Source organism: Hyla sarda, chromosome 1 (assembly GCF_029499605.1).
Source record: "Hyla sarda isolate aHylSar1 chromosome 1, aHylSar1.hap1, whole genome shotgun sequence".
Taxonomy (NCBI): Eukaryota; Metazoa; Chordata; class Amphibia; order Anura; family Hylidae; genus Hyla; species Hyla sarda.
This window is the reverse complement of record NC_079189.1, coordinates 441,536,755-441,668,247: the sequence shown is the minus strand read 5'-3', so window position 1 is coordinate 441,668,247 and position 131,493 is coordinate 441,536,755. Positions and strand designations below refer to the sequence as shown.

The following is a 131,493-nucleotide window of genomic DNA, read 5'->3' as shown; positions in this document are numbered from 1 at the left end:
ATACACACTCACAAAGCCTCTGCGTGGAGATGATATATAGCATGCATACCTAAGGCACTTGCTAGACTATATAATTGATCATTACTATGAGAGACTACTTGATGAATGACCATCACTAGCCTCGGTATGAAAATTACTACTGTAAGTTCCAACCAGGATTACAAACTGTTCAGCAACTCATTCAAAGAAATGAAACCATTTATTACAATATGTTAAACAACATGCCAATGATTCAGTATTAATAACATTGACGTCAGTAATCCCTTCTCTTCACAAAACCTACACTCATCTTGAAAGATTTTAGACCAGAACTAGTGATCTTACTGGTTTCAGTTCACACCCTACGACTGACAGACTAGCAAACAATGGACATGTGACAGTACAGCTTTTCTTTAACATATCTGTGCTTGGCTGCATTCACACCTCGTTTTCAGCCTACAGTTGCCGGATCCGGCAGGGGGAGGGGAAAAATGGGCGCTCCCGTACCCCAGCCGGACCAGCACGGAAATCCATTTACTCTAATGAGCTGACCGGAGTAAAACGGTGACTCCGGTCAGCTCATTTTTTACCCGTATCCGGTTTTGTGACCAGTCTAAAACCGTAGTATACGGCATCCCGAGCAAATGCCCAGGGGGGTCCTGAGATCCCCCACCACATGTCGGCGGTCGCCACAAATCGCCGGTGAATTTACACGGGCGATTTGCGCGATTCCAAGTCATAAGGGTCTCTGGTGACCCTGAAAATAAGGGGGATCAGGGGTGTCTTGGACCCCTGAAGGGATAGGAGTTAGGTGGCAGGGGTGCCACCCCTCCTATCCCTGCTATTGGTCGGTCAGAAGCGACCGACCAATAGCAGATTGGGGGCGGGGGGGTTAAAGTTCAGTTCCCACCCACTGTAGTCCGGGCAGAGCAGGGGAACCTTCGGTGACCAGCACCGGAGGTCACTTACCATCGGCGATTGGCTGCAGCGGGCGGTGATCAGCGGTGGCAGCAGGCGGGAAAGACGTGCGGCTGGCTCCCTGGTGCAGACTACGGAAGCCTCAACAATAAGACATTGAAAGAAGGCGGCACTCACCATGCAGGGAAGCTTTTTTATTCACTCAGCGGTGACATCAAACGGGAAACAGGTGGGGGAGTGGGGTGGAGGAGGGGTTAGCCGGGACATGTTGTTTCGTGCACCCTGCGCACTTCCTCTAGCCGGATGAGTTGCTTAGCAACATCTGGAGGGCTACAGTTTGAGACCATGATACAGTGGTTTCTAAACTGTAGGACTCCAGATGTTGCAAAACTACAACTCCCAGCATGTCCAGACAGCTGTTTGCTGGTTGGGCATGCTGGGAGTTGTAGCTTTGAAAGGTCTGAAGGGCCACAGTTTAGAGACCACTGCACAGTGATCTCCAAACTGTGGCCCTCCAGATGTTGCAAAACTACAACTCCCAGCATGGGTTGGAAAGTACGGAAATACCCCATATGTGGACATAAAATGCTCTGCGGGCGCACAACAAGGCTCAGGAGTAAGAGCGCCATGTACATTTGAGGCCTAAACCTGTGATTTGCACACGGGTGGCTGCTGGTTACAGCGGTTCTGACATAAACTCAAAATAATAAATACCCACATGTTACCCCATTTCGAAAACTACACCCCTCACGGAACGTAACAAGGGGTATAGTGAGCCTTAACACCCCACAGGTGTCTGACAGATTTTTGGAACAGTGGTCCGTGAAAATGAAGAATGTAATTTTTCATTTGCACAGCCCACTGTTACAAAGATCTGTCAAACACCAGTGGGGTGTAAATGCTCACTATACCCCTTGTTACGTTCCATGAGGGGTGTAGTTTCCAAAATGGGGTCACATGTGGGGGGGGGGGTGTTCACTGTTCTGGCACAATGGGGGCTTTGTAAACGCACATGGCCCCAGACTTCTATTCCAACCAAATACTCTCTCCAAAATTCCATTGTCGCTCCTTCCCTTCTGAGCCTTCTAGTGCACCCACAGAACACTTTACATCCACATATGAGATATTTCCTTTCTCGAGAGAAATGGGATTACACATTTTGTGGGACATTTTCACCTATTACTTCTTATAAAAATGAAAAATTTGGGGTAGCATCAGTATTTTAGTGAAAAAAATACATTTTTATTTTCACGTCCAACTTTTTTGCTTCTCAAATACTAGGAGACATAACTTTTTTTCCCACTGACAAAGTTGTATTGAGGTTTCTTTTTTGTGGGACAAGTTGTACTTTTCATTGGCGCACTTTATTTTATCATATAATGTATTACGGAGCCAGAAAAAAATATATGTAAGGCAAAATATGCTATGTTAGAGTTAGTTTTTTTGTGCCATGAGCTGTTTTTAATGTTACCACTTTTGTGTATTTAGGACTTATTGATTACTTGTTATTAAGTTTTTTTCTGGGACTTGATGATGTGATCAAAAATCAGCAATTTTTTGCATTTATGCCTCATCATTTAATAGTTCGGACAATTATGTTTATCATTATTATTATTTTTTTTTTTTTTACAGTATATTATTTGAACTATGGAAAAAGGGAGGTAATTTGAACTTTTATTAGGGGGAGGATTATTTAAAAAAAATATTTTTACACATTTTTTGGCGCTTCTAGGGGCCTATCATAAGCCATCAATAGATGGCTTACATAGATCAATGTAATGCTATTGCATTACATTGATCTATGTTTTCTGTGCTCGATTGCTAAGGGCTGCCAAAGGCAGCCTTAAACAATCCTCGATCCATCGTGGACCAGGAAGGATGGGTAAGTCACTGTTCCTCCCCGGCAACCCATCAACAGAACATTGCAGAGCTGCAGATGGGTCCCCTAGATCCCAGGGATTACAGAATTTAATGATTAAATGCCATGATCGCTATTGATCACGGCATTTAACCATTTCAGCCAGCTCTGATGTCCATCATTACCGGCAGATGACAGCTGCTGATAGCAGCGGGGATCTGCCGGTTATAACGTAGACCTGACCCACGGGAAAAAAATGCTGTCCCTGCAGCTGTTGCTTGCGTGTCTCTGTGCGGAGGGAAGCAGGGCTCTGTGCAGGCTTCTGGCTTCTCAATTATAATGCTGTGTGAGCCGGGAGCGTGTCACAGAGTCTCATTGCACAGAGCCCCGCTTGTCCTCAGTGCACAGAGCCCTGCTTGTCCTCAGTGCACAGAGCCCTGCTTGTCCTCAGTGAACAGAGCCCTGCTTGTCCCAAGTGCACACAGCCCTGCCTGCTTGTCCTTAGTGCACAGAGCCCTGCTTGTCCTCAGTGTACAGAGCCCTGCTTGTCCTCAGTGTACAGAAGCCTGCTTGTCCTCAGCGTACAGAGCCCTGCTTGTCCTCAGCGTACAGAGCCCTGCTTGTCCTCAGCGTACACAGCCCTGCTTGTCCTCAGTGTACAGAGACCTGCTTGTCCTCAGTGTACAAAGCCCTGCTTGTCCTCAGTGTACAGAGCCCTGCTTGTCCTCAGTGTACAGAACCCTGCTTGTCCTCAGTATACAGATCCCTGCTTGTCCTCAGTGTACAGAGCCCGGCTTGTCCTCAGTGTACAGAGCCCTGCATGTCCTTAGTGCATAGAGCTCTGACTGTCATCTGTATTTTGTCTACACACACAGGCAATAGCTGCAAGGACAACATTTTTTCACCCACAAATATACACATTTTTAACCAATGTATATTACAAATATACATACCGTATTTATCGGCGTATAACACGCACTTTTTAGGCTAACATTTTTAGCCTAAAGTTTATGTGAGTGTTATACGCCGATACACCCCCAGGAAAGGCAGGGGGAGAGAGGCCGTCGCTGCCCGCTTCTCTCCCCCTGCCATTCCTGGGGTCTAGAGCGCTGCTGCCGGCCCTTCTCTCCCCCTGGCTATCGGCGCCGCTGCCCGTTCTGTCCCCCTGACTATCGGTGCCGGCGCCCCATTGCCGGTGCCGATAGCCAAGGGGAGAGAAGCGGCACCGACAGCCAGGGGGAGAGAAAGGGCAGCGGCACCCATTGCCGGCGCCGCTGCCCCGTTGCCTCCCCCAATCCCCGGTGGCATAATTACCTGGGTCAGGTCCGCGCTGCTGCAGGCCTCCGGCGTGCGTCCCCGGCGTCGTTGCTATGCGCTGCACGGCGCGGCGCATGACGTCAGTGCCGGCACCGATAGTCAGGGGGACAGAACGGGCAGCGGCGCCGATAGCCAGAGGGAGAGAAGGGCCGGCAGCAGCGCTCTAGACCCCAGGAAAGGCAGGGGGAGAGAAGCGGGAAGCGACTGCCTCTCTCCCCCTGCCTTTCCTGGGGGTATATCGGGGTATACACGCGCACACACGCACCCTCATTTTACCATGGATATTTGGGTAAAAAACTTTTTTTACCCAAATATCCTTGGTAAAATGAGGGTGCGTGTTATAGGCCGGTGCGTGGTATACCCCGATAAATACGGTATATTGTTATTATCTACATTATATAAAAAGTTTTAGCAAATGACAGGTACACTTTGAGCAATACTTTTATCACTGGATAACCTCTTTAATCCCTTGAATATTTATTTATATAACTTTTCCTTTTATATATCTTTTATGATACAGCTGGTAAAAAGTGTTCTCTAATAATGCAATTTATTAGAAACACTATTTATGTTCTGGAATCTACGTCATTTTTTTCAGTGGATTAGTATATTTGTAAACCTATACACAAGAAGCGTGCATCAGCTTCTGCAAAGGATTTCCCATTCTGATGAGCCCAGATAAAAGTCCTGTATATGCTCACAAGAGGTGAGGTGCTCAGAACCTCTCCCAAGCGGTGTGTGACTGAATCAAAATCAGAAAATCCAGAGATAATCAGTTGCTGCTCTGCTGTGATTTGTTGTCTGCTTTTAACACAGGAAATCCCTCCCCTCAGAAAGATGAAGGCCATTTGTATTTAAGGCAGCACCATCTATTCTTGAAAAGTTGTTCTCGCTGTTTGTTCTACTGATGAGGGGAAAACCTTAAAGTCAGTGTGACAATATGAACCTTAATTTGTAAAGTATGATAAAAAATAAACATTATTTTATAGAAGCCTATGAATAAACTACAAAAAACTATTTTACACTGTACTTTACATTTAGTACCTCATTGATTTTCAATATAAAGTAAGATCACCATCTCCCATAAGATCTTATACAAAAGGCCACTTCTCTTACATAGACAACTATTAAAGGGGTACTCCACCCCTAGACATCTTATCCCCCTATCCAAAGGATAGGGGATAAGATGTCTGATTGCGGGGGTCCCGCTGCTGGGGACCCCCGCATTCTACCATGCGGCACCCACCTGTAACGGCTTCCGGAACTGCTGGAGGCCCTCAGGCTAATACCATCCTGACCACGGGGACGTAAGATCGTGACGTCACGACTCTGCCCCCTTGTGACGTCACACATGCCCCCTCAATGCAAGTCTATGGGAGGGGGCGTGAAAGCTGTCACGCTCCCTCCCATAGACTTAAATTGAGGGGGTGGGTGTGACATCACACAGGGGCATGACGTCACGATCTTACATCCTCGTTGTCGCGATGGTATTAGCCTGAGGGCCTCCAGTGGTTCTGGAAGCCTTTACAGGTGGGTGCCACATGGTAGAATGCGGGGTCCCCAGCGGCGGATCAGACCCCGCGATCAGACATCTTATCCCTTATCCTTTGGAGGATAAAGGGGTATTCCACCCCTAGACATCTTATCCCCTATCCAAAGGATAGGGGATAAGATGTCAGATCGCCGCGGTCCCGCTGCTGGGGACCCCCGGGATCCCCGCTGCGGCACCGCGCTATCATTACAGCACAGAGCGAGTTCGCTCTGTGTGTAATGACGGGCGATACGGGGGACGGAGCAGCGTGACGTCATGGCGCCGCCCCTCGTGATATGACGGCCCGTCCCCTTAATGCAAGTCTATAGGAGGGGGCGTGACAACCGCCACGCCCCCTCATATAGACTTGTAGTGAAAGGGGCGGGTCATGACATCACGAGGGGCGGAGCCGTGACTTAACGATGCTCCGGCCCCTGTACCGCCCATCATTACGTGCAGAGCGAACTCGCTCTGTGCTGTAATGATGGCGGGGTGCCGCAGCAGGGTTCCCAGGGGTCCCCAGCAGCGGGACCGCGGCTATCTGACATCTTATCCCCTATCCTTTGGATAGGGGATAAGATGTCTAGGGGCGGAATACCCCTTTAAAGTCTTTAGGAACAGATTTTCATTGGGTGAGAGGCATTCAATTAAAAGCATTAAAAGGATATTAGAAGGATGTAAATGAATATGGCATAAGTACCACATGAAGGAGAAAATGAACGGACGCACTCACCACTCCGGAAAGCTTTGTAGACGTTTTTTTCAGTGCAGAGGTATGGTGCTATACTTCGGACAGGTACGCAGCCAAAATGCTGGAAACAGGTGACAGCTGTTGCACGTGCGCACTGCACGCTTCTTCAGACCTCCCTTCTACCTACACGTCACCACCTAAATACACCTGTGTCATGACGTGAGTAGAAGGGATTACAGATCACTGCAATACAAGTGACATTAAAAATAACATACAAAAATAACCAGCATACAATTACATATATATCACATGAAAATGCTAAAATCTAATCTCTCATTGAGACCCTGATTGCCCTAAGCATTAGTTCTTAGAATCCATTTGGCTTCAGCTTCCAATAAGATTTTTTGTTTATCTACACCTTCTTTTGTATATACTCTTTCAATCCCCAAAAACTTTAATTCACTACAGTCCCCATTATGTACCGTATTCATATGATCAATAAATCTTGGGGAACCTTTTAGTGACTTCACAGAATAGATATGTTCATGCAGACTTGTGTTCATTGCTCGCTTCGTACTGCCAATGTAAAATCGTCCACACCGGCAGATGAGGGCATACACAACCCAATTTATTCCACAAGTAATAAGATTATTAACAGAAATATTGATACCACCTAACCAAAAACTTTACCTGAGGTAAGATATGGAGAGGAGACCCGATGAAACGGAAGAAAGTAACATGGCACGACTGAATGCAAGCCCGAATGTCGGCTCAGTCGTCAACCTGATACATATGACTTAATTTTTGTATTGCAGAGGATTTTGATGCAATAGAGTTTGAAATTGATTTATTTAAAAATATCCGTAAACTGAACCTCAGAAAAAATGTATTCTAATAAAGACCATATCAATAATCGTTTAGAGGGAGAAATCCCAGCATCTATTGGTCCTCTGGGTTTCAGTATTATGGATAATGCCTCCGACACTGAATATGAATGTTTGGAAGATCTGATGATTTTATTGGGTTATGATGATATACAGCCTAGTTCAGACACTATAGAACTGCAAGAATTCACAGGAGGTGTTAAGTCCTCTTTTTGTCCACCTATCTCTCCAGGTAGTAACTTGGAATTGTTCCAGATGAAAGTGTTGGAAGACGTGAAGGCCCTCCTATACTCCCCTGCTCCTCCTAATTTAACTTTAGCTGAACAGAAAGCACTCAGTGCACTTCAAAAACACACTGATTTGATAAATTAAAACATCAGATAAAGGAGGCAATACAGTTATTATAGGGAGGAGGCTTCAAATCAACTAACAGACATTAAAACTTATTGTAAATTAAAACAGAACTCAGTAAGTAAAATTAAGAACACATTACAATCCCTCCTTAGGAAATATGTAGAAAGTGGAATCCTTTCAAAAACTAAGGCAGAGAGAAACTTCTCCCTTCTCAGTAATAATTCATTTCAATTCAATGAAGAATGGTTTACACAAATCGGGGGGGGTCCATGGGCATCCCCTGTAGCCGCCTGCACGTTAGCAAATCTGTATGTGGCTATTTTTGAGAAAAAATGTATGTTCTCTGATAACAACCCATTCCTCAGGTCCGTTCGGTGCTATTTCAGATTTGTAAACGATGTCGGGATGGCACTCAAACGGACTTTGAGGAATTCATCAGCTTCCTAAATTCTACAAATAATATGAACCTTAAACTTACCTCTAAAATAGATAGTAGAAAATTAGAATTTCTGGACATATTGGTATATAGAGAAAATGGTCAAATAACTACTTCTAGCTATCAAAAACCCACTGCTTGCAACTCTCTCCTTCGTTTCGCCAGCTCCTTCATTTCGCCACACTAAGTTGGCAGTTCCTTATAACCAATTTCTTCGTTTAAGACGAATCAATAGTAGAGATGATGAATTTTTTTTAAACAAGCTGGCGAGCTGAGGGAGAGATTTGCAAACAGGGGATACCATAAAAAAGTATTAGAGAAATTAGTATTAGAGAAATCTGGTCTGTTTTATTTCTTTCTTATCTTTTTTTTTTGCTTTTTGAAGAGAAGGTTTCTTCTGTCTAGGGAGAAGGCACTTCTCCCTAGACAGAAGAAACCTTCTCTTCAAAAAGCAAAAAAAAAAAGATAAGAAAGAAATAAAACAGACCAGATTTTGTTTTACATTCAAATACAGTCCACTTGCAAATGTTATAAAAAAAAAGTATCAATAAAAATTGTTTTTTGATAACTAAAGATCCAATTTTAGGCCCCATTATTCAAGATAGACCATTGGTAGCCTTTAAAAGCTTATACTCCAAAGAAATAGGGAAACACTCCAAAATTATAATGAAAATATAAACCAACTTTATTAAAGTACACAAAGTATAAAATGTATTAAAATGACGCTCACAGGAAATAGATCACGGAATACATGCAAGAAGGTAGGCCAGTAAAAAATTATAAACAAAAAAAGGTATCACTGCTTATGGCGGAATAAGGTAGGATTGTGTTTATTGGAGGATAGATAGAGCGAAGTATACATGGACTATTGTTATTGGCTGCATATGCATAAAAATAGTGTCCCTATACCCGTTGGTAGCCACGCCCCGTGAGGAAGCTCAACGGAGCTAAACATATGTAGGGGTATTGCATGTATATTTGGTAAGGCTCATCATGTATTTGTGCATTATTTACGGTGTGTCTATTTCCCTTTCTGCCTATGTACTCCCATTGTTAGGATTGTTACAGTTTACTATGGTAGAATATAGGGTGTGATACCTTTTTTTGTTTATAATTTTTTACTACCTTCTTGCATGTATTCCGTGATCTATTTCCTGTGAGTGTCATTTTATTACATTTTATACTGTGTGTACTTTAATAAAGTTGGTTTATATTTTCATTATAATTTTGGAGTGTTTCCCTATTTCTTTGGAGTATATGGTGTTAGTTGGGACACTGTCTTCTACTACCCTGGTGGACGGTTCTAGTCCTCAGGAGGATTTATTTGGAGCCTTTAAAAGCTGTAAAAATATCAGAGATTTAGTTACAACAGTACCTTCTCTGATAAAAGCAATAAAGATTGGCTTTTACAGTTTAGCCCTAAAGGTAACCATAAATGTGGTTCTTGCTCATGGTGTCCATATCTTACCTCAGGTAAAGTTTTTTGTTAGGTGCTATCGATATTTCTGTTAATAATCTTATTACGTGTAGAACAAATTGGGTTGTGTATGCCCTCATCTGCCGGTGTGGACGATTTAACATTGGCAGTACAGAGCGAGCAATGAACACAAGACTGTGTGAACATATCTATTCTGTGAAGTCACTAAAAGGTTCCCCAAGATTTATTGATCATATGAATACAGTACATAATGGGGACTGTAGTGAATTAAAGTTTTTGGGGATTGAAAGAGTATATACAAAAGAAGGTGTAGATAAACGAAAAATCTTATTGCAAGCCGAAGCCAAATGGATTCTAAGAACTAATGATTAGGGCAATCTAGGTCTCAATGAGAGATTAGATTTTAGCATTTTCGTGTGATATATATGTAATTGTATGCTGGTTATTTTTGTATGTTGTTTTTAATGTCACTTGTATTGCAGTGATCTGTAATCCCTTCTACTCACGTCATGACACAGATGTATTTAGATGGTGACGTGTATGGAGAAGGGAGGTCTGAAGAAGCGTGCAGTGCGCAAGCGCTTCAGCTGTCACCTGTTTCCAGCATTTTGGTCGCGTACCTGTCCGAAGTATAGCACCATACCTCTGCATTGAATAAACCGTCTAGAAAGCTTTCCTGAGTGGTGAGTGCGTCCGTTCATTTTCTCCTTCATGTGATATTTATGAACTGCCTGTTCTGTGGATACATGCACCTCCGCTACCGCACACAGCTTAGTATCAAATGTTTCTTATTGCTGCTCTAGGCGCATCAGCGCTCACATAGGGATGCTCATAGGTAGCAGTGCCGACTCCTCTTTCTACTTTGTGATGTTTGAGCATGGCATAAGGCCTCATTCACAAACAGAAAATTAGATTTGTATTTTAGATCCAATTTATCATACCAAAACTAGATGCAGCTATCAGCAAGATGTCAGGGCCCACTGCTGCCCTCCCTGTTACATACTGCATTCTCTCCACATGTACTGGCTAATATATGTCCTAAATTTTGCAGGTTCCCCCATTACCACTGTTTTACCACGCTCACAGCTGACACCCATGTTTCCTAGAGTGTTCATCGAAAAGGCCCCTGTTCTTCGATACTACGGCGTGTGGCACCTACAGATAAATGGTGGTATTGGTGTCCTGCAAAGAAGCTGCCGCCATGGCCACTTGATATCTCTTCAGTGGCGCTGACAACAGCCAGATACCCTAAACAAAGAAAAGACCAAGAGAATGGTAACAGCACAGCACAAACAAGTAGAAAGCACCAGACCACAGGCACTGGAGGAAAACACAAAACAAGGAGGGAAGAAACACAGACAACAAGGGAGTGCAATGTAAAGGGCCAGGACCAACCCCTTGTTTTGACTTTACTCCAGGTAGGACATTTAAGACTCATAGGGGGAGATTTATCAAAACCTGTCCGGAGGAAAAGTTCCCCATAGCAGCCACTCAGCTTGCGCTTTTCATTTTTTAACAAGCCCTCTGCAAAATGAAAGAAGCGATCTGATTGGTTGATATGGGCAACTTTTCCTTTGCACAGGTCTTGATAAATCTCCCAATGAAGTCTGCAAATCAGTGTTCACAGCTCTTCCTACCACATTACAAAGGCAATTTCAGCCAATAAAAATACTACAGAGATAAGAGATCACTTGGAATATCATTTTGGTAGAGAGTTTACAAACTTAACAGCATATAAATCCCATATTCATCCATATAAATTGCAGGATAGGGGATGAGTGTCTGGTCACAGGGGGTCTGACCTGTGATTTTGAGAAGCCTCCTGAATAAATCTATCCTGTAGATAAGTGTCTAAGGTAGTAGAACCCTTTTAGCACGAGAAGCTTAAAGCGGTACTCCACTGCATCAGTGTTCAGAACATTTTGAGGCTGAGGCAGTGGAGTACCCCTTTAATATTAATATTAGGAGTTTAGCTGGCAAGACATGTTGGCCAATCCTACCAACTTTGTCAGGACTGGCCGACATTCTTACGTGCATAAGGCCTCCTGACTCCAGACAGATTACAGGGGAGATAATGTCAGGCATGTTGAATTTCTGCTGCTCACAGAAATTAGGACTTCACAAGTAAACTGGTAATTGAATTTATTACCCAAGGGGACCTAAATAGAAACAAATAAATTAAACGAAATTGACGCTCATAGTCATGAAAATTAGGACTTTACAGGTAAAATGGTAATTATATTTATTAAAAAATTTCCAGTATAGATATAAGTAACAATATAAATGGCCAATATAGATAAAAGTTATAATGTTATAGACCGACAGCATAAAAGGGCCCTTTGTGCCGTCAGTCAATTGCATTATAACTTTTATCTATATTGGTCATTTATATTGTTACCTATATCTATACTGAATATTTTTCAAATATTACCAATTACCATTTTACCTGTGAAGTCCTAATTTTCATTACTTTGAGAGCAAATTTCATTTTATTTATTTGTTTCTATTTAGGTCACCTTGGGTATGGGTGACAGTTTGGCCAGCTCAGTCTTTATTGGTCTTTGGCCAGATAGGAGGCTCTCCTATATCTTCTCTCTTTATTGAAAGGTGCTATAGCTGTACTTGGCACATAGCCAAACACCATACTGGAAAACCAAAGCATTTAATGGTAAAACCATGTGTTTGTTTGCTGTGTGGTTATCGGCAATGCGGCACACAATGACTACATGTTTTGCCACCCAAAGGCCTCCTTTTGCTTTTTTTCTATAGTTTTTTTTTTTTTTTTTTTGGGGGGGGGGGGGGGGAGCAACAAAAAAAACCTGCAACACACATTTACACATGGCTTTTTTATAATGAAACTGCCTATAGAGGTCTACAGGAGAGAAACACCACCAACTAGGCGAAAAAAACACTGCATGTTGTGTTCTTATAAATCTGCCTCTGACGATAGCATTTTTTACATGTGAAAAAACACACTGCATTTTTCTTGTCTTTTTTCTAAGATTTTGTGGTTTTTGGTTTTATTTAAATCTTAATCACTATGTAAATTTAAAAAAAAAAAAAAACATATCCTGGAAACTCAGCTGTTTGGGCAATGCTCTCCTCCAGAAGAAAAAAAATTCAATCTACTGCCACCTATAGGCAGTTAATACCTGACCCTTTAGCTTGGCTTTATACACACAGTTTTTTTTGGGCAGTTTTTGAGTCAAAGCCAGAATTGGATTTAAAAGGAATGAGAAGGAAGAACTAATACTTCTCCTTAGGCTATGTTCACACATTGGAATGTCCGCACAAAAAATCTCCATGCGACCATTCAGGAGCCAGCATATCTATCATTATATGATATATTATATGAGGCAGTGGAGTACCTTTTTAATATTAATATTAGGAGTTTAGCTGGAAAGACATGCTGGCCAATCCTACCAACTTTGTCAGGACTGGCCGACATTCTTACGTGCATGGGGCCTCCTGACTCCAGACAGATTACAGGGGAGATAATGGTTGAATTTCTGCTGCTCACAGAAATTAGGACTTCACAAGTAAAATGGTAATTGAAAAATGCCAGCACTAGGACTGCACGGGAATGTGCCATCTCATAGATGGCTATGCATTTCGTGCAGAGTCTGCAGAAAGAATGACCATGTTCAATCTTTCTGCGGACACGGAAATCGGAATTTCCGTGCCGGAAACATTTGGCATGGAAATTCCACCGCATGCACAGAGCAGCAGAATCCTGTTGAAATCAATGGGACTCTGCTGTATCTCTCGCATAGGAATCGGGCACGGAGATTCTGATGTGTGAACATGGCCTTACTTCTGACATTTTCAGACATTGGTAAAGAGCTGAATAAAAATCATTGACACATGATGACTTCGGTTATCAGCCACAGCAGAGACACCAATCTGTGGTAGAGAAAATTCCTCATAACATACATTTGTAACTGATCAGTTTATTTATTTAATAGACCGAACAAATTCTGCAGCACTCCGAGATTGTCACCAGTCACGTCAATCCCTGTCTCAGAGGGTAGACTCTCACATCACCTTTTTCCCAAAAAATGCCCCTTTCTTTTTTTCATAGGTGCCAAAAAGGCTGTGACCAGGTGTTAGCTGGAAGTCAGTAAGGAAAGATGAAACTTCATCCCCATACTACAGATTTGGCGCCTTCTTTCTCTTTTAGTAGCATCTTTTTGGATCATGTAGCATGTTTTTTTTTTACCTAGTTTGTAGCATTTTTCTAACATATAGGTTCTATGGGGGAGATTTATCAAAACCTGTTGCCCATAGCAACCAATCAGATTTCTTCTTTCATTTTTAAAAGGACCTCTAGTGAACTGATTGGTTCCCATGAGCAACAAATCACTTTTCCTCTGCACAGGTTTTGATAAATCTTCCCCTATAAGTTAAAAAAAAAAAAAAGGTCAGAAAAAAAACACATGTGCATGTGTTTGGTCATCTTACCATTCTTCTATAAAAAATCCTTGAAGTATATGGTGAAAGAATCACACAAAAAAGCTAAACAAAATCTGTGTCTGGAGGAAGCCTAAGGGTATGTTCACACTGCGGAATTCCCGCGGAATTCCGCGAGTGTAATTCCACGCAGTGAACAGTACCATCAGTGTGAATTGGTCTTCCGCGAGAACTGTTCACACTGTGGAATTTCAGCGGCGGACAATTCCACCGCTGAAATTGTTCCGCCCAAAGAAAGAACATGTTCATTCTTTGCGTGGAATACGAGTACTGCATAGCCGTTAATGGTGAAGGAGCAGTGCACCGCGGTCCTACCGCCGAAGTATTTTTGGCAGCGGCCACCTGACGGAATCTACGCTCGTGGAGATTCCGCAGTGTGAACATACCCAAATTGGGGCGGGGCATTTGTGGGCCCCTATGTCAGACACACATCTAATAGGGGCAAATAAGATAGGAAGCCAGTTAACCTATCAGTATGCTTTAGATGCCAGAGAAAAGAGAAAATATACAAACTCTATGCAGGTGTTGTCGTTTCCTTAACCTCTTTACTCAATAGCCTGTTTTGACCTTAACCCCTTGGGGACGGAGCCCATTATGACCCTAAGGACGGGAGCATTTTTTGCAAATCTGACCACTGTCACTTTAAGCATTAATAACTCTGGAATACTTTTACTTATAAATTTGATTCCGAGATTGTTTTTTCGTGACATATTCTACTTTATGTTAGTGGTAAATTTTCATCGATACTTGCATCATTTCTTGGTGAAAAATGCAAAAATTTCATGAAAAATTTGAAAATTTATCATTTTTCAAACTTTGAAGCTCTTTGCTTATAAGGAATATGGCTATTCCAAAAAAATTATATATTGATTCACATATACAATTTGTCTACTTTATGTTTGCATCATAAAATTGATGAGTTTTTACTTTTGGAAGACATCAGAGGGCTTCAAAGTTCAGCAGCAATTTTCCAATTTTTAGCAAAATTTTCAAAATCTGAATTTTTCAGGGACCAGTTCAGGTTTGAAGTGGATTTGAAGGGTCTTCTGGTTAGAAATACCCCACAAATGACCCCATTATAAAAACTACACCCCTCAAAGTGTGTTAACCCTTTAGGTGTTTCACAGGAATAGCAGCAAAGTGAAGGAGAAAATTCAAAATCTTCATTTTTTTACACTCGCATGTTCTTGTAGACCCAGTTTTTGAATTTTTACAAGGGTTAAAAGGAAAAAAATCCTCTCAAAATTTGTAACCCAATTTCTCTCGAGTAAGAAAATACCTCATATGTGTATGTCAAGTGTTCGGTGGGTGCACTAGAGGGCTCAGAAGCGAAGGAGCAACAATGGGATTTAGGAGAGTGAGTTTTTCTGAAATGGTTTTTGGGGGGCATGTCCCATTTAGGAAGCCCCTATGGTGCCAGGACAGCAAAACCCCGCACATCGCACACTATTATGGAAACGACACACCTCAAGGAACATAACAAGGGGTACGGTGAGCCTTAACACCCCACAGGTATTTGACAACTTTTTGTTAAAGTCGGATGTGTAAATGAAAAAAAAAATGTTTCCTCTAAAATGCTGTTTTTTCCCCAAATTTTACTTTTTTACAAAGGGTAATAGGAGAAAATGCCCCCCAAAATGTGTAACCCCATTTCTTTTGAGTATGGAAATACCCCATGTTTGGACGTCAAGTGCACTGCGAGTGAACTACAATGCTCAGAAGAGAAGGAGCGCCATTGAGCTTTTAGAGAGATCATTTGTTTGGAATGGAAGTCGGTGGCCATGTGCATTTACAAAGCCCCCCGTGGTGCCAGAACACTGGACTCCCCCACATGTGACCCCATTTTGGAAACTACACCCCTCACGGAATGTAATAAGGGATACAGTGAGCATTTACACCCTACTGGCGTTTGACAGATCTTTGGAACAGTGGGCTGTGCAAACAAAAAAATAACATTTTTCATTTTCACGTACCACTGTTCCAAAAATCTGTCAGACACCTGTAGGGCGTAAAGGCTCACTATACCCCTTATTACATTCCGTGAGGGGTGTAGTTTCCAAAATGGGATCACATGTGGGTATTTATTTTTTTGGGTTTATGTCAGAACCGCTGTAAAATCAGCCACCCCTCTGCAAATCACCAATTTAGGCCTCAAATGTACATAGTGTGCTCTCACTCCTGAGCCATGTTGTGCGCCCGCAGAGCATTTTACACCCACATATGGGGTATTTCCGTACTCAGGAGAAATTGCTTTACAAATTTTGGGGGTCTTTTTTTCCTTTTACCTCTTGTGAAAATAAAAAGTAAAGGTCAACACCAGCATGTTAGTGCAAAAATTTTTTTTTACACTAACAGGCTGGTGTAGACCCCAACTTTTCCTTTTCATAAGGGGTAAAGGAGAACAAACCCCCCAAAATTTGTAGTGCAATTTCTCCCGAGTACGGAGATACCCCATATGTGTCCCTAAACTGTTTCCTTGAAATGCGACAGGGCTCCGAAGTGAGAGAGCGCCATGCGCATTTGAGAACTAAATTAGGGATTGCATAGGGGTGGACATAGGGGTATTCTACACCAGTGATTCCCAAACAGGGTGCCTCCAGCTGTTGCTAAACTCTCAGCATGCCTGGACAGTCAGTGGCTGTCCGGAAATGCTGGGAGTTGTTGTTTTGCAACAGCTGGAGGCTCCGTTTTGGAAACACTGCCGTACAATACGTTTTTCCTTTTTATTGGGGGGGGGGGAGAAAATGTAAGGGGGTGTTTATGTAGTGCTTTACTCTTTATTAGGTGTTAGTGTAGTGTTTTTAGGGTACATTCACACTGGCGGGTTACAGTGAGTTTCCCGCTAGGAATTTGCGCTGCGGTGAAAAATTTGCCACAGCTCATACTTGAAGCAGGAAACTTGCTGTAAACCCGCCCGTGTGAATGTACCCTGTACGTTCACATTGGGGGGGGGGGGGGGGCAAACCTCCAGCTGTTTCAAAACTACAACTCCCAGCAGCATGTACTGACAGACCGTGCATGCTGGGAGTTGAAGTTTTGCAACAGCTGGAGGCACAGGGGTTGGAAAACCTTCAGTTAGGTTCTGTTACCTAACTCAGTATTTTCCAACCAGTGTGCCTACAGCTGTTGCAAAACTACAACACCCAGCATGCACGGTCTGTCAGTACATGCTTGGTGTTGCAGTTTTGTAACAGCTGGAGGCACACTGGTTGGAAAACCTTCAGTTAGGTTCTGTTACCTAACTCAATATTTTCCAACCAGTGTGCCTCCAGCTGTTGCAAAACTACAATTCCGAGCATGTACTGATCACAGAAGGGCATGCTGGGAGATGTAGTTATGCAACTGCTGGAGGTACGCAACTACAACTCCCAGCATGCCGAGACAGCTGTTTTCTGTGTGGGCATGCTGGAATTTGTAGTTTTGCAACATCTGGAGTGCTACAACTTAGAGACCACTGAACAGTGATCTCCAAACTGTGGACCTCCAGATGTTGCAAAACTACAACTCCCAGCATGCCCAGACAGCAAACAGCTGTGTGGGCATGCTAGGAGTTGTAGTTTTGCAAGATCTAGAGGGCAGTATAGAGATCACTGTGCAGTGGTCTCTAAACTGTAGACATCCAGCTGTTGCAAAACTACAAATTCCAGCATGCCCACACAGCAAACAGCTGTCTGGGCATGCTGGGAATTGTAGTTTTGCAACATCTGGAGGGCTACAGTCTAGAGACCACTATAGTGGTCTCAGACTGTAGCCCTCTAGATGTTGCTAGGCAACTACTCACCGGCTTCCGTCGCATCCGGGTGCCGTCTTCTTCTGCTGCACGCCGCCGCAGATCTCCGTCGCCGCCTGCCGATCGCCGTCGCTCCACTGCCTCTGGAGGGGTAAGTGGACGCCGGCGCCGCTCCTCTTCGTTTTCCCCGTTCTGCCCCGCCTATTGTGGGAGGGCAGGACGGGGAAAACGAAAGTAAACCCCCCCCCCCGCCCCAGATCTGCTATTGGTGGTCGCGTCTAGACCACCAATAGCAGGGATAGGAGGGGTGGCAACTCTGCCACCTCACTCCTATCGCTTTAGGGGGATCGTGGGTGTCTTAGACACCCGCGATCCCCCTTCTATTCCGGGTCACCGGGTCACCATAGACCCGTAATGACCCGGAATCGGCGCAAATCGCAAGTGTGAATTCACTTGCGATTTGCGCCGATCGCCGACATGGGGGGGGGGGGGTCTAATGACCCCCCTGGGCATTTGCACGGGGTGCCTGCTGATAGATATCAGCAGTCACCCTGGCCCGGTCCCACCCCGGCCCGGATACGCCCTTCGTCCTTAAGTACCAGGACGCAAGGGCGTATGCATATGCCCTTCGTCCCCAACAGGTTAATGACCAAGGCAAATTTTCAAAATCTGACATGCGTCCACTTATTTGGTAATAACTTTGGAACACTTTTACTTATGAAAGTGATTCTGAGATAGTTTTTTTGTGACATATTGTACTTTACATAAGTGGTAAATTTTGATTGATATATTTAGCGTTTTTTTGTAAAAAAAAGAAAAATTAAATCATTCTGTAAAAAAAAAAAAAGAAAAATTAGCATTTTTCTAGACATTATGTTTTCTGCTCTTATGATAGTCATACCGTACCAAATGAATGATTAATTCACACCAACAATATGTCTACTTTATGTTCCCATAATTTAATAGACATTATTTAACTTTTTAAGAATGCTATAAGGTTTATAAGTTTAGCAGCAATTTTCCAGATTTTCAAGAAAATGTCAAAATCGGATTTTTCAGTTCTGAAGTGGAATTGAGGGGCCTGTAAGATACCCACAAAAATCACCCCATTTTATAAACTGCACCCCTTGAAGTAGTCAGAATGACATTAAAGAAGTTTATTAACTCTTTAGATGTTTCACAGAAATGAAAGCAAAGTGGAGGCTGAATTTAAAAAATTTTTTTTTTTTTTTGCAGATTTTCCATTTTAATCCATTTTTTTCCTGTAACACAGTAGGTGTTTACAAAGAAATACAAAAAGATTTATTCCCTGAATTCTACATATTTATAAATATCCCATATGTGGCCTTTATGCGTTACGTGTCTCCTCTCACACAGGCCTCAGACATGAAGGTGTACTGTGTGGATTTTGGGGCCTCCTTTTAGTTAACAATATTTTGTTGGCATCATATAAAGTTGCAGAGGCCTTGGGGTGCAAAAATATTTTTGGGAGACAAGTTGACACTTTCATTGGTACCAGTCTGGGGTACATGTGAGACTCTGATGGTTTTTTATTTAACTTTTTATGAGGTGGTATACATAAAAAAAAATCTATTCAGCGGTTGTTTTTTATAAAAAAAATTTAGGTCGTTCGTCATATGGTATAAATGACAGGTTGATACGGTTTTGGCGATACCAAATTTCAATACTTTTTAAAAAATATTTTAGTTCATTTATAGCATAAAAACAATTTTTGTAAAAAAAAAATCACGTTTGTAAGTCGCCGTATTCTGTGAGCCATAACTTTTACATTTTTTCACTGACTCAATTGTGTAAGGACTCTGTTTTTGCGGGACATGTTGACGTTTCTGGGTGGACTATTTTGGGGTGTATTATATATTAATATAAAATTTATTCTTTTACTCTTCACATTTTTATTTTATTTTTCAAATTTTTTTCACTTATTTTTTTTACATTTTGCTTTTTTTTTTTTTTTTACTATTACAGTATACACATAACTCAATGGAGTACACATCTGTACTCCATTGAATTATGCCTATTAGAGATGAGCGAACTTACAGTAAATTCGATTCGTCACAAACTTCTCGGCTCTGCAGTTGATGACTTTTCCTGCATAAATTAGTTCAGCTTTCAGGTGCTCCGGTGGGCTGGAAAAGGTGGATACAGTCCTAGGAGACTCTTTCCTAGGCATGTATCCACCTTTTCCAGCCCACCGGAGCACCTGAAGGCTGAACTAATTTACGCAGGATAAGTCATCAACTGCCGAGCCGAGAAGTTCGTGACGAATCGAATTTACTGTAAGTTCGCTCATCTCTAATGCCTATGTCTGTCATAGACATAGGATAAATCAGTCACTACCCTAGGTAAAGACTGATCTGTTGCTATGCTTTCACTTAGCAGAGCGCAGATCGGTGACAGAGGGAGCTCCCTCCCTCTGTTACCCTAATAGACGCTGCATCTACAGGGTTAACTCAGGATTGGAGGACAGGATTGCAGACATAGGAAGCGAAGGAGGAGACCCCCGCCAGATGCCTGCTATTGGTCCGTCTGTACTGACGGACCAATAGCAGCGATCGCCAGCCGGGACCGCTGCAATTGGTCCCTGGCCGGCTTCAAGGAGGCTCAACTGTGCAGCACAGCCAAGCTCAAGATAACTGTCACGGTGCCCGGCTGCGCTGTGACAGTTTATTTCCATCAGGTACATGTACCTGATTTTGCGTAAACGGGTTAAATTCCAGCCCAGGGCCCAAGTGCTGTATGAATGTGGCTGGTTTATCAATGTGGCTGCTTGAAGATTTTATCCTCCATGGTGGACCTGAGCAGGAAAGTGCAGCATAGCTTTATTCACTAAATCAGACTGCCACCAATGAGAAAGTTATAGCATATACAAGTAAAATGCTGTCACTATGTAATGATAAACTCTTTTGAAGTGCATTTTTTTTAACAGGATCTGGCCTATATTATTGGATGGACACAGACACATATTATATTTATTTTCTGATTTAAACATTACTATAATCTATGTATACAAGCCAGACCAACAAAGACATTACCCAGGAGCTGGTGTCTGCACAACTGACTTAATAGGAGACGCACTGCCATTGTCATCATAGTTTTATGTTGTAACAGAAACTGTAATGTCAGTGCTGTTCCCTTCAGTGAACATTTTTTACTTATAATGGCATCCATCAGGTTCCTTCCCGTCAGATCTGACAAGACTACCAACAATGGTGTGAACTGACATCTCTTCGCAGTAGCCTGTGACAATTAGGTTTGGTCTTTACTGTTTAATTACACTTTTTAATTTAAAGATGTAATTATTCCTATTTAAATTGGCGGATGACCTTTACCTACAGACTCAACCGGTTAGGCAGCCCTAGGGGATACCATTCACTTAAAAAAACAGGTCATTACTAAACTCATAACTGCAGATTAAAGTGTTTAGAAATCTAATGTTTTATATTACATTTCTGAACTAATAGAGGAGGAGGAGCATCTTTCATTGTAATGGACCCATTATGCTCATGCAATACACAAACAGTGTAACCATTTCACTAGGTAACACACAATGCCTCTATTCACTTGTGGTGATGCCAAAATGGAACTGGACAATTTTTACCAGGTTCTCTTGCAGGTTACAGGTAATTATAATTGGATCCCTATAAAATGAAAACCTGTATTGTTTATTTTATTGGGAGACCCTTGCAATAAAAAGGAGTTTTAAACATGCAGATAGCACCTTAAATGGGCACTGTCATGAACTTTTTTTTTTATATGTTGTAGTATTAATGTACTACAACATATTTCTAATATACTTAAATTTTTTTGTCATTAAAATACTTTATTTTAATTTTGAAATCCGGCCACTAGGGGTCTCCCTCCTAGTGGCCGGCTGCAGCCTGCTGTGACATCACAGATGAATTCGGACCGATCCCGGCCGGGCATTGGTCCGAATTCAGTTAGTCAGGCTGAGCTCGCTCGCTCCCTGCCCGTCATTCAGACAGGCGGCAGCGAGCACTTTGAACTATAAGGATGCGCGCCGGCCCCGGCTCTTGGTGTGAGTTTAAACCCTGCATTTTAGTCTTTTTCAGGGGATAGAGGGTGGCACGGCGGGATTCCAGAGGGGATAGCCGGTTGCATGGCGGGGTTCGGAGGTACTGTTTTCACCACAGGGTCCCTCCAGTTGTTTCTCCACTACAACTCCCAGCATGCCCTGATAGCCAATAGATGGCGGCACCCTGTATAGATGAACTAAGGGCGGCCCCAGCAGGCATCAGTGACGTCGTGCCTGCTGTGGAAGTCTGCCTGGTAGTGAGCACACTACCCGGCAGTCAAAAAGGCTTTTTTAATATTGTAGTAAAAGGCAGGGAGGGGGTTAGGGATAGATGGGAAATGCAGGGACAGGAAAAAATTAAATAAAAAAGGATGGTGGGAGCTACTCTTTAAGGGTATTGGTCACACACACACCGGATCTGCCGGTGATCAGACCCATAGTGTGCCTCCAGCCTTTGCTGCCGACCCACCTGTCCTCCTCCCTCCCGCAGCGTCAATGCGCTGCTCCAAGTAGCCACACAGAGGCCTGCGAGTTGCCTGTAAGGTTGCTCGGAGCAGCAGATCGCCACTGCGAGCAGGTCAGGAGGCGGAGCAACAGCTGGAGGCACACTATGGGTTGGGTCACCAGCGTATTTTATGTTGCGGATCCATTACGTGTGACCCTATCCTTAGTCTAGGTTTCCACTAGGTAGTAATTTTTTTTTTTTTTTTAACTGCCCATACAGTTTTTGATTCATAGCCAGAAGTGGATCCCACATGAAGTATATGTCCTTCCTTTATATTTCCCATTGTCAAATGCAGTAAGAGAAGGCAAGAAGCTATAGGGCAGTGATCTCCAAACTTCCTCCATGTCAGGAAAATGCTAGGAGTTTAGTTTTGCAACATCAAAGAGGTCCACAGTTTGGGTATCACTTCTATAGAAGACAGGAAATGCTGTGCACCTAAAGTGATCAGGCCTGCCCTGTGAGGACTTGCCACTCATCTGCATACATGAAAAAGCAAATAAATAAATAAAAAGCTAGATTTACACTGCATAACTACCTATGGTTAGACGTATCTGTGGGCAACCAACTGAAAACATGATGCCAACACACTGTATGCAGAGCAGAGGATGCCATTTACTTCAATGACTAGAGTCACAGTTCAAGTTGTATACACTGTTTTCAGCAGCCTCAAAAGGTCAGTCTGCTCCATTTTACCATTGAAATGAATGCATCCGCTGCCATCTGTTTTCAGCTATGGATATGTTTACAAGAGGTAGTAACGTGGTGCGAACCTAGTCTAAGCTGGCAAATCTACAGGTATAACAAAAATAGAGAAACATAGCCGCACATCCACCATTTTGATCTACTTGCTTCTCAGCATAATTTCAAAAACAGGTTGTTAGTATATATTTTGATCTCAAAGTACAAGTCCACTCGCCACATCTAGACCACCTAGTCAGAGTGGGTCCCTGACACTGGCGTAGCGCCAGGCGGCGACCACTGCCTCCGAGACACCAAGCCCAAGGGGGGAATGACCCAGTGGCCAGGCAGCCCCACCAAGCCCCTGGCTCTGGGCCACACCACCCCGCAGACAAAGCATCACAGAAACAATGGCACCACAGAGAACCACACCAGTGTGAAACCTACCATGTGCACCCTGCCAGAGGATGAAGGGATGGAGGAAACCCTTATGCAGCCTCCTGCTAAATTAAAAACACCTGGGCCAAATGGGTGGAATGCTGGCCATGGAACAGGGGAAAGACTACAAATTTACAACACAATGCCAGGTGGCCTTGACGTGGCAAGTGGGCTTGTACTTTTTGATCAAAATGTATACTAACAACCTGTTAGTTTTTAAAATTATGCTGAGAAGCAAGTAGATCAAAATACAAACTGTGGCTGTGCAGCTATGCTTCTCTATTTGTGTTGTACAAATCTACAGGTATGTCTGTTAAGAGGTTTTTCAAGTATAACTCCACACGATAGGTGATAAGTGGGGGGGTCCAACTGCTGGGACCCCCTCCCAAAATCTCCTGCTAGGCACCCCAGTGTTCTAAAGATAGAACACCGACTATCCTTGTGCACCGAGAATAAAAGTACCAGAGTTCCCTTTTAATCACTACCTTGTGTTGAAATTAGACTGTAAAACCATCTGACAGATTCAGAGGGTGCATTTACACATACCGTATCTGCTACAGATTTCATGCTGTTAAATCAATACAAAAATATTTGAGCAGAGCATCAAATCCAAAGCAGATATGGAATGTGTGAATGTAATGTGAAACAAGGAGGTATAGCTATTCATCTTTCCTAGTATCCTGAACAGCAAATCTGTATCTACGCTACAGTATGCAGGATTTATCATTGTGTGACTAGGCAGATGTTATTGCTGCTTCACAGGGATTCTATTCCAACTTGTTCCGGCTTCTGAATAGCAATTCAGGCTATGACAGAAAGGAGTGCATTACTAGGCAGATCTACAAAAAAGAAGGTTGCAGCAGAACTCTGTCAAAAAAAATGAAGGCTCTTAGTGCACTTTTGGATCAAAACGTGTCCCCCATCCACCACGCGGAGGTGGTCTCATTTCGGATGGGACCCTAACACTCATTTCACTCACCTCTGTTAGTATAATTTAGTGAAAGTGTGCAAGGACAACCAAGTGGTCGCCTTACAGACATGCAAGGCTGAAGCCCTACTGCGAAGAGCCCAAGAAGCCCCAACGGAACATGTAGAATGCGCAGTCAACCAAAAAGGTGGTACCTTTCCTTTACGACGATACGATTCCGAGATAGCAGAACGGATCCACTGCGAAATGGTCGACTTGGAAGCCGGAAGACCCTTGCGACCACCCTCCAGAATCACAAAAGGAGTCACCCTGCTGAAAGTAAGAGGTGACTGAAAGATAGTCTGGAAGTTGTTCGAGCTGTCCAGATCTATGTAGGGAACACTCCCAGATCATGTGGAAGGGAGAAACCACCTTGGGTAAGAAGGAGGGAGGCAGCAGAAAAACCACCTTGTCTTGAAGGACCAAGAAGGGAGAGCGACGAGAGCCGCCAGCTCAGAAACCCTCCTAATGGAGCTAATCGCGATGAGGAAAGAGACCTTCCACAAAAGAATTCAGAGAGGCGTCCTGGAGAGGTTCAAATGGAGCCTCCCTCAAAAGCGTCAAGCACCAGTTTGAGATCGAGGAGTGGGAGACCGGAAAGGCGGCGCCGTATGGGCCACGCCCTGCAGGGAGGTACGGACCTGAGAAGTGGAAGCCAACGGCCGCTGAAACAGAATAGAAAGAGCCAACACTTGACCTTTAAGAGAGCGGAGTGCCAAACACTGATCCAGACCGGATTGCAAATAAACAAGAAGGCGTTATGGTCTTCCCTCCTTCGAGCGGCTCCATTATCTTTAACTCAGGCACTTCATGTTGTCCGATCTAGGCGCCTATGAGGTTTCCTTGCCTTCGGTCTTTGAACGGTTATGCCGTTCTGTACCGCAGATGAAAGGGCTTCTCTCGGTCATCTACTCTATTCTTAATGCCCCCCCCCCCCCCCCCCCCTGATGGGTCTCCCCCGTCGCACTGGTACATAAGCCGTTGGGAGGAGGACTTGAATGCCACTATTACCCTACCCCAATGGCAGATCATTTGGCAAAGGGCCTCTATTTGCACGACGTACAAGGAAACGTAATATATGTTGCTGATGGGCTGGTATCACACTCCTGTGCTGCTTAACAAACTGAGCCCTGCCATCCCCCCTCAGTGCTGGCATTGAGGTGGCTCTGGGTACAGTCTTCCATATATTCTGGTCCTGCCCTATCATTGTTCCGTTTTGGGATATGGTGAAACGACTGATACTGGAGGTCCTGGGAGCCCAGGTCCCTTTGGACCCCCGGGTCTACTTAATTATCCCTCTCCACCAAACTCTTACCCAAGAGACCATTTAAACTGTTTATGCATATGGTCCTGGCAGCCAAAACCCTGATTGCAAAATGCTGGAAACTTTCCCTTCCCCCATCAGACTGATCTGGTAGCAAGGATCAGGAAAATCCGCTCTCGAACACCTTACTGCCTCTCAACTCTTTTCCTCTATTTCTTTCTGTTTGGGAACCTTGGGACAGGTTTCTGGATAGGCAGCCTCCTTAGTCTCCCCTCCCACTATTTCCACCTTTTCTTCTGGACTCTCTCCCCCCCACATTTTTTTTGTCCCTTCTCTCTTGTCCTTGTATCATCCTGTTTTTGTTAGTTTTGTCTAGTTGTAATTTGTTTTTCATTGCTCTACTGGTGCCCAGTGATGGGCTTTTTGGATTTTTTCTTGAGAATTCCTAGTTTGCCTATTGCCTTTTTTGTTTTTGATTGATCCACACTTTATGCTACAATGTATTGCATGTTGTTCTGACTTTATAGTGTAAAACCTTAAAAATTACAGAAAAAAAAACAAAGGATGCGAGGAAAGTAAAAACAAAATGACCAGGGAGACTGACAGCTTCTCACCACTGGAAATAAGCCCACCAAGTACGGTGGTAAATCCTAGCGAAGGAAGGCTTCCGAGCCCAAAGCATGGTGCGAATCACCCCAGAAAAAAAACAAAAAAAAACAAACACGGTGTCAACCACCATGCCGTCAAATGCAGCGACAGTAAACTGGGGTGGCAGAGAGGACCCTGGGAGAGCAGATCGGAGAAAACTGGAGGACACAGTAGTACTTCAGCAACCAGCCAAATTACATCAGCGTACCACGTGCGCCTGGGCCAGGCTGGAGTTTCCTAAGAACCCTGGGCAGGAGAGGTGGAAAGAGGTAAGGGAGATGGAAGGACGACCACGGGACGACAAGTGCGTCCACCACCAGAGTGTCCCGCGACTTCGCAGCAAAGCAAGGAACTTGTCTGGTGTGGCGAGAAATGAAGAGATCCACGTCCGGTGTCTCCCAGAGATCGCAGATCTGCGCAAACACCTCCAGATGGAGAGACCACACCCCCGGAATGTGGATTGAGGAGAGGCCCAGAGCAGAATCTTAGAAGACCTCCTCCATCGCCGAGCGACTGCACGTGCCGCCCTGGCGATTGGACACAAACCAGATGACCCTGGAGGAGGCAAAGAAATATGGCACAGAGCTCCAGAAGATTGATGGGAAGATGAGCTTACTGAGGGGGCCAGCGACCCTGGACCGTCAGGTCCTGAAACACACCTCCCCAACCCTGGAGACTTGCATCGGTCATGACGACCTGCCAGTGGAGGGGAAGAAACTACCTCCCCTGGAGAAGGGGAGAGTGGAGCCACCACAGAAGGGACGACAGAGGAGGGGGCAGAAGAATATGGCTACGGTAGACGGCGACGTGTCCCACCAAGCCAAGATGGAGATAGTGAAACTGTGTGAGAGGGACCGTCTCCATGGCCACCACCATCCTGCCCAGTACCTTCATGCAGAAACAAATCGGAACCAGAGGGGCACCGTAGGCGATGGACACCCTTCTGGAGGGAGACCCAGAAAGACCAGAGACTGGAAGGGAGACAGGTTGGAAATAAAAAGGGACTCCCCTGGTCCATGGAAGCCACCATGGAGCGGAGGAACTCCATGTAAAAAAGACAGCCGCAAATGGCAGTTGAGTAACTTGAGGTCCAGAATGGGACAGAGAGCCCTCTTTCTTGGAGACTACAAAGATTCGAGTAGAACCCAGCCCCCCCCCCCCCCAAAAAAAAAAAAAAAAAACAGGTACAATCACTTCCTGAGCCAGGAAGGGTACTTAAAGCGACCTGAAAGGCCGCCGCCAAAGAAGGGGAATGAGGAAGGGATCGGAAGAAAACAATCCCAGGGAAGGGAACTCTATCCGGTAACCATCTGATATGACGTCCCGAACAAGAGTCCTGAACCTGTGCTAGCCAAACGTCCCGAAAAAGAGACAAATGCTCTCCCACCCGAGAAGAGGACACGGGTGGGGGCGTCCCTTCAGGAGGAGGAGGAAGGCTTACGGTTAGTGGAATTGGCCACGAAACCGTCAGAATGGTTGTCTGACTTTCCAGGAAGGATGTGCTTTGAAAGAAGGGACTTTCCGAGATAGGGAATGCGTCTGCTTGGGAGGACGACCCGATGCAAAGAATCGAAGGGAAGCCACCTTCTGACGGGGATCGGAGCGACGAGGTTTGTTCTGCTGCAGCAGAGAACTTTTACCCCCAGTAGCTTCGGAAATAAATTTCATCTAGGTGTTTTCCAAAGAGCCGAGAACCGGAGAAAGGCAATTCTGTTAGAGATTTCTTTGAAGCAGCATCTGCATCCCAAACCTTCTGCCACAAGGAGCGACTAAGTGCAACCAAATTACCCATGGCAAAAGCCGTGCATCGAGCTGACTAAGGCCACTGAACAAAGGAAGTCTCCGGACAGAGTTGGCGAGGGATATCAGCCAAGTCCTCCTGAGGTGAGCCTAACAGGATGCCCTGTCGTAGCTGAAAAACCCAAACTGAAGCTGCCTTGGCAACCCAAGCGGATGCGAAGGTGGGTAGCAAGGCCAAACCTGCCTCTTCAAAGGCAAATTTCACCAAGTTCTCGATCTTTTCTGCAGGATCCTTAAGGGATGCTGCATCCGCCAGAGGCAGGGTAGTAGATTTGGACAGACGAGAAACTGGAGGATCAACTGCAGGTGGTTCTGTACACTTGGAAACCAGATCCGGAGGAAAGGGAAACTGAGCTTGAATCTTTGTTCCCTGGAATTGTCTGGATGCTTCCAAGCCGCATCTAACAAGGCATCAAATTACGCATGAGAACTGAAAGCCTTGGGAGAATGCCGAGAGCAGCAAAAAGAAACTTCCAGATCAGGATGCTAAGTTCTTAGGTCCACCAGATCAAAAGTGTCCCTGATGGCTGACACCAAGCTGTCCACCATATCAGACAAGGCAGATTGGTCCTCATAATCAGAGGTGGATTCTGACCAGTCGTTTGCTACTTCCCCAGGAGAGTGGGACCGTGCGGTGGTAGCCTTAGATGGAGGTGTGTTAGACCTAAAACAAGGAGTCAGGGACCTGGGATGGTCACCAGGGGAGCAGCTCCTAGTTCAGGTCTGGGGTCGGACATAGATGCTAGTAAGAATAGTCAGCAAAATAACATTGATCAATCTCACACGGGTCCTGTGTACCACATCTGGAGCGGAGATGCAGGCGGTAGGTGTCCCCCTTGGAGGGGGAGAGCGGAGGAGTAGAGAAAATGGCCGGTAGCAGAACAACTATTGACCGGTAGCAGAAGGGGGGCGGTAGCTCCGCCAGCGTTCTCCCGAATGCGGGGCGGAGTAAAGTCCCGGCCGCAGCCTAAAGTATTTCTCTGCCTGCCACGCGCCTGCCTGAGCAAGCAGGTGAAAGTAAAAGAGCGCTGGCCGCAGCCCAGCTTACAGGAGCTGCGGTTGGCGCACCGGAGAAAAAGACAAGCTACTGAAGCCAGAAATAGTAAGCAATGCCGGGGAGGGAAGGTGCCCCACAACCCTAGCAATGCTGAAAGCACTACAGTCCTACACAGCTGTGTGTGTGGGGGGAGATATATACTCACCCAATATACAGCCACACACACCCAAGAAGTCTTCAGCCAGCTATGGTCACCTGCATCACATCCGGCTAAGACAGCGGGACGAGCAGGGAAGATAGGGCGACCTGGACCCAAGGTGAAACCCCAGGTGCTGGTTGTTGGCGGGGAGTTGTTAATGGTGCATAATCTATGCCCTGCACCCCTTAGCCGCATATGGGGGAACAGGTAGCCCCATGCTCCTGAACCCCCACCCAAAAACAAGAAAACATACATTAGAAAAAGAACCTAACACAGGCCCTAGCTATATAAAAGACCAGGTCTGGAGAACTAAAACTGATTAGCGCTCAGGGTCAGTAGGCAGGGTATATTCTGCCAGGAGGAGCTGGCTTTCATTTGAATGCCTAGTGTCCGCAAGATGGTCTCTGTGTCCCCCAATTGAGCCGACCATGAAATGTCAAAACTATTCAAAGAAAATGTTAATGATATACCAAACTCCAAAATGAGATTTTCTAGTCATATCACATCCCAAAATAATGTCAAAAAGTGTGACCAAAACGTCACATACATGCAAAAGTGCTAACCCTAAAAACCTACAGATCATGGCGCAAAAAAAAAAAGCCCTCATACAGCACAATGTATGGAATAAAAAGTTATAGGGGTCAGCAGAAGGTCAACAATACAGCAACACACAGTACTTATCACAGCCACATTATAAAGGGGCGGGTATTTTTCCCTAGCTGTGTATTGCTCAGACAAATGTATCATATGCCCTGCACCATGTCATAAATTTGACTTGCGTCACTTTCACAGCTAAAATTTTTTGACTGTGAAACACGTCTACCAGACCACAATGAAATTCCCCACTATAGAGATTTTAAATACAAATGGCATTTTTAGCTATTTATGGAGACCCCATAATTTTAAACAATTATGTACAACCTTCAAGAAAGCACTACTTAGCCAAGGTTGTCAATAGTACCGGAAGAGGGGCAGGGTCAACCCAAAAGTTGATGGGGTTTCAAGCAGCCCCAAGGGCAGAGCCTAAAGTGATTATGAGTCAAGTTTACCCTAGCAGTAGATACAATGATGACATAGTACTCAAGCAGAGAGCTGAAGTAGCCTTTCCATATTATAGATGGGCAGCAATGCCCTGCCACTATATTTTATTATATATATTTTTTTTTTATATAATACAAGGTAGTCATCATTCCCTGGTCTCTTCCAAATCATGATGCCTCTTATTGCTGCAGCTTCCACTAGACTCCAATGTTAGATCCACTTTAACCCCTTAACGACGCAGGACGTATATTTACGTCCTGCGCCGGCTCCCGCGATATGAAGCGGGAACACGCCACGATCCCGCATCATATCGCGTCGGTCCCGGCGCTCATCAACGGCCGGGACCAGCGGCTAATACCACACATCGCCGATCGCGGCAATGTGCGGTATTAACCCTTTAGAAGTGAAAGTGACCCGGCTGCTCAGTCGGGCTTTTTGGGACCGCCGCGGTGAAATCGCGGCGTCCCGAACAGCTTGCAGGACACCGGGAGGGCCCTTACCTGCCTCCTCGGTGTCCGATCGGTGAATGACTGCTCCGTGCCTGAGATCCAGGCAGGAGCAGTCAAGCGCCGATAACACTGATCACAGGCGTGTTAATACACGCCTGTGATCTGTGTAAAAGATCAGTGTATGCAGTGTTATAGGTCCCTATGGGACCTATAACACTGCAAAAAAAAAAAAAAGTGTTAATAAAGGTCATTTCACCCCTTCCCTAATAAAAGTTTGAATCACCCCCCTTTTCCCATAAAAAAAAAAGTGTAAAAATAAATAAACATATGTGGTATCGCCGCGTGCGTAAATGTCCGAACTATAAAAATATATCATTAATTAAGCCGTACGGTCAATGGCGTACGCGCAAAAAAATTCCAAAGTCAAAAAAAGCGCATTTTTGTCACTTTTTATACCATTAAAAAATTAATAAAAAGTGATCAAAAAGTCCAATCAAAACAAAAATCTTACCAATAAAAACTTCAGATCACGGCGCAAAAAATGAGTCCTCATACCGCCCTGTACGTGGAAAAATAAAAAAGTTATAGGGGTCAGAAGATGACATTTTTAAACGTATAAATTTTCCTGCATGTAGTTATGATTTTTTTCCAGAATTGCGACAAAATAAAACCTATATAAGTAGGGTATCATTTTAACCGTATGGACCTACAGAATAATGATAAGGTGTAATTTTTACCAAAATATGCACTGCGTAGAAACGGAAGCCCCCAAAAGTTACAAAATGGCGTTTTTTTTTCAATTTTGTCGCACAATGATTTTTTTTTCCGTTTCGCCGTGCATTTTTGGGTAAAATGACTAATGTCACTGCAAAGTAGAATTGGCGACTCAAAAAATAAGCCATAATATGGATTTTTAGGTGGAAAATTGAAAGGGTTATGATTTTTAAAAGGTAAGGAGGAAAAAACGAAAGTGCAAAAACGGAAAAACCCTGAGTCCTTAAGGGGTTAAAGGAATTTAAGCCAGTCCATGAGAGGAATGCCTATTCCCATGCACCTGTTGACAGGAAGTCTAATTCTTCAGACCGTGAGTTTAATATCACAGGAAATAAATAAATCACAGCCAGATCGATCATGTGACTGTGCCTAGGTACACAAGGAGCGCTGGAAATACAAATAAGTGTACACAGAACATACAAACACAAAAGTTAGTGCAATGCTAGTTTATTGAAAAGTCCTAGAAAACTCCCTTTAACCCCTCTCCAAATGCATGTAAGCCAGAATTTTAGAATGAAGGGTGGATAAAACATAGCTGCCTCCTAAAAAGTACTTAGCTGTGTTTTTCGTTTCCTCTTAATGAGAACCTAAACTAGGAGCAAGTAAAATGGTCTTCTTGGTAGTTCCTGGTTTTGATTTTATGTCAATAGTCAATAAGGATATTTATATTTTAGTACAAATAGTAAACTTGCACCAAACTGATTATTTAACATTAGCTTTTCTGTGAGGTTGTGAAATGTGTCAGACTACGTTTGCAGCAGATATACCTCTTTGAACAAGAAAGGCTTTTGCAATTTTAACTGTTTTAGTGGCAGGTTCAAAAGAAAGGCAAAAATTAAGATACTATACATCAATGTAAGATAGTGATAGTTCAGTTTTTAACGGTATGTTGTTGCAATGATCTTCTGACATGCACAGTCAAGAAATACATCTATTAACCATTGGTTATATGTTTTTTTTTTTTTTTTTTTCCAATAGACTATATTAGACTGAGGAAATAGGTTCTCTAGATCAGTTATATTTTGGTTACATATTAAGTGCATTTAATTCATTTTAAAATGCATTGGACTACTGTGACTAGTGCCTTCATACAGGCCAACAAAATATGGAATGGATTATAATAGTTAAAGAAAAATCTTGATAAAGAGCTCAGTATGAGCTAGAAACACGTTGAAAGTGCCATCACCATCCTTTATACCTTTGATGTTTAAATAAAGAAAAATCTTTTATGGGAGAAGCGCCACGTTTGGAGAATTTTTTCTTTAACTAGTATAATCCATTTCTGCTTGCTGATCCTTTTGGAGGATCGGGCACTCCAAGGCTGCTGACCCGCTCAGTGATATGCTGCTCTAGATGTTATGATCTGAGCATAACCAACTCCGGTGAGCATAACTTATTTGCAACCCTTGCTCATTTATACTATGGTAATACACTAGGATCGCGCTCCTCTCTCTGTCTCTTCAGTTAAAATTTGGAAGACACCATGCATTCTACGCGTTCGGAATTTCATTGATATAAAGCTGCTCATTACGAATAGTCATGTCAGGATCTTTAAAGGCAAAGTACAGACCTCACTAACCAATCTCCCTCTTTACAATGTGTGCTTCTGCCCATACAATGCGTCAGTTGGAGACTAATGTTAGAGACTAATCCTCAAAAAAGGAATGGTTTCAGATTCTTGCCCTGGCACTAACTAGCAGTCAAAACTAAGGATGGGCACACCTTTGGCACAAATGAATGGGCAAAATAACCCCTCAAATAAAGTGCTTTATAAGCAATTGGGAAGTGTTGGGAGGGAGATTTAACAAAACAAGGCAGTGTAAAAGTTGCAAACTGGTTGCTTTCATCTGACAACCTTTCCTCTGCACAGGTTTAAAAAGTTTCTCCCTAGATGTTTAGATCCTTCTCACATCAGCTAAAGCAGCTATATCAAATATTTAAGGCAAAAACAAATCATATGCCCTGGAACATAAAGCTATAATACTGCCATATAATAGCAGCGACTGTGGGACCAAAGACCCATGAAACAAAATGCAAATCCTGGCATTCCAACACAATGTTACCTATTAGAACAAACTTTGAAAAGGCCATCTTTTCTGTTACAATTCACACGTCAGATTGTGACAGAGAAGAACATTGATTGCTGCTAAAATGACAGAGCATGACAGACTAATAGATGTAGGACCAATATATAAAATCCCCAAAAGGGGAAGGGTGCAGAGAATAGGTGTTTTATCTGGACTAATACAATTACATTTATGAACACTCACCAGATGGATTCATTCTCAGTTTAAATTTATTCAATTAAAGAGTCATCCTAGCAGGGTCAACACAAAAAATAACCCAACTCAATCCATTCCATTGAAAACCCCCCTAAGGAAATGTGATATTGGACTGGATTTATATGTCCGTTTGTAAAGGACCACACCCTAGAACATTCCTAGCCAAGATATAACCATTATAGGATTCCAGCACAGTTTCAAACTGGTTTTATTTGTTACTTTGGATGACTATAAATAAGTGTTTCCACTATGGAAAAAGAAAGTGAACACAGTACATTTTCATGACTGGGGAATGGATTTGTTTCTGAAGAACTCATCTGAAGGACAAAAGCTTAGAAAAAAAACAACCTGAATGTTTAAATTCAGTTCTTTTTCCTTAGATATAAGTCCCTTGTAAAAAATAAAAGAACAAGGCTCTAGTTGACTTATTGCTTCTCTTCTCTTTCTTGCTTGCCTTCCTCTTTGTCTTGAACCTTGCTTTCCTCCTTTACAGTGAGTTCTTCTAGTTTCTCGGCCACTTTATCAGCACTATCATTTTTGGTCACATCTGCTGGGGGTAAGAAGTAATAAGGTTATTTAGCAAAAGCACTTGAAACTAGAAGACAAAGAAATTTAAAGAGGACCTGTGGCCTATCCCCAAAGAGATTACCATAAAATAGTGTAGGGTGCCCAAACCACACACTTTACAGTTCATTAATACACCCTCCCATTTCTGAGATTTATACTACTACTCTGTGCTTTCTCCTGTCCTATCAGACAGCACAGAGAAGTGCAAACCCACCCTCACTTACTGGACTTTGTTCATGCCTGTGCTTCAGCTTGGACAAAGCTGGTGTGCAGTGTACCCGGTTATTGCGGCTCCCTGCCATTGCAGGTTTGCACACCCCCATTCAAGTAAATAGCCGGACACCATGATCGTACACTATTACAGCATTGACTGTGTTTACCTGGAGTCTTGCGGCTTTCAAAACTCCCACAGCAAGAGGTCTACTGTATTGGCATACTTGACATTATAAGTATCGGACCCTTATCTAGCTGTTTGGGATTTATTTATAACCTTACACTATATGGGAGATTTATCAAAACCTGTGTAAAGGAAAAGTTGCCCATAGCAACCAATCACACCGCTTCTTTCATTTTTAACAAGGCCTTTGCAAAATGAAAGAAGCGATCTGATTGGTTGCTATGGACAACTGGGCAAATTTTTACTTTACACAGGTCTTGATAAATCTCCCCCTATATATTTGTACCATAGTATAACAATCTGTACTTTATGCAATTTCTCTATTGTTTCCCCTGAGGACACCGTTACATCTCGGCAGAAACGCGTCGAGAAACCAATGAGAGGTCACGATCTTATGTGTGACAGTATAATTTAGTACATGAGTAGTCAATTCTATCAGTCACTTGTATAGTGTTTCACCAATTGGGACCCTTGATTGTGAAGACAGTCCATGCACACATCTGGGTCACTGAACGATTTTGTCTGGCAGCACATTGCTTTTAATTCCCAGGACTGGGACATATAACCTACAATATTTTAATTGGTTATTAGTAAAAGTTATGTTTTAAATTAGTCCCTGCCCATTCAATTTGTTTGTACCAAGAGTCTTGCATTTTCCGGAAGCTGCAGTGATGTCACTGTGCTCCTGGAACACCGACTGCACACCATGCCTGCTGCTGGATTAAAGATTATAACTGCTGAACGGGACCATGGATCAGGGGAAGGCATGTATCAGTGTCGTCTGCACGACCTGCTTATACCAAAAGGTTAGTACGGATGAGTTTCCCTTTAGTTTTAGAATGGTAGTGAATGAGGTGACAGGCAGGATTCCAGGGTCAGGCGAAGTGAATATTTTACATTTAGGGGTGTGTATGACTAATACACAATGCATAACTGTATAATCCTGCCCATCACCTCCCACAATTAAAAGTTTACTCATCTGATAATTAGCTTGATTGTCGGGCAAACTTTAAACCCTCATATAGGGAATGTGAGGGCCTATCACTATAGTAATAGTAACATCACCTGCCATCTCTTAAGCAAGCCCACTATATAGTCTGTTAGAACACAACTTTTATACATGTACAAGAGTACACATTTACACAAGTGCAACAGTCACCTCTGTAAAAGGAGGTGCAGGCACCATCAGCTAGGGCATGGGAAAGTAACAGACCATACCTTCATATCCTTTGCCTGCAGCTTGAGAACTTATACCTGTGCTGTTTTTGTATTTTGGCTAACTAGTCAGAGGAACCAGCCGAGTAGCAGCAACATGCAATCCCCCGACCTGCAAATTGGCATACATGGCAAGGATGTAGAATGGCGCTGCTATTTGGCCGACCCCTCCAACAAAACAGCAGTTTACAAGCTGCGACAAGATACAAAAATATGGTCTGTTACATCCCCTATGCCCTAATTGATGGCGCCTGCAGCCTCTTAATTGTAACTGTTTGGAGTTAAATAATGTCTGTATGATAGCTCAGTATGTTTTTTTGCCTAAAAATAGATACGATTAAAGATTACATTCCTAAAATTGTCCTAAACTACTGAATACAGATCAGATTTAAAAATGGATGTATTTTCTTCACCATAACAAGTGTATGTGGACTTCTATGGGCAGTTTTGGGCTGAAGATCAGCATTTCATGAAGGCTGCATTTTTATTTTACAGCGTCCAAATCCAAGTGTCCTTGTAGAAAAACATGCAAGTAAATTAAACCATGTACTATGCTAGGTTATTGTAAACTAGGAGACCACAAGGACAAAAATGCCAGTGTAAGCTGGACCCATATGGGGAAATTTACCTTTGGTAGTACACCTTTTTTCTTGTTTTGCGCAGTTGCTGTTTTTGTTCTTTTTAAGAGCATTTTTGAAAGCAGCGTATTGTTTGAGGCACTATGGAGAATTTTTTGCAGTGAGCATGAGTATCATGTGCGCCAAATATTTGTTGGCGCACAACCTACATTTTTGAGCAACCCTACACCACCTTATAGGAAACGTACAAATGTGTCAGATGCCAGAGCACGAAGCATAAACCAAGCTCTGCAGAATCTGTGCACCATTTTGGTAAATTTTCAGAAAAAAAATATAATATTATAATATATTATATAATATAATATTATATTATATTATATTATATTATATATATATATATATATATTATATATATATATATACACACCAAAGTAAACAAGGGTAAAATCTCGACTACCTCACAACAACATTGATAAGAGTATAAAAATGTGGGGTATTCATAACTTATACGCTTACCACCCTAATTGCCACTATACAAAACAACAGCCACTAAAATATAGAAAATTAACATTCTACCAATATCCCATAATCAAAAACCACATTTCCACAGCAAAGAAAGTGTTTAGATGATCATGGTGTTTATATAGCAGACTGAAAAAGCGCTGTAACTGGAGTTTGCAGTTCAGCACAGAGTGAGTCTGCAGCAAGAGAAGGCTAAACTTTTTACCTTTAGTTGCTTTCTCCTTTACTTCATTTTTACATTCTTCAAATTTTGCTTTGAACTTTTGGGCATCTGTATTTAAAGAGACAAAAAAATTAAACATGTGTTATAAGCAAACAAAACCACAGTGAAGGAATCTATGCCATTAGTACGATAAACTTCACAATATTACCAAACCTCTAGCAGTCAAGCCCTGCTGTTTCTCAATGGCAATGTTATATTTCTAACTGGAATAATATGTATGCAAAAGTCCTGGCCTAACCATGTGTCTGATGACCAGAATAATAAGACCACTATGACACCTACTAACAGAATGAATGGGCTATGGCACTGAATTATACTGTGTGCAACACAACTATAGTCAGAGCCCTAACAGCTTTTGATATCATATGGCTAGTTAAAAAGAGTACTAATGTATATCCGATACCTACATCAGCATACTGCTGGGCGGTATGACCAAATTATTCATTCGAAGGGGGGGATCCGACCAGTATTGTGGTATAGGAAAAATTCATATTGTACAGAATAAAAAACGTATTCGGTATGAACTGATATATCACCCAGCACTACATCAGCATAACCCATTTTATTGTTCATCATGGTATTTTTTCTGGGAGCTGCTCCTTAACCCCTTCAGGTTACCATAAGGACATGTTCTCAGTACAGCAGCTGCACAAATTAGAGCAGAAAACCACTAAACTACCAAGCCAGTAAACTTCCCTGTAATGTGATGCATAGTGCACAATTACAACGTTTACTTTTTATATCTTTATACAACATAAAATACTCACTCTCTGCATTTAAAAAGCGAATGGCCAGTAGTTCAGGTTTTGGTGCTTCATCAGCATAATCTGCATATGTATTCCACACCCATGCTCTGTCACTACCTGCGTTGGGTTTTAGCTCCATTGATGGCACCACTAAAAGGAAGAGGATATTTAAGTCAGACTTATTTCAGCAGTAGTCATTACCACAGGTGTAGATCTAGGAACAAGCAATACTTTTTGGCTAAAGCAATAAGAATTGAGAAATGTTTAATGGCATTTGCTACGTGCCTCTATGTATATGTAAGAAAGTTTGTTAGAAACTGAAGTTTGCAGCTAGAGATGAGAGAACTTACAGTAAATTTGATTCGTCACAAACTTCCTGCATAAATTAGTTCAACTTTCAGGTGCTCCGTGGGCTGGAAAAGGGGGATACAGTCCTAGGAGACTCTTTCCTAGGACTGTATCCACCTTTTCCAGCCCACCAGAGCACCTGAAGGCTGAACTAATTTACGCAGGATAAGTCATCAACTGCCGAGCCGAGAAGTTTGTGACGAATCGAATTTACTGTAAGTTTGCGCATCTCTATTTGCAGCACTTGCTGTTTAAATTTACTCCAATCTGCAGCACATTTCACCCAATGGAGTTGTCAACTGAATGCTTGTTCATCTGACAACTATTCCTCCTGACTGCCCCCTACCCCATGCACTCTTGGTTCAAGCCAAGGATGTTCTGGCCGCTGCTTATATGACACATATGCATCAGAGGCTCCATCCAGGGTCCTGTGTTACAGATTCGGGGCAAGGCGTATTTTTGTTTGTCAAACCATGTTAAATGAACAGAGATCCGAGACCCAAAATGAGCCCATTAAAGTCAATGGGGGAGATTTATCAAAACATATCCCGGGGAGAACTTTGACCAATTGTCCATAGCAACCAGATTGTATATTTTGTTTTTCAGAGGCCTTTCAAAAATGAAAGAAGCTATCTGATTGGTTGCTATGGGCAACTGGTCAACTTTTCCTTAGCACAGATTTTGATAAATCTTCCCCAATAAGCTTATTGGAAAACATTGGTGTCCATTATCCCAGCTCCATTTTTTGGTATTGAACAAAATCTGTGATGGAGGCCCAAACAAAGCCTTCCACACAGAAGTGGGCATAGCCATACATCAGAAAAATGTTAATTTTAAATGGGATCAGTCTGATCATCTAAGGCTAACTGCAGGACTAGTAGAGAACACAAGTCAGAAACATTTTAACGGCAAGTCTTTATATCCTACCATAATGATTAGCACAGATTTTCAGTGTCTTATCTCTCCTCATCAAAAGGCGGATTGTTCCCCTTTCCTTGTGTTTAAGAAGTTTCACGTCACCAGTGCCTCGTTCTTTCCACTCTGGGGGGTCATTTTCAGAAGCAAATCGAAACAGTTTTGCCCTCCTGCAGAAAGGTGCATTTGTTATATTGTAATAGTGACAAAAGTATTTAACCCCTTAAGGACCAAGCCCATTTTCACCATAAGGACGGGAGAATTTTTTGAACATCTGACCACTGTCACTAAGGATTATTAACTCTGGAATGCTTTTACTTATGAAACTGATTCAGAGATTGTTATTTCGTGACATATTCTACTTTAACAGAGTGGTACATTTTTCTCGATACTTGCATCATTTCTTGGTGAAAAATCCAATTTTTCTAACTTTGAAGCTCTCTGCTTGTGAGGAAAATAGACATTCCAAATAAATTATATATTGATTCACATATACAATATGTCTACTTTATGTTTGCATCATGAAGTTGACATGTTTTTAACTTTTGGAAGACACCAGAGGGCTTCAAAATTCAATTTTCCAATTTTTCACCAAATTTTCTAAATTGGAATTTTTCAGGGACAAGTTCAAACATGAAAAAACCAAATTAGACCAAAAAGGGGACTATAGAGGCCAAGGAACACAACTAATTACCTAACCCCAAGGCCATAGCCTGGGGTGCAAAACACCTCTAAATAGTACCCCCTAAAACATAACTTTTATTATATATATCCAATTAAAAAAATTAATGTAAACCCAGTGAGATAAATATTAAAATTGGGATGTCAGGTAGGTTAGTGCTTGTGAGATCTGAGCATCATTGCTCCACTGTCAAGGGTTCTGCAGTAGCCCTGTACGCCTACTCTGACACCAACTAAAAACACTAGATTGCCGCCCCTACATGTTTTGCAGTCTCCACGGCGTTTTCAAGAGGCAAACTGTGGCAACAACATGCTGGAGTAGACTCCAACTTTACCTTTTCATAAGGGGTTAAAGGAGATAAAGCCCAACAAAATGTGTTAGGCAATTTCTCTTGAGTATGGAAATACCCCATATGTGGCCCTAAACCTCCAGCTGTTGCAAAAATACAACTTCCAGCATGCCGGGGGTTGCAGTTATGCACACTGGTAGCAAAACACAGAGTTTGTTACTTAACTCAGTGTGCCTCCAGCTGTTGCCAAACTACAACTCCCAGCATGCCCGCTATTTGCAGCCATCATAAAATCGCCCTTGTAGTCTACATTGGGGGGGTATACTGTAAACTTGATATAGGCTGCTGCCTTTACCCATGGTTCCTGTGCCCCCCAATACATCAACAGGAAAATTACTAACTGCCTTGGATTGTGTTTTACATCTGGGATACACATGAAAACGTACATTTTAAATAACTCTTCTTCATCTTCTTCAAGAGTCTTAATCTCTTGCTCCGGCAATGAAACAATGGGATCAAAATGAGGATCGTGATTGGCTTCTTCTGTGTTTTCAACAGAGGTTTCATGCTCCTCTTGGGGCTCCTGAAATAAGAGAAAATTTAGTTTAGCCACTAAGTCAGGGGGAAAAAAAAAAAGCAAGAGGGAAACAAAAAACACACACACACACACACACACACTTCCATTTACTAGCAAGTGTCACTGGGTACTGCTTATGTCAAGTTTGAAATATTTTGTCTGTTCCTTAACCCCATAAGGGCACAACCCATTTTGGCCTTGAGGACAAAAAGGAATTTTCCATTATTTTGAGTTTTTTTCCTCCTCACCTTCGAAGAGCCATAACTTATATGAGGGCCATATGTTTTTGTAATGACATCTTTCATTTTACCATAAAATTTACAGTGCAGCCAAAAATATTTATGGTGGGAAATAAAAAAAAAATGCTACTTTTTTTTTTAAAACTAAAGTAGGGATTCTGCCATATCCCTACTTTTACAAAGAGGAGGGCGAGGGGGGAAAAAAAAAAAAAAGTTTTGATAGAATTGTGCTGAACAAGTGCTCTGTCAACATATTCTCAACAATAGCAGGCCAGCACGGCTTTAAGGGTTTAAACACTGACCCAATGGACTGATTTCTGAACATCACTGCCACAGAAGTTAAGCTACAGAGTCCTTACACAGAGGCAGTAAAGCACTAATCCTAAAGGTCACATTGTAGCTCCTTGTCACAGTAGAAACAGTAGGTGGAATTTCTGCAGCATCCCATTTGGACATTATTCCAGTCTGTCCACTTTCCCATTGCAACTAAAGAGAGTCTCCGCCCTGTGCAGGAACTGGACCACAGCTGTCAGTGGATTGTGTATTAATCACCGGTAGATGGCATGGGCTCCATTCATTTCTATGGGAGCACCGGAGATGCCCGAGTGCTTTACTCAGGTCTCTTCGGTGGTCCCATTAAAATGAACAGAGCACATGCTGTCTGCAACACATGTTCCACACACAGAGTCGGGTCCCGTTCTCATGAGATCATGGTCCTAGCAGTCGGACTCCCCCCCCTCCCCACTTTCAGCTACTTATACCCTATCCACAGGACAGGGAATAGGTTTGTATTGGCTGGAGTTTAATTAATTACTCTATATTACTCATTTAAATGAAAAATTTGTTTTTGTAAATAGGAATACCCCTTTAGGGTGTATTCACATGTACAGTGAGCTACAGATTTGTAGCCGAGTTCAGTTAACTATTTACATTGAAATCTGCAGCTTCAAATCCTGCACATCAAATATGCGAGTGAGTAGACCCTTAACTGTACTTTTTAAAAATATTTAATCATATTCAAGGATGGGGGAAAAAAAGTGTCCACTCAACAATCACCTCAGCCAGAGATAGGAGAGTGTACACCAGTAGTCTAAAAATGTTTGCTAAATTACAACTCAGCCTTCCCTGACAGTTGCAGTTTTCCAACAGCTGGAGGTCCAGTTTGGGGACAGTAGTACACACTTTGGGGGAGATTTATCAAAACCTGTCCAGAGGAAAAGTTGCTGTTGCCCATAGCAACCAGATCGCTTCTTTAATTTTTGAAAAGGCCTCTGATAAATGACAGCAGCAATCTGATTGGTTGCTATGAGCAACTCAGCAACTTTTCCTCTCCCCCTTCCTATGTTTGGGCAGAACAATAAGCACATAGCAGTGGAGATTGGAAGTAGTTGAAGACTTTCCTTTAAAAGGCGTACGCCAGTAAAACGTTTTATCTTTCCTCTGTGCCTGGGCTGCAAAACGTAGAATAAACTAACTTACCTTTCGCAAATCCCCTGGTGCGCCGATATCGCTCTTCTATCTTCTGTGCCCATTGATAACTGCAGGGTGATGTAACGGGCCTGGGCAGCAGGGAGAAGGCAGGCCCAAGCCTGTTACATGACACTGCACTCAGCGTATCACCGGCTGAGGCGGGACATCACTGCGGCCGCCAAAAAGCTGAGCGCAATGTGGTAGGATGCGAAAAAAGACCAGGCACAGAACAATATCGGCATACCTGGGTAGCAGAAGAAGGCAAGTTAAAGTTTGCTATTTTACTTTTTGCACCCCAGGCACAGAAGATAGATAAAGGTTTAACTGGAGTACTTTTCCAATCTATTGTGGCTTCTTAAAGAGAATCTCATCAAACCATATTTTCTAAACTAACTCAGATTATATACCCTAACTACTTCTAACACCTCTCCTGCCCTTGAGAAAAAAATTCTGAGCTTTAAAAAGATGTGTATCATACCTTTCCCCTGGCTCACCTTGTCTTAGCTCCCAGCAGGAGAAAGTAGGTGTCCCCCAGCAGGCGCAATGTCACTGAGGCCGGCGAGAGCTGTGTCTCACCATGCATTTCCTGAGTTTGGACTTCTGCAAGTCTAAACTAACAGTTTGACTTGCGCAGGGACCAGAACAGAGCCACCTAGTGGCCATTTTTTTCAATCACATTAAAAACATATAAAGGTTGAGAATTTTAACAGCAAGTAAATAGCAAAGTGTCTTATAATAACATAAAGAACAATATATTAAGTGTTTAGTTTGGTGAGCTTTATTCTTTAAGGCCCAATACTAACTGTTCATGGTAAAGGGAACTTTTACACAAGTTACAGAATTTCCCATGCCACATCTGCATAAGTAATGATCCTAAGAAAAAGATGTCAACTATCCACATTTAGCAATCACAAAACTGATAGCCATGATTTTACACTTCATTGCCTGATTCTCTCCCTGAAAAATCAAGTATGAAGCCAGGTATCCAATGCTTAGTAACTTGTTGCTAAAGTCCTTCACTTAAGTTTGTTTTATTAACTTGTGTACAAAATGTTTAAGTCTGGATAAAAATTTCATGAGCCAAGTTTAAGCCGAAAGGCAAAAACTTCCATAAGTCAATGGAAAAGCCACCTATACATTACTTTGTCTACAGTATTTTTTATAGTGTTCCTTCCCAGTTCCCACCTTATTCAGCATATACTGTACTTCGTTTTAACATGAAAAGAATTATTATACATCCCAACATAATGGGGGAGATTATAAAACTGTCTAATAGAAAGAATTAGTTACACTTAGTGACCAATAACAGCGCAGCTTTCATTTAATCTTCAACACATGAAAGTTAAAAGCTGATCCCCAATTGGTTGTTATGAGGGGGGCGGTCGTGGTGCAGCGGGATAAATAGCCGATAACTTATACCGGAATATCGGTATAAGTTATCGGCCCTAACCGCCACCGATTATCGGTATCTGTCCTAAAAAAACGATATTGGTCGATCCTTACTTCTGACTTGTCACTAACACATAAGTCCCACTTAGAATGGGAACCATGAGAGCAATATATCAAACCATTTAGACAGCTTTTTTTCATCTAAACTTGTTGCATGTAAAGTCGCAGGCTGGCCCCCGTGACATTTTCTGAAACATTTCATTGTGAAGTGATCTTATTTAGAGCACTTTGTGCAGTGGTCCCTGATTTATCATGTGTGACTGAAATGTTGCACAGGACAGATTTAGAAGTTTTTACAGGGCAGGTCAACCATGCCCTTTAGGGACTATCCGAATGACTATGTGACAATTAGAGATAAGCGAAGTTACAATAATTTGATTCGTCACAAACTTCTCGGCTCAGCAGTTGCTGACTTTATCCTGCATAAATTAGTTCAGCTTTCAGGTGCTTCGGTGGGCTGGAAAAGGTGGATACAGTCCTAGGAGAGAGTCTCCAGCCCACCGGAGCGCCTGAAAGTTGAACTAATTTATGCCGGCTAAAGTCAGCAACTGCCGAGCTGCGAGGTTCGTGCCGAATTGAATCACTAAGTTCGCTCATCTCTAGTGACAATTGTATGAAATATGATACAGTCTGCGACATTTAACCAGACTTTTTTTTATTAAGATTATCTAATAAAGCGATCTAGATTTATTAAAGGAGAACTGCGGAGCAACACTTAACTTCCCTTGGGCCCGGGCTGCAAAAACTAAAGAAAAAAAAAAAAAAAAAATTTTATTCACCTTCCTACGTTCCCCCCCCCCCCCATCAAACTGCAGTCAGCGTAACGTCGGCTGCGGCTATGTCCTGCCTCGGTCAGTGATAGGCTGAGTGCACTGTCATGTAAAGAAGGCCCTGCCTTCTCCCTGCTGCCTGGGCTCCTTACATGACAGTGCGCTCAGCCTACCACCACCCGAGGTGGGACAACCCTGCGGCCGAGGATACACTGACTGCAGTGTGACGATCCAAACCCAAGAAGCAGAACAGCACCGGAGGAACGAGATGCAGATATTGGCGCAACATAGGAAGGAGAATTACAGTTAGTTTTTTTAGTTTTTGCAGCCAGGGCACAGGGGGAGGTGAGTGTTGCACAGCAGTTCTCCTTTAAAGGGGTGGTTATGAATTCAGTTCTTTATGTGGACATTTAACCAGACTAAAGTAGAACAATTCTGTGATTATTCATCAAAGTATGTGCACCATTTGTTAAATTTAGCGCACATCTGCCACATTTGCAGACTGATAATGGCGATAACTCACCTCAAATTATTTTTCAGTCTTCATACAATCTGCTGCTCCACTGCTTTTCATCCAAAATGACATGTAACCTGATGCTTTTGTGATGGGGTTAATGTCATGAAAGGCTAACAGCGAACGGCTACCATGGTTACATGACCTGTATAACGCCACAATTAAAGTGAAAGACTTCAGCAGAATTAAAGGTGTATTCCAGCCCCAGGAAAAAATTAGCTACTTAGCTAGCATACAGTGAAAAGCACACTCACTTGCCCCGATCCCCAGCCGCTATTCATATGGCTCCAGGGCACCTGCACAGGCACTGCCCGCTCAGCATGTGACTGGGCACCAGGGGACAGCAGAGACACCAGGGGACAGCAGAGACACCAGGGGACAGCAGAGAGAAGAATAGCAGCACATCAGGGCAGATGAGCATGTCTTTTTTCAAGCACTGTGGCTCACTTGTATTTTTTCTTACAAGACTGGAGGAATTCAAGGATGATCGGCTGAAGTCTGAAAAAGCCAGTAGAGAGATCCTGCCACGAGATCATAAGTGTAAACTCCACAGGGAACGTTGTGGCCAAAAGACTTAGACATATTTCCAGAAGTCCCATAGATTTACACGTAAGGATGTCCCCATGCCATATATTTTTTATTTTTTTTTAAACATCGAGAATAATGTCTGATACTTTAAGTACTGGTACTCACTGATACCGATATTTTCTTTTAAAGGGGTAGTCCAGTGGTGAAAAACTTATCCCCTATCCTAAGGATAGGGGATAAGTTTGAGATCGCGGGGGTCCGACCGCTGGGGCCCCCTGCGATCTCTCTGTACGGGGCCCCGGCTCTCCGCCGAGATAGCAGGTGTCGACCCCCGCACGAGGCGGCGGCCGACACGCCCCCTCATTACATCTCAATGGCAGAGCCGGAGATTGCCGAAGGCAGCGCTTCGGCTCTGCCATAGAGTTGTATTGAGGGGGCGTGTCGGCCGCCGCCTCGTGCGGAGGTCGACACGCCCCCTTCCCGCGGGCTGTCGGGGCTCCGTACAGGAGATCGCAGGGGGCCCCAGCGGTCGGACCCCCTGCGATCTGCAACTTATCCCCTATCCTTAGGATAGGGGATAAGTTGCTCACCACTGAATCACCACTGGACTACTCCTTTAATGAGAAAAAGAGGGGGGGGGGGGTCATTTTTAATTCGGGGGAAGGGCTTTTTTTATATTAAAAATAAAACTCAAATTTTTTTGCTTCTCCTGTGTCACCCAGCTTTCCTGACATAGGGGGAAATTTATCAAAAACTGTAGAGGAAAATTTGTCCAGTTGCCCACAGCAACCAATGAGATTGCTTCTTTCATTTTTCAGATGTCTCTTTAAAAATGAAAAAAGCGATCTGATTGCTATTGGCAACTTTTCTCTGCACAGGTTTTGATAAATCTCCCCCATAGTCTCTACAGGAGACCGGGAAATCTGGGCGACAGGTATGTGTAATTTTAGTATGTGAGGGGAGGGGACAGGGAGATTACCTGCTTATCCACAGGATAGGGGATAACATGCTGATCCGTGAGAGTTGGACCGCTGGGACCCGCCCTGAAGCTGGGTTCTCACCACGTTTTTTGCAACACAGTTCCCATATACACTTTCAATTTGAAAACCGCACGGAACCGTATTGAAAACCGTATGCTAAAAGATCGGGTTTAGAGATTAGCAAACTTACAGTAAATTTGATTCGTCACGAACTTCTCGGCTTGGCAGTTGATGACTTATCCTGCATAAATTAGTTCAGCTTTCAGGTGCTCCAGTGGGCTGGAAAAGGTGGATACAGTCCTAGGAAAGAGTCTCTAGCCCACCGGAGCACCCGAAAGCTGAACTCATTTATGCAGGATAAGTCATCAACTGCCGAGCCGAGAAGTTCGTGACGAATCAAATTTACTGTAAGTTCGCTCATCTCTAATCAGGTTGTGTCCATTTTGCATCCTGTACGGTTTTGTTGTTTTTTTTCCCATCCCCAAAACCATAGTCTACCATGGTTTTTGGTCCAGGCGAAAAACCGTAGAGAACTGTATGTGCGGTTCCATCCAGTTTTCACCAAACGGTTTTTGACTGCATTTTTTTTTTCTTGGAATTTCAATCAAACAAGTGAAACTTTATTCATAATGGAGTGAAAAGTTAAAAACTTCTCTTCTTAAAAAAGGGATGCAACCGGACATCATTTTTCAAACCATATACGGATTAAAATTTGTACACACGTTTTAATACAGTTTGGTCAGGTTTTGAGGAATCCGTTTTGTCAAAAACCTGATATGGGAACTGTATGGCAAAAACGTGGTGTAAACCTAGCCTGATACACAGAATGGGGATGTAAGTCTCCCTGGAATGAAGGGCACTGCTCCATTTATTCTTTATGCAGCAGCTGAACATTTAGCGGCACCAAAGAAAATAAATGGAGCATTGCCTGTGAAGACTGCGTATGTGCATTGCTATTTTTTTCATTGTACATCAATGGAGGTTCCAGCGGGCGGACCCTCGTCGATCAGAGTTATCCCCCTATCCTATGGATAGGGGATCACATGCTGAGATGGTAATAGCCCTTTAACCCACTTAAAGGAGAACTCCAGAACATAAAAATTGTTGCCCATAGTGCCGACAGTAAAAAAAAAAAAAAGATGTACATGCCTTCCTCCACTCTCCCGGGGCCTCCGGTAACCGGCTCCGGTCTCCGCCGCGATCCACTTCCTGGTTGCCGGATGAGTCCTACTGCGCTCAGCCAATCACCGGCCGCAGTGAAGTCCCGACTCAGTCAACGATAGGCTGAGCGGCAGTGTGACGTTTTCATCCCCAGGTGCCGGTGTAGTGAAGAATTTTGTGTCCTGAAGCGTTTTCACACTGCCGCTCAGCCTATCACCGGCCGAGTCTGACTTTGCTGCGGCTGGTGATTGGTTGAGCGCAGTATGACTCATCCGACCACCAGGAATTGGATCGCGGTGGAGACCAGAGCCGGCTACCGGAGGCACGGAGGAAGGTATGTACATCTTTATTTTTTTACTGCTGGCAATATGGGCCACAATTTTATATTCTGGAGTTCTCCTTTAAGGACATGGGCCATAAACGTACGTCCTGATGCACTGGAACTTAGTGCACCAGGACGTACAATTGCGTACTATACATAACGCAAGCACCGGAGCCGGCAATGGCAGACATCAGCGATCGCGCTGTCCGCCATTACCCCTCATATACCGTGATCAATACAGAGCACTGCATCTTTGGTAATGCGGAGCCTTAAATCGCTCATCTGATCCCCCACAGCATGACTGCAGCAATAAGATCAGCCAAGATGGTGGACGGACATGCCCTCACCTACCTTTGTACCCAGCATCATCTGATGAACTAGAGATGAAGATCGCCAATAATACTGATCAGTGCTATGCCTATGCATATAGCACTGAACAGTATTAACCATACTATTGCTATAAATAGTCCCTTATCTGGACACAAGTTTCTCCATAATTGCATTATAACATTTTCCCCAAATAATCCAAGTTTGGCAGATAAGCTTTAAGCTTTTTCCAGCATCAGGGAACCATCAAAAAAACATAATGCTTATCCATTCAATGGATTCTTTCCCACAGGATGCCATACACAAGATAGCCTATCACACTACTCCATACTTTTTTTTGCTGTTTACTTAGGTACTGTATACTGCACCTCTATCCCACTATACTAGGCCTAGACACACAGCATGTATATGAGGAGCCTTCCCACACAATGTGAACAGGACCTTAGAATAAAGTTCTGAGACCTCTCCCCTATCTCTGCCTTGTGTGTGAAGGAGGAGTGGAGGCGGCAGACATGTCTCTGCAGATCCATTCAGGGACCCCACTCACATAAGACAATAGCCCTCTTGTTCCATAAGATGGAGACCGATTATAGCAAGGGTTAACTACTCAGTTGTTGCAAAACTACAATTCCCAGCATGCCCGGACAGCGTGAGGTACACTGGTTGGGAAACACTGCTCTGGAGAAAAGTTCCTGCCTGGAATGATGCTCCGCGCTCCATCCATACACTATGAGCGGTATAGAGGGGACCTCACCCCGCTATGTGCCCACACCTACCACGCTGGACGCCCCTGCCGCCGCTCCTTCAGTTTCCGCCCGGTCCCGTTATGCCCAGTTCACACATCACCCGGCGTCTCCCTCGCCCATGACGATAAGTTGCACTGCCGCCTCAGTGGGCCCCCGCCCTGACACTCACCGGCCCGCCCCGCTCACACACACATTGGACCCAGTGTTAATATAGAACTTTCCCGGCGCCCACATGGTAGAGCCTGGCTGGCGATGCTATATCTACCTTGGTGTCGGCCATCAGGTGGAGGATGGAGGCGGATTACGCGGCACGGTTCTAGATTGCAGGATGTCGCTGTCGGTCCGCGATTTCGCGCTGTTTTTCCTCCCTCCCACTAGCAGCACGTAAAAAAAAACGTGCGTCACGCCGCCTGCCCTAGTACTAATAGATTGCGGAACGTAACGCCGTGCCTATACCAATATGGCGGCCGCGGAGCCTTCACGGTGACGTCATATCCGCTTCGAAGTCAATTTATTTAAAAACAAAAAAATAAATGAATAAATCTCTGTTGGGTGTGTTAAAATGCTAAATAAACACTCTTTCGTGTTCTTTATAACTGATTCTCAGCATTGTCGTTAAGTTTATGTGATGGGAGGAAGTTGACAGCTTCCGGTAACGTGATGCGGTGGCAGAGCTCTTTTCCTGTGACGTCATCAACATGGCTACCCCCATGTGAGAGTCTCATGCAGTGCAAGGTGTAAACTAGAAGAGGTAAATAACGCGGCTGAGTAATGGACACACATGATATGTACTGTCTGCGACGGTAAAGGGCTCGTGGGGTAGGAACTGCTCTGTCTTCAGACAGTGCCGTGTGGGTTGTCACTAGTGATAAATTGTGGCTCTAATCCACTGTTTCCCAAGTAGGGTGCCTCCAGCTGTTGCAAAACTACAACTCCCAGCATGCCCGGACAGCCTTAGGCTGTCCGGGCATGCTGGGAGTTGTAGTTTTGCAACAGCTGGAGGCACCCTACTTGGGAAACACTGATCTAATCTATCTCAGAGAAATTTGTCAGTAAGTGGTAATTGCAAAACTACAACTTCCAGCAAGCCCTAACAGCCATTGGTGGTCTAGGCATGCTGGGAGTTATAGTTCTGCAACAGCTGGATGCACACTGTATGCAAAACGCTGCTATTGGCATACTGTACACATGGCTATAATGGAGGGATAGGTGTCTAGACAGCAAACATCTGATAGGCACAATCCATTCTGTTTAGATTATTCCTTTTAAAGGGGTACTCCGGTGGAAAACTTTTTTTTTTTTTTAAATCAACTGGTGCCAGAAAGTTAATGAGATTAGTGAACGACTTCTATTAAATCTTAATCTTTCCAGTATTTATTAGCTGCTGAATACTAGAGGAAATTATTTTCTTTTTGGAACACAGAGCTCTCTGCTGACATCTGTCCATTTTAGGAACTGTCCAGAGCAGCATATGCAGGGCTGTGGAGTCGGTAGATAAATACTCCGACTCCGCAGTTTTTTGTACTTCCGACTCCTCTGTATTAATATCCGAATGTATTTATAAACACAGTTGAATCCAAGAAGCTGTTCCACCGAGTTCTTCTAAGCTCTTCTAGCAGAGAGAGGTAGTTGGGCAGAAGCCGCTGCTTTATCTTTTGTGTGCTGATCTGCTGCTGAAGATGGGGCAGTGGGAGGATCCAGGAAGGGGCATTTATTATAAAACATGATTTCCCTAGTAGAATCCCATAGACATGTTTAAAGTTTAAGCTAACAATCAGAGTTTACAAGTTTTTATAGCCTTAACTGAATGGCAGCAGTTTTTCCAATGGTTTACAGCTTCAGTCTTGAACTATTGACCCTCCATTCCCTTCACTTATACAAGTGTCTCTAGTCCTGCAAAAAACATATTTACTTAATCCCTTATCAGTGAGAGGCTAGGTTACCCATGGGTTCCCTGTAACAGCAGAACATAACACTATGGAAAGTATAAGTATTGCCGCTCCTAATTGTGCGTTGCGTGCCATATAGTGAAGCACATGAAAACCATGCTTCTTTACGATCGCTTAACGTGTTCATTTTGCAGTTACGTGAGGCACTGCATGCATTGGGCTTTATTCTTAGAGTAAAGAAGTCATTAATTATAACTTTTTGTGAATTGGGACATTTAAACTTGCTTTTTTTTAAATTCCAATCAAAATTTAGTCGGAGTCGGTGCATTGTTTGCCGACTCCGGGTACCCAAAATTTTGACGGACTCCACAGCACTGAGCATATGTTTGCTATGTGGATTTTCTTCTACTCTGGACAGTTCTTAAAATGGACACATATGTCAGCAGAGAGCACTGTGGTCATGATGTCAGCAGAGAGCTCTGTGTTCCAAAAGAAAAGAATTTCCTCTGTAGTATTCAACAGCTAATAAGTACTGGAAGGATTAATATTTTTTAATAGAAGTAATTTACAAATCTGTTTAACTTTCTGGCACCAGTTGATAAAAAAAAAAAAAAAATTTCCACTGGAGTACCCCTTTAAGATACAGTCCATTAGAGTATTTGGCTGATATCACTCTTTAATGCTCTGAATCTGTCATCAGTATCACTAAAAGTTTTATGCCACATTTCTCCTTTAAGCCTATTTCTATTGTACAAGCATTTCTGAAAATGCACTGTTTGAGAGAGGATAGGGGCTAAGTTTATTTTTGCCGGATTTCTCCTTTAATGTCTGTGTTAGTTATTTTCAGGGGACAGCAACAATAAACACTATTATACAAGCTATGCACTCACGACATTGTAGCGGTGTTGTCACATGAAAAGATATAATAAAATATTTGCAAAATATATAATGTGAGATACTGTATACATAGGTCTCATGATTATTGTGATTTATTATGTTTACATAATAGCTGAAAAGTAAGGCTGGCATCTTTGATGAGATGTGCACAATGTACTTTCAGGGAATCGCTAACTGTTTACACCGCATTTCTAATCAAATTCATCAGCAACATTGACTTTTTTTCTAAATTATAATTTTTTTCCTCAGGACCAAACATAACATGGAAGATTTGGGGGATCAGAAAGGCTGCTCTGATCAGGCTAAGATAAATGACACCAAACTTGGGAATGCGGAAGACCACAAAACATCAGATCCCAGTAAACCAGATACAGATGAAACAAAAGCACACGGTGAGGCTGTTCAGCTACAGGAAGATGCTGCAAAAATTGGAGATGACATAGTCCACATGGAGGAGGATGATGATAATGATGCAGCAGAAGCAAGTGAACCTACAGCCAAGATGTGTGATGATCCAGAGGAAACCAGTGGTGATGGAATGTATAGATATATTAAAGATGATCTTTTCACATCAGAGATTTATAAAGTAGAGATCCAAAACCTGCCAAAGTACATTGGTTTCAATGACGTTAAGAAATTCCTTGCTAAATATGGATTAAATCCTCATAAAATTAAACTCATGCAGAGACAAACATTTGCTTTTGTAACTTTTAAAAGTGAGGAGGAAAGAGACAAGGCTATGAAAGTCATACATGGAGTGATGTGGAAGAACCGATTATTGACTGTCCGGCTTGCAAAACCCAAAGCTGACCCTATAATGAAGAAGCGAAAACAAGATGATGATGAAAAGGAGCAGTCGGGTAATAAGAGGAAGGCTGTACAGGAGAACACACAGGAGGAGCCCCTCAGCAAGCAGATTGCAGATGTAGTCACTCCTCTGTGGCAGGTTCCATATGAAGAACAACTGAAAATGAAAGAACAAGAATGCGAACATGTCATGCAGAGGCTCACAAAGTAAATCTAATCCACCTTTTACGCTCTTTTTACAACATATTTTTGTATCCAGTAGGATTATGGGAAAGGACAGTTGGAGGGTTTTTGCATTTAACAATCTGTCCTCCTATAGTTTAAATAGATTCAGACAATAAGCAGAGGCCTGTGTTATCCTATCCAGCACAAAAACAGACAAAAAAAAAGTCTTGAAAACTAATGAAATTGAGACATCTTGAACTCACGTTTTATAATAGAACTTTACGTATCCATTGAATGGAAATGTCACAAGGGTCTTTATTCTCTTAACACGTGCGTTCAATTGAAACAGAAAAACATGATGTGAAAGAGAGCCTTACTTACACAGGGATGTGGAATTCCTATCGCCCGACGCCCGGGACATGTAGTTCCGGGCGCCGGGCAGGAGAATTTTTCCGGACCTTAGCCCGGCTTCGGACAAGCAGGGCCGGACCTGACAAGTGCTGCGGCGCTCAGCGGTCTGTATGAAGCGGGCTCTGGATTCCTGGCCGTTCCGTACTCTGCAGCCCCCGGGTGTGGAAACTTGTGTCCTCTGAAGGCAGTGCAGGGGGAGGGGAGATGAGAAGCTGTGTACGTCCTCACTCCCCCTGCTCTGCCTTCTTTCTGCAATGCAGACCTGCGGGGGAGATGAGGGGGGCTTGGCTTCTTGCTCCCCGTGCAGACCTGTGTCCTCTGCCTTCGCTCCCCCCCAGCTCTAGCTTCGGAAACCTTCGGAGAGCTGAGGGGAGGAGCTGACGCACATCTCCACGGGGAGCAACACCGCCGCTAATAGGCATCATGCGGCGCTCAGAGGTGTGTATGAAGCGGGCTCCGGACTTGTGCCCGCTCCATACTCTGCAGCCCCGGCTGTTTTCAGTAGCAGGGGGCCACCGCTAATAGCCAGCATGCGTTGATTGCCGCGGCTGGCTATTAACCCTTTAGATCGCCGCTGTCAAAGCTGACAGCGGCGTCTAAAGGGACCTGTGAATGCTCCCAGGTGGGTTAGTGGGGTGGATCATCCCCCGCAGCGTGATCGCAGGGGGGCGATCCCCTATAGCGGTAGCCAGAGGACTTACCTCTGCTTCCTGCTGTCCGGCTCTGTCATTGATAGAGCCTGGCTGGACCAGGCTCTATCAATGGATCGCAGAGCACACAGATCAATGAGTTCAATAGAACTCTATTCATCTGTATGAGGAATCTAATGATTCCTCCTAAAAGTCTAATAAAGTGTAAAAAAAAAAAAAAAATTTTAATAAAAGTTTAAAAGACACACATTAACCCCTTTCATGTTTAAAGTTCAAATCACCCCCTTTTCCTATATAAAAACATATAAACATATTTGGTATTGCTGCGTGCGTAATTGTACGATCTATTCAAATATATCATTATGTATCCCGTACGGTAAATGTAAAAAAAAATGCCAAATCACAGAATTGCAGTCTTTATAATATCCCCAGAAAAAAAGTTAAAAAGCGATTAAAAAGTCAGATCAATACCAAACTGGTACCGATACAAAAAACAGATTATGGCACAAAAAATTTGCCCTCATGCAGCCTGGTATGTGGAAGAAAAAAAAAGTTACAGGGGTCAAAAAATGGCAATTAAAAAAATTTGAAAAAGTTTTTTTAATTGGTTAAACATTATGTAAATTGTACAAATCTGGTATTGCTGTAATCAGGCAGCCTAAAGTATGAAACTAACGTGTTATCTCAACCACAAGGTAAATGGCGTAGAAAAAAACCCACCAAATCTTCAAAATTATCTTTTACTATTTCAATTTCACTTCACCTAATATATATAATTTATTTTATTTTTTTGGGGGGGGGGTCCAGAGAATGTTATGGAACAATTAAAAGTTATCATTATAGTAGGTAGTTATGGCTATTATAGGGGGAGGAGGAAAAAACGAGTGTAAAAGCGAAAATTGGCCTGGACAAGTGGATCGTCTTGAGGGACAAGTAGATTTTGCTCCATTTAAGTCCTGTGGACAGGTAGTTTTTTTTATAAAATTTCCACACCCCTGCTTACATCAGCTGTATTGTGACTGGTTACAAATAGGGGTCAGTTTCCATGATGTTGGCCCACATTTACTAGGATAGGCATATCTTACACCAGTAAAGGAGATAGTTGGAGTGGTTCGTTATTACACAGCTCATACCTCCTTGTAAATCTTGCGCTTTTCGAGCTAACAGTAAATCAAATCTTCACCTACTATAAGCACTTTTCATGTGCACCATTTTCATGCTTGCTTCATAAATTTGACTAAAAATATGCCTATTTTTCTTGCCACTTTTAAAAATTTAGACCAAATTCATCAGTTGCAACTGCTTGTTGAATAGTTTATAACAAAATCTGGCATAAACTGCTCTTTGTAAATATCGGCCATTGTTTTATTACTAAATGGACAGATCCTCTTCTGCCTTATACCCAGAATATATATGTATAAGAAAATCTGCAGCACTACTTATCCAATATAGCAGCGGGTGCCAGCTCCTCTGACCCGATCAAAGTCCATGTAATATAGATGTAGAAAAAGCGCAGCACTCCTCAGGTACGTGAAAAAAATAGTGGTTTATTGGCTCACATAGCAGCAACGTTTCTGTCCTACCATAGGACCATTTTCAAGCTCCTCCTTGAGCTCCTCCTCCTCTGAGATTGAAAATGGTCCTATGGTAGGGCAGAAACGTTGCTGCTATGTGAGCCAATAAACCACAATTTTTTTCATGTACCTGAGGAGTGCTGAGCTTTTTCTACATCTATATATATATATATATATATATATATATATATATATATATATATAATATAGAGAGAGAGAGAGATAGATACCGTATTTATCGGCGTATAACACTCACTTTTAAAACTTAAATTTAAGGCAAAAAGCCTGCCTGCGTGTTATACGCCGATAAATCTGCTGGTCACTGATATAAAGCGGCCGCAGCACCGGCTGCTTGTTAAGTATTAGCAGCACGGCCGCAGCCACTTTAAATCAGTGACCAGCGGTGTCTCCTCCCCACTCTGGAAAACTGTCACTTGTTTTTTCCCGCACTATCCACAGGTACTGGTGGATAGTGCGGGAGACGCTGATTAAAATGAGCCCTACCTTGTCCAGATCTGCCCCACCTTTTAATCAGCGTCTCCCTCACTATCCACCAGTACCTGTGGATAGTGCGGGAGAAAATAAGTGACAGTTTTACTTTTCATTTTCCCTACCTCCCCCCTCCCTCATCATTCCCCCTTTCCCTGCTTTTCATAGTTTTGTTTATTTTCCTTACCTGGCTGCGCTTCTTGCGGGCTGTGGTCAGTGAAGCAGATGAGTGACATCCTCTGCCGGCTTCTCTGCGCGGCATCAGTGACGTCACTTTTCATTTCCTGTAGTCCCCGCCGAAAAGTGACATCCCTGATGCCGCACAGAGAAGCCGGGAGAGAACGTCACTCATCTGCTTCACTGACCGCAGCCCACAAGACAGCCGAAGCGCAGCCAGGTAAGGAAAGGGGAAGAGTGGTCTTCAACCTGCTGACCTCCAGATGTTGCAAAACTACAACTTCCATCATGCCCGGACAGCAGTTGGCTGTCCGGGCATGCTGGGAGTTGTAGTTTTGCAACGTCTTGAGGTCCGCAGGTTAAAGACCACTGGCCCATAAGAGGAACATGATGGGAGGATGATGAGACGGGGAAATGAGGGGGGGGGGGAATTATGGGGGGATGATGAGACAGGGTGGGGGGATGATGAGGGGGACATGATGAGACAGGGTGGGGGAATGATGAGGGGGAATGATGAGACAGGTTGGGGGGGTGATGAGGGGGAAATGATGAGACGGTGGGGGGAGGATGAGACAGGTGAAATGATGATTGGGGGGATGATGAGACGGGGGGAATGATGAGGGGGAAATGATGGGGGGGACATGATGAGACGGGGAAATGATGGTGGGGGGAGACACTAAATGCTTAATGTCTGTATGGCTAGTGGTGGTATATGACAGGGGGATATATTGAGACATGGGGGGTGGCGATGAGAGGGGTAAATATGGCACAGGGACTGATAAAAGGGAAGGAATGATGTGGCACTGGAGGGGACGGGACCAAACTGAGGTGCAGAAGAAAACGAAGTTGTGGGGATGATGTGGCATTTAGTCCAAGTCATTTATTTTACATTTTATTTTTTTTACTTAAATTTCCCTGTTTAAATGGGGGTGCGTGTTATACGATAAATACGGTATAGATATAGAGGATATATATATATATATATATATATATATATATATATATATATATATATAATCTCATCTCAACTAATTGTTGTGCACTCTCTTTTATTAAGGCAAAGGGGGAGAAGATCTGTGATGTTGGAAAATGCAGTGATATCTCATAACCGATATAATAGAAATCATCCTTCTAAAGGCAATCTGTCAGCTCTGTTTGCTGCTAAGAGCTGCAGGCACTGTTGGATAGCTAAGCTGTTGGGATATAAAAGTAAACTGTGCCTTTCCTGGAGATGATGGTTGTTGAAAAACTTATAAAATCACCTTTTTTTTCTCAGACAAGTGTCAAGGAGTTGGAATCGAAATGCTCACGTGCCATATCCTGGCATGCTTCCTCACTTACAACTCTTAGCCCCTCCTTGATTGACATACAAAGCTCTGTACATCAATCCCTTTGAATTAAAAAGCTTTTCGATTCCCATTAGAGCATATAGAAATCATATAGGGGGTCCACAAGTCAGGACCCCATCTATGTACCTAAGCAGAGATGCTCCTTTTTCAAATTGACATGCATTTCAAAATTGGTGCCTAAATCCCCTGCATTGGGCACCATACTACCTGTTTCCACTGTATATAATGGTTCGTTACGATATGGATCTTGTCAATCTGTTTCCACAGCAGCTCCAGTGCCCATAGATTCACATTACATAGGTTCTAATGCTGGAGATGGCTGCTATGGGCATGAAGCCAGAAGCTCTGTCTCATAATGCAGAGCAATATCCTGTGCGAGCGGGCAGAACGGCACACCAATCAGACATTTAGGCACCAAATTTAAAATGCATGCCATTTACATAAATGACAATGCTGCATGATAGTCATTTGTCTAAAAGATATCACGTGGCACTCACCGGTGTGTAATCAAAAACTGGTTTATTGTACACACAGTTAGGTCATAGATGCAACAATGGCCATTATTGCATTTAAGACCGGACTGCGTGTACAGTACAATAAACCAGTTTTTGTTTTCACGCCAGTAAGTGCCACCTGATCATTCTTACATTGTAACATTTCTGTGCATAGTAAATGTGTAAACAATACAGTTTTGGTTACAGTCTCATTTTTTTCACTAGGGAAATTGGAAACCATAACAAGGCTCTATTACCATGGTTATTTGTACAGAAACAGAAATATAATAAAGTGTGCTGCCCCTTGGAAGGAGTAAGGCCTTCGCCGGTTCAGGTACTTATTTTCTTTCATTTTTATAATTCTTCAATAAAAAAAATTATACTTGGCCATCAGCTTGCTCTTGGTCCATCACTGTGACTACTTTGGAGTGCCTAAGTGCCTTGATGACCACCTTGTACGCGGAGCATGTGACCGCTGAGGTCAGAGATTGGCTGCAGTGTCCTGTGCTAAGTGTATGAGGATGTCATGACAGATTCCGGCAGTGCTGCATCTGAAGTCAGTGGAGAGATGAGTTTAGTTTTTTTTGCTTCCTCTCAATGACTGCTTCTGTGTTATTTTCTGAAAAGCCCTTTAAACTCCCCATCTAACAACATTCTTTAGTTAGCAATGTAAACATGTCAGAAAGGATATAGTTCTGAAACCAGCTACAACATTTGTAGAATATAAGCTTTTAAACTTGTGGTGCTGTATGTAAATTAGTTGCACCTAGTCATGTGGGCGGGCAGTCCCCAGGAACTTGTCACCTAGTCATCCCAGTAATAACGCTTATTGAGGCATGAATGACGAGACAGACATTATCCTGTGTCATCTTCCACTGTCCTGAAATTCCATGTATTCCCAAAAGCTACTACTCTCACAATGTGCGTGCCCAGGAATGAGGACGCTTTCAGCTTGCGTGTGGTTTCAGGAGAGTAGCAGATGATGTAGGTGATTATAGATGATCTATGATTACAGCCATGACTAGCTGCCTATTTCCTGGTGGGCGCCAACCCACATGACTAGTTGCAGCTAATTTACATACAGCACCACAAGTTTATAAGTTTTCTTTCTACAAATACCAGGGTCAGTCACAGGTACATGGTAAAAAAATGTTGCCAAACCACAGTTTATTTGTTGTTGCTGGTTTTAGGACAAGGGAGGTAATTTATTATTGTTGGTTTAAGTGTAACGATTTTTGTCCATCTTTTCTTTTGTTTGCTGGTAATGTGTACGTGACTCAAATTTATAAAATAACCGCAGGCCATTTGATAAAATTTTGTGCAGTTAAACATTTCATGACATTGCACTTTAAGAAGATACCATTTTCTATGGTTTACTTGTTGCACAAGATTTTTATCCAATTGCACTAAATTTTCGAACTTTTCTGCACAAAACCAAAAAGCTAAGCCATGTCTGAGCTGGTGTATATTTACAACTTTTTGGAGGTGTTTGTGCAAAAATTTGTTGCAGTTTATTTATCCCTTACTGTGAAAAGGTATCTATGCCACACAACATTCAAGTTGTTTTCTTGAATAAGTCTAAGTCTAAATGTATTGCACAAAAAACTTTTTAAAGGGGTACTCCACTGGCCAGCCTTCCGTCTACGTTCAAAACATTTAGTTCCGAACGCTGTGCGCACGCTGCAGGGGTTGGCCACGCCCCCTCAATACAAGTCTATGGGAGGGGTGTGACGCCCTTCCATAGACTTGCATTGGGGGGCATGACCTGGTGTCACGAGGGGGAATGGCCGACCCCGCAGTACGCACACAGCATTTGGAACTAAATGTTCCGAACGCAGCCGGAAAAGCTGACCAGGGGAGTACCCCTTTAACACTATAAAAAAAAAATATATAAAAACTGTGTAAAACCAATAAGTTCTCCACAATATTCTTGCTAACAGGTTCAGTTTAATAGCTAATAGCTGACTGAACAGTCAGATTTTTTTCTATGAATGAAAGAACAGTTGTCTGTCACCACATATTAGAGGGTAAAGATAAGTCAAATTCCCTATTTGCATCCTAAAAAAAGCTTATAAGAGTAACTCAATAGAGAGGAGGTTAAAAAAATGTACTTGTCTGTGGTGTCCCTGTGTTTTCTAGTTATTTGGTGTGAACACAATAGTCATCTGTGTTTTTTTTATTTTTTTATTCCATGACACCAAAAGAAAATTGTCAGGAATTACAGTGTTTCCTTAATATCACAGGGACAGCTTTCTTACCAAACGGTTTCCCCTATCTCCGCTTCCGGGAACTGTTTATTTGGTGGAATATTGGTCTTATCTGAAAAAGCAAAATCTTCCTTAGGGGAGGTTCAAACCCACAGTTTTTTGGGGGAAATGGCCACGTCAGTATTTGATGCCGTTCAATGCTAGAGGAGTACAGCAGGGAGGAGTGTGTGTGTGTGTGTGTGTGTGTTTGTATGTATGTATGTATGTGTATGTATGTATATATATATATATATATATATATATATATATATATATATATATATATAGTATGGCCCCGACATACGATCATTTCAACATACGATGCTTTCATATGTCGGTGGCCATCGCATAAACGGCTATCGGCAGCGCAGACTGCTTCAGCTGCAGCCAGATAGCCGTTTAATGTGCCCTGTGCGTATCGGTGAGTGTCAGTCACCTGTCCCCGATGTTCCGGACCGTCCTTTTCATGCTTCGCTGCATGACGGCGATGGAGAGCGACGATCCAGGGCAGCGGTGATGGCCCGGAGCGGCGGGGACACCCCAGGGACGTGATGACGTGATGGAGAGTGACGATCCAGGGCATCGGGGACACACGAGTATAACTTTCTATATTGTACGGATCCCTCAACATACGATGGATTCAAGTAATGATGATTCTTTTGGAACGAATTACCATCGTATGTTGAGGGATCACTGTGTGTGTGTGTGTGTGTGTGTATGTACATATAGCATAAATATATATATATATATTGTGACGATCCGTCTTGGGGATTAGCTCTGGGATCGTCCTGGACCACACCACAGGATGCGTTTCTTCTCAATAAACCAGCAAACAAATGCTTATAATGCAAATCTGGCACCTTGCCAGTTTTATTAGACAGGTTGCAGGAAAAGAACAAAACAAAATCCTAGACCGTCTGGTCACTGACTAAACAGATCAGCTTGTCCTGACTAACAACCGCTGAGCTTCCCTCAGCCGGTTAAACATATGTCCCCTGCAACCTTCTATTCACACTTCATGTCACTCTCTTTGAGCCCCTCATAGCTCGGGCTGTGTACTCCTCAGCAGGCTCTGTCTCTTCCCTACAGCCCACATGCTGTCTCCTAGGAAGAGCCCCCATTACACTGAGTCTCCATCTCATATACACTTCCCTTCCTTCCTGCCTCATTACTTAAGAAGCAGGTGAGAGCTTCTGCAGGGTGAGCCAAGGAAATACACCCTTTCCTTGCCACACTGCCACAATATATATATACCATTAGCTTCTAATTGACTTGTGGTTTTATCTAAAGAAAACAAAAATAAAACTGACAAACTTTTTGCATAAACAGCGATTTTTTTTTTTTTTTTTTAACAAACATTAAGCAACTTTTTCGCTTCCACTTCACTTGAGTGATTTTATCAAAACTCCTTAGGGTGAATTAAAACTTGCTTTGACTTTTGCAGTGGTAGCTTTTGAAATGCAAAAATGTAAAATTGTCCGAAAGGTTTGCGCAATCTCATTCCAGCCAGTACCACACTTTAAAACTTAGCAATTTATGAAGAATGAGCGCCACTTTATTCAATTTGGCCCAGTTATGCATGACATGTCATGTAAATCAGTAAAAATCACTTCAAATGTATAAACTGTTAAATATTCACCTCTACTTTTAGCGCAAGCTTCATTTTGCTTACTTGTGCATCTTGTCTGCCATTATGTGTGTGGCTTTAGCATAAATGGGTGTGGTTAAAGTGAGATGAGTGTTTTAAACTCTTTACTTTATGCACTTTTTAAGGTGGTTCTGTATAGGACAATATGGTGCATTCTTTCTCAGAGATTTAAGATTTAGCTCCACGCATTATTATTGTTTATTTTTTATAGTGCCCTTAGTTCCAAGGGGCTATACATATATACTATATGGAGGAGATTTATCAAAACCTGTCCTGAGGAAACCAACCAATCAGATTGCTTCTTTAATTTTTTTTTTTTTAAATATCCTTTTTATTAGTTTTCGAACAGAAAAGTTTTTCATGATAACATGCAATGATCAGGGATTAAACACCCGTGATACATATGTATATATCATTACAACAGATCAGAACATCAAAAATACATCGGGAGACATATTACAAAAACAGAAGCCAGTGGGCAAAGATAACTGGAAATAACCCACATAATGCCCCCCACCTTTACAATCTCTTGGTGTACATCAAGTTATAGCATCAACGATTGAACATCAGACATTAGGCTCCCTCAAATCAGCAGGTTATAGAACAACGGTCCCATAATATGACTTGCCAGCCCTTATATCAGCCCATACATGAGAACCAGACTAACTACGCTGTAGCTAGTCTACCCAAGGTACCCGCTACTGACTTACACAGAAACCATGTCGTGTTGTGAAAGGGAGCTACCACCACAGCTATCTCCGAATCAGATAGAAATGCTGAAACAAAAAGTTTCCACTTTTTAAAGAACGTTTTGGCATTTCTCTCTGCATCCTACCACTATTAATATGATCCAAATGGAGACAATGTCACATCTGCCGCAATACCTCAGCAACAGTGGGCCTTTCTTCTTTCAACCAGTGTGCCAAGAGAGAAAAACCAAAGGGACGAACAGGCGTCCTGCACTCACCGCATAGAACCTGGTTAATCAGCTCCCATCTCGGGCTGCTCCTCCGGCAGGGACTTCAAAACAATGTGGAACCTGTTTGTGTCCATCTCGAGTAGCTGCGGGCTGAAGGTATTGGTGCCACTTAGTTTCTTTTTGATTATTTAGTATGCCAAGAGACACTTCTTCCCCACTAAAATGAATAAATGTCCCAGCAAAGTAAGTGTCATACCTGGCCATGGGGCATGGTGGAGGATCATGGAACGGGCTATCGGTAAGGCAAGTCCTTATTTAGTCCTCAATAATGTAAATAAGGAGAACCAAAAGGCATTAGTTTTCGGACATATTACTAGGCCATGTAATAAATCAGACCATCTCGATCCACAGTTTGGGAACTTCTCAATGCGATCAGGACAAGAGGTCCAATTGAGGGAGAGTGAAACCGTAATGGGCAAGATGAATCACATTAAACTGAGTCTCCCTCCACACCTCACATATGGCCACCTTCCTCACCTTCATCCAACCTTCTAGTATAGGTTTTGTAAGATCATCCTTCCCCAGTTTTTGTTCCCAATAATGAAATAAGGTAGCTCCTTTCCTTTTAATCTTTCAGTACAGGTAAGAAAGAGAATGCATCACAGAGGATGAGGACAAGAACACGACGTGGGCCCGCACTCTAGAAACATCCCTCAATCTAGGTCGTAAGAAAGACAATAACTGTGTGTATTTTAGGAAATGTTGAGGGCCTAAACTATACTTCGACAATGAGTAGTATCTATGCTCAGTTGGATGAAATAGGAAATAGATGACTGACTTAAAACACTCCTGCCTCCCTCCACACCTTAAACAGAGCATTCTGATGACCTGCCGAAAATTCTGGATGCGACCATAATAGCATGTGTTTTCTAATTTGAAAAGGTAGGCCCATGGCTAGTCTACAAGCCTTCCATGCAGAAATAGTATTGCGCAACAGTATGCTGTGTTTGACCATAGGTGGCAACGCAGAGTATCGGGTGTGGAGCAAGGCTGCCAACGACCACTGTCCTACCATTTGAGCTTCCAGATCCACATTAGAATATGTACATGATCCTCTTATCCAATCAACACCATGGTGTAATAGACAAGTCAATTTATAATGGCATATATCAGGAAAGTGTAGCCCTCCCTGCAGTTTAGGAAGCCTTAGTTTTCTCAATGCAATCCTGGGCCTTTTATTTGCCCAAATGAATTCCGTGAACTCTGTCTGTAGCAAATCTACATCGTTATGCTTAAGCAAAAATGGTAGGTTTGCATTGGGTAAAGTCATTTAGAAAAGCTCATCAACTTGGGCAAATGGCATCTAGCTAGAAATAAAAGTGGGAGAGTAATCCATCTCCTAAATTCCGTCACAATTTTCTGAAAAAGTGGCTGTTGAGAAAATACAAGGAACTAGGGAGGCAGCCTATATGTATCCCTAAGTATTTTATGGAGGAAGAGGATACCTTAATAGGAATCCATAACCGGTCCCGTTCAATGATCCGGAAGGAAACCCATATATCTAGCAATACACTTTTATTGGCATTTACCCTAAATCCCGAGGCCTGACCGAAGTCTGTCAAAATCTCAAATACCCTCCCAATATCATCCACCAGGTCGGACAAAAAGAGCAGAGTATCGTCTGCAAAAAATGCAGACTTCACTGTCATGAACCCTACCTTTATTCCCTTAATCGTCTGGTCATCTTGCAGGACCCTGGAAAGGGGTTCAATAGCTAAATTAAATAGAAGGGGTGACGGGGCAACCCCTGCCGTTTGCCCCGCTGGAGTTACAAGGGGGTGGACAAAAAAACCAGGAGATGGATCCTCCCTAGGGGAGAGATGTACAGCGAGTGCACATAGGTGAAGGCCCCATGAAAACCCATAGCATCTACAACCCTCCACAGCCACTCTCGTCGTACACTATCAAATGCCTTTTCGGCATCTAATGATAAGATAGGGGGCGATGGGTGCTGCGCCGGATGGATCTGAACATCATCCAAGACTGCCAGCACTTTTCTAATGTTTGCCACTGCTGCCCTCCCCTGTACAAAACCCACCTGAGCAGGCGAAATCAAGCACGGCAACATCGCGGCCAGACAGCCATAATCTTCGACATCAACTTTAAGTCTACATTGGTTAGGGAAATGGGCCTATATCTGTCAGGGGAGGAAAGATCCTTTCCTGGTTTTGGAAGTACTTTTATGTATGCAGTATTCATGTTAGTAGAGGGGACTATGCAATGTAGGTAAGAGTAAAAGAGTACTAAAAGAGATTGGGATATTCTGTGTTGAGAGATTTATAAAAGTCACTTGTGAAACTGTCTGGCCCCTGCGCTTTTCCAGATGGGAGAGACTTAATAGCTGCCTGCAATTCCTCTAAAGTAACATCAGACTTCAAAGCGGACAATTCGGCACAATCTGGGTAAGCCTGCCTCAGCTAACCAGTCCCTCAAAGGTTAGCCAGGGGGGCAAGAATAAAGCATCTGGAAGTAATCCTGCAACATGGTCATAACAACAGAAGGGTCACTGACAGAACGCCCAGCAGAATCTTTTAATGCAAGAACTGAAGAAGGGGAATAAGGGCCCTTAGCAAATTTAGCCAACAATTTTCCCGGCTTATTGCCATATTTAAACCGGGTTGCTTCGAAGGAAGATCTATGTATATTATCCCTCCTTTCCACCCAGATCCATAGTCGAGCTGAGCCTGCTGCCAGGCCTGTCTATTAACCTCCCTCGGATCACCCAGGAACGTTGTTTAAGCCGTCCGTAATTTGTCCCCTTTCTCCCGCAACTGACGTGCAAGGCACTTTTTCCGTTTGGACATAGGTGCCATAATGCGGCCCCGTAACACAGCATTTACCACCTCCCAATACACCTGAGGGTCAATATCGGGGGAAGCATTATGTGACTCATACTACAGCCACCAATGTTTTAACAATTTTCAGAACTAGTCCTCTCTCTTTAATCCTTGGGGGAAGCACCAAATATAATCGTCGCCCTTTAGCACAGTGTCCGCACAGTCGCAGATGTCAGGGGCATGATCAGATATGACTAAATGTGCTAAATGGCTAGGCAACACCCTAAACACCAGCAACTGTGTTAAGAACACCTAATCAATGCGGGACCATGAATCCTGCGAGTAAGAGAAATGAGTATACTCACGGGAGTCAGGGTGCAGCAGTCTCCATGTGTCAACAAGCCCCAACTGAGAAGCCCATGTACATAGAGTAGTGTCCCTATATCCCCCCTGAGACCAAACACCAAGTCTATTCCTTCTTCTGTCTTCCTCCCTCGACGACATATCATTTAAAATCACCTGCTACTATTTTATCAATCGTACCACTCTGAGGTATTTGGGCAGCTAAGAGATCAAAGAAAGGCAAATTGTCTCCATTTGGACCATATACATTCAGTATTTCACATTCCCCAGATTGAGTTCGCAACAACAAGTTACACCACATACATCATGCATCATGAGAGACAGAGAGGACCTCGTGTTTAAAACGCCCTATGTATCAGGATGAGGACACCTGCTCTACAGCCCACTGAGGGGGAGCCAAACACTCTCTCTGCCCACCATATCCTCATTCATATGAAATCGCTTCTTCTAACTCCATCTCCTGTAATAGAGTAATGTCAGGAGAATGTGATTTAAGATGCCTTTGCACCATACTACGTTTCTGGGGTGACCTGAGTCCCTTAACGTACCAGGAAATAACTAATTATTTAATTGAAGATAATGCAGCCTTTGGCAGTGCCAAGAGAACCTAAAGGTGGAAATTACAATGCCTGCCCTTTAAGAACTAGCACCAACCCCCCCCCCCCTCACCCATGCCATCCCCAAACAAAACATAACTCCAACCCAAAGATCTTCTTACAAGCCCGAGAAGTCCCCCATGAATTTGCTCAATCCAGAGGGACCTATTTCTCTCCAGACTTTGATTCTTCCGATACTAAAGAACTTCCCATACTGAAGAACTCTCCGTACCACAAACCAGCTCATAGTCCCACCTCCGCCCCAGAAAATAGCAGTCAATATAAGCAAGGAACCCCATGTAAGCTTTTAACTCTTATGAATACCGCAACCTTTTAGTCCTAACTCCAAGAAAGTGATCCACCACATCCCCTCCTCCTCCTCCCCTATACAATAAAGCATCCTCTATTCCACTACACAGCCAGTGGAGAGAGCCAAATACAAACCTCCTTCCTCAGACACCTAACACCCCCGATTTAGATGACTGTGAGAGAGATAGGCATACCAAACCAGGAAGGACACTAAAAACCGAGGTGTTTTTTTTCTTCCTTCTTTCCCCTCCCCCTTATAATCAAAACTTCCGTCCAGCATCCTCGACATAAGAAACCTCCCCCCCCCCCCCAACACTACCCCATCAATAACAGTGGCAATGTACATTGCGTTAAGTACAAGCAATATTCTAAAAGGTACATAAGATGAGCAGGATATATTAGTCCCGGACAAGGAAGTCAAGATGTAGTATTTGCAGGCTGGCCTGTCAAGAAGGAGTTTGCAGGAGACTCAGATGGAGTTGGAGACATGCTCATAGCAAAATAGAACTGCACACACAACAGATTTACTTCAGAAATTTGCAGAATAAGTACCCTAGAAAAGAATCTCAGGTGATGAAGGGCGCGGAGCCCTCTGATCCTTAGGTGGCGACATCAAAGACATCAAGAGATAAGGAGAGTGCCGTAGAATGCAGTGTTATCGCAGAGTATCCCAGGGATGACCTGTGTCCGCCTCTGCCTTGTGATGAATGCTGCCGGACCGGAGAAGGTAAATATGAAGCAAGACCCGTCTTGGCCTCTTTCAGCGCTCCATAAGTAGAGATGGAACCATCCAGGTGAAATACTCTGAGGACAGCCTGGTGCATGAGTGCAAAGCAAATCTGGTGTTTGTGTAGCTCAGAACAAAAGTGTGATAGCTATTCACGCCTCCTGGCCGGCTCTGCTGAAAAGTCACCAAAAATGAGCAACTTGCTTCCCTCCAGGAATAGTCCCTCTTTGCGCTGGCATGTTCCAGCCCCTGCATTCTATCATCCACCTCATCTAGCCTGTGAGCGTGGTCAGCCACCTCCGTCTGCAGTTGGGCCAGGGAGGCTTGAACAGCAGCACTAACCGTGTCCTGATGTCTTTTAGCAACCTATTTTGCCAGCCGGGCGTAGTCAGTCAGGCCTATCTTCCCCCACTTCTGACTAAGCTTTGTCAGATCTAGCCGGAGAGGCATTGTGGCTCTAGGCCTGTGAGCCCACCATATTGTCCGAGCCATCCGCACCTCCCGTCACCTTGTCTTGACGTTTTGAGCGGTTCCTGTGGCTCATCCTCAGCAGACATCTTTCCACGTAGTGTAACAAAGAAAAGTCCAAAACAAGGTTGCAGTCACCATCCACTGGTTTATACAACACGGTACAGGCATGGATGAGGGGAGGCAAAAGAACACCGGGTGTGCCCCTGCCTCCGCTCATTCATGCCTGTACCATTTTGGATAAACCAGTGGATGGTGAGTGCAACCTCATTTTGGACTTTTCTTTGTTACATTACGTTTACTTCTGCTGAGGTGCACCGCCGAGGTCCACATTTTGCCTTAACCGCCTTCACACCTGTCCTTGCTTATACATACTGCCCTAGTCCTGCAAGTGCCGGATCACCACTATTCCTTCCCTTATCTTTCCACGTAGTCCCACCACCATTAGGAAGTGGGGAGAGCACCCTGGTAGGGATGACCGATGCAGAATACCGGAGATATGCCAATACTGGGAGCGGAGCTGGTGGGGAGCGTGTCTTTACAGCATGGCGCCGGAATCAGAAGTCTTTGCTTTATTTTTTCTGAGGCCTTTTCAAAAATGAAAGAAGCGATCTGATTGGTTGCTATGGGCATCTTAGCAACTTTTCCTCTGGACAGGTTTTGATAAATCTCCCTCTATAGGTCTGTACTCCATAGAGATTTTTGTTGTCCCATTGATGTCTATTTGTTTCTCTCAGACAGAGTATAGGAACAAATGTGAATTTCTGATTGGTGCTGGTGCCAACAGTGAAGACAAGACTGTGGGATTTCGCCTGGGAAAGTACAAAGGAGGAACGTGTGCAGTTGTGGAGCCATTTGATACAATTCACATTCCCTCTATCACCAAAAACGTTGTCAAGGCTTTTCAAGAATATATTAGGTAACCTAAACAATATTGTACTCATCTGCAAAGTAGTCACTAAATTTTTTTTCTTTTTCATTAGAACATTGTAGTTTAAAGACCTTTTCCCCCATCCTCTCCACGACAGCACCCCTGAGATCAACTCTTCCTGATTGGGAGAGGAAAAACACTGAGAGGTTAAATTTCCCACCCCTTCCTGTCCACACCAGTGTTTTTCCTGTCCCTTAGTGCGGGGGACTATGTCTCCTGCAAGTAAAAAAAAAAAAAGGGCCTTACTGGGGCCCAGTAGACTCGGGTTGCTGGGTGTAGGACCCCCTGTCATGCTTTCTATCCAGCCAGTTGTTTTCCATACAAGCTGGACACAACTGTTGACAAAGTTGTGTACTATGTGCACTGGCTTGGCTTCTGTAGCCAGACAGAGAGAAACTGCATGCAATGTTTATTATGTCTGGAAGGGATCACAGATGATAGCACCAGATTTTATAATGTTCCCATAGTAAACTATAAGTGTTTTCCTTTTTGTACTATATGGGGGCATATGTGAAAGAACATATAAATATCTTACTTCATATAGCAGCTTATGTATGTTCATTGCAGGGCTTCTCCATATGAAGTCTACAGCCCAGAGTCATATGAAGGCCACTGGAAGCAGCTTACTGTCAGGAGCAGCAGAAAAGATCATGTTATGGCCATAGTGTATTTTCATCCGCAGGTATACAATCTTTCCTTGCTGTGCTCTTACACTGTATAGTCTGTGCTTTTTATATAATATAAACAATGATTTCTTCACAGAAACTGAGCAAGGAAGCTCTGGCAGAGTTAAAGTCTTCTCTGGCAACATTTTTCACTGATGGCCCAAGAAAAGATAGTGGAATCACCTCACTTTATTTTGTGGAGGAAGGTCAAAGGTGTGTTATTTTTTACATTCACCTTGTTGTTATGGTTTCTTTGCAGGTTGGTCTTGCTAAATTTGCCTCAGTAAGTTTTCACGGTCTCCTTGACAAGAGACTACAAGCCGTCAGCCAGTATTCATTGTATTTACAGTCAGAAATTTCAGCAAGCCTAAAGCTACTGCTTTAACAATGTATCATAAATTTAAAAGCTGACTAGTTTTGAAAATGTTGAAATGGAATATTTTATTAAAAAAAAGACCTATCGTTTAAAGCGTAACTCCAAAGAAATTGTGCAGGACTGTGGGTCATTTTTCTTAATTCTGTTAATTTTGAATTAAGGAGGCACCGTTCTCCTTGCTGCTCACCACAGCTCATAGCTGTAGAAAAGCAGTCTCAAGCACAAGACCCAGTGTAATATGATTCTGTAGTACCGGGTCTCTCACTGGAGACTGAGAACAGCACCTCCATTTAGATGTGAAATTTAAAATGAATATAATTTTGTGCTTGGTGCTGCACATCAGTCATAACATGATTGAAGTTTTGCTTTAAATAGTGTTATGTTTTACATATATACATATGTGTGTGTGTATGTGTATATGTATATATGTATATGTATATATATATATATGTGTATATATATATATATGTGTATATATATATATATATATATATATATATATATATATATAATCTTTAATATATATTATATTTTAATATTGTTTTCAACCATTTTTGATTTATATTTTCTAATTTTCCATTGTACTTTATTAAGTAATCCTGAAATCTAAACACTTTTATTTTGGCATCTAAGCCTAGTATTAGCAGTCAAACCAAGAAGCTTTTATTAACGCATATTATAGCAATACACAAATCAGCTTCAAAATTGTGAACATAACAGTCCTAGGACCCAATAATAACAATAAACAGTACATGATGGTAACACATACAAAATAAAGTGACAAGAAAATGCTCCCGAAAGACCATACAATAATCATAGAATAAAGCATAAAAAATAAAGAGTTCTCAATTAGAATACATTGCACACTGGCTGACCCCCACATAAAAAGTTAAAAAAAAAAAACTCAGTATAAAGACATGCAATGGCTCATATCTGGGCAATGGGGTGTCACGATCACACCCTATCGGTCCAGCCAAGACGCTAGAGAGAGTGTGATGGTGCAAGGGTTAAAGCCACCAGACCTCTGGGTTTCCACTACTAGTCCCAGCAAGTCACCAAATTAACCCTTAGATAAACGTGTTTCACCCGAGCTGCCTTCAGAAAGGTGAGCTCATATATTTAGAGATCAAAGACCAGAGCTGATTAATTAAACATTTAATCTGATAAAAGGTATCACAGTGCTATGCATAAAAATTAACAAATGACATACAGGTATAAGAATATATATAAGAGTTTAGCAATCAAGTTCAGAAAAGTAAAAATGAAGTTCTTACAGCATGATGATATTATAGCAGTCCATGAGAGAGTGTCTCCAGCTGTTCTTAGGATGGTCTTGTCAGCTTGGGGCACAGATCTTAACAACCGACTCTAGCATTGTTACATATTATATATCTCCTTTTTGGAGGGACTCCATTCCCCCCTCCCCTCTGGTCCCACCAGGGGGCATCTCTCTTCCTGGCCCTCTTATCTGGTTGATTATATGCAGGACTTCAAAAGACGATGTAAACACACAGCCAGACCCCCCCCCAATAAACTTCAATATACAAAAGACACAGGATACACCGTCTGAATGACCCCTCATCCCCCAGGTCTTAGTTTATACACAGATGCAATAATAAAACACATGTATGTTTCCATAATCAGGCCTTGGGCCTGACACCTCCCCCTTTAGATGGGGACAGGGAGATCTTGCCTTTCCAGGCTGATAGACCTGTCTCCTTTACTACTCTTTCTCTTCTTGATGCATTCCCAGGCAAAGATGGCACTGAAGGGGCCTAGTACCTGATTACAGCTGCAGTACAGCTGCCTTTCTCTCTCCTGGGCCCCTAGCATGCCTTTGGAAAAGGACTCCCAGTACAAGATATCATTTTCCCAATATACCTGATGCCCATCTGTGTCAACACCTGTATGTTCAGCACGTTGTCTCAGCCCTTCAAGGGAAGGGTCACTGCGCAGAGCTTCCCGGAAATGCTCATTTCCCTCCTCCTCCTTAGGCTCACAGGATTGGGACATATCGCTCACTGCTGATCCCTCATGCCTCTTAGGTTCACAGGATTGGGACATATCGCTCACTGCTGATCCCTCATCCCTCTTAGGTTCACAGGATTGGGACATATCGCTCACTGCTGATCCCTCATCCCTCTTAGGTTAACAGGATTGGGACATATCGCTCACTGCTGATCCCTCATCCCTCTTAGGTTCACAGGATTGGGACATAAAGCTCACTTCTGATCCCTCATCCTTCTTAGGCTCACAGGATTGGGACATAAAGCTCACTGCTGATCCCTCATCCTTCTTAGACTTACAGGATTGGGACATAAAGCTCACTGCTGATCCCTCATCCTTCTTAGGCTCACAGCATTGGGACATAAAGCTCACTGCTGATCCCTCATCCTTCCTAGGCTCGCAGGATTGGGACATAAAGCTCACTGCTGATCCCTCATCCTTCCTAGGCTCGCAGGATTGGGACATAAAGCTCACTGCTGATCCCTCATCCTTCTTAGGCTCACAGGATTGGGACATAAAGCTCACTGCTGATCCCTCATCCTTAAATGTCACCAGGGGCACACCAACCCCTCCCCCTAGCCCATCTCCACTAGCTTTTGGCATTGGCAATGCATTGTCACCACATGTCACAATACACCCCATTCCACTTTTGGAAAACATTACTGGTTCAGTCACAGGTAAACAATTATCAATCCCCTGCACAATCTCCCAGTTACCACATTTTGCAGTGTCTCCCAAAGTCTCGCACAGTACCTCAGAATGAACAGGGCTCTCTCCTAGCCCTTCCGGTGTGCAGGTAGTGTCCTCTGGAGCATAATGACAGAGCATCCGACCCAAATCATTCCCCAGCAGAACATTAACAGGGATGTCCTCAGAGACCCCCACCTCCCGCAAACCCTTGCCTGTACCCCAATCCAGGTACACACGGGCCATGGGCACAGCAGGCCGCACACCTCCAATTCCTTTTAAAGCCATGGTTCTTCCAGGGATGATGTCCTCTGTATCCACCACTTCAGGCCGCACTAAGGTAAAGGAGGCTCCAGAATCTCGCAAACCCACTGTCACCCGGTCACCCACAGTTACTCTGCAGGTTATCCGCTCTTTTTCTCCACCGCTCCGGACACCAGAAGAACGGCTGTGTGTCCTCCAACTACTGGTGGAGAATTCTTTTTGTTGGGGCAAGTGGCACTCAGGTGCCCAATATTGTTGCATCTGTAACATCGGCGGGTGTCCCCCTGACCCAATGTGGCTCCTGTTGCTCTTGGTGTTGATGGCAAGAACTTTCCGGCTGGCTTGGTGCTGCTGGTGGTGCTCTGTGGGTGTGTGGCTCCCCTCCAGGTACTTGCTCCGGCTTGTGCAGATCCACGCTTTGCTGCTGGCACCCGGTTGTTGGCGAAGTCATCTCCAAGTTCTGCTGCTTCCGTTGCTGTCTTGGGCTTGCTGTCCAAAATCCACTCTCTGGCTTCAAAGCTCCGTGTTTGGAGAAACTGATCCAGTACCATCAAGTCCTCCAGGGCCTCATAGGTAGTGACTTGTAGGCCCCCAGTCCATAGCCTGAATGCAGTCCTTAGCTGACCTGCATGCTGAGTGCAGCTTTCTGTGGCACTTTGTTGCAAAGTCCGAAACTTTTTCCGATAAGCCTCTGGAGTCAGATTAAAACTTTTTAGCAGGGCAGATTTTATTGCCTCATAGTCCTGGTCACTCTCAGAGGGAAGCGAAGCAAACACATCCAGAGCTTTCCCTCGCAGCCGTGGGGTTAGATATCGTCCCCACTGTTCCTTAGGTAGATGGAACTGCCGGCAAACCTTTTCAAATCCCCTCAGGAACACATCTAGATCACCATCTTTCTCCAACATGGGGAAATGTTCCAAGCGGGGTTTGTGGTCTCCTTGATCCTGCACATTACTCCGTGCAGATAAAGCATCCCCTCTCAGCCTCAGAACCTCCAGTTCATGCCTCCGCTGGGCCTCTCTTTCTGCCGCCTCCCTCTCTGCGGCTTGTGCCTGGGCCTCTCTCTCTGCAGTTTGGTACTGGAGAAGCAGTTGGAGTTTCATATGGGCATCCACATTCCCAAGGTGTTGTAAGGCAGTCCGCATATTAGAGTCCAAGGCCTCATGTGGAGTACTGTCCTGATGGGGAGTAATGTTGTATTCCCCAGGAGATATCAGTCCTTGGATGGCAGTTCCAGCTGTAGAACTTTGTCTCATGTCACTCGGCTCTTCTGCACGGGCATCATACTCCACAAGATCAGCAATAAGTTGTTCCTTGTTCTTTCCTGCAGTAGGGATGTCCTTTTCTTGCCACATTAGCTCCAGTGCAGGCTTGGACTGCTTGCGATATGCCTCCATTTTTCCGAGATGAGACAGAGGAGGTAAAACAGGAGATGGGGAGGACAGAACTGTCTTGCACTCTTTTTGTATGTCTTTTAAACCAGCACTGAGCTCTGTCTTTGGAATTTACACACAAGAATATGTATACAATTTCTTTTTAGTGCTAATATTTCCCTACAGGTAAAATCCAGCAAGCACTAAAAATCTCTAAATATATCCCACCGCTGCCACCAGTTGTCACGATCACACCCTATCGGTCCAGCCAAGACGCTAGAGAGAGTGTGATGGTGCAAGGGTTAAGGCCACCAGACCTCTGGGTATCCACTACTAGTCCCAGCAAGTCACCAAATTAACCCTTAGATAAACGTGTTTCACCCGAGCTGCCTTCAGAAAGGTGAGCTCATATATTTAGAGATCAAAGACCAGAGCTGATTAATTAAACATTTAATCTGATAAAAGGTATCACAGTGCTATGCATAAAAATTAACAAATGACATACAGGTATAAGAGTTTAGCAATCAAGTTCAGAAAAGTAAAAATGAAGTTCTTACAGCATTGATATTATAGCAGTCCATGAGAGAGGGTCTCCAGCTGTTCTTAGGATGGTCTTGTCAGCTTGGGGCACAGATCTTAACAACCGACTCTAGCATTGTTACATATTATATATCTCCTTTTTGGAGGGACTCCATTCCCCCCTCCCCTCTGGTCCCACCAGGGGGCATCTCTCTTCCTGGCCCTCTTATCTGGTTGATTATATGCAGGACTTCAAAAGACCATGTAAACACACAGCCAGACCCCCCCAATAAACTTCAATATACAAAAGACACAGGATACACCGTCTGAATGACCCCTCATCCCCCAGGTCTTAGTTTATACACAGATGCAATAATAAAACACATGTATGTTTCCATAATCAGGCCTTGGGCCTGACATGGGGGATGATAACCATGGTTCCCATACAATATTAAAACGATCCACCCCGTCTTCCCTAATAGCCGCTAACTTTTCATATAGCATAATAAGATTAATTTTGAAGAGAACCTTCACAAAGCGTAAAACAGCTTGCTTCCTTTGTGAAGCTATGTGGATTCTGGGGGCTATAAGAATATATTGGGAGAGGCAGAACACTTTGTACCGCTTCCTAGCCATGAAGGCAGTAGGTAGGTGTCCATAGGACACGATTAGGTAAAACTGAATCAAGGAGGTCTAGTACTTGAGCCCAAAAGGCCGAGACTACTGGACAAGACCACCATACGTGTAACATTGTCCCACGCATACCACAATCACGGAAACCGAGAGGAGAGACCGTAGGATAAACGGCATGTAATCGAACAGGTACTAGATAAGTTCTATGAAGTGTGGTTTCCATCAGGGACACCTGCCAGCTGCCTCTGCCTATCACTTCACAACAGTCCGCCATTGAGAAAGCGACATAGTGGTGTGTAGGTCGCTCGCCCAGTCAGACATAAATTTCAGCTTCACATCTGAAGATGGTGCATTAAAATGAGAGTATAATAAAGACAATAATCCTGGGAGATGTGAAGTATAGATAGAGCGAGCTTCAAAGGAGGTGGGTTTAATTTCTTGTAAACGGGTTACCTGAGATTGGTGATAAGAAAAAATCTGATGGGCCCTAAACATCTCAGACAATGGGACAGAATGAGCCAACCTTAAAAACTTCAAATGTCAGCAAACGTCTAGTAAGTTTAGCATCGCTCCACCAATAAAAGCTCGATGGAATCATACCAGGAGAGAAGAGAGGGGTAGCTAAAATAGGTAAGAAGGGGGAGACAGAAGATTGGAGAGAAAACGTAAAGCGAACCTGACACCAGAGAGAGAATAAAGGGCCACCAGGGCCGAAGATGGCAACAATGCAGAGACCGGGCATGAGGACCACATAAAGGCCACATAAGAATATGTGGCAAACTAAAAATTCTCCTGTGACACCCATTTAAGAGCACCTGAAGGGATATTAATAATAATGCATAATAGTATTTCAGTACATTTGGAACTGATAACCCCCCCCCCCCAACTTCCTATTATGATGAATCACTTATTTTGCAATACAAGGCTTTTTATATGCCCAGATATAAGCTAAAACGTCTTTTTGCAGTGAAAAAAGATCTGACTTTACTATAGGAATGGGGAGGGAGCAAAAAAGGTATAAAAGGCGGGGCAAAATAACCATTTTTACAACGTTAACCCTACCCAACCAGAACAAATAAGAGAAATTCTATTTAGCTAAGTCGGCCCAGATAGAGCCATAGAGAGGGACATAATTACTTCTATACAGGGAATGTAGAGATGGTATAAGTTTTATACCAAGATAGGAAAGCCCAGAGGAAGTCATGAAAACCAGAATTAAGGGAGATAAGCTGTTATGTGGGGGCATTACAGTATAGGATTTCAGATTTATTAACATTAATGTTTAAGCCAGAACAGGCGGAAAAGTCAGAAAGTACTTTAAAAAGATTCGACAAGGATACGAGGGAATCGGTTAACGTCAGGAGGAGGTCATCAGAAAAAAGAATGACCTTATACTCTGCAGATGCCACCGATACACCCCTAATGTCTGGATTACCTCGTACCAAGGCCGCCAGGGGCTCCATCTCCAAAGCAAACAATGCCAATGAAAGTGGACATCCCTGACGGATGCCTCGCCGAATCCTTAGGGGTTGAGGGGAAGTGGAAGGCAATTTCAGAAAAGCAGGTTGGGAAGAGTATATATGTCTCAGAACCTAGACAAGGTGATCCGAAAACCCAGATTTTGTAAGCACCGCAAACAGATATTGCCAAGATACAGTCAAATGCTTTTTCTATATCTAAAGACAGTACAGACAGTGGAGTAGCAGTAGAATTTGACATGGATAAGGTTAAGCACCTTCCTAATATTATCAGGAGCTTGTCGGCTCGGTACAAAGCCAACTTGGTCCAAGTTTATCAATGTCAGCAAGTATCTGTTTAAGCGAGCAGTCAAAATAGAGGTTAACAGTTTAGATTCAATATTTAAGAGCGATATGGGGCGGTAATTAACCGTGCTAAGATGGTCTTTATTAGGTTTAGGTAGAATAGTTATCAGGGCATCTAAAAATTCAGTAGGAAGGGGAGCAGGGGACATGAGGGAATTGAAAAGAGTGACCAGATGAGGAACAAGTAGGGAGCTAAATTTCTTATATTAAGCAGCAGTGAGGCTATACTGCCCAGGAGATTTGCCCAATTTAAGCTGTGACAGAGCCACAGACACCTTCTCGTGTGAGATGGGGGCATTCAGTACCTCTCCAGTGTCAGGAGGTGAGATGGGGGAGCGAAACAGAGGAAAGAAAGCGAGAAAGATTAGCGGAAAAGGAAGGAGGACGAGAGGGTTCAGAGTACCAGCGGGAGTAGTAAGAATGAAAGGCAGAATAAGTCCTGTCAGGATAAGAGGAGCGAACACCAGGGCGCTGCTGGAGGCTATTTACCCTATTAAATTAAAGTAGTTTTTTTTTTAGCATGGACGCCAATAGATGGTTAGGCGCAAAGCCTTCTCAACAACAGTAGTTTGAAGAGTGTCCAGCTGAACCCTGTGTTCTGGAGAGCACGAAAGAGGTAAGGGTCTTGTTGATGAGCTAATTTCAACCTTTGGAATTTAGCCTCTAGTCTCGGTCCAATCACTCTAAAGAAATAATACGACCCCTGATAAAAGATTTATGCGCTAACCACACCCATTTGGGATCGGAATCAGCGTCAACATTTGCTTCAAAGTAAGAACTAAGGTCCTCCTCGAGTTGTTGTTTTACTCTAGGCATTGTCAGGAGTGATTTATTAAGCAGCCACCGGAAGGGAAAAGAAACAGGACTCAAAAAATTAAAGGCCACTAGGACCAAATCGTGATCGGACCAGGCTGACGGTACGTGATGAGCATAAATCAACTGTGGTAGGGTACAAGTATTGGTGAGAATCTAATCTATCCTAGAGTAATGCCACTGGGCAGGAGAGTAATAAGAGTAGCCACGGGCACTCCCATTATGCTCACGCCACACATCTACCAAAGAACCCTTAGAAAATAGGGAAGATAAAAGCCTTTGTTGCGTCCCTGACCTGCAAAACAGGGCAGTATTTGAGCGATCCAGCTTACCATTATAGACCAGATTGAAGTCTCCAGTCCAAATCAGAGTGTGATAGGTCAGGGAGGCAAGAACACCACAGAGGTGCTGAAAAAAGAGAAAAGATGACTCAGTGGGCACATAAGAATTAACAAGGCATAGTTTTATCATACAAGGACCCCAGTAATATAGGATATCTGCCATCCGAATCAGTATGAACATATTGAACCTGAAAAGGAAAAGAGTTATGGAAAAGGGTCATAACACCCCTAGACTTATGTAAAAAACTGAGGTTTAGAATCATTAGTAAAATGCGTCTCTTGAAGACATATGGCATCTAACTTTAAGGGACATAGTCCCGAAAAGCTTTCCCCTGTTTATGTGGAGAATTTAAACCTCGCACCTTACTCATCCTGATGACATATAGGTAAGCTAAAAGATTCAAGCAAGAAGAACTGTGGAACAGCAAACCATAAATGAGACCATAACCCTAAGGGGTCAGCCAGTATAATGAAAGCAAAAACCCTGGAGCAGAGTATACCATACATGTACCAACATAAAAAAAAGCGACAAAAATAACAATACAAAAACATACCAAAACAAAACAACCAAAAAATCAAGAAAGACAGACCATATAATATCGTGGGCCGTCCTACTTCCACAAACCCAAAGAAGGGCAGGGTGACACAGTGGTCTGAGCCAGAGTCAGCCCAGCAAAAAGGAGGGGAGGCAGATACAAGAAAAGGTGAGAAGAGCGGCTAAATAAAAAAGAAAAAGAAGCCGATATAAAGCTATGAGATAAGGAAGAAAACATAGGGGAATCACAAGAGAGAAGTAGAGGGAATAGGAAAGAGAGGGAGAATAAGAGCTAAGATTGGAAGGAAAGAGAGCAAGAAAGAGCAAAGTTGAGAGAGAGAAAGAGGGGACCCAGCATAATAAGTAACAGCTAAAAAAAAAGGGGAGGAGGACAAAAGAACAAGAAAAATAAGATAAAAACAAGGGAAAAATGAGAAGAAAAAAAAAATAAGGTTATAGGGAAGGGTACATAGGTAGGGGAGGAAAAGAGAAGACCTAGAAAGGAAAATACCCAGGGAGAAAGGAGGGAGAGATAAATCAGTGGGAATAATGCAGTAGAAGAAGGCAAGGAGATGTCCCAGTGCTGGTCTTCTTCCCAGGAGGTCATTGAGTAGGCAAACAGCTAGTAATAAGGAGGCCTGGTGATTGAGAAGAGGGGATAGTTCACACAGCAACAGGATAGCATCCTATTCAAATCAGACAAGAATGGAGGTGGTCATCAAGGGTAAAAAGAAACATAGAAGTAAGAGTCATTCTCAGGTAGGGTCAGCGTCCATCCTTGGAAGGCGATGAGTACGGCGATCCCTGACCACTGGAGTGGTCCTGATAGGGCGTCCTGCTATCTGCGATAACGGTGACGGATCCACAAGGGCTTTGCGTTCTTTAGTCAGGGCATCCTGGGCTTCAGAGAATGACTTGACCATATGCGTTCGGGCATTCAGCTGAAAGGTGAGGGAAAATGGAAACCCCCACCTGTACATGACACCCTCCCGTTGAAGTGCTAAGGTGATTGGGCGGAACTCCCTGCGTTGGGCCAAAGTCGGGTGCAAGATCAGAATACAAATGGATGGAGGGGACCATGCCTGGGAGCACAAGGGTATTCCTGGCTGCTTGCAGCAGTACATCTCTCGCCTCCGGGTAATATAATTTAAGAACAACATCACTAGGTACCTCTGGGTTCTTGGGCCTGACAAGGGCCCTATGGATTCTGTCAAAACGGAGCATCTCCGGCTCCAGCTGAGGTGCCATTTCATAGAATAAAGCAGAAACAGTCTTACTTAAGTCCACGATCTCCTTCGGGAGGCCTCTGAGTCTTAAATTCGCCCGCCGGTACCGATTCTCAAGATCCTCCAATTTCAGCTCCAGGGCTTGAAGGTGAGCTACGTGATCATCCAGATCATGGCGGTCGGCCTCCACGGCATCAGTAAGTTCATCCAGTTTAGCTTCTGAGTCTGCTACACGCTGGCCCAAGTCATGTAGTTGTGTAGAGATCTCCGATACAGCCTTAGCTAAGGAGGTTTGAAACCTCTCTTTAACCCCTTAATGACCTGGGGTTTTTCCGTTTTTGCACTTTCATTTTTTCCTCCTTACCTTTTAAAAAATCATAACTCTTTAAATTTTGCACCTAAAAATCAATATGATGGCTTATTTTTTGCGCAACCAATTCTACTTTGTAATGACATCAGCCATTTTAACCAAAAATCTACGGTGAAACGGAAAAAAATAATAATTTTGCAACATAATTGAAGAAAAAACACCATTTTGTAACTTTTGGGGGCTTCCGTCTCTGTAGGTCCATATGATTAAAAGGATACCCTACTTGTATAGGTTTGATTTTAGTCGTACTTCTGGAAAAAAAAAATTTTGGGATTGATTGGACTTTTTGATCGCTTTTTATTCATTTTTTCATTCTATAAAAAGTGACCAAAAATATGCTATTTTGGGCTTTGGAATTTTTTTGCGCGTACGCCATTGACCGTGCGGTTTAATTAACTATATATTTTTATAATTCGGACATTTCCACATGCGACGATACCACATGTTTATTTTTATTTACAGTTTTTTTTTAAATGGGAAAAGGGGGGTGATTCAAACTTTTATTAGGGAATGGGTTAAATGATCTTTAACTTTTTTTTTTTTGCAATGCTATAGCCCCCATAGGGGACTATAACATTCAGTACATTGATCTCTCATACTGTTCAATGCTATGCAATAGCATAGCATTGATCAGTGTTTCTGCCGCTTGACTGCTCATGCCTGGATCTCAGGCACTGAGCAGTCATTCGGCGGTCGGACACTGAGGAGGAAGGTAAGGCACCTCATCGTGTCCTTCAGCTGTTCGGCAGTTCCGCGGCAGTTCCGAACAGCCTACTGAGCTAACCGACACTTATTAGCTTTCACTTTAGGTGAGGCGATCAACTTTGAGCACCGCATCTAAAGGGTTAATAGCGCGCGGCACCGCGGTCCCACTCGTGGCCTCACGTTATAGAAAGGGAAAGGACCCAGTACGTACCGGTACGTCCTGGGTCGGGAAGGGGTTAATGTGGCGCTACATAGCTGCCGGGGTTAAGTCCTTCGCTGCAGGATCATCCTCCTTGTCTGAGTGCCGCACTGGAGAGAAGGAGCGGGAGGCGGCCATCTTTGCAATAGGCCCCGCTCTGAAAATGGCCGGAAATTGACTGGGATAGACACTGTGTAAGCTTCTGGTTCCTCTTCTTATGGGAGCGGGATATGTTCCCCCTCCCACATAGGTGCTTGAATCTGCCAGGTAGGAGCCGAATTCTGCGCTTAGAAGGGCATAGGAATTCCGGTCAGCATGGTGCTCACATCAGGTGCTGCCTCTCCGTGGGCCAAGCACATGCGCCTTCCTCTAAGCCTAGTATTAAGCTGAGGCCCTGTTCTGTCTGTGATGATAAGGAAGGAGGCTGCAGAAAAGTGTATTGTGATCTGTACAGCATTACAGTGGATAGATGAGACAATAGCAGCTCAGCCTCCCCATCCCCCATAGAAGAACCTCTGCACAGGTCACAGAGCATTACTTCAAGCCTGCCCCATAAAAAAAAATAGGGTCTGGAGATGTTTATTGATTGTCTTAATGTCCATGGGGCTTGCAGTAAGCCATATCACTAAATGCCGTTAAAAAAATAAAAAATAAATAAAATAAAAACAGCTTCAGAAAATAGTAACATATAAGAAAAAAATCGTGTGTGTTAGTATCTAGCTTTAATCAGTATCCGCATCTGGCTCTAATTCAAAATTCTAGGTGACACATTCACTTTAAGGTTGAACTATGTTGTATATATCAAGCAGCTATATCGTTGTTTTTCTCCCCTTAGCACATAAGTTTATGGGTATTTATATGGCCTAGAATTAATTACTGACCATGCTGTTTTTTATGACTGTTTGCAATGATAAGCCATTAAAGGAGTAGTCTAGTGCTGACTATTCCTCCTTTGTTGTGCCCGGGCTGAAAAAAAAAAAAAGAAAACAAACTCACTCCCCTTCCTGCGTTCCCCCGGAGCACCGCTACAGCTGATCGGTCCTGCTGTCCAATCTTCTTCATGTGCACGGATCGTGACACGTCGCTCAGCCTATCACTGGCCACAGCAATGTCCCGCCTCGGCTTGTCATAGGCTGAGCACCGTGTGACGATCCGTGCACATGGAAGAAGGAAGAAGACTGGACCGGAGGACCAATCAGCTGTTGCGGCGCTACAGGGGAATGCAGGAAGGTGGGTGGTTTATTTTTTTTTCAGCCTGGGCACAACGGAGGCGGAATAGTCTGCACTAGACTACTCCTTTAACCCCTTGACGCAGGACGTAAATGTTCGTCCTGGTGCGGTGGTACTTAACTTACTTTATGTCCTGTACATGACCGCGAGCATCTGAGCGATGCTTGGGTCATGCGCAGCAGTTCCCGGGTGCTGATACCAGCCAGGGACCCGCCGGTAATGGCCGACATCCGCGATCGTGCGAATGCCTGCCACTAACCCCTTAGATGCCGTGATCAATACAGATCACGGCATCTGTGGGAGTGCGGTCAGAAAAATGCATGATCTGATCACCCGCAGCGCTGCTGCGGCGGCGATCCGATCTTCTGTAATGGCGGACGGAGATCGAGCAGACCAAAGCAGAAAATGACCGATAACACTGATCAGTGCTATGCCTTATGCATAGCACTGAACAGTATTAGCAATCAAATGATTGCTATTAATAGTCCTCTATGGGGACTATTAAAGTGTAAAAATAAAAGTAAAAAAAAAATGTTAAAAATCTCCTCCCCCAATAAAAATTTCAATTTTTCCTTTCCCCATTTTACCCCCCAAAAAGTGTAAAAAATAAAATTAATAAATAAATTAATTAAATTATTTTTTTTTTTAAATAAACATATTTGGTATAGTCACGTGCATAAATATCCGAACTATTAAAATATAATGTTAATTATCCCGGACGGTGAACGGCATGAACATAAAAATAAAAAAAAAGTCCAAAATTTGCTGCTTTTTTATAACATTTTATTCACAAAAAAAAATTTATTTTAAATGTATTAAGTTTTATATAAGCAAATGTGATATAAAAAAAAAAGTACAGATCACGGCGCAAAGGATGAGCCCTCATACCACCGCTTACACAGGAAAAATGAAAGTTATAGGTCAGCAAAATAGAGGGATTTTAAACGCACTAATAAGTTTTTTTTAAGTGATAAAATAATAGAAAAGTATGTAATCATGGGTATCATTTTAATCGTATAGACCCACAGAATAAAGAAAACATGTCTATTTTACCATATAATGTTCAGCATGAAAACTATACCTTCAGGGTCAGCTTGCTATATGCCCTTGGAAAGCTCTGTATAGGACTAACCTATTTATAGACCCTTATTACATGACCGAAGCCAAAAGAGTTACATTGTGATTTCTGTTTAAGAAGTATACATTAGGTTTATGTTTACGGTACTTGCTGTATACAAGAGCCTGCACAGTTCCAGAGTCATACAGTTAGAAAAACATGGGAGCCCATGTATGAGTGGCATCTGTCAGAGATATCCTTTTGATAAAGCGTAACTGTCAGATCACCTAAAAAAAAAACTGTTAGACTGTGTGTTGCTCGGTATCTCATCTTGATCATGTACATATCATTTTTATGTGTCTATGACCTATATTTCTCTCAGAATTAGCTTTATTTCTGAATTATCTTAATGTTGTCGACCAGAAGCAGGGGGGTGACTCTCTTTCTTCTCCTCAGGTGATAACCACTCCCACTCCTCCCCCTCACTCTCCTCAGTCACTGGTCTCGGGAGTGAGCATTTGTATCCCTTTCCTTTCTGGTTTTATGCTATACACTGTGTGCTTACAGCTTTTGCAAAACTACAGCTCCCAGCATGCCCACACATCCTTTGAGTTGCAGTTTTGCAACAGCTGAAAGCATATGATTGGTAAAACTCAGATTTACAGCAGTGTTGCTGCAGGCTGTGTTCCTCCTACTGTTGCAAAACTACAATTCCCAGCATGCCCACACATCATTTGGCTGTGCAGGCATGCTGGGAGTTGTAGTTTTGCAACAGCTGGAGGCATATGATTTTAGTCCCCTTGTATTACACACACACACACACACACACACACATTGACTTCATTTATTCATACACATTCACATTACCTAGACAACACAGATTTTACACACACACATATATATCCACACACACATATATACATGCTGGGACACTTACTTTTTAAACAAAAGATCCTTCATTCGGTCCCCATCTTCAGTTACCAGCTTCTTTCATCATCTGCTCACAGGCAGTAGTGTACTCACGCCCCTCCTCCCTTCTCCTCACATGAGGAGACTGTGAAGTAAACACAGACAGTGAGGGAGCCGATCACAGCAGCTTTAGATCTGCAGACCTGTCAATCATGAAGTGGGTCCATGACGTAGATAATGACGAGTGTACACAGCAGGGCTGGTATGTATCCCAGGAGGCAGGCAGGCAGTTTTTTTACTGGCTTTTTCAGTATGAAATACTTAAAAACTTTTGATATGTTGTAAAGCAGGCAAAACCAATAGATTTAGCAATTGCTTTAATAACATTTTTTTATGTCTGACATTGCCCATTTAAACATTGGAGAATCTTCCATGTTGAATAGTTCAGATAGAAAATGCAAGACAGCGTGAAAATAGCCAAAGAAATTTGACTTTCATTAAGGATGTAGCACATGGTTTGCATTTTATTTACTATTGAAAGTCAAAATCCCATAGAGCTTAACTTAGACTTGGCACCTTAGGTCTTTACATACTGTAAAAATTGGCTCCTGCATCTGTACTGATAACAGATCAAAGTCAGTGGAGACTCCTGTGCCATAAACATGTTAACTGTGTTAAATAATGTGCATCTCATGTTCTCCGTACATTAGTTTATAGTATTAAAGGTGCATAACCGTGCATTTTTATATTTTTAAGATACACTTAACTTCTTCAACTCATATGCATTGTCTAAATTACACTAGAAAAGAGTTGCTTGTTTTGCCCTTCCTGTAATCTGGCTTTGGTGCTTGTGAATGAACTTCAGTTTCCAGTTAATATTGACAAGGACATATCGATTTTCTCTGTTACCATTTTCAGATCTCATATTTCCTGATGTTTGTCTCTGCCTCCCAAATAAAGACTCTTTTGCATCTCCATATTAGCAATCCATGTTTCTTTCAAATATTTATGCGCAAAAAAGATTTTAGATTTAGAATTTTGGCAAATGGTCAATAAACATGGATATAATATATGATGCACGGTGGAATACTTTAGTGGTTATCCACCATATGGTTATTTTAGTAGTACATTCCTGCCAGAACTGGGTATTTCCTGGTGAATTTTGTTCTCTAAACTACACATCCCATAGTTCCATAATTTGCAAGTATGAGGTCACTTTCCTCCCTCCCACATATCAGCCACCCCGCCCATTGAAACACACCTTTGGTCCCTTCAATGCAATACACCAGTGTTTTCTAATCCGGGTGCCTACAGCTGTTGCAGAATGATCTCTCTCCCACCCAGCGGTCACTCCACCCATTGAAGTAAGACAGACTCCCTCTGATCACCTAACTAGTAATGTCAGGTCTCAAAGCACTGCAACCTGGGAGATCCCGATACCTGAGTAATTCTGTATGCTGTTAAAAATAAATATTGGGGCGATAATCACAGAATTGTGAGACCACTGTCCCACACAGGTACAGACACTATATTATGAACTATACTAACTTTACATCCCCTGTAGCATAGTCAAATAAAAAAAATCCTGGAATACCCCTTTAACCCCTTAATGACCAAGCCCATTTTCACCTCAAGGACCAGGCCAATTTTATTTCAGCGTTTTCGTTTTTTCCTCCTCGCCTTCTAAAATCCATAACTCCTTTATATTTCCATGTACAGACCCATATAAGGGCTTGTTTTTTGCGTAACCAATTGTACTTTGTAATGAAACCTCATTTTACCATAAAATGTACGGCGAACCCCAAAAAAATTTTTTTTAGGGAGGAAATTTAAATGAAAACCAAAATTTTGCACATTTTGGAGGTTTTTGTTTTCACACTGTGCAATTTATGGTAAAAATGATAGGTGTTCTTTATTCTGTGGGTCAATACGATTAAAATGATACCCATGGCTAGATACCTTTATATTTTTGTACCACTTAAAAAAAAATCTAAAACTTTTTGTACAAAATCAGTAATCTAAAATCGCCCTATTTTGACCACCTATAACTGTTTCATTTTTCTGTATATAGGGCGGTATGAGGGCTCATTTTTTGTGCCGTCATCTGTACTTTTTTTAGATACCACATTTGCATATATAAAACTTTTAGATAATTTTTTACATTTTTTTTTAAATAAAATGTGACAAAAAAGCAGGATTTGTGGACTTTTTTAATTTTTTATGTTTACGCCATTCACCGGATGAGATCATTAACATTATATTTTGATAGTTCGGACATTTACGCACGTGGCGATACCAAATTTGTTTATTTAAAAAAAAATTACACTTTTTGGGGGTAAAATGGGAAAAACGGACAATTTTAATTTTTATTGGGGGAGGGGATTTTTCACTTTTTTTTTTTTTTTTTTTTACACTTTTTATGTCCCCATAGGGGACTATCCATAGCAATCCTTTGATTGCTAATTCTGTACAGTGCTATGCATAGAACACAGCACTGCTCAGTATTATCGGTGATCTTCTGCTCTGGTCTGCTCAATCGCAGACCAGAGCAGAAGACCCCGGGAGACAGCCGGAGCTAGGTAAGGGGACCTCCGGCTGTCATGCTGGATGATCGGATCCCCACGGCAGCGCTGCGGCTGATCCGATCATCCAATCAAATTGCCGCAGATGCCGTGATCTGTATTGATCACGGCATCGGAGGGCTAATGGCGGACAGCCGCGCGATCGCGGATTTCGGCCATTACCGGCGGGTCGCCGGCTGCTGCTAGCAGCCGGAACCTGCCGTGTATGACGCGAGCACCCTTCCGATGCTCGCGGTCATACACAGGACGTAAATGTAAGTCCTGGTGCGGGAAGTCTCGCCAAACCAGGACGTACATTTACGTCCGTGGTCGTTAAGGGGTTAAGAGTGGGGAAATAAAGTGACAGATGCTCACGTGTCAAGCTTGTGTAGATAACCTGATTTAAAAAAAGTATATAACATCAAAAGTAGTCACTAAAGATGGTTACATGTTGATTTGAAACAGTTAAAGTGTACCTTTTAATTAAAAAACATTTTAATCCTTTGTAGGTAAAACCATTATATGTATATTTGTAATATACATTGGTTAAAAAATTTGTATATTTTTGTCCCTGCAGCGATTACTTGTGTGTCTCTGTGAGGAGACCAAATACAGAAAGTGAGGGCAGGACAAGCCCTCCCTTACATATAATGTTATTTTCTACATTATATAACAAGTTTTACTTGTAAAAGGTACTTTAACTTTTTCAAATCAGTGGGTAACCATCTTTACTGACTACTTTTGGTATAATATTCAACTTTATCAGGTTATCTACACAAGCTTGACACATGAGCATCTGTTTATTCTTGAAAAAAACACAAAATGTTATTGCTTTGTACAAACAAACCTAAAATGTATGACTTAATACAATGCAAAAAAATAGGATTGCTTTATTGTTACTTGTAGAAAATCTCCAAACCTGGAAGATTTACATGTGGAGCATGTGACTGGAGATCATTACATCTATGAAGAACTGCTTGGCCTAACCTTTCGCATTTCACCCCATGCTTTCTTTCAGGTATGAAATCTGTAGTTAGTTATTGCTACTGATATTGAAATAGCAAGGGATTTATCAAAAGTAAATGCAAAGCAATAGTGGTGCATCTGCCTGTGGCAAACATATTGCTGTTTTGGTTTTTTTCCTTTGGCATTAAGAGGGGCATTCATGTATATTTTACTAGTATATGTGCTATTGTAGATGTGAAAAGTCGCCCAAGAATATACCTTCCTGCTCCAGATTCACCAAAGGTCACATGCCACTTGATGAATTAACCGGCTCCTACGCCCATGCTACCTCTTTAGACTTCTTTACTGGGCTGAAATGACATGGTGCAAGCTTGTTTGTAAATCACTGTGCTGCAACTTTTGTGAGACTTTTTTGAGACTTTCAGAGAAAAGTCTCACATAATGAATCAGTGTCCACTGCATAAAACTAGTCTAAAGCACTGCGAATGGTAGTTCACTTTCAAATATGATCTATAACAAAAGTCGCACAAAAGTCTTAGGGGAAGTGGCTGAGACTTTTTGTGTGACAATTTTAGATTAAAAAAAAAAGATCTAAACAGCTTGATGAATTCCCCTCTAAATCTCTCCCAACTTTTTCTCACATCTTGAAGATCTATTTAAAACTAATTTCTACTCAGATTTTACATTGTAACAGGTATAATGGCTGCTTTGGATGCATGTTCTTGTATAGAGCTTTACTGGAAGTTTATTTAAAAACTAAAACTGACTAAACACCACCTATATATTTTATATACTTATTGATCTATCCACAGGTCAACACTCTTGCAGCAGAAGTTTTGTATACTGCCATTGCAGACTGGGCGCAGCTAGATCAAAACAGTACTGTATTGGATGTTTGCTGTGGTACAGGAACTATTGGAATTTCCTTAGCAAAGGCAAGTTACTTATCACCTTAGTTTAGAGGTACCCTCATCTGGCCATTTTTAGCAGATCCACAGGATATTCTATAAATGTCTGATAAAGGGGTGTTGTTAGATCTCCAAAAGATTCCATAGCCACAGCCATGCTCTAGACACCCCACAATGTCAGTCATTGCGACTGGTCATGTGGTAAAATTGTACACTATAAAATACTGTACCACATCACTTCCAATGATGTCGGATCAGCTGTTCAACAAAAGTTTTGGTTACTGCGCAGACGCAAGCTCAATCCCAGTGCCTGTGTAGGACTTGAACCTCCCAGGCACAAGCAAGTGCCACTGTTCAGCACAAGGAGGCCATTTTGGAAGGTGGGGACAAGTGTTGTGGTGTTCAGTGGTGGAAAAGCAGAGTCCTGAGGAGAGAGACAAGACCCTGTTTATGAGATCAGGGGTGGGGGGGCTGTCACAGTGGTCGTATCCTCTGCAATCAGATTCACTTATCCTGTGGATAGGTTTACCCCTTTAACTCAGGAGATATAAAAATAACATACAGTAGCTAGTGGTGCTATGCTGTGGCAACTAAAGTAAATGTTAGTGGGTGTCATGCAAATTCAGCAGTTTTTGGCTTCCTGAATCCCTTAAGTGGCTGGAGAGGATGGGGGGGTCATCGTTCTTGAGATGATACAGGTCTGGACAGCTACTGCATATCCTATGCATATGCCTTAAATGTCCAGATGAAAATAACCCTTTTAAGGAGGTAGTTTGCGAAGATAATCCCATTCAATATGTGTATCACATTTAAGCTTTTAGATGCCATAGAGAAAGTTAGAGACCCAAACAAAGAAGTCTCCCTTCTGCACATCTTGACCGTCAATATGAGGTGAGGTCCAACTGATAAAAGGGGTTTCTCACCAGGCAATTTTAGAAAAGATGGTGTTGATGAGACAACCCATTCAGAAGTCAGGTCATATATTGGGCTGAGGGGACAGCATCCTCTTGTGGTGACTAAAGAAGATGATAGTTCACCAACATGCAATTTATCTGAAAAGGCTCTTGCCAATTCACCAGTCCTTATCTTTTCTTTTGACAAAACCAACCACAGATTTGTATAGTGTGAGGGTGTTTTGTGTTAAACTATGCTAATAAGATTTGCTTTCTTTATTATATTCTAAAGAAAGTAAAGAAGGTTGTGGGAATTGAGCTGTGTCAGGAAGCCATTTCAGATGCCAAAGCTAATGCCAAGATCAATGGTAAGTACCTTCCAAGTGTTGTTTGCAATTTGTCACACTTCAGAATTCTTATAAATTGTGTAGTACAAAAAAACAAAAACATAGGCCCAGATTTTACAATCTTTCTGAGACAAAAGCTCTCCTATTTGCCCATAACAACCAGTCACAGCTCAGCCTTCATATCGCAAATCAGACATTGATCTGGGGTATAGTCATATCCTGCCTTGTCTGTAATTGCTTATTACTAATAGCCACTTTATGTTCACATCATGTTTTAAAATATGTTTTTCACCTGCATCTCAATTCCTACTTCATGAACACATATTATACTTTTGAGGAACTTGCTAGACTTGGCTGAGTACTACTGCATCCCACACTTATAAGGTTTTTTATTGTAACTCTTAAAGTGAGTTATAGAGTGAAATGCAGCTTTATTTAAAGTCCAGTATATTTACCTCAAGTTAACTCCCAGTGACAGTATATTGTATGGATTAAAATTTGATACAGAGCTCAAACAGAAACCTACATACAATGTGTGTATTATTTCTTTAATGCAGATCTGAACAATATTGAATTTCGTTGTGGCAAAGCTGAAGACATCTTTCCAACCCTCATTAACTCTTACACTACCCAGAGTCCTGTGGCAATAGTTGATCCACCGAGGGCTGGACTTCGTAAGTACAAGAATTCTGCAGAATTTCAAATCTAGAGCTATTAAAGCTATGTTAACACTGTGTTTTGTGCTTTCATTACACTGTTTGCATTTTCCATTGCCATGTTCAAAAGCACGGTCAACTACTCTATTGTATACAGCATAAAAAATTACATTTGTAGTGCATTTTTTTTATTTTTTTATTTATTTATAAATAATGTAAGGCAATGGTAAAAAGTGTTTTCCGGTGTGGCATACTGCAACATCTGCTTTAAACCCTCAAGGAGACAGCCCTTTTTGCCCTTAGGACACAGCAAGTTTCCTGTTTGATTTTTCGTTTTTTCCTCCTCACCTCTTAGAGTATCTGTCACCAAGCTAAACTTTTATTATATTGTTCCTTATGTAATTTTAAGACACTTTCCTATTTAATTGCTGTTAAAATTCTCAACCTTTTTATGTTTTTTTTATTTTTTATTTTTAGTTTATAGAAAAACCAAGCAAATTCAAAACAAATGTAGGCAAACAGTACATTGAACGATAGCCTGGTAGGCTAAAATAGCAATACAGAAGTAAGACAGAGAGTCTGGCTATGCAGAGCAGTATAAACAACATAATGAGACTGCACTAAAGCCAAAAACATGTGAGTATCGTAAAGCCTTCTAGGTACCATGGCAAGTGGGTAAGAAGGAGAGATAAGGAGCAAGGTGCGAAGTAGGAGCAAACAAGGAGGAGAAAAAAACCCCCAGGCACTGAAACTGAGGAATGGAAGTGTTAGAAACTATACTAGAAGAAAAAGGAAAATAGGCATATCCGTGCAGGACAAGAGAGAGAATAGTAAAAGAACACCAGACAAGGACAAAGAAAAAATGGTAAAGAGAAGACACACAACAGGACAAACAGTCGGACCAACATAAAACAAAGGAATCCCACTGGGGCGGACACCCAGCCGCCCATAGTTCTGGACGGGGATATCGGGGTCAGCGGAACAGAACTAGAATCGGACCTCATCTCAGAAGGCGGAATTCAGGGGAGGAACAGAAGGCGGACCATGGGAGCCAGGTTGCAGCTAGTTTAGTCACATCCTCAGGGTGAACAACCAGGAGTTCCTCCATGTGTTGAATGTGTGTTACCTCGGCAAACCATTCCTCGAGAGAGTGAGGTACAGGGCTCTTCCAGTGTCTAGGAATAACGGTTTTGTCGGCCTGAAGAAGATGTCGTGCAAGGGACTTTTTGTACTTCACTTGCGCCATTGGGAACATGTAAAGCAGGGCAGCCTCTGGGCAAGAGGGTACCTGGATCCTGGTCAAGTCCCTGACTACCTGAAGAACCGAGCGCCAGAAAGATAGAAGCTGGGGGCAGCTCCACCAAATATGCGTCATAGTACCCTCGTCACCACCACAACGCCAACATGAGCTCGGAACAGTCGGATACCAACGATGAGCCTTTGTGGCAATGACAGCTTTGTGAGTGAGGAAAAAGCATCTTTGCCATTGATCTGGAGGAAATTTTTTGCCCAACTCAAATTCCCAAGCTCAACAAAAACTTGGGAGGGCTTCGGTTCGGGGGGACAATAACAAGCTGTAGATGACAGAGATGGAGTGACGAGGGTACGAGGAGGCCAAGCACAACCGTTCGAAATGGGTCTGGCTACGATGCAGGGTAAAGTGACCTGTGAGGCCAGAATAAAAATGTCGTAGCTGGAGGTAGGCAAATGGGGCGCGTCTAGACAGAGGGCGCTCCCGCAGAAGGGCTTCAAGAGGTTTGAGCACACCACCAGCTGGGCTTCAAGAGGTTTGAGCACACCACCAGCTAGGACATGGTGAAACCTAAGGGGGTGAGATAGAGTAGCTTCAAAGAAAGCACCATTCTCGGAGGACTCGGGTAAAAAATGTGGATTGTCAGTGATTGGGAGAAGAGGGCCCCCCACCCCCCCTGTCAATTAGGCTAGCCCCTGGAGCTAAGTGGTGTAAGATCGCCAATGTGTGTCTGGTGGAGAAGGAGGTGGGAAAGGTATGTTGAGATGGTGGGGCACCAGGTCCTTTGAAGAGTAGAGAGTGCTTTGGGACAAATATCATGAGCCAGCTGAACCCAGAGTTTCGATTCATGATTGTGGAAGAGATCAAGCACCCGCGAGTGATCACAGGCCAGGTAGTACAGACGACAATCAGGGAGGCCCACTCCACCCAAAGACTTAGGGCGAGACAGTGTGAGTCTGTTAAGACGAGGGCGGGCCGAGGCCCATAAAAAAGAACCAAAGCAAGCCTGTAGTTGTCTCCAGTATAAAGAGGGAATGTGAAGGGGAATCGTCTGTAATAAATATAACAAACGGGGCAGCAGGGTCATTTTGAGGATATTCACCTGTCCAAACCATGAGAAGTTCTTACGATTCCAGGAGTCCAATTCCGTCCGGAATCTGGCCAGGAGGGGGGGAAAAGTTATGTGAAAATAAATAGGAGAGATCCCCAGGAATAGTTATCCCCAGGTACCGGATGCCCCTACCAGGCCAGCTAAACGGGAAGGACAATTTAAGGGAGGTCACTATATGGTCGGGCAAGGAAACATTTAGTGCTTCTGACTTGAAGAGGTTAATTTTGAAATTAGACCAGGCCCCAAATTCGGCCAATCGGGACATTAGACTGGGAAGAGACGTCAGCGGGTCAGTGACATACACCAAATGGGCCTCAGCGAAAGCAGAGCATTTGTAAGTGCAGTTCCCAATCATAACCCTGTGAATGTTAGGATCCGCTCGGATGGTAGCCAGAAGATGTTCCATTACCAGAATGTACAGGAGAGGGGAAAGGGGACAGCCCTGCCTGGTACCGTTACGGATCGGGAATGCCGTGGAGAAGGATCCGTTGATTTTCAGGCGAGCCGTAGGGCGTGGTAGGGCGCCAACATTTTTGCTGAAAGATTGGGACCCAAACCCACATGCTGCAAGATTTGTGCCAAGGAGGACCAGGAAATGTGACCAAAAGCCTTTTCGGCATCTAGTGAGAGGATCATCATAGGCAATTTCTTAGATTGTGCATAGTGAATAATATCCAGAGTTTTTATCGTGTTATCCCTGGCCTCCCTCCCAGGCACAAACCCCACCTGTTCGGGGTGTATAAAAGAGGGGAGTATATTATTCAAGCGGTTGGCCAGGAGTTTGGAGTAGAGTTTCAGGTTGACATTCAGCAGGGAGATGGGACAATAACTGCCGCAGGAGCGGGGGTCTTTGTCAGGTTTCGGCAGTACCACCACATGAGCCAAGGTGGAGGTTGACGGGAGGGGAGTGTTTGGGGAGATAGAGTTAAAGGCCCTAAGTAGGATGGGGAGAGGGAATCTATGAAGGATTTGTAGAATTTTGCGGTAAAGCCATCTGGGCCAGGGCTTTTCCCGCCCGAAGTGTTCTGGACAACCACGGCCAATTCCTCCGAAGAGAAGGGGGCATCCAGCGCCTCCCGCTCTTCAGGGGAGAGAACAGGGAAGGGAGAGGGAGGGCACGTTGGTGGTGGGAGGTGGTACAGATCAGAAAAGAAGGAGTGGAAGGTCGACACAATATATTCTGTGGTATGTACCATAGACCCTGACGGTGAACGGATGGAAGGGATATGAGTCTGGGCCTGTCGGCTTCGCAGAGCCCTGGCCAACATTCGTCCGCTCTTCTTGCCATACGCATAGAATTTACTATGCCCCATCTGGAGCCAGCGGCCCCAAGAGGCCTCCAGGAGGCATTTCAGTTCCAAACGGGCCAATTGCAGGTCACGAAGGATCGACTGTGAGAGCGAACGCTTCCTTTATATGTTTTTAATGTGATTGAAAAAACGGCAACTAGGTGGCTCTGTTCTGTTCCCTGCGCAAGTCAAACAGTTAGTTTGGTCTCCTCCCAGCCTGGCAGGAGACCAAACTCGGGAAGTACGTGCGGGACATGACGAAGCACAGCTCTCTCAGGCTTCAGTGATGTTGCGCCTGCTGGGGAACACCCACTTTCTCCTGCCAGGAGCTCGGAATTTTTTTTTAAGGGCAGGAGGAGTGTTAGGAGTAGTTAGGGAATATAATCTGTTAGTTTAGAAAATATGGATTGATGACAGGTACTTTTAAAGATACCTTTTACCATAAAATATATGGCAAAACCAAAAGAAATCTAATTTGTGATGTGAAATTCAGAAGGAAGCCGCAGTTGATCAAATTTTTTTTTTTTAATGTTATTATGGAGTGCGGTTTATGGTAAAAATAACATGGCTTTCTCTATTCTGTAAGTCAATACGATTAAAATAATACCCCTATTTTCATAGCTTTTCTGTTCTTGTACTGCTTTTAAAAGTCAAACTTTTTCATTTAATGTTAGAAATTGCTGAATTTTGGACCCATAACTTTAGTTTTTCTGTATACAGGGCTGTAATAGGGAAAAATGTTTGCACTGTTATGTGTATTTATTTTTTTCGGTACCACTTTTGAACATATATGACTGGATCACTTTTTATAAATCTTTTTCTGGGATGTGATGTGACCATAAATGAGCAATTTTGGACTTTGGTATTTTTTTATGTTCACCCCATTCACTGTACGGGATAATAAACATTATGTTTTTTTCAATTCTTTATTTAGTTTTTCAACAATGTCATAACAAAGATGAAGAACAGTAAATTAAAGCAGGCTGCATGCATTTGGCTCAGAGCATTCGGGTCAGACAGGGTTACATAACTGTCTTGGCTCAGTTTACATGTCTAATAACAGCTCCCTCAAGCCCATAAATGCGGTAACATACGGTTAAAGGTTGTCATCCGGAGATTGCACCTAATCGCCGGAGCGGCTTGAGATCGGCAATAGAAGTACGCTCTCCAGACCACACCAATTTAACTTTAAATAGAGAAGTGTCAAAATAAAGTTCCAAAACAAATCAAGTTCGGTAAAAACTCAGAATACAGAAAAGAGGAAAGAGAAGCAAAGAAGGTAAGAGAAGAGTAAGGGAAGGCCATAGAAGGGGGGGGGGGGGAAGGGGGAGGGGTAGGGAGAGGAAGGGGGGGGGGAGGAATGGGATGGGGCAGACCAGGCATGTCAATCGGAAATCCGCATCATAGAGCTATTATGACATCTATCCCATATTAGTACTTGTGGCTACTGTGTTGGACTGTGGTACATCTCTATAGTGCAACCATGGATACCACGTCTTAAAGTATTTATCATAAGAGCGACTGTTCCCGCTGGACAACTCCTCCAATCTACAAATGCTGTTCACTTTAGCTATCCATTCATGCACCGTCGGGGTGTTAGGTTGTCTCCAATGTAATGGAATCAGTAGTTTTGCTGCAGCCAACAAATGTGCTAGAAGAGAATGCTGGTGTAGTGTAGCTCCTGTATGTGGTAGGCCTAAGAGTACCAATGATGGGGTCAGTTGCACCGTTTCACCCAGGATCAAATCTATGTGTCGCCCCACCTCCTTCCAGAACTCTGCCATCACCGGGCATGACCACTATAAGTGGGATAGTGAGCCAGTGTGTATGCATCCACGCCAGCATTCTTTCGTAGGAGACAAGCACCAGTGGTGCAGTAGCTCTGGGGTTCTGTACCATCTGGACAAAAGCTTGAAAAATAAACATTATGTTTTATTAGTTCAGACGTTTATGCACACGGCGATACCAATTGTGTTTTTTATTTAAGAAATGGGAAAAGAGGATTATTTTAATTTTTATTAGGGGAGGGGCTTGTGTGTTTAACCCCTTGGGGACTCAGGGTTTTTCTGTTTTTGCACTTTCATTTTTTCCTCCTCACCTTTTAAAAAGCATAACCCTTTAAATTTTGCACCTACAGACCCATATGATGGCTTAATTTTATTTTTGCACCACCAATTCTACTATGTAATGACATCGGTCATTTTACCCAAAAATCTACAGCGAAACCATAAAAAAAAAACATTGTGCGTCAAAATTGAAAAAAAATTATATTTTGTAACTCTTGGGGATTCCGTTTCTACGCAGTAAATTTTTTGGTAAAAATGACACCTTATCTTTATTCTGTAGGTCCATACAATTAAAATGATACCCTACTTTTTTAGTTTTGATTTTGTCTTACTTCTGGAAAAAAATCATAACTACATTCACGAAAAATAACTTTATTTTTCTGCATATGGGGGTGAATGAGGGCTCATTCTTTGCGCCGTGATCTGAAGTTTTTATCAGTATAATTTTTGTTTTGATCTGACTTTTTGATCACTTTTTATTCATTTTTTTTTTAGGGCATGAAAAGTGACCAAAAATATGCTATTTTGGACTTACGTGTACTCCATTGACTGTGCGGTTTAATTAAGGATATATAGTTGGGACATTTATGCACGTGGCCATACCACGTATGTTTATATTTATTTTGAAATAGGTTTTTTGTTTTTTTTATGGAAAAAGGGGGGGGGGGGTGATTCAAACTTTTATTAGGGATGGATTAAATCACATTTATTAACTCTTTTTTTAAAACTTTTTTTTGCACTGTTAGTCTCCATAAGGGGCTATAACATGCAGTACATTGATTGCCAGCATTGATCAATGCTGTGCCATAGCATTGCATTGATCAGTATTATTGGCGGTCGGTTGTTGAAGACTGGATTTCAGGCTTGGAGCAATCATTCACCGATTGGATGCGCAGGAGGCAGGTAAGGGACCCTCCTCTTGTGTCCTTGCTGATCGGGACACCGCGGTGGTCCCGATCAGCTCGACTGAGCTGCCGCGAATGCTTTTTTTTACATTTTAGACGCGGTGATCAACTTTGATTGCCGCATCTAAAGGGTTAATACCGGACATCACCGTGACCAGTGTTGTCCAGTATTAGTCCTGGCTGCCGGGATGGACCCAATATGAACAGATATAACCGCGTGACCCTGTTTTTTTAACATTATTTTACTTACACTTTTCAAGTTAAGTTTTATATGCAATTTTTAGATTGCTTACATTGAGTAATGCTATGCTGTTGTGATCAGCGATCTGCTGATAGGGCCTGCTGAGCCAGTCTCTATCAGCAGATCAGAGCCAAGACTTGCTCAGAGAAGGTGAGAGGACCTTCGGCAGGTGAAAAGACAGATTAGATGTCAGATCAACAGTAATTGCAGAGCTTAATTGCAGTGATCGCTATTGATCATGGCACTTAAGGGGTAAAAAAAGGAGAGTGATGGCTGCTCTGTCATTGACTGTAAGTGCATAGCTGCTGATAGCAGCCGTCACTTACAGTCTTTGAAGCAAGCACAGCTCCTGCACCCACTTCATTGCCGGACTGCCACTCAGGATGTAATGTGCATCCCAGTGTGATAAGTACCAGGGCATGCCTGGTGCCCTGGTACTTAACGCATACAGTATGCTCGTACACATACAGTTGAAAGTGGTGTTCACTCGCTTGGGTATTCAGGGCAAAGAGTTCTGGATTCCCATTAGCTATGAGTACGGGTGGGAAAAAAATGTATATATATTTTTTTTCTTAAAGTCCGGCTGGGCCTACTTTCAGGTAGGGGCCTGAAGCTGCAGCTCTATCAGCCCCTACATTAATCAGGTCTGCCAATGGCTTATCTGATCACCTGCAGGTCTCCTTACAATGTTTTCAAGGTTTTTACTCCAACCCCTTCGTGGTCCCCAAGAAAGGCGTTTCTGTTCGCCCAATCTTGGATCTTGAGCATCTAAACCAGCATCATCTACTCCTCCATTTCCGAATGGAGTCTCTCTGTTCGGTGGCGGTGTCCATGGATCAAGGGGAGTTTCTTTCCTCGGTGGACATCAGGGATGCCTACCTCCACATTCCAATATTTTCCGGTCATCAGCGGTACCTCCGCTTGCAGTTCTGGAAGGCCATTTTCAATTTGTGGCTCTCCCCTTTGGTCTGGCCACTGCTCCGCGGGTCCTTACCAAGGTCCTGGCGCCTTTGATAGCCCTTTTACGGACAAAAGGTGTCTCAGGGATTCCTTTCTTGGATGACCTCCTGATCAGAGCTCCAATCAGAGCTCAGAATCTGGAGTCTTGGTCTCAACCTCCAGGCCTTGTCTCGCTTGGGTTGGATAGTCAATCAAGACAAGTCCAACCTATCTCCTACCCAGTCTCTAGTTTTCCTGGGGCTCCAGTTCCACACGGCCTCTGCCGCTTTCGACTCCCGCCGGACAATTGTCTGACTCTCTTGTCAGGAGTCCGATTACTTCGGCACCCTGCACCAGTTTCCATTTGCTTTTGCATGGAAGTCCTGGGTCGGATGGTGGCAGCCATGGAGGCCATGCCATTCACCCAGTTTCATTATCGACCTCTTCAACTGTCGATTCTCTCCTGATGGGACAGGTCTCCGTTGTCTCTCGACCGCAAGATCATTCTATCTCGACAGTCTTGTCAGTCCCTTCTGTGGTGGCTTCGTTCCCCCCTGCTTCTTCAGGGGTGCTCCTTACTGCCCCTCCACTGGCAGGTCGTCACGACTGATGCCAGTCTGTCGGGCTAGGGAGGTGTTTTTAAGGACCGCACGGTCCAGGGCCTTTGGTCACTCCGAGAAGCGTTCCCGCCATTCTCGTGGCCCAGACTTGCCCCGGAGGGCATGGTACGTTGACACGGTCAGGCTCCTGAATGACGTACCGCTGCGCCTTCCCCCTCATCCAGACCTCCTATCTCAAGGTCCCCTCTGCCACCCCAATTTACCGTCTCTGCTTTTGACGGCGTGGCGTTGAGATCGCGGTTCTAAGGAGCCGAGGTTTCTCTTCCCAAGTGATTTGCACCATGCTCAGTGCTTGCAAGCCCTCCTCTGTGACAATTTACCACCGTACCTGGCGGTTTTATTTTCGTTGGTGTGAAACTCGGCCTTTTTCTCCGGTCGTGTTTTCCTTTCCCCGACTCCTTTCCTTTTTGCAGTCGGGGCTGGAACAAGGGTTGGCTCTCAGCTCCCTTTAAGGGTCAAGTTTTGGCCCTTTCCATTCTTTTTCAACGTCCTCTGGCGTCCAATTCTCATGTCCAGACCTTCTTCAGGGAGTTGCACACGCTGCCCCTCCTTATCGGTCCCTTTCTCCCCCCTTGGGACTTTAACTTGGTCTTAGGTGCCCTGCAAGGCGCTCCTTTTGAACCTCTCAGGGACATTCCTCTTCGCCTCCTTTCCTGGAAGGTGGCTTGCTTATTGCTATTACCTCTATTAGGAGGGTGTCAGTGCTGGCAGCTCTCTCCTGCCGCTCTCTCTTCCTGGTTGTACACCAGGACAAGTTGTTTTCCGTCCTGATCCATCCTTCTTACCTAAGGTGGTTTCGGCCTTTCATCTCAATGAGGACATCGTCCTGCCGTCCTTTTGTCCAGCCCCTTCTCATCCCAGGGAGCGTTTGCTCCACAAACTTGATGTGGTGAGGGCTGTTCTGACCTATCTCTGTCACTTCTTCCTTTCGGCAGTGTGACTCCTTTTTTGTTCTTCTGGAAGGTTGTCGTAAAGGACAACCTGCTTCCAAGGCCACCATTTCTCGGTGGATCCGATCTGCTATTTCGGAAGCTTACCGCTGCAAGGGGAAGATCCCATCCCTCAGGGTTTTGGCTCATTCCACCCATTCTGTCGGGGCATCCTGGGCCCTCCGCAACAAGGCTTCAGCCTCGCAGATCTGTAAAGCGGCCACATGGTCGTCTTTGCACACTTTCGCAAGGTTCTACCAGATTCATACCTTTCCATCAGCTGATGCTAGTCTGGGCCATAAGGTGTTGCAGGCGGCGGTGGTCCAGCCGTCCACCTGACTGATTTCCTTGTCCACCCAAGGGACTGCTTTGGTACGTCCCATAGTCTGTTTCCCCCAATGGAGCCTATTGAGAAAAGGAGATTTTTATGCTTACCGTAAAATCTCTTTCTCGAAGGATCCATTGGGGGAAACAGCTCCCACCCTGTTCTGGTGTTTCTATTTCAGTCATCTGACCGAGGGTGTGTTTCAGTTACTTTTTCTTCTGGTTGCTCGGACAGTCTGTGGTTTTTTTCTGGACCTGTCGGTCGGTGCCTGTGGGCGGGTATACCCTGCTGGGAGGAGCTGACTTTTCTTGTTGCCATAGTGTCGAACCTCCTAGAGACGGCAGCATATACCCATAGTCTGTGTCCCCCAATGGATCCTTCGAGAAAGAGAGTTTTTACGATAAGCATAAAAATCTCCTTTTTAAATGACCCTTTTTCCTATTTTACACCAAAAAGTGTTAAAAATATAAATTAAAAAATAATAAACATATTTGCTACCGGGGTGTGTGTAAATGTCCGAACTATGAAAATGTTATGTTAATGATCGGCAAAGAACGTTCCGTGGCTGATGACGGGGGCAATACAGGGGCTGGAGTATCGTGGCTGTGTCCATAAGGGGTTAATCTTTGGTTTAACATATAATTTTTTTTTATCCCTTTCAACAGTATGACATGTATATTTTAAATGTAAACAAAAACATGGTGCAAACTAGACCAAAATAGACCATAGTTCCCATAGTGGTTTCACCAAATGTACTGTACTCTCCATTATACATGTCAGGTGAGGTTGCCAGAAAATAATTTTTGTTCCTCTTAGAAACATAGAATGTGTCAGCAGATAAGAACCATTTGGCCTGTTTAGTCTGCCCTTAGTAAGACCAACAACATTACAGCAGTTAGAAAACCTTTTAAGGCCGCATTAACACGACGTACGTTTGAAGTGCGGAATTCATGCAGAATGTGTGCAGAAATTTCAGATTTTCCTGCAGAATTCCACATGATCAGCTCCTTTTTTAAGCTTTAAAGATCGCTAAAAAGGATGTACATTGCGTTTTTTTTGTTAAATTTCGTAGGTTATCCCCAAAAAAAGGAACAGGAGTGATGCTGTATGAATGCTAGTAATTGTAGGTAACCAATACATTTTTTTATAACAAATTTTTATTTAATTTAGGGACGTAGGGAGCCATTTTTGGGAGCAAGGCAGTGAGAAAAGAAAGCCTCAGACATCACAACAATGGAAGACAGGTAGGTATAATTATATGTGATAGATTTCAACTTGAATTAATGGTGACTGTATAGTGTCATATGTAATTTTATTAAATACATAAAGTTTAACCTTTTAATTTAATGTCATTAGCATTTTTTAAATAATTAAAATGTTAAATGTGTATAAATCTGTTTCGCTAACTCTTGCTACTTTTATCTTTCATTACAGATTTAAAATTGCTGGCTTGAGCTGTCAAATGTCAGTATGTTAAGTGGCAAAAGCACAAACTTAATTGGCCAGACCACAAACTCAATAGGCAAAACCCCAAACTTAATTGGCAATTGAGTTTGGGGTTTTGCCTATTGAGTTTGTGGTCTGGCCAGTTAAATTTGGGGTTTTGCCACTTAACATACTGACATTTGACAGCTCAGACAGCAATTTTAAATCTGTAATGAAAGATAAAAGCAGTGAGAGTTAGCAAAACAGATTTATACACTTTTAACATATTTTTAAGGATTTAAAAATGCTAATGACACTAAATAAAAAGGTAAAACTTTAGATTTTTAACAAAATTATATGACACTTTACAGTCATCTTTAATTCAAGTTTAAATCTATCACATAAAATTGTACATACCAATGTTGTGATGTCTGCAGCTCTCTCTTTTCTCACTGCCCCACTCACAATAATGGATCCCGTTTCTAAATTAAATAAAAATTTGTTATAAAAAAAAAATTTGGACACACCTCCTTCAAAGAGTTTTCTTTATTTTCATGACTATGAAAATTGTAGATTCACACTGAAGGCATCAAAATTATAGACATAACAAAAAAGTGTGAAACAACTGAAAATATGTCATATTCTAGGTTCTTCAAAGTAGACACCTTTTTGCTTTGATTACTGCTTTGCACACTCTTGGCATTCTCTTGATGAGCTTCAAGAAGTAGTCACCTGAAATGGTCTTCCAACAGTCTTGAAGGAGTTCCCAGAGATGCTTAGCACTTGTTGGCCCTTTTGCCTTCATTGGGTTCAGGTCTGGTGACTGTGGAGGCCAGGTCATCTGGCGCAGCACCCCATCACTCTCCTTCTTGGTCAAATAGCCCTTACACAGGATGGAGGTGTTTGGCGTCACTGTCCTGTTGAAAAATAAATGATGGTCCAACTAAACGCAAACCGGATGGAATAGCATACCGCTGCAAGATGCTGTGGTAGACATGCTGGTTCAGTATGCCTTCAATTTTGAATAAATCCCCAACAATGTCAACAGCAAAGCACCCCCATACCAGCACACCTCCTCCTCCATGCTTCACGGTGGGAACCAGGCATGTAGAGTAGGGATCGACCGATATCGTTTTTTTTAGGGCCGATACCGATAATCGGTGGAGGTTAGGGCCGATAGCCGATAACTTATTTCGATATTCCGGTATAAGTTATCGGCTATTTATCCCCCCTCGACACCGCTGCAGGTCATTGATTTAAAGCGGGCGCTTTAAATCAATGCACTGCAGTGGCTTTTGCGGTGCCATAGGCCGCTGCCGCCACCACCCGCTTCTCTCCCCCTACCTGTCAGGGTGGTCCGGGCAATCCATCCTTCCTGTAGTGTCCGGCGGCATTCCGGGTGGAGGGTGAACCGGTCCGGGCTGTCCTTCTTCTCCGGCGGTCATCTTCTCCACTCCGGGCAGGCTCCGGCCTAGTACGCTGCATAGACGCCGCGGCGCAGCGACGCACCTGACGTCACGGCATAGCGGCGTCTATGCAGCTACTAGGCCGGAGCCTGCCCGGAGTGGAGAAGATGACCGCCGGAGAAGGACGACAGCCCGGACCGGTTCACCCTCCACCCGCAACGCCCCCGGACACTACAGGAATGATGGATGGCCCGGACCACCCCCATTATGGGTAAGTTAAATTTTTTTTTATTGACTCGGAGGGGGGGGGAGGGGCCCGACCGGTATAGCGATATGGGCAAAAATCCATACCGGTATACCGCCCAGCATCACAGTGGGGGGAGCGGTCGCGGTGCGTTGGGTCGGGGGGGAGCGGTCGCGGTGCGGCGGGTCGGGAGTGGTCGCGGTGTGGCGGGTCGGGAGCGGTCGCGGTGCGGCGGGTCGGGAGGGGGGGGCGGTCGCGGTGGGGTGGCGGGGCATTATCGGCTTATCGGCAAGGTAATTGCCGATAATGCCCAAAATCGTGATTATCGGCCGATAATATCTGCCATACCGATAATCGGTCGATCCCTAATGTAGAGTCCATCCGTTCACCTTTTCTGCGTCGCACAAAGACACGGTGGTTGGAACCAAAGATCTCAAATTTGGACTCATCAGACAAAAGCACAGATTTCCACTGGTCTAATGTCAATTCCTTGTGTTCTTTAGCCCAAACAAGTCTCTTCTGCTTGTCGCCTGTCCTTAGCAGTGGTTTCCTAATAGATATTCTACCATGAAGGCCTGATTTACACAGTCTCCTCTTAACAGTTGTTCTAGTTGTTCAGCTGCTAGAACTCTGAGTGGCATTGACCTGGTCTCTAATCTGAGCTGCTGTTAACCTGCGATTTCTGAGGCTGGTGACTCGGATGAACTTGTCCTCCGCAGCAGAGGTGACTCTTGGTCTTCCTTTCCTGGGGTGGTCCGCATGTGAGCCAGTTTCTTTGTAGCTCTTGATGGTTCTTGTGACTGCACTTGGGGACTCTTTCCACCTAGAATATGCCATATTTTCAGATGTTTCACACTTTTTTGTTATGTCTATAATTCCACTTGTGTTAATTCATAGTTTTGATGCCTTCAGTGTGAATCTACAATTTTCATAGTCATTAAAATAAAGAAAACTCTTTGAATGAGAAGGTGTGTCCAAACTTTTGGTCTGTACTGTATATTTTTTCCGGACTGTGCAATGCAGAATTTTAGCAGCGGAATTCTGCATGCAGACATTCTGGTGTCTGAATGAACTTGCCGAAATAAATGAGCAATCTTTCAAGAAAACTTAGACTGTTATTTTGTTTCTCCTATGAAGAGCAGTATTGCTTTTTTTTTACCTTACATGGTACCAAACTGTTTTTCTTATCTGGTTGCCATGTAATAGTCATGTTAAAAAGATTAAAAAAAAGACAGATCACTTTCTAATGTATTGACTTTTTAAGTGTGTTTGGCCGATGGGAGGAGCTCTGCTCACCTGATGTTGTTGTGCAACTTGACACAACAATAATTGTTTAGGTATCAGGTCCTGAACATCAGAATGTCAGATAAAGAAAAAGAAAAACATTCTGGAATGTGCCTGACAGTACTTCAAATTATGTTATTTCCAAAGAAATACAAAAAATAATAATGTATGTAATGCATTTATTTTTATTATTTACACGGAGAATATTTTGTACAACTTGAATGTAACCCATAAAATTGTGATGTATTTTCTCCAGCCTTCTATTTTTCATAGAGACATCTTATTCTGTATGTATACATGACTGTATTTCTCCAACAAGGTGTTTAACTGTTATGAAACATTTTCAGATTCCAAAGTAGTTATTGCAATCCGAAGAGCTGAACACCTCAAACGTCTGATCTATGTCTCCTGCAATCCAAAAGCTGCCTTGAACAACTTTGTAGAGTAAGTTATACCATTGAAATACACATAATACTAATTGTAGCTATAAATCATTTTCCTTATTTCCCAGAAAAACTGTCTAGTATCATACACTTTTTTTATTTTGTAGCATATTGAATCGTCTTTTATACAGCACTTTTAAGTACCTGATTCCTGCTAGATTGAAGCAAATATGGGGCCTGATTCATCAATCTTTACTTTGCTAGATTTTGGCGAAAATTGCACTGCATCTTTGCACAAATTCTTGTAAAACACATTTATTAAGTGTTTAGACACTCTTAGCGGCTCACTTGACAAGGGGTGTGGCTTAAAAATGTGACACACTGCCAAAATTCATTAACATTTCTTTGTAGCTTTTTAAAGCCAACTTAAAAAAAATTTAAGATAAAAAGAGAAAAAAGGGAACACAATAGCGCCCCTGGTGAAGTACGTTAGGCACAGGTAGGGAGATGCTGGTAATAACACTCACCCTGTAGTGTTGCGCTCAGAGCACAACATCTGATATCGCATATATCATAAAATGGGATCCTGCAGCTTGATTCCCCCGATCCCAGGCAGCGTCTGGTCCGTTAATGGTGTAGGCAGCAGAAGAAACAAAAACGGAACTTATTCCAAGCACCAGATCCCTTGAGATAGTCTAACAAAGTAGACCAATTTCCATAAAAGAGAACATTTATTCCAAGCATAGATCAACGCGTTTCAGACCCGAAACGGGCCCTTCATCAGGACAGAATGCTTCGTCCTCTGTTCCCTAAGGAACCGGCCTCATGGTCCCTCCGTTGTTATTGCTGCTTCCTGGAAGCAGCAATAACAACGGAGGGACCATGAGGCCGGTTCCTTAGGGAACAGAGGACGAAGCATTCTGTCCTGATACAGGGCCCGTTTCGGGTCTGAAACGCGTTGATCTATGCTTGGAATAAATGTTATTTTTTATGGAAATTGGTCTACTTTGTTAGACTGACTATCTCAAGGGATCTGGCGCTTGGAATAAGTTCCGTTTTTGTTTCTTCTGCTGCCTAAACTTAAAAAAAATTAGATTTAAAGGTCTAAAACTGAAACTAGTCATTATAAGCTGTACCAAATTGATCAAATAGTGTGAGCCACTGTGATAAATTTGCCACATCTTTAAATTGTCTAGTTTCAGTTTACGCTGTCCAGCTTTTTAACAGCATTGATAAATCTGGGCTGAAATATGTATAGAAGAGACAAATGCAGAGACTGATGGCACATACCAAGTGAATACAGTTTAGGCATGCTCGTAAGCATACTATAGTAGTTTTTGGCAATCACCGGCTCTGCCTTAAAGCTGCATGGAGCATGAGAGTCAGACGCAGCTTCATGCTATGGTCGACACGGCTGTTTTCATGCAGAGAGCTGGGGTGCAGTGTGGGAGATCGTGTGGTGTCCCAGCGGTCGGACCCCTCTTCAATCTGACCCTTATCCCCTATCCTTAGGATAGGGCATATCTTTTTAGAAACGGGAGTTTTTTTTATAAATTGTCCTCTTCTGAGCCATTTAACTTTTTTTTTTTTATTCTTGTTTTTATCGATACCATTTTTGTTTTGATGGCACTTTTTGATCGCTTTTTATAATTTTTTATGGTATAGGAAATTACCAAAAATCAGCAAATCTTGACTTTGATATTTTTTTTACGTCTACGCCATTCACTGTGGGGTTTAATTAATGTTATATTTTACAAGTTCGGACATTTATGCATGCACAGGTTTCACATATGTTTGTTTATATTTTACATAATTTTATTTGAAAAATAGGAAAAAGGGGGTGATTTAAACTATTGGGGGGGGGGCATTTATTCACATTTCTTACCTATTATATTTATTACTTTATAAATATGTATTTTTTTCACACTTTTTTTATATGCAATATTTAGATTGCTAACACTGATCAATGCTGTGCTTTTGTACAGCATTGATCGGTGTTACCTGGGCTCTGCTGCTCTAGCCTGGAGCAACAGAGAAGACAACAGACTGCATGGAGGCAGGTAGGGACCCTTCGGCCATCATGTAAGCTGATCAGGACCCAGTATATATTTATAATTTTTTCACTAATACTGCATTTGGGGGGATGAAATTGTTCAGGATCCATCTTTATAAGAGTGGGCTCAGCGCGACCCATATAATACTTTTTTTTTTTTTCAATTAAACGTTTTTATTTACACACTTTTTCTAAAAGACAAACCGTGGGACCCCAAGCGGGGAGGCCCATGCCACAAACCTAACCCCGCCCCCCACACATAACCAAAAGGAACAAAATGAGTAGACAAGTATCAAATGTGCAAGAAAGGGGTACAAAAGGATATACATCTGCAAAGCCATAAATAGTCTCCAGCAGACAGCACACTAGGGGAGACTAAACAAAGAAAAAGAGAAAGATGCACTAGGTGCACCTTAAGTAGCAAAATAGCTTAAGAAACAGAGAGGAGATGAAGAGAAAAAAAATTAAGATGTCCCGGGTTTGGATGTTAAACTAATCCCATACGAAACCTCCGCACTTCTTTAGAAGCTAGTCCGGACTCCTTCAGCCACATTCCCCACAGCTTCTCAAACTTGTGCAGAGCATTCCGCCTGCGATACAGCCTCTTTTTCAGATTAACCAGCCAATTAACCTAAGTGATAAATTCCATAGCAGTTAGGAATTTAGTCAATGCACCGCAATTGGGGATTTTCCTAGTCCCTTATGACGGAAAATATAGATTTTATTAAAGACAGGAGGCGAACATTTTGCATACTCTTCTTTTACTACTCAGGTGTTAGCAGCAAGGTATAATCACAAGGTACATAGAAAAAAACGTTACATATGCAAATAAGGTGTGTCAGGTAACCAATCAGGTGCTAGCATAGGTGATAAGAGACAAGGTAACATACAATACTTCCTCTTCTTTGATGTCACAGTATAACGATATAGTATAGCATAAACCTAAAACATAACAGGAAAAAACGCTAAAGTCCACTTGTTGGTAAACAAGAAAATATATATAGATGGAGTAAAGTCCACACAAAAAATTTTTTGTTCTTGAGGTTGGAAATCACGTGGAGGAAAAGTTCCTTTGAGCGATGAACTGGAGCAACTTTATGAACTGGAAACAAGTCCTAGAAGATGTAGGTAGCCAAGTGTTCTGTTGACTCGAAGATAATTGTCAAACCAAAAGTTACACTGAAAGAACAAAGATAATATAATAATAATAAAGGGAAGGGATAAAGGGAGGGAAAATGTTCGCCTCCTGTCTTTAATAAAATCTATATTTTCCGTCATAAGGGACTAGGAAAATCCCCAATTTTATTACAAGACTGGAGGCTCCATTTTGCAAGTTTAAAGCTATAGAAAGGAAACTTGAATAAAAATATGACAGGATATATACAAGTTTAAACAATTGCCATAGAAACATGCGAGTCTGGTCTGAAATAAAAGGTTTTAAAAGTTGATTCGGAACTCCAATTGGCGGCTTTAAGAATATCCGAAAGGGATACCCCTGATTGTTTCAGCTTAGTGGACATGGCTCCTCTGGAGGAGTGGGCTTTAAAGATAGAAATGTCAATACCTGCCAATTGCATAATCTGCTTCATCCATCTGGCCAAAGAAGGGGATGAAACAGGACGGTAAGGTTTACAGAAGGAAATGAGTAATTGAGTGTCAGAAGGGTTACGGAAAGATTGTGTTCTTTGTTCGTAAGCCTGTAGGCATGAAACTACACAGAGATGTGTCTGTTGAGGGAAAGATGGATAGAATACTGAATGAAGAGAAGTTTTAGTACGTCTGTATATAGAAAAACGAACACCATCAGGTAAGAACTGTCTGTGAGATATATCTAAGGCTCTGACATCCGAAATTCGTTTAAGGGATATCAAGCAAAGGAGGGCCGTTAATTTAAAAGATAGTACTTTTAATGTAAGGGAATGGTTATCACCTAAGGAATTCAAATATTGCAAGAGAATATTCACATCCCAGGTAGACTGGTATCTGGGTAATGGTGGACGTCTGAATTTTATGCCTTTTAGTAATTTACAAATTAAGGGATGTTTACCCACAGATATATAATTAATAGGAGCGTGGTAGAAGGAAATGGCTGATCTATAGACGTTTATGGTACGGTAAGCTTTTCCCGTATCAAAAGATGAAGATAAAAAATTTATAATATGATTTAAAGGTGCATGTACGGGATCCAAACCCCGTTGCATGCACCAACCAGACCAAATTTTCCAGGCTGATCTGTAAGCAGATCTGGTACCTGGAGCCCAGGCGTCTGAGAGGATTTCTCTAGATGAGTTAGAAAGTCCGAAACCCGGGTCTGGTGACCCGAAACACACCAGGCTATCAACAGAAGATTGTTGGATGTTATGAGAGGATGAGGGTTCCCTAGAGAATCCCGAAGTAGGAAAGGATGAGAAGGGAGTAAGCGAGGGAAATCGATAAGCATTTCCAGAATCTGAGGGAACCAAGATTGTGTTGGCCACCAAGGAGTGATGAGAGTTACTGTTGATTTCTGAGATTTTATGAGAAGGAGAACTCTCGGAATCAGGATAAAGGGAGGAAATGCATAAAGGTTCTCCAAGGGCCAATGTTGGAGGAGGGCATCTATGCCCTCTGCCTCCGGATCGGGACGCCAGCTGTAAAAGCGATGAATCTGTCGATTCAATCGGGATGCAAAGAGGTCTAGGAGGAAAGGACCCCACAAGGAATTGATGCGATTGAATATCTGAGGATCCAATTGCCAATCGCTGGAATCCGTAAGGAAACGGGAGTTCCAGTCCGCGATGATATTGGAAAGACCTGGTAAGTATTCTGCCTTGATGGTGATGTTTCTGTGAAGACAGTAGTGCCAAAGATCTTTGGCGATGTTGGCCAGAAGAAAAGATTTCGTACCACCAAGTTTGTTGATATACTGTACTGCGGAGATATTGTCCATCCGTAAGAGGATGCAACAATCTGATCTGTTCTTCGCAAAGCTCTTGAGAGCGAAGAACCCTGCCAGTAATTCCAAACAGTTGATGTGGAATAGAGATTCTTCTGGAGACCATTTTCCTCCTGTTGAAGAGGATCCGCATCGGGCCCCCCAACCTGAACGACTGGCATCTGATTCTATAATCAGATCTGGAACAGAATTGAAGATAGTCTTTCCATTCCAAACTTGAAGATGTTTTAGCCACCAAAGAAGTTCTTCTTTGGTATCTGGGGTTAGGGCTATTTCGTCTGAATATCCTAAGCCGTTTCGAAGATGATGCGCTTTTAGACGTTGGAGAGCTCGATAATGAAGCGGGGCTGGGAAAATTGCTTGGATTGAAGCAGAAAGGAGACCCACTACCCGGGCTATGGAACGAAGAGAGACTGTTTGTTTGTTTAGGATGGAATAAATTTCCCTCCGAATGGTCTTCATCCTCCTGGAAGGGAGGCTGAGTAGGGCAGATTGGGTGTTTATCAGGAACCCCAAAAATTCTACCTCCTTGGAGGGAGCAAGGATGGATTTTTCCGTGTTGATAATAAAGCCCAGATTGGAGAGAAGAGATAGAGTCCATTGAATGTGGAGTCGAATTAGAGATAAAGATTGGGCCATAAGAAGTATATCGTCCAGATATATAATCAGACGGACTCCACGTGCTCTTAGAACTGCCACGACTGGTTTGAGTAGCTTTGTAAAGCACCATGGGGCCGAGGATAGGCCGAATGGTAGGCAGGTGAACTGCCATCTTTGATCCTTCCATAAAAATTGGAGGTATGGTTGAGATTCGTGATGTATTGGAACTGTGAGGTATGCATCCTTGAGATCTATTTTCGCTAGCCAGTCGTCTGGTAATAGCAGATCTCTCAAAAGGTGGATGCCCTCCATCTTGAAATGTTGATAGATCACATAATTGTTTAAATGTTTTAGATTTATGACAGGTCTGTATCCCCCGTCCTTCTTTTTCACTAGAAAAAGGTTGCTCAGGAAACCCTGAGAATGTAAGGGTACCTGAATGATTGCATTTTTGGAAATCAACTCCTTGATTTCTGTCTCTATAAGGGATTTGTTCTCCTCTGAGAAATGAATTGGTTGTGGAATTGAACATTGAATTGGAGTTTGGACAAATTCTATCTGATAACCTAGGATTGAGTTTAGGACCCAAGGGTCGGATGTTACCATGGCCCAAGTATGGGAAAAATATGCAATCCTTCCTCCTAATGGAAGTGGGGAAGAAAACATCGGATAAGGACTTACCGTTGTTGGGTCTGGATCTGGGGTATCCGCGGTGACCTCTGGCTCTCCATGGTCTTCCTCTTGTGGGGAAGAAGGGACTGGGTTGATAGGCAGGGGCAGGATTCTGGAACCTGTCTGGTCTTGGGGGGGCACGATTATATTGTCTCTCCTGAGACTGGCGGCTGGGAAAATTGCCCCTTCTTTTCCCAGCCCTGGGTAAAACCCGAGGTTGAAAAACCTTCTTGAGGGAAGATTGGGCTTTATTTAGTGATGAAAAGAGAGACACATATTTATTTATCTCTTTGATGAAGTCATCACCGAAGAGGAGTCCATCAGTGGGGGAATCCGGTTCTGTTGTAGCTAAGTTAATTAATTGTGGATCCAATTTTAAAAGGATGGACCTCTTGCGTTCAGTGCAGATGGTAGTGTTAATGCCACCAAAAATGCATAGGGCCCTTTGAGCCCAGCCTTTTAGGACCTCTAAATTCACTGGGTTACCCGAGGTATTGGCTTCCTCTGTGAGGTCTAAAATTTTTGCCAGTGGGCCAAGTAGGTCCAAAAATCTGTCTTGGATCGTCCTGAAGGACCGATCTACTCCTTTTTTGGGGTTTTTACCCGTATTATTAAGGTATTTAACCAGTGGAGGATCGATCTCTGGAGTAATGGATAGTTTGTTAGGGATACTAGGTCGTGGGCATTCTGCCCGTAGTCTGTTGCGGGTAGCCTTATCAATGGGTTTCCTTACCCAAAGGTTCAAAAATTGGGATACCTGGGGTTGAGGTTCCCATTCCCCAGAACGGGGGTGTTTAAGTAGACTGGGGTCAAAGTACGGAGTACCCGCACTGTCCATAATAACTGACTTGGGGATCTCAGTTGTTACTGGAGATTCCTCATTCTCAGAGATGTCCTCATACTCGGAGTCTGAATACCCCTCAGAAATCTCCCCTTCCTCAGATGAGGATTGGTCAGGGGAAGTGTTGTAAGAGTCCGGTTTCTCTCTACGGGATGCTCTCTTAACCCGGCTGTCATGTTTCTCCTCCCGGGTGGAGGGTATGGGATGCGACTTTTTAGCATCAGTATATCTGCTCTTTGTAGTAGCAGGACAAGGGACCTGATCCTTAGTCACTCTAGACTTTTTATAAGATTTTGAAGGACCGGTAGTGGGCATAGGCCGTTTATGGGAGGCCTTCCCAGATTTCCCCCATCCTTTGGCTAGTTTGGATGTGGAATCCTCCGCGGACCAAAATTGATCCGACGGGGTAGATGGTCCAGCTTTGGGGGATTTTTGGTAATTAGGATGGGACATGACCAAGGCTACTGATTGAGCCACAATTTCAGGTATGCTGGACATTGCATTTTGAACCGACAGGTTCACCATAGATTGTATGGCGTTGCCATCCATAATTTGAAAATTACAATTGGACCCCATATCCTTAGATGTATCCTCGTCAGCCATATTGTAGTATATATATATACTGAATGATATGGAGAATATATATGGGGAATTATATATGTATAGATTAAATTATATATATATATATATATATATATAAGACACAAGGAGTAAACCTATTTCTCCTATCCAATTCGCAATATTGGATGGTAAATACCGGTTTTTACCAGTAGGTGGCGTCACAGGCTAAGAATGACTGAGAAGCACTAGCTAATGCTGACGCGGCTGTCTCCGGAGTAACCAAGTTCTGACTGACAGGAATTTCAGTCACAGAACGTGAGGTGAAAGAGCGCGAAGCTGAGGACCAGCTCACGTGATATCACTAGAAGTCCGGCGGTGCCAAGACCAGCGATACCGAGGGGAAGATTAATGGGTATTTTCTTGAAAGAGGAGTGTATAAGAAACGGAGATAAGAGTGAGGAAGCGAAAGTAAGATAAACCCAGGGGAAAGCTTGGGAAAGTGTATATATGTTATATGTGGTGATAAGAGGATAATGGAACGGACGGCAGTATTGGTATAGTGACAAAAAGGTGATGAAAAACTGTAGAATGTATATATATATGTATGATAATACTCACAATATATATATAGTGTGAATTAATGTGAGAAAAAACGTTATAAAAGTATATGAGACAAGAGCAAAATTGATGAATACTTAACTTCTGAGTGGAGCAGCAAAGAAGAGGAAGTATTGTATGTTACCTTGTCTCTTATCACCTATGCTAGCACCTGATTGGTTACCTGACACACCTTATTTGCATATGTAACGTTTTTTTCTATGTACCTTGTGATTATACCTTGCTGCTAACACCTGAGTAGTAAAAGAAGAGTATGCAAAATGGAGCCTCCAGTCTTGTAATAAAATTAGTTTACGGACCATATACAGCATCCTATCCACCGTGACCCACATAATACTTAGTTGACTTTGAGCAAGTTGTCACCACCAACAGTTTCACCGGGCAGGAATAGGTGATCGCCAAGGGTTACCACAGCCAGGCCTGCGACAATCAGCTGATGTGTACATCTATGTGAATACTTTATATATAATAATTTACCTCTTTTTTTTTTTTTTTTCTTTCGTAGTCTGTGTCGTGCTCCTTCAAATCGTGTAAAAGGTCATCCATTCAGGCCTATCAGAGCTATGGCTGTGGACCTTTTTCCTCAAACCCCACATTGTGAACTTCTTGTTCTATTTGAGAGAGTGGAATATACCAAAAATGACATAACTTCTGCCCCAGAAACCAAGCAAGAACATAGAGACGGTCAGCAAGATGGCAATGGAGAAAAAAAATGCAATGCTGATGCAGAAGTAATAAATGCCTAGGTCTGTGCATACCATTCATCTATATGTCATATCAAGTGTTTTAATATGAAACTTAGACTGCCCTATTAAAGTCAGTATCACAAAATATAATGTATCATTTGCTAAGTAAAACTTGCTTTTAGTTTTTGAGTTTTTTAATAGTACATTGATTGAAGACAATGCAGAATATTTACTTTAAACTTAGCTCCGCACAAAAGTATGTTTAATTCTGTAGTCAAATGTCAGAATCCCAGCATTGGTGCACAGAGTATACACAACTGTAATTGTATACTAGGATGTCTGCCATTCTATTGTATTGGAGCTAAAAATGCAATTTAAACATATGTAATGTCGCCAACAAATATTACATATATATCACTATTTTGTTATATTAATATGAACATTAAATCTTGCTTACTATATAGTTAATATTATTAGATTATTTTTATATTGTCATTTCATTAAAAAAATTTACATTTCTTTTCCCAAAATAAAACCTGTATATATGTTTGCATTCAAAATTGGTACTAGAGGCTTCCAGCTAAACATGTTCTGTACTGCAGATAATAACTTCACATCTCCATGGCAGATGCCTATTTCTAGTTTTCCCTGACACATATGGCTAGTTAAATAAAATTGTTCTAATTCTTAGACCAGGCAATCTAGAAATGTACCAGATTTAGTAACTTGGACTGTCTAAAAATCTTGTGCATCTTTAGACTGTTTAGTCCAAGTTCAGATTGTGTAGTCTAAGCTTAAAACAAAGTTTGACATAGTTTACATAGTTTTAAAGCATTACTGTCATTTGCAGTCCACCAACTTTACGCAGCACTGCAGGGACAGGAGTTCACTGTCTGAGGTCAGCCCACAGATTATGTATATGCTCCACTTGCTTTGAAATTTGATTGGATTTGGGAAGGCTTTCTCAGTAGTTCTTCTGGACTGTCTGCTCACTCTCAGCCTTCTCTCTCCAAAATGGCATGTATATTGCAGTGCACAGGGCTTTATTAGCCTCTTAAACCCACCACTATGCTGTTTCCTCATTGGTCTGGGAACGGTATGGCACATAATGCAAAGTATTGATTCAATAACCAGGGGTCATGTAATCTTGCTGATAGCTGTAAAGTATGCTAGGCTACCCTAATGTTGTTATCTCAGTATTCCCAGTACTTTCTCCTTTCATTCAGGTGCCAAACACCACTGGGCTCAGCTCTCTCATCTTACATTTTTATGTAATTTTTTACCTTTTTATGTGTTGTCCAACAACTATAATTTATGACCTGCCAATCGCTGGTTCATAAAACATTGACTTGTGAGAGTCCAACCATCAACCTTCACTAATCCTGAGAACAGCAGTTCTGTGAGCCTAGGACTCTTAAGCATGTTTTTATTTACTTTTCAACTTTGCAAGCAGCAATGGGGGAAGTTTTCTTCTGCAAAAAGTTACTCTAACCCCTTAAGGACACAGTTTTTTTATTTTATTTTTGCACTTTCGTTTTTTCCACCTCGCCTTCTAAAAATCATAACGCTTTCAATTTTCCACCTACAGACCCATACGAGGGCTTGTTTTTTGCACCACCAATTGTACTTTTTTAATGTCCTCCAAATCCTTTCACCACAAAATCTACGGTAAAACCAGAAAAAAAATATTTGTAGGGCAAAATTTAAAAATAATCTCCTTTCTGTAACTTTTGGGGGCTTCCGATTCTACGCAGAGCAATTTTTGATAAAAGTGATAATCTTTATTCTGTAGGTCCATACGGTTACAATGATACCCAAATTATATAGGTTTGATTTTGTTTTACTACTTTTTAAAAATTATAACTTTTTGTAGGAAAATTTGCATGTTTAAAAATGTCCTCTTCTGACCCCTATAACTTTTTTCCATTATACAAGGTTGTGTAATGGGCTATTTTTTTGCGCCATGAGCTGTAGTTTGTATTGGTACCATTTTTGTTTTGATGGGACTTTTTGATCGCTTTCTATACATTTATTTAGGGTATACAAAGTGACCAAAAATTAACAAATCTGGACACACTTTTTTTTTATGGGAAAAGGGAGGTGATTCAAACTTTTAATAGGGAAGGTTAAATCACATTTATTGATTTTTTTTTACACAATTTTGTAGTCCCCATAGGGGACTATTACATGCAATGCCATAGCATACCATTGATTAGTGTTATCAGTACTCCATTGCTCCAACCTGCTGAGGCTGACTGGAGCATTGAAGAACCAATTGAATGGCAAGGAGGTAGGTAAGGGTCCTCCTGCTGTCCTCTCAGCTGATCGGGACATCGCGATTTCCCCGCCATGATCCCGATCAGCTCTGCTGGGAGTGTATTTTCAGCATTTTAGAGGGTTAATGCCGGGCATTGTCCCAATCACCGGTGTCCAGCATTAGCCGCGGGTCTTTGCTGCTGATAGCAGCCGGGACCGAACGGATATGAAGCAAGTTCAGCTCCTGAGCTCGCTTCATAGACCTTCTGCACGGCCGCGCCTTATATGTACAGCGCAGGTCGTTAAAGGTAGGGTCACACAGAGTGCATCAGCATCAGAGCAAGCTGCCTGCTGTGGCTGGGTAGCTTTGTGTGTCTGTTCGTGTGTCTGTTTTAGGCACAGGAACAGGCACTGTTTCTGCAGCAGGAAATCCGCTGCTACAAGCAGATAAACAGCACGCTACCCGGCCGCAGCAGGGAGCTCGCTCTTGTGACTGCCGTCAATGCATCCGCAACTTGAAATATGCTGTTTATCAAAACCTGTGCAGAGGAAAAGCTGACAAATTGCCAATAGAAATCAGATTGTTGTTGTTTTTTTTTTTTTTTTTTTTTTTTTTTTACTATTTAGAGGCCTTTGCTGCTTTCCTTTAAAAAAAAAAAAAATCTGGTTGCTATGAGCAACTGGTCAACTTTTCCTCTGCACAAGTTTCAATAAATCTCCTCATTTATTCCTACCTCTGTTTCACAAGCAAAGTAGGACAGGAAAACCATTTTTGCTTCCTCCAAAACACAACATTTTCCCACCTTGTACTGTAATATTTAACAGTAAATAAAAGGATATTGAGAGTACTGGTCGTCTAAATGACAGCTCCCCTGGGATTGCCTGTGCAGAGGGCTGTTGGTCTCCTGTAAGAATGGAGCTTCTTACTTGGGATCTGTTTACAGACTGGGTTCACTTATGGAAAGCCTTCCCTGTGCTCCCCATGGTGGTGTCCGGCTGAATGTGGGTGTCTGGCAGCGGGAGTATGGAGGTGGGACCAGATGAAAGCTGTGATGCTCTCCTTTTGGTCTCAGATGTGCATGGGTTACTGCTGTAGAGGTTCTTGGCTTCCAGCCTAGTACTTCCATTATGATTGGGAGGCTTACTGGTGATGTCCGTTTCAGCTGGAAAGATTTTGCTTTTGCCCTTTCTGGCTGAAATACTGGAATCTGACATCACCTCTGCCACTACAGCGCAGCCAATTTGAATTAAGGAGTGGCTCTTTCTTATGTATGAGAGCCCCTCTGACTGTGGGTTCTCCTAGGCTGTAGTTAAACATGAGTGTCCTGACATAATGCGGGAGATAAAGACATTTGTTCAGACCAAGATTCATACTGCATTGTCTTTTACACCATCTCTGACCAGATCAACTAGCACACAGGTTATAAAGAAAGCTAACACTGTATATTTTTTTGGGATTCTAAGGACAGTGCCATTGTCCAGGAGGTTGAAGAGGGTGAATGTGTAGAAGATCCTCGGGAATGACGACAACATTTTCTTTTCAATTCTGATGAGATTGTTATATTAAGATCTGTACATAATGGGGGAGATTTATCAAAACCAGTGCAGAGGCAAAGTTGCCCAGTTGCCCATAGCAACCAATCAGATTGCTTCTTTCATTTTTCAGAGGCCTTGTTAAGAATGTAAGAAGCAAGCTGATTGGTTGCTATGGGCAACTGGGCAACTTTGCCTCTCCACAGGTTTTGATAAATTACCCCCACTGTGTTAAACCTTGAGGATGACTGACCGACTAAATCCATCCAGAATGAGCTCTTTTGGGGGGGGGGGGGGGTAGAGGACACAGTCTGTTTCTTCTGCAGTCCATGCAAACCTTAAAGGGGTTATCCAGGAATTGAAAAAAACGCTACTTTCTTTCAAATACCGCTCCCCGTTTGCAGGGGATATGAATTTCCAGGGGTCCTGGGAAGAGGAGGTTTTAGGTAGATCTTCAAATTACAAAGAGTTGTTGGCAGTATACCGATATATATAAAAATTTTTCCTGATAATGCCACCACTGTGTCCGTCATTAATAGACAAGGAACCACAGGAAGCTCTTCTCTAATAACATTCCAGGTTCTAACCTTTGCAGAGACTCGGCCAAGATGCTAAGATCGATCTCCGCAGTACATCTAAAAGGGGAGCTCAACACCAAAGCAGACTTCCTGAGTCGTCACTTGGTTTATCAGGGTGAGTGGCAGATATTCCAGAAGATCTCGGGCCCTATGGGGCAGACCACAGGTGGATCTGTTTGCTACCAGACTGAATAGATATTTCAGCAAATTTTTCTCCCTGTCCCCAGCAGGCAGACCCCTGGCGGTGAATGCACTGTCGCAGAAATGGGATTGGGACTTAGCTTATGGTTTCCCTCCCCTGGCACTCATTCCCAGGGTCATCAAAATCAAGGAGGATAAAGCGACAGTTATCTTAAAGGGGTATTCCAGGAATTTTTTTTATTTGACTATGCTACAGGGGCTGTGAAGTTATAGTAGTCCATAATAGTGTCTGTACCTGTGTGTGACGGTTTTCTCACAATTCTTCTGTGATTTTCACTCCGATATTTATTTTTACCAGCATACAAAATGACTGTTGTCTCAGATTTTTCCCAGCTTGCAATGCGGCCGAGACCTGACTTACTAGTCTGCTGATGACAGGGAGCCTGTCTGCTTCAATGGATGCAGCGATCAATCTGCAACTAATGCAACAGTTGTAGGCACCCTGATTGAAAACCACACTGATTTGAATTGGTGCAGCTCATTTATGTTTCAATGGGTAATGGGAATTGGGAATTGTGGGATTTGTAGTCAAAAAAAGAAAGGTCAAACAGGAAATACTAGTTCACAAAAAGCTAGCCACAGTGTTATGTAATCTCACAACATAGCCATTTAGCCCCAAGACAAGCGCAGATCCTTCCTAAGCATGTCCATTACTGTCTGCCAGGTACATCCTAAAATCACCTTATGCTAGATAACCCCTTTAATTGCTCCCTTCTGGCCCAGGAGGGCATGGTTCTCCTGTCTGAGAGATTTATCAAATCCTGTCCAGACGAAAAGTTTCCCATAGCAACCAATTGGCTCGCTTTTTTCATTTTTAACCAGGCCTCTGCAAAATGAAAGAAGTAATCTCATTGGTTGCTATGGGCAACTGAACAACTTTTCCTTTGCACAGGTTTTGATAAATCTCCCCATATGTCGTTAACAGACCCATGGGTTCTTCCGAAGATTCAGGTTCTTTTCAGTCAGGACAATAATCCATCTAGATGCCCGCAACCTTCACCTGATGGCCTGGCTCTTGAGAGGCTAATCCTCCACTCTAAGGGTCTTTCAAATGCTGTAATATCTACACTTCAGGGCAGTAGGAAGCCGGTGACTTCTAAAATTTATTTCAGAATCTGGAATAAGTTTATCTCCATGTCAGATTCCTCTGCATTAGACCTCAATAGGCCTAACATTGCCGCTATTCTAGACTTGTTACAGAAGGGACTAGAAAAGAGCTCAAGAGCAGCCACTCTCATGGTTCATGTTGCTTCTTTAAGGGCCCTATTTAGTCAGAAGTTTGCTAACTATCCCTAGATTGTGATTTTTTTTTTAGTTCTGTTAACAGGTTACAGTTATCCAGTCCTCAGGTTTCTCCAACATGGGACCTCACAGTGGTTCTTAATTCCCTCTACCGGGAACCTTTTGAGCCTCTGTCTTTTATTCCTAAAGAGTTTTTTTATAATTTTTTTTTTATAGCTAAAAGGGCCACATCAGCTAGAAGGGTAGGGGAGTTGGCAGCTTTATCCACCAGAGAACCCTACACACAAATTTTAGGCTACTTTCACACTGCCATTGTGCCCTGACCTTAAACGTCCATTAGGCTCTTTTTTTCTTTCTTCATCCTTTATTGAGATGAGGCACAACGGGCAATAATGGGTCCCAATGGATCTCATTTACTATAATGGGGTGTGTCTGCTCCACTCGAGCAGTTGCTTCCTCGTCGGCAGAAAAAAAGGTGCCTCCATTGCTAAAATCTGTAGAGTGGCCACCTCCACACACATTTTTTCACCACTATAGATGTAACATTGGTGATCTTTGTCTTTTGGCTGTAAGGTCCTACAGGCGGTGGTCCCACCCTAATTCTTCTCTGGTATTCTCTCTGGTGGTGCTGTTGTGACGGGGTGGTAAGCAGGTAATAATTACTCACTGGTAATTCTGTTTCCTCATAGTCACGACAGCACCACAGCCTATTCTCACCATTTGCATGTTTGTTTAAAGAGGTGTTGTTCACTGTTGGGTTGCAAAAAAAATAAAAAAAATAAAGCATTTGTTTATTTCATTATGCATTAGACTTGTGCTGGCTAGTGGTCAATTTAAAATTATTGCTTGCTAACCAGTTGGAAGATTCTTCTTAGGTGTCGGTAATTCACTGAGGCATATGAGGGCTGTACTTCCTTTTGTACTCTAGGTTTCCTGTCCCTAGGAGAGTATTCCATCTCTCTGGTGCTGCTGTCATGGCTACGAGGAAACGGAATTACTGGTGAGTAATTACCAGCTTTTTCTGTAGATAAGGTCCAACCTATAAAAAGTAGATTTTTTTTTTTTGTACTCAACATGAAATCTCTTCGTAGCCTTCATTGGGGGACACAGGACCATGGGTATATGCTGTACCACTAGGAGGTGCTGACACTAGGGGAAAAAATTTGGTTCCTCCCTGGCAGGATATACCCACCCACCTGCCATGAAGTAATCTGTTTTACCTAGTGTCAATAGGAGGCAAGACACAGGTCTGGTGCTCCCAGACCTGGTCTATTATTTTATTATTTTAGTTAGGAATGTTTAGTTAGATTTTTCCTTCTTCATTATTTTACAGGTGAAGGGTGACAGGAGCATGGCGGTGCCTGTTCTCACGCATGCGACAAAGTGGCATAGTGCATAGAGTATGGGCCATCAACCCCTTATTGCCAACTGCCAGTGCCTGGTAGTAGTACCCTGGGTCCGGGTCCCCCACTTGCCTCTGCTTGCCTCGCTTTGGCAGCTTGGCTCGATGCAGCGTGGCCATAAGCTGTCTGAAGACTTCAGGGTAAGAATAAGATGGTGTCTGCAGGTGAGTATGTACGACATCCCCCATCCCCCTCCGCTGTACCCCATTAGGGTTTCCCTTACCCTGCGGTCCCAAGCTCCTACTCCCTAATAGGATAGCACAGGCAGCGGGCAACCGTTTTACAGATTTCTTCCCGGCCGGTGGGGGCAGGATATACTCGCCCACCTGGTGAGAGGTAATCAGTTGTGTCACAAAGCAGTAGGAGAAGCCAACAAGGAGATATGTCCAAAGGACCCGAGAAGGAATTCCGGAGAAAATCCACTAACCGAAAAAGAGTATCCGGACAAGAGAAGAAGATATGGGTGGGTGCTGTGTTTTTACCAATGAATGCTACGAAAAGATTTTACGGCGAGTGCATTGGAGGACACAGGACCACAGGATGTCCTAAAGCAGTCCTTGGAGTGGCAAGAACAACCCCCAGATAAAGGAAGGTCAGTCTGAAGACTAAACCATATCCTCTTGCAAAGGATTGCGGACGAGACCCTGGACCCAGAGGGAACCGGGGCCTTGGAAACTTACCACCCGGAAGCTCCCAAAGCCCATGAAAGTGGGCCTGGGATGGTAAGGAACTGTCCTTTGCAGCGGCGATTGACTGACAGCTGACCGAAATACCCAGAAAACTGTTGCCTAGAAGGCCTGACAGACTGTACACCGGAAGGTCACTTGCAGTGACCGGAGCTTGACAGTCAACGGAGATTGACAAGAGGGTCGCCCTCAAGGCCCGACATGCTGTATACCATCCTTGTAGGAGAGAAAATGACCTCTGGAGATACAATAGAACCGGACGGAGAACCAGTAGGGGCCACCAAACCATTAGGAAGGGGGAGCAAAGATAGAACCACAATGCACAGATTCGGCTGATGAAATGAGACACGGCGAGGAAAATTTCAATGAGACACGAAGGAGAGCTGTGTATGCCTAGAATTAAGGCGAGCACATGGAAGGTGGAGACCAGAAACCCCTGGGGAAAAAAAGAAGAGAAATAAAATCAGACACCTGAGAGGCCCAAGCAACACTGGGCAAGACTCAAAAGCACAAAAATGGTTCCAGGAGTAGAGGCTAAGTCATGAAGCATACTGAAGACAACCTGAACTAAGAAGCTCAGATGCATTTCACTGTCCCAGGGCCACACCGCGAGAACCAGGGTAGAAGAGCGGAATCAGAGAAAACGCTGCAAGTGGGGAAGACTGCGATGAGAAGGTCCGAATAAGCCAGATTGGACTAATAAGGAAGACCAGAACTCCCTCGGACACAGGATACGGTGAGGAATAGGGAGAAGCATCCTGGGGAAATCAAAGCGGTCACCCACAGTACCAGAGGTACTTAGGCCTAAGGGCTGAGGGAACTAAGGGTCCCACACCCATAGAGGCTTAGCAACTACAGTCTGAGACAATGCTCCAGTCACTACAAGCAGAGGTGAGGCTCAGAGAGAACTCCACCAGTAGGGAACTGCGGAGAAGATCAGGACAGGAGGTCCGCCTAGGTCAGAGACCACAACTTATGCCATGGCCGAATCACTGAAAGCCGCCCAGGATAATGAGGCATGCAACGGCTGCCTGGAAGGGTGCCCCATGTATGGAGGCCCCCCGAGGGGCAGAATATGGGTGGTGGGGAGGGGGGGGGGGAAGGTGAGCCAGAAGGAACCTCCCAGCAAGGCAGGGGATGGAGAGGGAGACAGAGCGGATAGGGTCTCTACCATGCTGAACTCACACTCATAGTAGAGTACCAGAACTGCAGCCACGGATGCGGCAGGTATCTCACTTTCCATGGATGCGGTAGAATTTCCAACGCACATCGGTGCGACAGACAAAGCATGGGTGACTGGTGGATGAGGAATGCAGGCAGAACAGTGACTGTTTTCCCGGTAACCTGCAGGGGAAATTGAGTGCATCTCTGCTAGCACCACATTGTAGGCCTCCTGAGCCCCTTGGACATGACCCACATGGAGGGCCACACCTGCCCTATTCACTTAGGACTGAACTGTGGTGAATAAACAACAATATGCATGAGGGTGGTGCTGAGATATGAACTTGGGATCTCTGGTTTACTAGACAGGTGCTTTAACCATCTAAGCCACAGCCCCAAGGGGAAGGGACACGTGATGCCTGGCAAGGCCAGGGCCATAGGTCGGCAGAGGGCGACAGAAGCAAGTTCCAAATCAGACCCTGCTGACAAAATATATAGAATACGGGTTTGTTTGTTTTTTTAGAGATCTGCATGAGCGGAAAAAAATTGGTACGCTGGCCGGTGTCTAAGGTATGGGCTGCTGGAAGTGCCCCCCCAATAATGCATAGGGAAGTGCCATACCCAAACAGTTCGCTGTGTTTTGCCGAGTGGGAAGAGGGAGGGTGGAGCTTATTAAATGGGCTGCAGACTAAATTAATAAGCAGTCCAGCGGCTGCAGCCTAACTGCCGGTAGGTGCAGTTAAAGTGCCGAAAACAAGTGAACCTGTGCTGAACAGAGCGCAGCGCTAAACCGAGAGGACCTGCAGCCATGGGTGAGCACCTGCTGGCTGCAGCACAAAATGTACTGCCGGCATTAACAGTGAGAAGCCCGTGGCCAGGATGCAGCAATGCCCTGGCAGAAGTACTGCACCCCCGGTCACAACCGGCCGGGAAGAAAGCTATAAAATGGTCGCCCGCTGCCTGTGCTATCCTATTAGAGAGCAGGAGCTTGGGACCGCTGGGTAAGGGAAACCCTAACGGGGGTACAGAGGAGGGATGTCGTACATACTCACCTGCAGACACCATCTTCTTATTCTTACCCTGAAGTCTTCAGCCAGCTTATGGCCACGCTGCATAGAGCAGGGGCAAGTGGGGGACCCGGACCCAGGGTACTACCACCAGGTACTGGCAGTTGGAAATAAGGGGTTGATGGCTCATACTCGTATGCACTGTGCCACTTTGTTGCATGCGGGAGATCAGGCACCGCCATGCTCCTGTCACCCTTCACCTGTAAAATAATAAAGAAGGAAAAATCTACACATTCCTAACTAAAATAATAGACCAGGTCTGGGAGCACCAGACCTGTGTCTTGTCTCCTACTGACACAAGCTAAAACTGATTACTTCATGGCAGGTGGGTGGATATATCCTGCCAGGGAGGAGCCAACTTGTTTTTCCTAGTGTCAGCACTTCCTAGTGGCACAGCATATACCCATGGTCCTGTTTCCCCCCAGTGAAGCAAACAAGAAATTTCTTTTTTGTCCACTCTAGCAGCCGGATCAGTCCTGTATATGAGTTAGAGGAAAGTTAGGTGTTGATCATGTAGAAAGTACCGTATTTATCGGGGTATACCACGCACCGGCCTATAACACGCACCCTCATTTTACCAAGGATATTTGGGTAAAATTTTTTTACCCAAATATCCTTGGTAAAATGAGGGTACGTGTGTGTGCATGCGTATACCCCGATACACCCCCAGGAAAGGCGGGGGAGAGGGGCTGTCGCTGCCCGCTTCTCTCCCCCTGCCTTTCCTGGGGTCTAGAGTCCTGCTGCCGCCGCTTCTCTCCCCCCTGCTATCTGCGCCGCTGCCGTTCTCTCCCCCTGACTATCGGTGCCGGCGCCAATAGCCAGGGGGAGAGAAGTGGCACCGGCAATGGGGGCAGCGGCACCGATAGCCAGGGGGAGAGAAGGGGCAGTGGCACCCATTGCCGGAGCCGCTGCCCCATTGCCTCCCTCATCCCCGGTTGTATAATTACCTGTTGCCGGGGTTGGGTCCGTGCTGCTTCAGGCCTCCGGTGTGCGTCCCATGCGTTGTTGCTATGCACTGCACGGCGCGGCGCATGACGTCATTGCGTCTCGCAGCGCATAGCAACGACGCAGGGGACGCACATCGGCGGCCTGAAGTGGCGCGGACCCGACCCCGGCAACAGGTAATTATACAACCGGGGATGGGGGAGGCAACGGGGCAGCGGCGCCCGCAATGGGTGCCGCTGCCCCTTCTCTCCCCCTGTCTGTCGGCACCGCTGCCCCATAGTCAGGGGGAGAGAACGGGCAGCGGCACCGATAGCCAGGGGGAGAGAAGGGCCGGCAGCAGGGCTCTAGACCCCAGGACAGGCAGGGGCAGAGAAGCCGGCAGCGGTGGTGGTCTCTGCACCTGCAAAGCCGCTGCAGTTCATTGATTTAAAGCGCCCGCTTTAAATCATTGAACTGCAGCGGCTTATCGGCGTATAACACGCAGGTAGACTTTAGGCTAAAAATTTTAGCCTAAAAAGTGCGTGTTATACGTCGATAAATACGGTATATATAATAAGTACTGTAAAATATTTAAAGCCCTTGAACAAATTTGTAATGTACAGAAAGTTCAAGATGGAGACTATAAAATTATCTATACTGCTGATAAGCGAGGGGGCAGTGATGGCGATGATAGATCTAAGTGTTGCTTACTATCACCTTCCCATTCATAGAGATTCACAGAAATTCTTAGTTTGCTGTCCAACTGGGGTGCCATGCCATGTCTGACATTTTCAGTTTGCCTACCATTTGGTCTTTCCTCTACCCCTGCATAGTCACCAAGGTAATGGCAGAGGTGGTGGCTCTCATGAAAAATTGTCTATCCTCATCATTCCTTACTTAGGCAACATTCTTATTGTGGCAGATTCGCATACAGAGGGCCATTCTAAAAATTGTGTTGGATCTAAATCTAAAGAAATTGTATTTTTTGCCCAATCATAGGAAAATCTTCCTGGGTATCCTCTTAGATTTAAGAGCTCAGTCCTCTTTCCTTCCAGACACAAAGGGGGAGATTTATCAAAACCTGTTCACAGGAAAAGTTGCCCATAGCAACCAATCACTCACTTTTTAACAAGGCCTCTGCAAAATGAAAGAAGTGATCTGATTGGTTCCTATGGGCAACTTTTTCCTCTGGACAGGTTTTGATAAATCTCCCCCAAAGAGAGCAAATTTTGATGCTACAACTCTGTTTCTGACCCCCCCACTCCTGTTCAATTAGAACAGCAATGTCCACTCTGAGCCACATGACATTATGCATTCCCGTGGTTGCCTGGGGCAAGTTCCATTCCAGACCTTTTACAGCTATGGATTCTATCAATTAAAGGGAAAGTTGAGGTGGTGGGTATTCCCCAAAACAAAAAACAGGGGGAGATAGTTTCAAGTGAAGCCAGGTTCAAGTGCATAAGGATGGGGAGCCTACTCAAGAAACTTGACAGTTCAAGGGAAATGAAATTGCAAATACCAAAGAGATCAGCAACTCTCAGAGAACTCTTGGCAATTTGGATGGCGCACCTTGAGATGGAGTCTCATTGCGGGAATTGTCACATATTAATCTATTCAAACAATACGGCAGCAGTAACTTTCATAAGACCTCAGGGAGATCCAAGACATACTGCCCTTTATTCAATATCAAAATAAGTATATTCCTGGACAGAAAGCATGGTACCCAGCATAACTGCAGTCCATCTAAGGGGTGCCTTGAATCTGAAGGCAGACTTCTTAAGCAGACATTTAATAAAACCCGGGGAGTGGTCCTTGGTTCACTGGGCTTTCAGCATGATTTCACTAAATTGGGGTCATCCTCAGGTGATCTATTTGTGTCCAGAAAAAAACTGCAAACTGCATCAATTCTATACCCTTAACCCACATGATTCTTTATTAGGAGTGGGCACTCTAGCTCAGGAATAGACATTCAGTATCGATTATACATTTCCTACCCTACTCAGGGTCCTTAAAAAACAGATGAACTCTAATACTCAAAGCCCATATTGACCAAAGAGCTGGTGGTTCTCTCTCCTTAGAGCCAAGAGTCTAGAAGAGCCCATCCGGTTTCCTTCTCAACAAGAGATGTTGTCCCAGGGGCTGATTCTTTATGTACAGAGCCTTAGCTTGGCAGCATGAAAGTTGAAAAGTGCAGTGGGGCACCCCAAGTCATTACACCATTTGATGGGATAAAGGCCTTAACACGACTGGGGATCTTATGGATGTAACCAGAAAAACATCCTCCTCCCAGGATTTTAAGTCTCGATTTGACTTGCCTTCCTCCTATGTGCCTGCAGTTGACCAAGCTCTATCTTTTTGTAGCTCGAGATTGCTTAATCTAGACACAGAAGCCTCTACCCATCCCCCAGATTACATTATTGTACACGTCCTTGTAAGACCTCTAATTCACTATTATACAGGGTGGGCCATTTATTTGGATACAATTTAATAAAATGGGAATGGTTGGTGATATTAACTTCCTGTTTGTGGCACATTAATATATGTGAGGGGGGGAACTTTTCAAGATGGGTGGTGACCATGGCGGCCATTTTGAAGCCAACTTTTGTTTTTTCAATAGGAAGAGGGTCATGTGACACAACAAACTTATTGGGAATTTCACAAGAAAAACAATGATGTGCTTAGTTTTAACATAACTTTATTCTTTCATGAGTTATTTACAAGTTTCTGACCACTTATAAAATGTGTTCAATGTGCTGCCCATTGTGTTGGATTGTCAATGCAACCCTCTTCTCTCACTCTTCACACACTGATAGCAACACCGCAGGAGAAATGCTAGCACAGGCTTCCAGTATCCGTAGTTTCAGGTGCTGCAGAATGGGCAAAACAAAAATTGAAACAGGAACCTCAGTTTACGCAGAAAATTTTGTTCAGTGATGAGGCAAACTTTTATGTGAATGGTGAAGTTTACAAATAAAACCACCGCTATTGGTCTGACACTAACCCACATTGGATAGATCCCTGAAAGACTGTTGGAACACAAAAATTAATGGTATGGTGTGGTTTATGGGGTACAAAGATAGTGGGGCCATTCTTCATCAGTGGAAACCTCAAGGCCACTGGATATGCAAAATTGCCACATAATGATGTGTTTTCCTCCTTATGCCCTGAAGCTGGCACGTTCCCTGAGTTTTTCCAGCAAGATGGTGCACCACCACATTATGGGTGTCAGGTCCGAGCATTCCTAGATGAACAGTTTCCTGGAAAGTGGATTGGTCGTCGTGGGCCAGTTGAATGGCCCCCAAGGTCTCCCGATCTGACCCCCTTAGACTTTTATCTTTGGGGTCATCTGAAGGCAATTGTCTATGCTGTGAAGATACAAGATGTGCAGCACCTGAAACTACAGATACTGGAAGCCTGTGCTAGCATTTCTCCTGTGGTGTTGCTATCAGTGTGTGAAGAGTGGGAGAAGAGGGTTGCATTGACAATCCAACACAATGGGCAGCACATTGAACACATTTTATAAGTGGTCAGAAACTTGTAAATAACTCATGAAAGAATAAAGTTACGTTAAAACCAAGCACATCATTGTTTTTCTTGTGAAATTCCCAATAAGTTTGATGTGTCACATGACCCTCTTCCTATTGAAAAAACAAAAGTTGGATTCAAAATGGCTGCCATGGTCACCACCCATCTTGAAAAGTTTCCCCCTTCACATATACTAATGTGCCACAAACAGGAAGTTAAGATCACCAACCATTCCCATTTTATTACAGTGTATCCATATAAATGGCCCACCCTGTATAATGCCCTCTGAGACTTCTTTTTAAAGGTTACCTTAGACAATTTATTCTCCCCGTGGAGTCCCTGGATTCCGGATGAGGGGATCTCTGACTGCATTCTTCAAGTGATTAGGCAGTGCATTATAAATTATTGCTGGTGAAAGACTTATTCTAGCCTATATTCTGACTCATTGGGGATTGACAGTTCTGCTTACTCCGCAGATAGTCTTGTTTCATCAATGACAGAGTGGTAGGATATGGAGGCTCTTTAGGGTACAATGGGGGCCATGCATTTTCCTCTGATGGCACTGGAGGGGAGCCTATTGTATTTTGTAAACACACAAAGACCTCCAAGGAAACCACAGGATCAAGCCTGGCGCATGGATCACATGTAGAGTAAAAAGGTTTATTACCCACAATGCAACATTTTTTGCAGAAAACCCCTTCATCAGACATTATGGGAACAAGGAAGGTGCATGGTATTTATACAAAGCCATTTAACCCATAGGTAGACAGAACATTACAAGTAAAAGATATATATATATATATATATATATATATATATATATATATATACACTTATACAAACAAACATAAAACAAATGTATCAAATAGATCAACAAATACACATACTATATAAATAAGAAAGAAAATATATAAAAAATATTAAAAAAATATATAAAAATTTCTTTTTTATATATGAAAACATACGTCTTACTGTTAATAACCGCCAGATGTTACCTTGCGTTTTCAATTATTTCATTAAGACTATGTGTAAAAATCCAAAATTATTCTCTATCAATTTTTGAAATCTGTTATGTATATGTAAGGGAATCGTTTCAATAATAACCAAATTAAAAATATGAAAATTACCATTATGGTTGAGTGTAAGCTGACGAGATACGCTATGCAACATTAATAGTTTTTTAACATTAGATCTGTGTTTGTTCACGCGGGACTGCACTGTCTGAACAGTGTGGCCCACATACTGGAGACCCCAGGAACAGGATAAAAGGTAAATTGCATACATACTATCACAATTATTACAGGTGTTTATCAAATATATTTTTTGGGAAATATGAGAAGTAAAAGAATATGTAGTATACCTAATCATAGAACAACATATACATTTTGTTTTATTGCACAGAAAAGTACCTTTGTGAGATGTGACCCTAGGATCCAAAGTTGGATTGTCTTTTTTTCATACGGGTAGGGGCGACTAAGTTGCACAGGTTCATAGACCTGCGGAATGTGACTCCTTGTTGAACTGTTTAACACACTTCTGGCAACCGATGGGGGTACCAGAACCCACTTTGATAGTGTGCCCTTGGTAAAAATGTCAAATATGAACCAACTTGAGAAACACCAATGAGGCTTAGGTAAAACTAAAATGTAACTTTTACTTCAAAAGATTAATAATGGGGTACACACGTAAATTGGGGATAGGGAAAGAAAAAATGGGTACAGGTGATGCCTTACCTACCAGTCCTAATACAGAGAACCACTCCTAAATCCTAAGTGTGGAGGGGGAGAGGAAAAATATTTGAAGAAACATAACAATGAAAATAACAAGTGGCAAACCTCTCTTGCCAACACGTTTCACTCCTTAAATCCTAGGGGCTCATCAGGGATAAGAGGAAACCACATATATCATGATATTTTATCTTTGTGGTACACTAAATGTTTATATAAGTATTGGTAGAGAGATGTCCAGAATAACGAATAAATGTCAATAGGGTGGAGGAGTCTGTTTTTGTCAAAGTCAGATGAGCAGTCACACAAAGAGAAGAAGCAATATCGAGGTATAAATCTCACACACATATACAATAACATTAACATTAATCCATACTGTGGCATATAGCCTCTTGAAGCTGTAGATGAGCTTCACTGGAGTGAGACAATTAACCACCCCCAATATAACAGTTTTCAAGATATCATAGTTTCCTTAGTGTGATGTCAATTGTGTATAGACACCCTCAGACTCCTAATACTAAGATGCAAA

General features: G+C 43.1%; 2 protein-coding genes and 1 non-coding gene across 6 annotated transcripts; 1 reads left to right on the top strand and 2 right to left on the bottom strand.

Moving 5' to 3' along the window:
* Window positions 1-33,698: 33,698 nt before the first annotated feature.
* On the bottom strand, window positions 33,699-49,692 carry RANBP1 (RAN binding protein 1). Of its 3 annotated transcripts, none has more exons than XM_056532712.1 (6): window positions 49,533-49,692; window positions 40,631-40,767; window positions 39,226-39,383; window positions 37,972-38,100; window positions 37,187-37,252; window positions 33,699-34,252 (listed from the first exon to the last, which is right to left on the bottom strand). In XM_056532712.1, exons 1-6 carry the CDS (start codon window positions 49,545-49,547, stop codon window positions 34,128-34,130), a joined length of 630 nt encoding a protein of 209 aa, XP_056388687.1. In that variant the 5' UTR covers window positions 49,548-49,692; the 3' UTR covers window positions 33,699-34,127. The 3 variants fall into 3 exon arrangements, with proteins under 3 accessions (XP_056388687.1, XP_056388693.1, XP_056388703.1); XM_056532718.1 differs by having other exon boundaries at window positions 33,699-34,249; XM_056532728.1 differs by lacking the exon at window positions 49,533-49,692 and adding an exon at window positions 49,298-49,316.
* LOC130345841 (small nucleolar RNA SNORA77) lies at window positions 37,034-37,161 on the bottom strand. Its single transcript, XR_008884303.1, has one exon. It is a non-coding gene; the product is annotated as a small nucleolar RNA SNORA77 (small nucleolar RNA).
* A 181-nt stretch (window positions 49,693-49,873) lies between the features above and the next one.
* On the top strand, window positions 49,874-115,233 carry TRMT2A (tRNA methyltransferase 2 homolog A). 2 transcript variants are annotated; one of them, XR_008846661.1, is made up of 13 exons: window positions 49,874-50,018; window positions 52,303-53,067; window positions 58,395-58,503; window positions 69,020-69,201; window positions 69,781-69,895; window positions 69,976-70,091; window positions 88,413-88,524; window positions 89,285-89,407; window positions 90,566-90,641; window positions 91,178-91,294; window positions 95,863-96,207; window positions 105,660-105,756; window positions 114,481-114,510. XR_008846661.1 is itself a non-coding variant. In XM_056532692.1 (12 exons), the coding sequence occupies exons 2-12, from the start codon at window positions 52,316-52,318 to the stop codon at window positions 114,719-114,721; spliced, it is 2,040 nt and encodes a 679-aa protein (XP_056388667.1). In that variant the 5' UTR covers window positions 49,874-50,018; window positions 52,303-52,315; the 3' UTR covers window positions 114,722-115,233. The 2 variants fall into 2 exon arrangements, 1 of the variants encoding a protein (XP_056388667.1); XM_056532692.1 differs by lacking the exon at window positions 95,863-96,207 and having other exon boundaries at window positions 114,481-115,233.
* The last annotated feature ends 16,260 nt before the right edge of the window (window positions 115,234-131,493 follow it).

What these genes read in the sequence shown, in the direction of transcription:
- RANBP1 (XM_056532712.1), bottom strand. An exon ending in TCGCTTTTTAAATGCAGAGA is followed by an intron (nt 37,253 to 37,971) that starts GTGAGTATTTTA and finishes CTTTAAATACAG; the next exon opens with ATGCCCAAAAGTTCAAAGCA. An exon ending in AAAGGAGAAAGCAACTAAAG is followed by an intron (nt 34,253 to 37,186) that starts GTAAAAAGTTTA and finishes TCTTACCCCCAG; the next exon opens with CAGATGTGACCAAAAATGAT.
- TRMT2A (XM_056532692.1), top strand. Translation starts at nt 52,316, where the DNA reads ATGGAAGATTTGGGGGATCAGAAAGGCTGCTCTGATCAGGCTAAGATA. An exon ending in TAAGGCCTTCGCCGGTTCAG is followed by an intron (nt 58,504 to 69,019) that starts GTACTTATTTTC and finishes TGTTTCTCTCAG; the next exon opens with ACAGAGTATAGGAACAAATG. An exon ending in TTTGTGGAGGAAGGTCAAAG is followed by an intron (nt 70,092 to 88,412) that starts GTGTGTTATTTT and finishes TGTTACTTGTAG; the next exon opens with AAAATCTCCAAACCTGGAAG.